The following is a 144179-nucleotide window of genomic DNA, read 5'->3' on the forward strand; positions in this document are numbered from 1 at the left end:
TTGAAAATAAGTATGAATATTTTATGGGCAATTATTAAATTAACAATATTAAATAATAAGCAAACGGCAATCAATCGCTATTGATAGTAGAACTCAGAAGAAGTTTGGTATAGGTAATCATTGTTGTTTAATTTTAGGTTTAACAATTATTAACATACCTAATATAATACACTTTGTGAATTTGTGATTATAAACTCTAATTTCCAATAGTTTTTTTTTTTTAAATACGATTAACTTAATCTAATTAAATTATTTATCTCAGAAATAATAAATTACGCTAAAATTGTACATTTGTATAAACTTTATCCATAAGTTTTAAATTAAAAAATGAAATTGAAGCATGAACAAATCTTTATAGTTAAAGATTAAAAGTTATGTTATTCGTTCTTCAATTAAAAAGAAAAAGAAATTATCTAAGATATATTTATATATTTTATTAAAATGTTCACTGTATTTATATCGTCATACCTAAAATGAAAATAATAAATGTTTTGTACTACTATCTTAAATATCGAAACAATATTAAGTGAATCACATCACCAATTCAAGGTGTGCAGCGAAGTGCGTAGAATATTTTTCAATAAACAGTATAATTTATTTATATCGACTGACAATTGTATACCGAACGATTAAAATATAGAAACTATGAGTGGCATTTTGTCTTGAGTAACCATCACGTGCTTATTCAATCAAATTAATTAAGATAAATATAATATGGATCTTGCAAACAAGAGAAAATTGCATAAAATATATTTTGTAATCATATACCTATTATGTATCAAATGTAATTTAAGTTTGATTCGTTTACGCGATTATAAATATTATGTTAGTTTATTATGTACATATCATAAAAATATAATACAGACAATCAAACATACCTCATATTAATCATATTATATTATATACAATTACATACAATATAAATCATACATATACTTAATACTATAACCTAATGTGCGTTGTTTACCTAACATTACGGTACCTAGCTATAACACTGAGTTCGTCTAATTATCTAATATAAAATTTTAAAAAATAGGTAGCTAGGCAGAGTACTAGTTGTACAGAGTCAGCTCCCATTTCGCCGAATTTATTTTTCGCTGTTCCATTTCGTCTAATTTATTTTTTGAGTAATTAAATATAATTTGTAAGTTACAAATTACATACTAACTAATTATATTAATGTATTATTTGTGTATGTAGGTAGGTACAATTGCATACTTCAAATGCATATAAAAAAAAAGTTGTGCTAATGTATATTTAACATTTTTTTTTGCCTATAAATAACTCAAAAACAGTTAAAATTTGAAAATTTTATCATATAATGAAAATGATAATACAAACATTTGGTGAACATTTGGCAAGCATCTATTATAATTTTTTTTTAAAAATACAATTAAATATCAAAAATTTTTTACGAAGTAATAATTATTTTATCGGTGAATACCAAGTAACGTAAACATTTGAATTTTAAATGCTCATAATTTAATATGGCTTTCTGATAGAATTTTTTTTCATATAATATAGGTTAAAAAACTAATAAATAACTTTGTATTAAATTATTAAATCTTAGATATAAAAACAAATTTTTTTCATGAATTTCCAACTACGAAATAATTTACTAATTTTTGCGATTTTTATGAATTTTGCCAAAATTCTAACTTTAATATTCATAAAAAAATATTGTGACTATAGATTACGATATTTTTAATTAAGAAATTAAAAACTTATAAAGAATTTTAATTAAAATTTTCAAGTATTTCTACGCAGTAAATAATTTTTAACGATATATATATAAAAAAAAAATTGAAAATTTCTATTGTCTATAAATAGCTCAAAATAAGTCAACTATTTTGATAATTTTATCGTAAATAAAAAACGATAATACAAACATTTGGTGAAAAATTCAAGTATCTACGGAAATCCGTTTTTGAGTTATATTATATTAAAATAACAAAATTGATTTTGTCAAAAATACTTGTTTTTCTCAATATTGTACTTACTTTTCCCGTTCATAAAAATAAATGCTGGGAATTTTTAAACTTGACCTCTTTAATACAAACTAGATCTAATTTAATATACAAAACAACCCCAGGGTTTTTGAAAATCGTAGCATTTTATCGACAACTTATTGTGTACTCATCCTCAAAAAAAAAACATTCAGAATCTAAAAGTATAGATAATACCTAGTATATAAGTATATAAGGTTATAAAGATAGATAAACAATAATATACCAATATATGACGTATTTAATTGTAAATGTTTTTAGGAGGTCAAATGATTACTGGACGTTTTATAAAAGTATTAATTACTAATTAGTAATTATCAATAGCTGTAAAAAAAAATATTTCTCTTCTTTGAAAAATAGATAAATCCTATTAATTTCATAATCAAATATGTTAAAGTGAGACTTATGGTAGTACTATTATAATATATGAGCAACAATAACATTGTTGTCATATGTTTACAATGAAATTTAACAACAATCAAAGGTGGATATTATAAATATTATAATATTATTGTTTCATAAGTCACGAATTTTAAATTAACTAAAAAAATTGTATTTATTATTTATTACGATTTATTTTTCAGCCGATATAAACTATATAATCTTGGCTTCAGTTTAAACAATATTTTCTCAAATCATTTTTTATTAAATCAAATTTTATTTACAGGATGTACTATACTCTATATTATATTAATTGTATGAAGTATGAACTATATGGAATAGATTATATTATTATTATGGTGTTCTCCTTGATGTACTGATATATAATAAAGTGTCCGGTGGTATTGTGAGGCCAACTCGTTTATAGAAACAGCAATATCGCATAATCGTCACGGAAGTTTTCACTGTTGAATAATTTACCTACATGATGGTTATCCCGTAAATGGCTGCATTAGACTAATCATGTGTATATATTGAACATAGAAAACATTTATCAGCGTACAATTCTAAAAAACATATATACCAATTATATTTTATAGCCGTATTAGTCAAACGCGGGCTACAATGACTTACCTATCACCTAATTATCAAAGTATAATATGAAGTTTTCAGTTATTTCATTATTTTATTAGTAATTGAGTTTTCTGTCGATTTATAGGTATGTGTAAAAACGTCATGTAATTAATTTTATTCAAAAACTCATCTCCTTGATATTTTTCTTTCTAGAAAACATCTATAAAATACGTACTTATCTAAAATAAACGTAGATTTTGATTGTTTTGTTATTTATATATGACTCATGACTAATCTCTTTCGATAAAATTATATAAAACAAACCACATATCAAAATATATAACGCAATCAACCGACAATGCTTGTGACGATACTCGCAGTAATATGAGCGTTGGTAATTTTTTTTTTGTGTGTCGATGAAAGTTGAGATCTCATCTGAGAATATATATGATTTATCTGAAATTCTCAACCTTGGTTTTTGACATTTATTAAAACTGTCGCATTCAGCGTATAAATATGTTTTCAAAAATTATCAATATAGGTACAACAATACACGTCTACATATTATTATGTAGGAAGTTTCGCTATGTTTGTATATATTCGTCAATAACTTTTTTTATAATTAATATTTATGAAGGCTATTTATATAACATATTAACGCTGCATAACCAAATTTTTTGAATTATAATATTTTTGCTGATACAATAAAATCAAATGAATTACCATTCTTGATCGAATTTCAACCATCACTCATTGCAATGCTAATAAAATACATTTTAGGTTATTCACTACTATATAATAGAGAGAGAGATGAGGATTACATTATTTTAATATAACGTTTAACACGCTACACTACATTAATTATTTTCTTAAAAATAATTGTATTTCATGTTTATTTTTTCTTTTATATTTAACTCTTATTTTACAATTGTACAACTATAGATACAATCATTAATATCGAAGAAAAAAGCTCAACTCAGCAATTCCCCGGGAGACTCGTCGCCCGATGTGTTTATAAATTCATATTATATTATTAATGCTTTGTATTTGTATAGGTAGTATTGTACATTCACTATATTTAGTACATTTTACGTCTTTTTAGTATGTGCATAATATATAGTTTATATAAGTACCTACTTATATTGACGTATTGTATATTTGTATACCGTTTTTTATAATGTTTGGACTTATACAGTTATACGGAATAACATTGCATACGGCGTACGTATACTATAGTATAATCTACTGTATCACAGAGTTTTGCTTGTTTTAATATTTATATCGTCAAGTCTCAAGTACCTATCTAAATTGGTTGACTAGAGCGGTAAATACTAAATATAGTTACCACATTTGATACGATAAGTAATACAACAAATTAAAAATATTGAAAGTGTAAGTATATATGTGACAGTACTCTTGTACATACTGTGTATTGTATTATACATTAGTACATTACTATTATTATACAATACTACCATTACGTACTAATATAAACTGTATGTATAAAACTAATAATCGTTACAACTTATAATAAATAGTTGTATCGCTTATTATAAAAAATTAAATTGAACAATGTAAATCCACCAAATACATATCAACATATAAGTTAGAATAATCTTACATTAGATAAGACCTAATATAGACCTGTAGGTATTTTAGTGATCGCTGCAGAGTAGGTATTACATATGTCGTTTATAAGTATATTATGTACTGTAGTCTGTAATAAGGGTATATATATGACAGTTCGAAAACGTTGAATATTTTAATAATGCGTACTTAAACCTGCAGTGGTAAAAATTTAGTGCTTATACAGCTTAAAATATATTAAATAATTTTCAAGACATTATTATATAGTTGGTGGTTAATGTATTCTAATTTTCTCTTAAGGTATTCTGTGATTTTTTAGTTGAAGAAAAATTAAGATAACTTTCCACAGCATACTGTTGAAACTAAATATCTTAACACAGAAACTGCTCTGATAGTTAATCATGGAAGTAAATTAGTATTCAACAATAAGATACCAAAACGATCATATAAGAGAAAATAATTACTTATTTACTCCAATGCCTAATAAAAAACAATGATAACTATGCCCACCACGCTAAAGCCAACAAGAAGTAATGATATCATATGTGAAAAACCTAACCGATAAAAAAAATTTCAAGTTAAAGGCCACTTAACAAAAAAAACGTATCTATAATGTGGTCAATTTAACACTTTCTTTAGTCCAACAACACCTCACTTCACTTCTACTTTAATCTTAATGATCGCAAAAATGCTCTTTAATTTTTATTGCTTAAAACTATTAAGTGTTAAAATCTGAGTTTGGATAATTCTTCATTTTGATTTTTGATACATATTATAATTTATATACTCAATATCTATATAGTTTATAGTATGTATAACGTGCAATTAAAACCCGTGCTATTCATGCTAGTAAATATTTATTAATTAATTAATTTTCGCCGTATCAGTTATTTTGATGATTTGTTTATTTTTATATTTATAACTGACTAATTTTATAATTTAAGTAGATAATCAGACACGTAGAGATTTGAGGTATTAATTGTTAACTTATTTGAAATATTTTTTTCTTTTTATTATGCCTTGTTTTTTTCTGTATAATATGTATATGCCTGTAGATTATGGACCTACTATATAGTCTTGACAACGATAAATATGAAATCACTAGAGGTATATGTTTATTTTTACAAACTTTAAACACATCCGACCAAAACAAACATTTTACTCGATTCGGCGGTTTATAATAATGTTATGTGTTAATATACTATGTTGAACCTAATATGCCATCGTGTTGTCACTTGGTCAACGTCGTTGTCTGGACAAACGTATATCGATATTATTATGTTAAATATATTATGCTTACATAATAGTGCATGGACGCCTGTAATTAATTGTATATTTATTATTTATGATATTATGTTTATAACACTTATAGAGCAATAGAGCGTTGACTATACACTAGGTGGTATAATATTTACCTGTATAGATTCTTAAATAATTTATTTACGTATTATTATTATTTCGTAGAGACTTTATAAAAAAAGAACGTCGATCATAATATATAATTAGTATGTCCTTCTCTGGTAAAAAATAACAACTAAAATTAGTAATTTACGCCCTTGGGAGGAGTAACTATGGCTGGGGCGGCAGATAAACACATGCAATGCATGTCGAGAACAAAATATTGTTATTGCTTCGTTTTATACTGTCTTGAAATACTATTCAATATTCATATTAGCAATACGCTAAATACTAACATTTAAAGTTCTACGTTTACGTTCGCGGAAATGGGTCCACGTATATTATAATACTGGTTTTGTATTATTATTACTTTTATTGTATATTAGGGCGAGTGGGAGAAGGAATAAAATATTGCCCAAAGGCATGAAAATCTTGTACCTATGTAGCATATAGGTATACGCATGGCATTGTGTAGAGCAACCCTCGTGCGGAGGAGGCGCGGTACCTACCTGCAGTATGCTGCAGATACGCGCCCATCACCTGCGCTATGAAATCGTTTAAAACGGTTTAGACTGTTTACTGTTTAGCGAACACGATATCACGAGGTGAGCAACCGATATTATTCAACAACTATGAACACAAAAATCGATCGATTACTAAATTCCATGTCTTCAACACTGTACACAGCCGTGAATATATTTATAATATGCCATATGGACATATATACTTAATTCAACGGCGTCGAGTGCAAGCAATTTACTGATTAGATTTACTTACTACATTTCCAATGCGTCAGGTTGTCTATTGTTTCCCTTTCATCGGTGGTCGGCCACAACAAATTGATTATACTTGCATAATATTATTGAACACCTAGTAAAAAAATTAAATATAATATCTATTATACTGTGGGCTGTGGCGCAGTACGCGAATATCCCACGGTTTGACGTGCTTCGGTGTTAAACGATTAATATATAATATATATATTGTTGTATTATTTATTGTAATTGATAATAATACGGTCGTTCGACCTTTATATCGCAATCGGCGAATATGTCAGTAACTTACACGCGTGAGCATTTTAAAAATATATTTTTACACGCACGACAGATAGTAAGACATAATATTTTTTTAAATAATTTAGGTATGAAGGACGCGTAGGTGCTCACGCACATAAACATAATGATATCAATTTTATATGTATGTATATGTATATTATATATTATAAATATAGTATATACGCAATACGCACATATTTTTTTTTTGTTTTCGCTAGTTAAGTGATAAAAATGATAAGATTGTACATCGGCCATACTGCAGTAATGATATATTAAGTATATATGTATTTTCGACGAGTGGTAAACCAATGGGATAATGGACGAATATAATTTATTATGCATCAGCATCCACCATACACTATGGGAGATGGGATATTGCAAAAGTCGCATTAACGCAGTAGGTTGCTATTGGTGCTATTGCTGTATCTCATACTGTTATGCATGTATTAAGATGATATTATTGTACATAGATAGTCGTCGAATGGACGGACGATTGCAGACGACATGTAGGTACATATTCTTTACCCTAAGGTACCTACTACATACGTTGATGTAATATATACATTGTAAATGAATATAAAACATGATATTTTATCATTTTGAATCTACATATATATATAATATGTAACGGGGATAAAATATAGCAATTATGAATTATCTTTATATGGATGCAATGCGTAGTTGTATCGTCGTCACTTGTCAATTGTATCGTTAATAATTTAGTTATTCGGTATAAAAGAATCGGAATCGAAAAAGACTATATATTGTCATATTATATTATTTACAATTTTGGGAATAGTCATCTAGCAAACGGTAATAAAGATCACACTCATAGTTACAAACTTAAATAACAAAAAATAACAGTGTATCGAATCTTCAAGTCCTATGCCTTTCTGGGATATATAGTCATTTCTTTATTTGAGTGATTTTACTTAAACTACCTAAAGCCTAGAGGGACATGATTTGGACACCCTCATAAATTATATTAACAGACCATGTGGAACATAAAAGACTCATACTGTGTGTATATATATACATAATATGTGTGCGTGTGCGTGCTTGTGTGTGTGACCCATGAAAGGCGCAGGTGCACAGCTGAAATATGTCCCACATGTACGGCAGAACTATACTGCGTTGTGCTGTTTTACTGACTTGTTCTGAAATTGAGGATCTTTTGTGATTTTTAATATACTACAATCGTTATCGTTTTGTATTTATTACGACTGGAATAATTTAAAAAGTGTTCCCAACAATTACTGGAGATGGTATAGTTACATCTTAGATAAGTATCATGTAAAAATAATGTTAACTATATTAAGGTAATATAATAAAAATAAATTAATATGTATTAGTGATGATATATAGATAAATAGATATAATATTCGATAGTCAATTCTGATAATATTTATCATCATTAATCGACTAAATACCTAAATTTCAATGAAGGTGAAAAACTATATGTTAAAGTCCATTTTGAATGAACGTCCGGTTGTTAAAATATATGTACTATAATAGTATAATAATACCAACATTTTTGTTTTACGGATTTATCGCTATTTATATACATATATTTTATATACTATATAATTTTTATTCAACAATGCACGACTGGTTTTAAAATCCTTTGCTGAGGTCAATATCCTTATTTTGTTATTGGCGATTATCCAAAAAGTTTTTAGAATATTTTTCATAAATATAAAAAAAATAAAATGGTATTATGAATTATTGTTGTATAACTAAAGCAATTTAATACCTTAATATATTATTATGAATTGTTTTAATACATTTGTTATACTAAAATTACTTGTCGTCTAACATTCAACTTCTACTAGATTTATAGAAACAATTTATTTATCTATTTTCGACATTATAGTTTATAATAACTAAATTACAGTTTGATAATTAGGTACTAATTAGGTATTTATATTTTTTCAATAATTTCGTTTTATAATAGTTGCAAGTTACAATGAATTCATCATTATTAATAAATAATCAATAATCATCTCTCAACTTTTTTATACTTCAATGATAACTTAATATTATACTTTATAATAAATTGTTCAATGTATTGTTTAATTGCGTCATTAAAACCGAAGCACATTAGTTACATTTGTAGGCTATAAAAAAATAAATATGAATTTTATCCAACTATATATTTGTTGGGTAGTACATTTTTTTTCATTATTTTTAGGAGTTCTCCTTGCACTTTGGGCCTTGGTATTGGTATATTTGTAGAGGGATTGTGTCGATTCTGGGCTCAGATATTATGTTGTGAGATATAATACTATAAACATGGATAGATTTTATTTCCAGAATAATAAACCTAACCGGGGTGGGGGGGGGGGGGTAAGTTTATTTACGAAGAACTTTGTATTAAGTTTTTAAACCTTACCTACAAAAATTAAAAATTTTATACATTTTCAATTGCAAAACAATTTACACATTTTTGTGATTTTGAGGAGTTTTGTCAACATTTGAATTAGAAATGTTAATAAAAATAAATTGTGCATTTGTGCCTATGTATTACAATTGTTTTTGGTTAACTTTAAGAACATTTCATGTGGGATATTCTATTCAATTTTTTATAAATTTTTATTTTTATACTGCGAATAAATATCAACATTTATAAAAAAAAAACTAAATAAAAATGGAAATTTTCAAATATTTATAAATAATTTAAAAAGAGTCAACATATTTTGAATATTATATTGTGTATATAAAATTATCATATAAACATTTACCGAAAATGTTAAGTATCTACGGTTATTCGTTTTCAAATAAAAAAAAAAAAAACAAAATTTATTTTGTTAAAAACTCGTTTTGTGTAAAAATACTTGTTTTCCTTAATTTTTTTCCCTATAATTATTTTAAAAATATTGTAATTTTTAATTTTGATCTCTTTAAAATTAAAGTACAATGATCTTGATTTAATTTTCTGTCACAAACCAACCTCAAAGTTAAAGATCAAATCATTTTATCGATTAAGTATCAATGTAAATGTATACACACATGTATGTACACACAAACGCACACATCATACATCAATAATACATTTATCGCTACACTCAAAATCTAAAATAAAATATAATAAGGTAAAAATGTTTAAAAAAAACTTATAGGTATCAATAAAGTATAAACCTAATTGTTGACTGTTTTGTTTAATTGATTTATGATTATATTTATATTATTTGTTTATTTATTTTATTACATTATTGTCTATTGACTATATTTATTTTTGAATAGATAAAACTCAATTGTTTCAATGTAGGTATATTTGTTTTTTGTTTTATTGACAAACACATTTTTGATTTACTTATGATTATAAATGAGTATATTATTTATTTATTTACTTATTTATTACCATATTATAATATTGACCATATTGACTTGATTAGATTCAATGTATATTAACTTTTTTGTTACATCATAAATTATCATCGATTCAACAAACAAATTTCTATTTATTATGATTTGATTATTAGTTGTTTTAGAATCCCTAAATAAAAAAATTAAACATCTATATGTAACACATTATTTTAAATAATGTTTGTACTTAATAAATTAAGTATTATTTTATTCGGTTTTAAATTATACATTAATATTTCAGTAGTAATTATTTATGCGTAATGAGTACAATAATATTATTCATATTAAACATAACTAATATAGACAAAATAGTATAAAATTAAATGACAAACTTTAACCAATAATATACGCGGTACTACACCTTTAATGTAGTATACATTTTAATTTATAATTTATTTCTATAGCCAGAAAATTGAAAATTCAATACAAATTTCAAATGGTCAAAAAGCGTTTGTTTATAAAACACAATGTACGGAACACTATTACACTATAAGCTTATTAATTTACACTAAATATATTTTGTATAAATAGTAAATAGTATATTTATAAAAGTATCATTGAACGACGAACTTATTTTTAATACATTTTAAATAAACAATAATATAAATTTACTAATAATGGTTATTATATTCTATATATAATAGTATAATACATATTATATAGTATATACTATAGTATTACTATTTCTAATTTTTAACGGTTTTAGTAACTTATTAAAACTAGACCAAAATGTCCAAAATCATTAGTGTACATTTAATAAATTGACATAGGGTTATTAAAATGTATAACGATTATTGATTGATAATCTAAGTAGGTAACTAATGTTTTTCAAAGAAAAATGTTTTAGGTACCAAGGTGGTATAGAAAATCTGCAAGTATCAACGAATAAGTCAATTTCAAGAAGACTTACAACCGATAATGTTGTCTTTGAAGTCTTATAAATGTAAAATGGACAACATAGCAAATTTGTGTTCAGCAGTTAAAATTTTGTGTTGATATTTTAAATATTAAAGTGAATTATTATTATCCATTTATATCATATAATGTATAATTAAACTTAAATGTAAAAATATTGTTTATGTTCTGTCGTTAGATTCTTATCATATTTTAGTTTTTAATCAAATTATAATGAGTATATAAAATATTAGTATTTCAAAATGACCATAACTCGCTTAAACATTTAAATATTGTGAAAAATAAACGAAAGAACACAGATAATATTCTTACTTTTAATTTTGATTTTGACAATATAACAATTCACTCTAATATTTAAAATAACTACCGAACGTTAAATATTTTGCAGTGTATTAATAAAATGAAACATACATTTCCGGATAACACGCCCAGCTCTTAAGAAAAAAAGAAAATAATACTAAATGAAATAATAATCAATATTAATTTGAATTTTAAATACCTGTACCGGACTATACTTTTAATATTCTCAAATATTAAATTTATATTATTATATAAATTTAGAATATTGTTTTATATAATTTAAAATAATTTAGTTTTGATTAGACGCCACACGTAATGTGGTTTATTGGGGTTTCACACAGTTTGTCAACCACCAATGTGCTACAGACATCTGAATATAAGAAGAATGATAAATAAGACGAAAATTATGGACGGTCAAAATTATTGTTCTACGTTATCAAATCTTCCTTCTAGTAGTTCGTCTAACCACTCTAAGAGATTCGTAGCCACCGAAGCGAAATCTTCCCACTGCTTGTACTCTGCAACTTTCTCCTCATTCGACGACAACAGCTCACCAAATAATTGTTCTTCGTCTAATGCGTGATATAATAATTTAATAGTAAAGTATTAACAAATTATATTCTTCAATTCTACATGTGCATTATTATTATCAAATTGTCATTATGCTCGAGGCTCCTACCTGTGAGTTTGACCAGCGTGTCAAGCACTGCCATAGGGTCGCCCGGAAAAATGTCACTGTCTGAACACACGTTCCACAGAGTTTGGCATATAAGGGACGACAATGTCCAATTGCGTTCACCCGACGACCTAAGAATGTTTACCATTTTTGAAATGCCATTGTAATTTTTGAATGCTTCTCTGTTGTTCTCGTCAGAAGTCATATTAACCAATACACCGCAACATACGACCAATAATTCTATGTCACCACTATCCAAGCAATTGGTAACCGCCAATAATCCTGAAATACAAGTGCAGAAATGGTAACGAGAATATTATTATTATGGAATAAAAAGATATGAGGCTCAAAATAAATAAAAGCGAAATAGTTGATTCTGCTCGTTCTTGTTTTTAACACGTCAATATACGGTACATATAAAATATGTCACGTTCGTTAATAATAATATCTAAGTATCAAGATAACAGACGTGCAGAATACAATATAGCATGTCAGTACATTTTTAATTCATTTTTTTTTTAATTACACCGCGTATAAAAAGGTAGTCGCGATGAACGATAAGTAGCGATGTTTTTTTTTTTAGATATGATGTAATGTAATAAGTTCTGATAAAAAGTAATTACAAATTTAAGGGTAAATACATATTGTATACTATGTACGTATTTTATATTCAATTCAACTCGTGTACAATCCTATTTTGTTTATTTATGAAAAAGTAATACTAATTTTACCTACTGATTAGAAAACTATTAATAGTATTAACTAAAAATAACAAAAACAATTTTCGCTTAGAAATTTTAAAATAAACTTTTTTTTTATAATAAATTTACTTTTTAGCCAATATAACAACTTTGTATATCTACTTTTTTTATCTACCATATACCAGCAATATTTTAAACAATCCACACTCCCTAGTTATTTTTAGTTTTTTACTATAAATAAGAGTGAAGAGATATAAATGCTTTTAAATTGATGTCAATACGTTGATATTGAAACAAAAAACACCATTTATTGTTAATGTATACTAGTAAATTCTACACTAGTAATCACGTAGGTATGTACTTATTAATTATAATACGTTGTTATGCATTTGAAAACGCAATAGCCCAGAACCCTATACGGTCATAAATTCATAAATATTACTTTTACTCAATTTATTTAGGCTATATCAAATGTTAAGGTGTTATACTGTTATATATTGTTTATCAGTGAATTATTTTGTATTTAAACTCTATAACGTAATCGTTTTACACTAATCAATAAATCAAATTAAAAAAATTATTTTATCGTTATCTGTCGATAAAACGTCTAATATAAAGTATTGAAGTGTGGTTAATTATTCACAAACATTACAATTTGGACATAAGCATAAAATGAAAATCAAACATAGGTACATAATATTTTTATAAAAATACATTTTTAAGTATCCAGTAAACTGATAAAAATTAATTTTGTTATTTGGTTATATAATTGATAAAAAAAATATCATTAGAAACTTAAAATTTAGATAAACTAGTCATTTTATGTGGACACATTTTATGATTTTAAAATTTTTGTAAAATTGTATTAATTTATTAATTCCTAGTACTTAGTTTATGCATGATGTGTAATAATTTTTTTTTACGTACACTGCAGTATTTAATTGAAAAATATTTAAAGGATTTTCAAATATTTGTTAACAACAGTATTATAATATCATTATTTTGAAAATTATAACATTATTAAATTTTAATTTATGATATTGATATACTAAGTAAGTATAACACTGATTAATACTCCGTTAATTTTCTATAACTTTTTTTATTTAATATTTAATAAAATTATAGGTGTTTTTAATAGGACGTATTCCGTTGAAGAGGTTTATTCACCTAGCTAATTTGTATTTATTAAAAATGTACAGTACCATTAGTACCTAGTGTAGGTACTACATTTACTTATATTTTTAAACCTAAATTCCGAAAATTGTCATCAAGAAAGATTCTTAAAAGTTGTTTAACTAAAAATAATTAATACAAAACAATAGTTGGATGCATTTCAATATTCATACATGGACAATGGACATTTATTCGTACAAATAAATAGAAATGTTAATGAAAAAAATTATTGAAAATTTGAAAATTTGAAAACTTATTTTCTTTTTTAGGGTTTGTAATAAATATATTTTCAAAATGTGTTATTGTTTATTAAGTATAATGCCATAATATCAAATTAATTTCTTTTTTTCTTAAAATTTACTTTAAGTGAAACTAATAATATAATAAAATATAATTTACTACAAAACATATCCAAAAATCTAACGAATTCAAGTATATTTTTAAAATTAAAATCGAACTTTAGAAAGTATGTATTTTTCTTTCACTTAATGTTATTGGTTTAAATGAATGAAAAAATGACTAGCTTTCAACATCCTTATAGTTAAATGATGATAAAAACTTAAGCAAAACCATTATAATGCATTATTAGTGCCTACTCCCTATTATAATTTAAGAAACTATTAACATAATATGAACCATACTTGTAATTGTATTAATCATAATTTATAGAATAAATTATATTATTAAATGTCGATAATATTTTATTTTTAAAGGTTAATATATATGTTATGAGTTTATGACAGATATATGCAGTCAAGGTTTAAAGTTATACTAAATGTTAATGTCAATGTGATTCATGTTTTATTTTGAGTGTTCCATGCAGTGTTGTCACGTACAATAAATCATTAGAAAAGGAATGTGTTATCAATAAATGTTCCCTTGATTTTTCCAAGGTGCTTTTACTTTCTTTAATAGCAACATTTTCAATTTATTAGAAAGATTAATTATATTGTCTATATAACATCATTGTATGTGTAAATAAGAGTTGAATATGTGGCTGGGGAGTTTGTATACTTGTAGACTATAGTCATAATATTATAATTTAAAAATCAATTATAAATCAATGCACTGACAAAAAACAAAATTTTAAGCGAATCTTAGTATACCCAAAACTGATGGAGACTTGTTTAAAACGTATGGTTAGTTTTATTTCTCCAATGTTTTCTGTAATTTAATTATCAACACTCTAAGAAACCCATATATGAGTATTATGGCTTATTGACTATTGTGTTTAATTTTCAATCTAGAGAAGTATAGTCTTTTTTACTATCTAAGTATTTCATATGCATAATTGTGAAACCAATACATTCTGCGATTCACTTAAAATATAAAATAAGTCATTTGTAAAAACAGTGTTTACCACTTGTCTCCAATAAGTAATCTCGAACTGTAGCTGATCTAGTTAAGTTCCCAAATACTCTAGCTACTTCCACTTTACAAAAACGATTTCTGGTTGTAAGTAACAAGCTCAATGCTAAAACAATAATTTTAAAATAATTATAATATCTATCTGACTACGTATAATGACTATATCCATAGGCTATAGTTAATAATTGAGCTACAAATACCTTGTGTTATATCTAGCTGACGAGATCCAAAAGGGCCACAATTCGGCTTTGACATGTCCGCATAATAGGATAAATTGTTTAAAGCCGCTAACGCAGCGAGTACAAGCTCTTCGTTTTCATCAATAGATTTCCGCCTAAGTATAGTCAATAAAGAATCTAAAAACTGTTCGCATTCTTTTACTTTGTGAACTGGATGATACTCGTCTGCCACCTTTACTAACTTAGCACCGATTTCTGGTTGAATGCTCATATTTACTATGACGCGTATTACCTATTAACCAAGCATACGGTTATTGGTTAATTTGTTTTATATTTTAAAAGAAAAGAAATTATTTTACTTTAATAAGCACATCCTCAACAATGTTGAATTTAACGTCACGTGATATATTGTTTAAATCTTTTTCCAGGTATAATTGCATTAAATTCAAAAATGTTCCCATAGAACAATGCGTTTCGTATAACTATAATATGGAAGTATATAAAGTACAAGATTTATAACTTTTTTGTTGGTAAAAACTTTTCATGTAATATTACTTGGTGTCTAGCGTTTTCATTATTAGTCAGTATGTTCCCTAATGCATAGGTAATACGAACTACAATTTCTTCTTGTCCCGGGTATTTTTCTATTATTGACATTAATACTGATACATTTGACCAGCACTCCACAAGTGCTTCGCAGCATTTACCATCAGTGGACATAATACTAATAATATTTATAATATGTTATTATTTTTTACTTGATAAGTTTATAATACATTAATATAGGTATATTTGTTTTACCTAAATACCTATGTATAAAATAATATTTATTATGGATGCCGTAATAAATATTTTTGGTACCTTAAAATTCTGGAAATGTTCGTAACCACATCAATATCTCCAGAAAACAATTCCAAAGCACGATATATAGTCACCAAACCACCCGAAGATAAAAGTTCAACGTAGAATTTTCTGTCATTGACTACATTTCTAAGGGTACCAGTTAATTGGTATAGTACGTGGTTGATGGTCTCCGGCATGATTTGACGTTCTGTTCTTTCTAAATTTATCATTTTTAAATGTAATAACATTAACGATAGACAACCGTTATTCATAGCACGTTCCATTAAATCTGGATTCATAGTAAGAAATTTTAAAGCTCCATAACCGTAAATTAAAGACTCTGAATCTTCATGTGGAGTAGCTAAACCAAGTATATCCACAAAAAGGGTTAATACATTGGTTTTGAGGAATAAATTATCGTTTTTGTCTAAACGAGATATTTTAAATATAAGTTTGCAAACAGTTGCTAAATATTTTCCAGTCACTTGCATCTAAAAATCAACATTTAATTATATTGTATTTAAACATTGAAAAATCATTTAACTTACCTGAAGTAATACTAATAATATATGAACAGTAAGTTCGTCATCAGGTGAAGTGTTAACAAGTTTAAACACTGTTTTCAGTATAGTCTCTTTCTTATTTTCGTCACGTATTACTGATAAGTTTTCGCGTTTTATAGCCATTGCTAGCTTATTTAAAAGTGAACACATCTCACTAGTTTCAAAATCTACAAATAAAATACATTTAAAAAAAAATACATCATATTTATTTATATTTTACCTATTTTAATTTTATGTGCATAAATTATGCAATTTAATAATAATATTATTACATTTTCATGAAATTCGTATAATTATATAATAACTAATAAGGGACTACGGAATTTTCACTTAAGCTTTTACATATTAACTAACTTAACTATATTATACTTTATATACCCGAGTCTTCAAGCAATATTTAAATAAATATCTATAAACCAATATTAAAAAATCTGTCTTTGTATATAATAAATATTTCAATAATTAATAGTACCTATCAATTATCATTTAATAATATAATAATAATACATAGTACAAACAGTTAAGTTATAATATGAAAATATTATATAAATATATCATAATATATTATTATATAATTAAACAAAATACAAATTATTTAGTGATTCACTAAACATTTTCACTTGTTTATTATGACGACTGTAGATGCAATAGAAAACGTTAAATACTCCAAAACTCGTATTTCCTTATTACTTCACATCAAACTATAAAAGTGATGAGTAAGAATAATGACTAGTGAGCATACAATTGGAGTGTTACTCTGTAAATATTATTTATACAATCGAGTTGCGATAACTCGAACCTCGAATTTCGATAAATTTGACAACTGGATTTTTTTTTATTCCCCTAGAAATATAAATTAATTATAAATTAACATAAATTCGAGTTAGAAATCTCGAATAATACATATCTCGAAACGAATTTTTATCTCCCTTCAACTTCGAGCTATCGCGACTCGACTGTATTAAATAGCTAAAATAAATGCAAATACCTACTAGCGATCATCTTATAAATTTGGTTTAAATGTTATCAATTAAGTAAGTATTATTAAATTAATTGTCACTCGATACTATACTTTTTTTCATTTTGGTTTCAATTAGTGACACGACCCATAAGCAGTCAGTGTGTATATCAAAACATAGTGCTCTCGCTTCGTTTATTTCATTTTCATGGCTCATATATTCATGATCATACACATTTTGTTCATAATGATTCTAAAACATTGGATTTATAATTTTTAATTTAAAAATATCTTAAGATATTTTATACTTAAATATATCAATAAATATAAAATATATCTTTTATTCAACTAAAAAATGCACAGATTTAATTTTGTTTTAACTAGTTTTGATTTTTTAATACTAGGTATACTCGTATAGTAACAACGAAAAATAACTTATTAGGCAAATTATAAGGCACAAAAGCATAAACGGACATTTGGTTGAATTTGTAGAGGGCCAATAATAATTAATAATCCAATGTAAAGTGATCCGCGTCCCCTTTCTATACACAGGTATAACAATATAACATATTACCTTCGATATTTTTTTTTGGGGGGGGGGGGGTTGTCTATTGAAATAATTGGGAGGCTAACCCTCCCTAAGTCCCCCTCCCGATGTCCACCTATGCACAAAAGCCAACTTTAAGTTGAAACTGTTCTATACATCTATATACGATATATATAATATCGTATATATAATTTTTTGTTTCGTAATTAAAGACTAATAGGCTAATATATTCTTTTAATTTTGACAACTTACTGTAAAGTTTAAAAATGAAATACATTTTTCCGCGTAGGTTATTTTTACATAGAATTATTAATATTGAAAAAAAACAGGCATCATTTTTTGATATAATCGTTTAAATAGTTCAAAGTTTTACAAAATTAATTTTAATAATTATATATCTTGAGAATAAAATGCAAGTATGTACTGTAATGTATACATGCGTTTAATTTAGATGTAATGATACAACATTGCATATACCTACGTAAAACGATTTTAACCTCGTCTGTCAGCTTAGATTGCTAAATATATTTTATAATATATTTATATTGCTATTATAAGTAATTTATTTTACTATTAGTAATGTACGGTACAATGATGAATTAATTTTTGCCAAAAACATTGTCTTACCTAATAGATTTTTAAAATGCCATTGGGTATATAAAATATTAAAATATGATAATAAACACAAAAGTTTCAAGTCTCCAAACAAATAATATTTTTGAATTACAAATGTCTGCAAAAAAAAAAAAAAATCTAGCTTTTTTCGTTAAATATGAAGTACTAATAAGGAACATTTTCAAGCCTTAGCTACAAAAATTGAAATGTTAACAACAAAATCATTTGCAAATTTTTGTGGTTTTGACAAAATTTGTCAAAATTTGAACTTCACATACTTATAAAAAAAAAATTGTGCCAATACTAATGTAGGTATTTTTAATATTTTCAAAAACTATAATATAACAATTAACAGCTTAAGAAAAACATATAGTATTCAATTTTTAGCTTTTTGACCGAACGAAAATATTTTTATCGATATTTATAGAAAAATGCTTATTGTTAAATATTTTTTTCTAAACAAATATTTTTACCATAATTTCTGTGTAGAAAATAAAAATAAAAATCAATATTTTTAATGGATTGAAGATACATTTTTGATGGTTATAATTTGAAAATACACACAAAAAATAATAACTTATAAGTAATATAATATAATACTTCATAGTTCAATGTATATTTAATAAATAGGTACTAACTACTAGGTAGTACCAATTATAAAAGATAATGTGATACAACAATGGGAAGACAGAAAGCTGGAGATGATCAAAAATTTGAAAACTTTGTAAATAACAGGTATTTTTATAGGTCCTATCTCCTACCAAGTTTAAAACTAATCAAAAGTCTACTCTTGATTCATCATTTAGATTTTAAATTAATAAGTGATTTAAATAAAAAATCTATATCTAAAAAAATATGGTGAACTCTAAAGATAAGTATTTCTCATTTCCAAAACAAAAATTTGAATCATGCCCTTTCATTTTTATTATTAGATTTTTGTGTATATTAAGTTTCACTAGTTTTTGTATTTTTACTGTAACCATAAAGCAAAAATAAAAAAATAAAAGGGTACCTATATAACAATATTATGAATATTATAAATCAAATTAGTAAATGGTACCTTAAGTAGTGTATCGATTGACAGAGGAAAAGATAACGATGACATTTTTTTTCTTGATAATATGTTTGCATTGTTAGCCACATCTGAATTAGAACGTCGACGTGTTGTGCTTGGGGAACTGCTTTGTGTTTGTCTTTTAATTTCTTTTTTACAATCTACTACATTAGAAATAACATATTATATTAATCACTATACTATGACATATTAATAACAATTGTAATACTTCTTACAATTATTGGCGGTAGAATATTTTGTACTATTAAGAGCTGGTAGTTTTGTACAACTAGTTTTTTTCTTTTCCTGCAATTGCACTTGTTGTAACCTATTATACATATGAGCCGTATGAGTATTACCATTGTGTTTATACGTTTGAAACAGTTTTCACATACTTAAAAGCACTTGGTGGACGATTTGTTCGTCGGTGACAGAAGAAAACCCTTTCCCGAGGGGTGAATGGTCTATTTGTTGACAGTGGCTTTACATAAAGGGATGGATTCAGAGCTGCTTTCGCTTCACTAATAATTTCTGAACTAGTTTTTGGTAGCTTAGCTACGTTTACTCTGTCAGACATTCTAGTTTTCTACAAATACATATAAAGCTAATAAATTTCACGATTTAAATATCACTTTTATAGCTTATTTCATTTTAATAACTTAAAACACCTTGCCTATCAACTTATCAAAACTTGCTTGAGTATGTTGTGTTTTATTTGTTTTCATAAACTGTTACCAAGGAGCTTATGGCAATTTAGGGTATAGTAAAAGAGTTATTGATTTTTTTTTTTCAGAACAATGTATTTAATTTAAAAAATATATATATAAATACATACAACCAATAAAATATGTATTAAATTAAAGTTTATTCAATTACATTTTTAATATAACACTTGATTAAATTAATTGTATTCATTTTAAAATAAAGTACAAATAAATGGGACATAGTGATAATGTTCTTAAGTAGTATTACACTATTACAGCTATATTCCATTGATTGAGTCTTCATCACAATCACCTGGTGGCCTAAGCTCGTCTTCTTTCAAATTAGATATGTTTTCAGATGATTGTTTTTCTTCGTTCTGTAAGAATATAAATTTATTTTAACTACATGTAAATAATCATAATTCATAAGTAATAAATCACGTCAATGTATATTATTTATATTATTATTATTAAAAAATAAATAAAGTATATATTGTAAATATTTAAATGCATTTAACTTACAGTTTACATATATGATATATTTAATAATTTTTAACTGAATAAAAGGTGGATTCTATGGTATTCCAAGTTTCAAATTTATATTATTATACTTCGGCAACAACTAGCTTAGTATCTTAACAAATTATTTTAATTTACTTACAGACACTATAACATGTTGATTATTTGTATTGCTTACAGGTTCACATTTCACTTTTAAATTTTGATACATTGGTACTTCCAATTTTTTTCCAAATATAACATCCATAATTGCTTGACGAATGTGCAAACGCTTAAAAAAGGAAAAACAATTTAACTTTAAAAATCTATTTTTAATTAATTGATTAACTCTTACTTGTACTTCGGTAAAACTAAGTACATGATCTAATAATGATTTTCTCATTTCTGGACATTGAAATAAAACATCTTCTAGCTGCTCTGGTGGCAATTGTAGTAACACTTGAAAACTATTAGGTTTTGTCTTCTGACAACACTTTATGAAACCCTCCCATTGTTTCTTTTGGTGCCACACTTTTTTTAGAATAAGTCTTTGGAGTATATTCATTATAAAAGCAATCAAACGTGGAAAAGTTGTCAGAGATTGTATAACTGTACGCATCAATAAAGTTGGTAATGGATTTATATCCATTAAATTCTGCATGACAATAGCCAATATCTCTTGTGTGAATACTGATTTTTCAGCAAAACACAATGATGTAGCTATCAAAATAGAATGTATATATTAGAAAATAAAATAATATTTTTTATAAGTATAAATAATCTTAAATTGTTATTAGTTATTATTTTACCTTTAATAATGTACTTGAGGTCATTAGGATCCGAATCCATTGTGTGTAATGCAATCAAAAGTTCAGCTGGACTGACTGGAGGATTTGAGTTTGAATAATTAATGCCCAAAATTCTGTTGAAAACCTTAGTTAAAGAAACATAAATAATTGTATTAATCAATTAAAATACATGTTTGTAACAAAATACATTTGTAAACTATACCTCTTTTACAACATTTGGATTTAATTTTATTAGTTGAGGCAAAGCATTCAAAATATATTTCTTATCTAAGCCCGATATTATTGGTACCAAGAAACGTACTTCAACTAACTGATTTTCATATAATTTTTTAACTCTTGATACTAATTCAACTGATGGAATTTCTAAAACAAAAAATAAAACATAAAGTAGTTATTCTATATATATTTTTAATAAATTTTAATTATATTATAGTCTTTAATCTCTAAAGTTAATCTTTTAGATTTATATTATTCTTTTTTTTGTATGATGCTGAACTGTATTTAAGTATTACAAATAATCAACATTATAAACATATATTGAAATATATTTTATATTATGTTTATATACCAAATAAATAAAATAACTCGGATACTTAAAATATGTGTACTTCTATAGTTGTATATGTATAATCAAATATTTTTATTCATAAATTATCAAAAAAAAAACATTATTTATAGCAAAAGAAGTCTGAATAAGGGCATACCTTAAAATATTTAAGCAGCTTCGGGAAGAGCGATGATTTATGGTGTTCTACTAGTTAGTCAAATTAAGAAAGTACATTAGATTACTCCAACCAATAAAAGATTACCAAGATCAAAGAAAAACTTTTTAATATATAATACTATATTATTCAACAAATTTCAGAATGGAATATATTAGAATATTATACACATACTAGTATTATTATTATACTATATAATATAGTATTTATAGGTACCTACATATTCAGGGCAGGCAAAAGCTATGGGCGACCTGAGCAACTGCCCAGGACGCCAGTACTCAGGGGGCACCAAACTAAAAACAATTTTTATTTAATTTATCTTTTAATACGCATTAACATTTAACAGTCTACACGATTGAAATATTCATTATCTAATGTTATTTTAATTGATAATATATCTGCAATTATCTCATATTTATATAAAGAACTAGTTTTAATATTAATTTTAGTTATAAGTATATAATTTAAAATAATATTATTTTTTATGCAATGCGGCAATTTTTGTAAGTTTATATAAGTATAACCTTATTACAATATTATAATATGATCAGGTAATAAAGTTGTAAGTTATAATATAAAATACATACCTACTGATTTCATTTAACCTTACTAAAAAACTTAATTTTACTACTACCCAAATTAGGAGGGGGGGGGGTTGAAAGGGCCAAACATGGTCTTGCCCAGGGCGCCAATACTTCTAGCACTGGCCTTGTAAATATCATATTATTCTTTACTATAAATGGGTATAATAGGTAAAATAAATGAAAATATGATATTTTTTAAACACAGTAAGTATACTTATTATAATAATTTAAAAGTTAAATCTATACATAAGACTGATATATTTAGTAACAAAAATGTACATTTATTAAATTTCTATGCAGACAACTAAGGTATAAACAAATACTATATATTTACTAAATACATATTGGTACAAAGTACTATACTACTATACACTAAAAATATGTCTTAAACAATCTAATTTATAATAAATTATCAAATATATTTTTAAAGAAATGTATTTAATAAAAGTGTTGAATTACATTTGAAACAAGAAAGCTTTTATATAATAATATGAAGTTAGGTTTAGTATAATATTACCTTAAATTATCTTGTATTACCTTTAGTATTGTTAATATTAGATATTCTTACTCTATGTATTAGATCAAACAATATTCTATTAAAATTATAACAGTATTTACTAATATAAAGTAAATTTAATAATGATAATTTTGGTTTACAATACATAATATATTATAACAGTTATTTTATTCACTTGTTAAGTAGCCGCCTCACTTTACTTTTGGATTTTGGTCCATCGTCTTCATCAGATTCTGCATATCTTTCTGCATGTGATACAATATATGTATTGACTAAGTAATCGATACCAATATGTTTTTTATACTCAAATAAGTTTGGAACATTCATCACAAATGTTAAGCAATGAATGGGTACTAATCTGTCATCAACAATAATATGTGCAAATTCGTTAGGTTGAAAAGTGTCAAAATGCACCTTTTTTGATTCATCCGTGACTCCAATATTAGCTTTAGGTCCCAACCACACGATTTTTGCTCGTTTTTCACATAAATCATTTTCATGTAGCTCAAGAATTTGTGCGTAAAAGATTCTAGTTGAAGTTTCTTCATTCAAAGATACAATATCACCTACAGTCCAAAGTTGATTCATATAACGAAACTGATCAGTCTTGCGTAAAGTGTATGGACAGCGAAAATCATAAAATGTAGATGAACAAGGATCTTTTTTTGACTTGTCTTTAACTTTTTTTGATACTGATACTCCAGTAGGATTCGAAGGTGAATCATCTTCACTTGACGAAGACATATTATCAGTCAACAGTGTCGGTGTAGTTTAAATTAAAACAACTGTTAATGAATCTATTTAGAATCTGATAATTATTTATTTACTTTACTAAAAACTAGTTTAACTATTCAAAAATCGAAATAAATAATAGTATAATACTTTTAAGTTATAATAGATAGATGGAAAAAGTGAAAACCTTAGATCACATATACTACCTACTGCTACTATGGATCAGTATTGTAATTTGTAGTTAGTTACTCGACTCAACGTTATATTCTTGTATTATTTTGTTATCGATAATAACAGTGTTAGAATTACATATTCGAAGTGCGCATGCGTGTAGCAACTCCTTGCATTAGTATTCACAGGTATAATGGGCAATCCCCAAGTATAACTAATCATCTGTGGATAAATATGCGATAAGTTGCATCGCGCATGCGCATTCAACGGTTAATTGTCAGTGTTCACTACTTACACGACATAAGTAGGTAACATTTTACCTACAAGGCTACAATTTATAGGTTAAACTATATTCAACCAAATTTGACTTGGCATGGGCGAAAACAGAAAATTTTCTAATAAAAAATAAGTTCTCTCCCCAATAATTAAACCCAATTTCTGCCTGTGATCAATGATCATCGTATAAAGCAAAATTATTTTTCCTTGAAGCTGATAATAACGTTTTACATTAATTATAGTGAACGAAATATATTACCTATTGTATATTAAATTTCGTTTTGCAATTTTATTTTTTGTTAAATTAAATTTTTTTGAAAATAGTTAAATAAAAAATTATAATTTTTAACTTTTTTACCAAAACATTAAAATGAATTAAAACATAAAATATTTGTAGTTCTTGTCCCTGTGAATTTTATTAAAAACCAGAATTATGATATCTTCATTATTTTAGGATATTTCACAATGGGTAAATCCTCACAGGACACATAGTCGAATATAAATAACACAAGAACATAGACAAACTTCTAGACAAACCCAAAGACTTAATACTTAGTACAAAGGCTATGGACAAACCATATATAAATTATAAATACCACAGAATATTCTGTGATACTATTATGTACCACTATTATTATAAATCAATAAAAATTAACCGATAAAGTTATAATATTTCATTGGAAAAATTCCAGGTAATTTAATTAATTCATCAGTCTATTAGTTATTTCCATATCTAAATAAGTTTTTACCCATGGTTATTTCTATTTTCACACTTTTTGAACTACAATAATTAATAATATTAAAATTAGTTATGAACTAATTCTGAAGTAATTCATTTTAAAAACTATATACTAAAATTTGAACTATATAGTTCATATTTAATGGCTTAACTTAAACTTAAATTAGCTCATTTTTAAAAAAAAACTTTCCCCCATCGGTGATTTTAGATTCTGAACGGGGTGGAATGAATGTATTGATTATACAATGATGTGTGTTTTATTATTATTATTTTTTTTTGTGTTATCACGTTTTAGAAACTATTGGAGTAGTAATACTAGTAATAGTGCTTTGATTTTTGACTTCAGCCCCTCTTTGAAAAGGAAATTGAATTTAGTTGGTACATTAGGGGTCAAAAGTATAAAAAAAATTCCAGTAATTTTCAAAAGCGTCAGGAAAAACCTTGAAAAAGTAACGGAAAAATGGGAATTTTTACGCATGACCACTTGTTTTGATTTTGCTGAACTCAAAGACGAATCATTATAAATACTTGACATTTTCACCAAATGTTTATATTAGCATTATCTATTTACGATTAAATTTTCAACATTTTTTTTTATGAAATGCCGATTAACAAAATTTGGCTTTCCAACATTTTTTTTAAATTTTAAAGGTTTATTATAAGTTGTTTCTTATTATAGTAAAAAAAATAAAAATAAAAACCGTTAGTCAAGATTTTTGTTTATAAGCATTAAAAGTTCAAATGTTTTCAAAATATGTCAAAATCTCGAAAATTTGCAAGGAATTTTGAAAGTTGAAAATTAATAAAATTTTTGTGATTTATATCTAATGTTAAAAAACCCAACACAAGGTTTTCCATAACTTTTTCTTCAAATAACTATAAAATAAAACTCCAGTGTCAATATAGAAAAAAATTTACGAGTGTATGAAATTAATTTTTTTATGAAATCGAGCAAAATAACGATATATTACAATTTTTAATATAGGTAATAATATTAATATAATAATATATCCTACTAATTATCCGACCTAGACTGACAAATCATCTCCGTTCAGAATCATTTTTCGTATACAATGATACCTGTTATTTCATTCAAATTCAACTCATCCATTATAGTGACCTACTCATCTCCATCTCTACTATACAGCAGAACAATATCCACTTGATCACCTTTTTTTTTTATATATTACAAAATTAAAAACCAAAAACCTATTCATGGAAATTCCATAACATTATTTTGTGTTACGCCCTTAAAAATAAAAATTAAGCCACTCACCTTTTTCAGTAATAGTATGCAACACTCGGGTTATCATTGCTTCAGACCCTTTTGGTATTTCTTCAAGAAGTCTAAACATTTCAGTTGAATTCATTGGCATATTTTGAATAGGGTGTGGTAAAAGTTTTATTATTGAACGTTTTACCTCTCCTTGAGAGTTAGAAAATACAGCTGCTAATCTAATGTATTATAAATTTATAAATATAATATTATCATGTATACTGACACAAATCAAGTATTAAATTAAGTATAAAAGTCATACTCGTGAATTAGTTCATAGTTATCAGCCATTAACATGAAATATAGATATAAGCAAGCTGTAGTTGAATCTTCATCCCACACTTCAGATTTGACCAATCGGCCTGTTTCATGACCAAAAAGTACATCAGGGGGTAATTGCAATCTTAAGAATCCCAAGTAAAAAGTAGCATATTCTTCAATAATATTTTTTAAATCTTTATTTTTATACAATTTACTGATAAAATTCAATGCAATCTCTCGAAGCTAAAAATATTCAACACAATTCAATTAATTAATTGAGTCACTAAAAATATTAAGTTTTTCTTTTATAAGTATTTACATTAAATACAAACACATATTTTCCAATAGTCAGAAGTAAAACAAATGCTAAATTATAATAAAGCTGTTTATAAAATTATTATTTAAAATTGATAATAAACAATTTAAATAAATAAGCTCGATTATATCCCGTCTTCCACAGTATTAAAAGAATTATGTTCCTACATTCACATAAAAATAAATATTTCTATAAATTTTTATTCCACAAATTATAGAGTCTCATAACCTTCCTTCGAAAGCTATTTTCTTGAATGATAATGCCCCATTATACCCAGGGGATTTAAAATCTAAAGTTAGAAATATTTTTGTTTCCCAATATGAAAATTTGGTTATCCACAGAATATGGTTAACCATGGTAGTTGCAATACCTTATACCTTAAACTTACCATAAATAATCGAGTTAATTGTATTTATTTTCTTTAGTAACATTTTTAATGATCTATATAGACAAAAATGTCAAAAAACATAATATTTTTCAAGTCTTAAATTATTTGTAGGAATAAATCAGTTTTGCATTTTATTAAAAAAAGTAATTAGAAATAATTTAAATTGTATAAAGTGATTTAAAACAAGCATAGAAAAATATTATATTGATTTTTCACTATAATATTTTATATCAATATTTAATTATTAAACACATTTATTAAATACTATGTAAATACATTACTTTATCATTCTTATGTGAAGTGAAGAAAAGAAGTGCATTTAAATACACTAATTGTCTTGGAGGGCGTTTAGTAACCAATTCATTGAGAATGAATAGACCAAATGCATGATCACCACAAATTTCTTTCAAAATATCTACAGCGTCATCAGTAATTAATGGACTTTCAAAATAAAAAGTGGTTATAGCACTGTAAATATATTACAACAATTAAAATCGAAAGTTTATGTAAAAATTGTATAATTATTAAAAATCCAATTTACTCTTCTTTTTCTTTAGGATCTGCAATATTTAATGCACCTCTGATTAATGCACATAAAACAGTATTGTAATTTTGTTCTGAAGATAAAGTATTTCTAAATGCCGTTGGCACTTTAATAAATCCTTGATTTACACTATATTCTTCATATAACCATGATAAACATAAATTCATATTTTTAGGCATATCCAAATTTATGTAGTCCAGTATGGCTAAATAAGAATAAAATATACATGTAGACTAGGTGTATAATTATTTTTTTAATGGAGTACATTACTAAATATTACTTACTGTTGCGAAAATCATCACTACACATAACTGCCACTTTAGTTATAGCTTTAATGTGTACTTCTTTAAACTGTTTTGATAATATAATTTTACTAGTATCTAAAACTCTAAGTAAAGCATCAATAGCTAATTCTTCAGCTTCAATAGGATCAATTTGACAGTTATTCATATTTAATTCTGCTGGCTGAGCTAAAAGTATATCTTCTTCTTCCATTTTTACCGTTTCTTCTTTTACTCCTTCTATAGATTCATCATCATTTTGGGTTATATACTTCAGATCAGGAATAACAATATCTGATCCACATAATAAGGTAGCTAACAATTTTGCTACATGTTTAATGTGATTATCAGTACCAGCTGCAGCTATTGGAGTATAATTTGCTATAAAAGCTGAAGGCATTTTTGATGGTAATTTAGGCTATAAATTAAAATATAAAAGCTATTAGAAAAAAAATACAAGACAAATTATAATTTTTATCATTAAATTATGGGTTCAAATTTTTATTCTTTTGAAATTTTAGGTGAACATAAATACCATATTCTCGAATCATAATATTTTTATAGCATTAAAAGACTATCTTGTGGCAGTATAAAGGTTGTTTTTTAATAAGTATGTTATCTGTATTACTTAATACTTATATTATAAAATATTTGAATAAACAATAAGTAATTGATCTTTTTTTCTATTTTATCATCCTGAAGGGGAAGCTATACCAGCATGACATATTGTCTCCGTTTTACAAACGTACAAAATAAAATAGGTTCTTTAGAAAGTAATTTCCCTGTGTTAGTAAGACGGAGACAACACGCACAAGTGTAACATTCTCTTAAGGATGATGAAGCCATCTATTAATAAAGAGGCAACAATTTGGGCAATTTCTAATTATCTAATGTAACGGCAATATAAATTACGGAAAAATAAAAATTAATGAGAAATAAGTTACTTTAAAAGAAAAACATTCACGCTTTACAGAATAATAAGTTATTGGTAATTTTTTTTTGTTATTATTTTAAAGAAGAGAATTTTATTTTGGCCATATTAGATTTAGATTTTTGAATTAATTTTAAATAACACCAGAAAAAAATTCCAAATACTCAACATTAATATAAAATTTTTTTAGAAATATGACTAATTCAACTGGTATGAATTTTTCAGTGATCAATAACTAAAATTGTTCGATTGGTATCAGAAACCATCATCAAAGTAGAAGAACCATGTTTTTAAAATTTCAAATGTGATAATTTATGAATAATAATAGACAAAAAATAAATAATATTTTTAAACCAATACATCTATTACTTCATTCAGAATCTTAAATTATGTGGTGAATATGGTTCAGAATTTAAGAAATCACCATGTTTATCTTAATATAATTATATATATTTACCATGAATGTCATAATTAGGTTTGTGATGGATTCTGGAGATAATTTTTCAAGTACCCATGCTTTAACTGAATTAATATGTCGATCTGGTGGTGTACCTTCAGTACATCTCTTTTTTTCTGGAATATCATCTTTATCTGGTTTTTTATCATCTTTATCATCATTCTTACGTTTTAAGGATCGTAATAACTTTTTACTATCTTCATTTTTTGACAGAACCTGAAGTGCTTTCATAATCTAAAAATAAAATAGAATATTTTATACATTTTTAAATTATATATATATTATATTAATAATTGTTTAAATACTTCTTGATTAGAAGCCCCAATATCTAGTAATAGTCTTCCAATAATTTGCTGATGTTCAATTGAAGCTGGGAGACGCAATAAACTTAATAATTGTAATTTAAGATTTTTTTGAACAGAGGTTGATTGACTCAGTGTTAAAGAATTAGGTATATTTTCTAAAAAAAAATTTAAAAATATAAATGAATTATAATTGGTTTTAATAATGATTTTTACATGACATTTCTTACTAGTTAACGTTTCTAATATAGTTAAAACTTTTTCAATAAATGACACACGGAATTTGGAAATTAATGCTAATGATCCCATGCAAGTCATTAAATTTGCACAGCCTACATTACCAGATTGACAAAATCTTGACAAAAGATCAAATACCACCCTGAAATTCAAAATCATTGTTAGCATAATATTATATTCTTTATTTTATATTACGGCAATATAATATAATTGCATATTAAATACTTTGCTTCATCTTCAAGTCTTCTACGGCGAGTAACTTTTAGAGTTAAAGGTATATCTTCAAGTGATAAATCATTCTCACGATCTACACCACCTTCACCTTTATATGTTTGTACAAGTATTACTGTTTCCATGAATTTAATTACTTGAGTACGAATACTACAAAAAGAAAATATTTAAATTACTCTCTACATTTAGAAAAGAAAAACAATAATTCTTAAATACCCTTCATTATCATTGTCAATCATGTTAATTACATGCGATTTCAAATTTGTTAAATCTTGCCATACAGTAGATAGATCAGAACTAGGTAAATCAGTCATTGATATCCATTGTAATCCAGCTCTATATATATTACTAGCTGCTTGCACCACTCTTTTTTGAACAACAAGTGATCGATCTTTCAGTAGCATTAATACATTTGGTAATGTGACACAAACATTTGACTTTTCTTTATTGCTGAAAAAATAATTATTATAACAATAAAATATCTTTAAGAACAATTGTTCTCAACCAAATTACCAGCATTCTTCTATGAACGCTACAATAAATTTTCTTATTGTAGAACTATGATCATTTTGATATGCAATTACATCATTAATAAATTGTGGTAAAAATTTTGGTTCTTGATATAATAATACTTCTTTGGCTTTAAGTAGTAAATCAAGTTTAGTATTTTCATCAGGAGCCACGGCAGCTTCATTTAAAATGCTGGTCACCTAAACAAAATAAAATATGGACAATGGTGAATATTATTTTCTTAAAAATTAAAATTATATTTCTTAGTTAACCTGCTCAGTGGGGCTTTGACTACGTTCTACACGCATTTTTTAAAATTTAATTTTCAGTATCTAATTTCAGGAACTTCAAGCATTGAATATTGATAAAAGACATGAATGATTTCTGATGAAAATTAGTGAGTATTGAATACTAAATATATTAGTAAATCATTATTGTTAATTGATACAGAATTACAAAACACGAATTATCTTAATTCTTAATTTATAAATTCGTGAATTGTGATAGAAAATAAAGATTAAAGAATAAAAAATAATTCCGATTTGCGTGATGGTACGTTTACGTTGATGGTTAATCGTTGATAGTTTACTTTAATACTTTTTAGTTTGATACCTCAGCCAATGGTTTCCGTTATCTGTTATCAGTGTTATGATTAATATCAATGATGATAAAGTATAATCACGTGATTATAACTACATTTTTTTTTATAATAATAAACGTCATTTTTTTTACAGAAAGTTATTTATCACTAAATTTTATTTTTATCAATCAATCACTAGCAATGAAAGGATAACAATAATTAAAAAAAAAAATATTTATTAAAAGAAAATAAATAATACATAGACGTATTGGAATTGTATTCATCCATTCTTCACAACATTTATTACTGCATACGGGTTGTTTGGGCGATGTACGGCGCCGAACATATTCTATGCCATCCGAGGCACATGCACAAATCAAATGGCTATTAAAGAAACACACGGTCACAGACAAAAGTTTGTGGAAGAAATTGATTACGATGAAATTGAAAAGCTTGAAGTACATATATATTTATATTATACGTATAATGTCATGGTTTGTTATATCCAAAGTATATTGACAGTTTTATTTTACGCTATGTAGATTGTTGGCAAAGGGTCATTTGGTGTTGTTTACCGTGGACGGTGGCGTAACAACTATGTGGCTGTCAAACACATTGACACCGAAGCTGAGCGTAAAGCATTTACAATCGAAGTACGACAGTTGTCTCGAGTCAACCATCCTAATATTGTCAAATTATATGGTGCATGTACATCAAATCCTGTTTGTTTAGTAATGGAATTTGCGGAAGGTGGATCATTATACAATGGTTAGATTGTTGTATTTATTGATTACATTTTATTAAGTTTTACAATTATATAGGTATTGCACTGATTATTATCTAAAGAAATCATTTATATTGATTCTAAGTTTTTAATCTTAGCATCTATTTTAATGTGTATTGGAAAAAGAAAAAGAAATGTTATATACTTATATATTATTCTATAACAGAGGTTCCCAAAGTGGTCTATATCGACCTCCCGGGGTTGATTCTTACTTGCAAGAGGTGTATGTCAAAAAAAAAATTGGGAGTGCATGAGAAATAAATAGGGGTCTACGAGAGTTATTTAATCAAAAATCAGTAATTTTTATGAAAAACATGTATGACAGCGTGTACAATTTACAATGTGTAATATCAAAGCATGAGACTTGCCCCTCCCATTAAAATTATAATTTTTTATAATATTATATTTAATTTGCATTTCTTGTTATTTAAATAATTAAAACATTAAATAAATATTGTTATTATTATAAAATTTTCACTCCATTGTAAATCCTATTCAAGTGAGTAGTTCTGTATAAGTTATAAAAAAACATTATTCCTTTCATCTGTAAAGATTCAATGTTAGAGGTCTACAAAAATTAATAAAATGGCACATGGTTTATAGGGGAAAAAAGTTTGGGAACTTCTGCTCTATAATGTCTTTGAAATATTTCTAAATTGTGTCTTATGTTAATAGTATTACATTGTAAACCAGAGCCTCAATACAACTTGGGACATGCTGTTAGTTGGACATTACAATGTGCAGAAGGTGTTGCATATCTTCATAATATGAAACCTAAACCATTAATTCATCGGTATCAAATTATATTTATAATTAATATTTTAGCCTAAAACATAAAAAACTAAAAAATTAAATAATGATTTATTTTTTTTAGTGATTTAAAGCCACCAAATTTACTATTAGTGAATGAAGGAAAAACGTTAAAAATATGTGATTTTGGGACTGCCTGTGACAAAAAAACATATATGACCAATAATAAAGGTAGTGCAGCTTGGATGGCACCAGAAGTATTTGAAGGTTTGAAATTAAAAATTTGTACAGCATTCATTTTTAATCTATAATATTACATTTTTTTAAGGTTCAAATTATACTGAAAAATGTGATATATATAGCTGGGGTATTATTTTATGGCAAGTTTTAACAAGACTGAAACCATTTAATGAAATTGGAGGATCTGCTTATGGAATCATGTGGGCAGTACATAAAGGAACCCGACCACCATTATTTGAACAATGCCCTCGACCGTTCCAGGAATTAATTACTGAGTATGAAAACAATTATTAAGATATATTATTGAATATGATTCAATATGCTACTTACCTAAATTTTGTATCTATATACTTTATTCTATTCAGCATAAGAATTGACCTGGCAACTACCAGTTTTGTCAGTGGTGCACAGGTGCACACACATTTGTTTATCCTACTTAATCAACCACCAGTAGCTAATACACAAAATGATTTCACACCCATGTGAATTGTGCACACATTAACTACCTAAGTTTCTTATTTTGGTAGAGTATATTCCCATAATAAACAATTTTATTGAATAAATATAATCTTAATATTTTATATATCCTTTAAAAATTATATATTTTATATTATATTTTAATTATTCAATAAATACCATTCTTTGATTAATACTTTTAATTTAGACTTGTGTTTTAATACACAGCATCAATTTTTTATTATTTATTCGATTACCTTAGTTTTAAGGTCAACAAATAATTTTCATAATTTCTATTTTTTGAATATTATATAATATATATATTTATATATTGTATCAGCTATACAAATATTGCTCAAAAAATTCAATAATAAGAAAATATATTCAACTAAGCTCAATAAGTATTCTAATAGCGCCCAATAAAAATTGTGAGTTTTTAGTTGATATAACTGAATAATAGATAACATATTGGATCATACTTTTTCCTAATGCATTTAAATAGTTGACTCTATTGTATATTGTTTTTAAAGGTGTTGGGATCAAAATCCAAATGTTAGGCCATCAATAGATCATGTTGTTCAGGTTATGAGGATTTTAATACAATTTTGTTCTGGACATGACCAACCATTAATATATCCCAATTACTGTTATACTATTAGTATGTATACAATTATTATAATTTTTTGTTTATGCTTTATTATTATGTATTATATTATTTTATTTGTAGGTAGTGAATTTGAAGAAGACTGTACTTCTGAAGATTCTTGCCCAGAAATTTCCGATTCTTATATTGAAAGCTTAAGTATGTTTATTTAAACCTTATATAATTGAATCCCAAACAAAATGTCTGATTTAAAAAAAGCTAGACAAATAGTTTAAACTAATTTTTTAATATCAGTAAAAAGTCCTAGTACATTTTTCAATTTGTACAAAAAATACAAAAATATAAGTTTAATTCATAATATTAAAATATATATTTAATTTTTTTATACTATATTATATTTGATTATTATTGCTTAAAATGCTTAAACCTAAAATTAATAAACAATTTTATCTATTACGTATAAAAATATGTATTCAAAACAAAAGTCCCCATAAGTTATATAAAAAAGTAATAATACTAAATTCAAAAATACTAATTACTTAATTCACAAAATTAAAATATTATTTTTATGTGATTAATACATTATAATTTTGGTAATAATATTAGTTATGGCTTATAAAATTAAATATATTTCTTTTAAATTTTATATTTTTTTTTTCAATTTCCTTCAAATTTGTTTTCAGTCTTTTTTTTTACTTTTGATTGATTACCGATTTTATTTTCCTTTGGTTCATTGTTCATGTTATATCATAGAATATATTGGATTTTTTTTTTTGTTATTTATGAAGATATTTTGACTTATATCTCCTTATTTTAATTGTGTTGAACTCTTAGGGATGTATAATTTTTATAGAATGTTTTTTAATTGAGTTTAATATCCCATTAGGTAGAAAATATTAATGTTAACATAGTAATTCTTATATTTTTTGTTGTCAACCCTAATTCTTTCTAAGCATTTTCTAACACAGTGGTCCTCACAAGGATTTTAGAAACGGCCAAATGTAGCTTTTTTAAATCACTTGCGGGGGTCGCATACATTTTTAATGATAATAATTAAAAATATAAAAATTTAGAACTGTTTACTAAATTTAGTGGAGAATAATAAAATGAGAAAGGATATTTTGTTAAAAAAGGGTATTGTAGGAAAAAGTTCATTAACGACACTTCAATTTATAGAATTTCAGATTTTGGAATGTATAATTTAATTTTTAGTGGGGACTGCTAATCTAACACATTCGTTTTGGTTTATTTGTAGTTTCTCTATTTTTGTCTTTTGGCCTTCTTTTTTAAACATCTAATGGTCTACCTGGATGCCAGGTGAGAATTTGACCCTATTATTACTATTATTTTATGTTTATATTTGTTTTGTTCTTGAATATTTCCTATTGTGATTATATGTAAATAACTAAATATAACTATAATAATAATAACTAAATATTATAATCATGGTTCAAAACTTGATGCATTTGCATATTTCTTATGAAGTTCTTTTTATTAAAAATTGTGATTTCATTTAAATTTATTTCATATAATATACAACTCAATTCCATAAAATGTATATTATATATTTTTGCTTATTTTATCAAATTGAAGTAATTTTGCTATTTAAAAATTCTATAGATATTAGACATTTTTTTTTTTGTAAATCAAAATATTAATTATCAAAGAAATCCAATTTAAATATAAATTTGTTTGTCTATATTTTAAATTGTACTGTAAATATAATTATTTTTATTGTGTATATTTATTATTAATATTTAAAATGCAATTGAAAAAGAAAATTTCCATGTTATATAACTGCATTTTTAATACCTTTTTAGTGCAGATGTTACATTTATCACATTGTTTTTTAGCCCATAAAGTACCAAACATCGAATTATAACAATATAATTACATAATATAAAAATACAATATTTATTATCACTAGGTATTGAGTATTAAAATAACTTAGAACACAAAAGCTAATTGTAGGATTATAAATAAATAAATATCTACTTATAAATCAGTAAGTAGATGATAGTTGGTATATTTTCATTCTTTTAACAAATATTTAATAACATAAGTATAATAAATAACTATTAGGTTAGCATATTTTTTACATGCATTATATTTTTAAAACATTATGTAATACTTATGTATAGTGAATTATTAGCCTTATAGGTTGACAATCTAACTTAAGATTTAATCATAGCATTTAATGTTTTCCATACATATTTTATATTTTGGCATTTTAATATTCTTTAATTCATCAACCTAGCTGTTATAAATTATCTGTTGTTCTTAATTATTTGTATACTGTATAATCTGTATAATTTATAATTACAACGATATTTTCAGTTTATAAACAACATGTTAGCTTATAAATTAGCTCTCTTAATTTTTATTTAATTTAATATCACAGTTATTATACTATAAATGTATGTTTAATGGAGATAATTAATTTGTATTTATTTATGTGGTAGGAAGTCATAAAGGAATTAATGGAATGTTGACAAATGATAGCTTAAAATCTAATCCAAATTTATCAATACCTTTAAATGTTAATGTAGACAGCAAGGTAAGATTATTTTGTATACCTACAAATTGTATTATACATTAATACATTATAATTATATGATTTTATTATTATTAGTTTGATCAATATGAAGACTTAAAAATATTAACCATGCCTGGATTTGACAAAGTGGGTGCTTATCAAACTGTTGACTCAACTGACAAAGAAGATGAATCAAATTCAGAGTGTCAAAGTCCACTTGTTGACACTAATAATGTAAAAGGTAAGATTCCCCAGAGTTATTTTTAGGTTTTACTATTAACAACTTGAATTGAATAACTTAAATATTTTAATTCAACTCATGTTTTTATTACAATTAATTGCTTAGCTTCAGTTAAAAATGGTATATATTAATTAAAGTTTTATAAAATGTTGTTTAATCTTATTAAATAAGTTTTATTTCTTTAATTATTAAATTATTTCATTGGTAGGTATATTTTAACTTTTCCTTTATTTCAGTAATGTAATTACATATATGGGATAATTATATATATATTACTATAATAGTCTAGTCAATAGGGGGTTTTGCCTTGCAAAAAATACTCAAGTTTTGAAACTTGGCAAAAAGTTTAGTCTTGGGGCCCTGATTGACCAAAAAAAAATGCGCCATCCCTCCGAGGTTCCCAACACTATGTTAGTATAGTATTAATTTTCCGACGTTGTCACATTGTTTAATTTTTTAACAGCTCTAATTTCGTTCTATATGTTAATAGTTTAATACCTATTTGTAACGCCTATTTTTTTTAAGACTAATAATGATTACTAGGATCATAGATGTAACTAAAGCCATTAAATTGAGTGGGCTCAAGCCTCAAGCCCATAGTTACCGTTTTTTTATCATAATATTTATAATATTTAATAAATCTGACTCCAACAATGTAATGAAGGATCCAATGAACATTCTACATATAAAAATTTTATTAGGAAATATAGTTTTATATAATTTTTATTCAAATATTTTTTTATAACATTAACTCTATTTCATATTTGTCCAACAAATATATTTGAATAACTAAAAATTATCAATTTGGTCAAAGAAATTAAAAATGTTCTTTATTATTTTTCATTGAAAATAATAGATTTACAATAAATAATATACTTACATTTTTTATTGAAACTTTTACGTTCTGCAATTTAAGTTCTATACATTTTTTCGTTTAGTATCATATTTATTTAGTTAGGTCGAAAAAATAACAAAACTACCCTTGTTGACTATTTTTCAACCCCCCAGGAGTACCAGAAGGGAGTGAGTAGTCACGACTAAAATTAACCAAAATTATTTTCATATCACAATGAAAAAAATGAGGGGGTCGTATATCAACAATTTTAAAGTTCAAATATAAGGACCACCCTACTATATAATATATATATATATTAGTATATACGTCATTATAGCGCGCAGCGCCACATTCTATGACGGGCGGATAGACTTTGTCGCTTATATATTACTCTTACGCTAAAAATGTATAGAACCTTTCTTGTCAAAAATTTTACGATCTTCAATTTTTATACAAGCTATTTTTATCGTTAAGTTAATAATTTTAGAGATATTGTAAAAAAACCATAAAAAAGTGAAAAATGTCACCTAAAATCCAAGATGGCGGACCTCGGAGGGATGGCGCATTTTTTTTTGGTCAATTAGAGCCCCGAGACGAAACTTTTTGCCAAGTTTCAAAACTTTAGTATTTTTTGTAAGGCAACGCCTTTTTTGGAGCCCTATTGACTGACTGCTATAAACATCTTTAATTCTATATTTTTATTTAAAGTTTACATTAGTTATTAACTATGAACAGTTCATATTTTATTGATGGTATTTATAACATTTACTTAGTGTTATTATAAAAGAAGCTTAGCTTAAAAATGTATTATTATTTTTACTCAATTATGGAGCTAACTTTATTTAATATATAAATAAAAAAATCTAAATAGTTAAAAATATAATAAGTAATTTGATTGTAATAAAATAAAATTAGTCTCAAAACAAAATTGATTCATACATAGAAAATTTATGAAAGATGTATTTTTTTAAATAAATATTTATATATATCATTATATGAGTATATACTACATATATATATATATATATATATTATAGATATATAAAATACAAATGTTTAACAAAATAATTGTTTCTTAACTTAAAAAAACATATGAATTGATTTAAATTATATATAAATAACTTTAAATAATTAAGATCACTCAACTAACTCAAGTGAATCATAGCAATTTTTTTGTTTGGCTAGCACATGTGTCAATATATTGAATCTACGTGTGTATGTGTGTGATGTTTATTTGTATGCTGATTGTCAATTCGATTGCCAACCAATGTGTCATAAAGTTTAAAATAAAGTATCATCAAAACAAGATACAATTTTAACTATACTTAATTAGGATACAACCTACATATTATGTTTGAAAAATTAGGGTACTGGGTATTGCTCCTTCTTAATACTATTAGTACTGTTGTTCAAATAATATATTACCTATGTATTTTTAATTTACTATTAAAATTACTAAAAATATTAAATTATTAAAAATTACAAAAAATGCAATAATAAAATATTAAAAATTTGAGATTAAAGTAACTTAATTAATTTGGTATCAATATCCAAAATTCTAAAATATTCAATAAAATTTGTTTAAAAGGATCTTTTTCACTAAGCTTTGATTGTTACATAAACTCTGCTAAAGGTTAGGACTATGGAGTTGTTTATTCTCCCATTTTAAAACATCTTACATTATCTCCACGTTTGGGAAGTGAGCTCTAAAGGTAAGGTCCATAAAATTGTACTTATGGTTAATTTGAACATGATGATAACTTATCTTTTGGTTATTAGTTATTACTGTATGATTTTCAACAGTCTGAAAGTATTATATATTTGGCACAGTGGGATTTTTACACATTAGTGAGACATCAACAAACCAGTCACCAGTATAAGTAAAAAAATATAATAAAAAAAATAACCTAGGAATAATACATTTTATACACTAATTATTTCAGAAATACAGGACTAGAATTTTAACGCAATTTCAATTTTTTTCTAATAATTTAGAACATTACTTCGTAATTAGAAAATCTGTTATAGGTTATAGATACTGATTGTTTTATTATAAATTTATTATAGCATTTTTTGACTAATTAAATTAGACAATTTGGTATTTTATAGGATATTTTTTTGTTGTTTTTAAAGCATTTTTCAGTAAAATTTGAATTTTCTTCTACAAAGAATTATTGTATTATTATTATTGTTTTTTCTTTACATTTATCAATTTAATGTCACAAGAAACAATAGAAATTAATTGGATCATGTCCAACAGAATAAATAGCAAAAATAGATTCAATATAAAACAGTTTTTCAGAAGTCTCATTTTAAATTGTATTCAAATGTCTTGTGACTAATATCTTTTAGGATTATTTAAAATATACCTATTATTACATTTGTATATTTTGTAGTTGAAACTTTGTTTGTTTTTGTTTAAACATAAAGGAGCTCAGTTTTTTTATGGTTAATACATTAACATTATACTGATGAAAAATTAACTGTGCAAATAGGTTTGTAAAAAAAATGTATGTTCAAAATTATTTATTTGATTCAATTATTATTCATTTTTATAAATTTGTTCTATTTTGTTTAATCCACTTGATATAAAATATTGTTATATCTTTTTGAAATCTAAATCAATTAATGATTAAAATAATTATTAATTTAATAATATATCAATTGATATGCACTATAGTAGACTGTCATTATTTTTAAATTATTGAAAAAAGTTAATAATATTACTTTTGTAGTTTTGTTCAATAAACAAATCAACTTTTATCTATATAGTAATCATTTACTGAACATATCATTTAAAGATAATAAGTATTTTAAAAATGAGTTTTAAATATTTTATAATATTATGTCATCACCACTTAATTATTTTTAACGGGTGTTTAAAATACAATTGTTTATTTTTAATATTAAATATTGTTGTGGTATAACTATTTATAAAAAAAATACCCCTATAATAATACACCCTTCTTTTTATCTTTTTACCCCTTCTGAATACTCTCGATTTATTTTTAAAAAATTCTTTAAGGCGAATGACCGCCAAGTTAAATGATCCATCAAAGAGATCATTTTTTTTGATGACACGTGAATGCCAGTTACTATTTTAATAATAAATCACATCAGCATGAGTCATATGGTGAATGACCCATGGCTTGGCCAAAAAAAAAAAAAATTGCATTATCTGTTGTATAATGTACTTATGTGTATATTACATATTTTTAGGGATTAACTACTTTTGATGCTTATTATACAACAGCACAACAATTATAAATACATCATTTTTATCACTGAAGTAGTAAAACTATGGTTAATAAATGTTTTTGTGTCTTCATTTTTAATTTAATTCCCCAAAATGTTATATAACATTCTAAATGATTTTGGCATCAAAAATGTTAATAATACTAAATATAAATATATCATTTTTAATGGTATGGTTTTTCAATTTTAACATTTTATGGTTTTCATTTTTGCAACCAGGATGTTTTTTTATCAGATTTTAAATAAAACATATTTTACAGTTCAAATTTTAGTACAAACTTAAAAACCTATCTAAAGGATATTTACATTTAATTGTTGTATCTAGGGGAGGTCTTTAGGGAAGGGGATAAATAGTGCAGTCACCCCTCCTGTGTAATTTTCGTAATTGATATCACTACCTATTACTTTGTGTATATACATATAATAAACACATCTTTATTTACATAATAAAAAATAATATTATGTAATTAAAATAAAATAAACAATTTAAACAAATTAATTTCAGTTATTTACATGAAGTTTTACTAAAATGTTTTAAAATTTTTCTATATTTGTGCTATAAAGTAGAATCTAACTTGTATTTAGAATTAGTTTCTATTCTAAAATAATAATGATCTTAAAAAATTAAAATATTTTTACTGATAATAATTAGTTAAAATATTGGATTTTTCAAAAAATTATAAATAATATTTATTTAAATGCAAAAATGTGTAGATAAGTATATAAAAGTATTCAACTGTTATATTTAATAATAATTGTTTAGATAATTAATTAAAATTATAATCTTTCCAAGATTGATTACACTTTGCGACTTGCGTTATACATTGATCAGGAAAATAAGTTTTTTTTAATTTTGATTAAATATTATGGTGATTATCTAGCACAACGGTTCCCAACCTGGGGGTAATTATCCCCAAGGGTGTAAGAACACGATTTTTTGGGGAGTAAAAGTTAAACTATTTATTTTTATTTTAAGTACTTATTATGTATTTAGTCATGTGTACTATGACTATTTAGTTATATGTACTATGACTGTAAATGTAATTGTAATAACTCTTGTGTTCTTTGTTAGAAAAATTTAAATAAATTATAACTATAATCATAATATATATTTTATTTTTGTTATTTTTTTTACTCAACTTTTTTTTAGGAGGGAATGGTATTTGTTAATATCTAACAAGACTTATGGGTAATAGTCTCAAAAAGGTTGGGAACCGCTGATTTAGCACCTAGGAGGACATCAAGGAGTAATTGGGAATTAGGGAACTTAGCTCCCCCTCTTAAAACAAAATCAACGCAATGTATTCCTATTATGTATTCCAGTTTTGTCTCGTGTTATGAGTTTGGTGGCTATTTGCCAGTATCAGTATGTCAATGCAAACATTTTGTTTCCGGTGTTTATAGCCTCAGAAGGACGTGACCTTATAGTTGTATGTAATGTTCAACTAATATTCCTATCATTCCAATCCCGATGTCGGATGTTCCCTTTTAGTATTTTGTACCCTAACAATTTGGTTATAAATGATGAATTCTATTGTTGAAAAAAAATCTTCTACATTTTACAATAGTTATAATTTGTAATAATTGATTATACTCAGTACATAATATGTCATATACTGTATAGTCATAGTGTATTTAATCAATAATATAATAATGACTATAATATATAAGATATAAATTATTATAGTAATACGCATTCACCCACTCTAATGTATTCAATGATAATAAAATATATATTCGTCTGAAGAATTTCAACTTTTTTAATGTTTTCTAATTATTTTCATGTATAATCTAAAACTATAGAGTATACAATATAGCCATAGTGTACTGTTGTGTTTTGTATAATATGAAATAAATTATAAATTACGATATATTTATCCTACTTTAGGATTTCAAAAAGGACGGGAACTTTTAAAAATTTTTTTTTTTGAAAATTGATTTAAAAATGTGTATAACATCCTAATTTATTAAAATATACATAAATATTTAATGAAATATTTAATATAATAATGATTTTTTTTAGCGTGTTGTTATTTTTAATGTATAGTCGTATAGAGCTATTTGTTTTGAATTCTTACGTTTGAATATTAAATTTAACTTTATAGAAAATATTTTGTTTTCTCTTGTTAAATTTTAAAATTATTCCGCGTACCTATATATATATACGAGTATTTTAGACTTTATACAATTGTTTAGGGCAATAATATATTTATACATTTGTGTAAAGAAAACGGATAAGAAGGTAGTTGATGAAAACGTCTCTTAATAAAGAACATGGCCAGATAAATTTAGAATTTACGTAAATAGCTAGCGGAACACAAAGACGCAGTGTACGGTGTTTAAAAGCCGAGTATACTAAATGGCTGCTTAACACCATAATGTAATTGGCGCTGTTACAATTAATAATAAATTACTAAGCGGCGAACAATTTGAGTGTTTATTATTTACTTACATTTTCATTTTCATTTTGTTTTCTATAATCGTATTGTAATATTAATTGATAATTTCGATCTGCATACTTACTTTCCTATTTATAGATTTATGGGATGTTAATACATTATTTGTTTTCTTTCTCTGACCAACACACACGCCATACAGCAAATTTGTGTTCAGCATAACCAACTTTGTATTGTTAGATTTAGTATTAGAGTAGGTAAATTGATTTATTATCGAACTTAAAGATAACAACATTATCTGTTTTTGTACGTTGTTACTTTTTTTACGATATTTAAATTTTAAAGTGAGAATTAAGCACTTTTAAATTATTATATTTTATGCAGATACTCATAATTTTCATAAAAACTTAAAAGTTATAAAAAAGTTAACGCACAAATAATGTTCTTAGCTTTTAATTTAATGATAGATTAATTTACTCTAATACTAAAGCTATAACAACACAAAGTGGGTTTTGCTGATCTTAAATTTGCTATATTGTGTGTGGGTCAGAGAAAAATAACAAGTGCACTGATATCTCCTAAATAACAGCCGTTAATTATACTTATAACTTATAAGACTATTATATTAATCTTTTTGTAGTAGTAACTGCCTAAATAATATATATATTAGGTAAAGTAGCACAGCTCAGTACCATAAAAATTATCTTTAGTTTTGTTGAATGCTTGAATCCTAATCATAATTCATGACATTTTAATTTCGTGTCCATAAAATCATTGGCTGAACCATGACCAATTTGAAAATGTCTGTAGAAGTTCTACAGTAGAACATCTAGACTGTTGTAATTTACCAATTAATACGCATAATATAGTTTGACTATTGTAAATATATTATTATTTATTAAAACATTTTAATATTTTAACCATTTATTGAAAAAAAATGTTGATTACTTCATATTTGAATTTAATTATTTCATGTATCTATAAATGTTATTCTGAAAACGATATGCCTGCACGTGGGATATGGTATTGCAACCTATGCGATTTCAAGAAAATGCTCATTTATTTTTTCTCGAAGAACATTTTTTCTTAAATAACTTTTAATTTAAAATATTTTAAAACCTTTTATATGCTACTATGCTAGTAAAAGATTGACTTGAACCCTATTGACGAGCAAATATTAATTGCCATTTTTTTAACTGTTCTTTTTTTTGAAGGAAGTGTCTAATTATTTTATGGATATAATTGTTTTGTATTGCATCTTGCATGTCTGTCCTATCGATGATGTTTTTCGCACCTCACCTATGCTCAAAACTTAAAATACATTCACACACCACACTCGTAAACAATTTATTTATTTAAATAAAAAAGTATCCAGAATAACAATGACTGTACCTATCTGTTGCAATTTATAAATCCGCAAAGATTATATAGGAAACAGTTACACATTTTACAATGACTCATCATCGAATTTATTAGCTCAACAAAACATACGTAATTTCCTTTGATAGATACTATACGTAGTACAGAAATAATACTTAGGTACTTATCCCAATTTAAATTTGAATAAAATAACAGAATATTGCGTAATTGACCTTGGATGAAGCGTTTCATAATAAAAATTATGTATTTGTTGTAGGTTTTAGTTGAAAATAAAATATTAATTTACGTTTTTAGTATAGTTACGTATTATATTATGTACGGTACCTTTTTTTATTCAACAAAATACTTTCATGATTTGTGGTTAACGGGATGTCAGAACTGTGGTCCAGATGTCTGGAGTGATCTGGCTCACGTTGTAAAGGTTGTGAGTCATTCGGCTAGATTTAGACACTACACGGCTGTAGAGAGAGTAGTGTTTTCCTAGTGTTGTGTATTTGTATGTTTATTTCCTTGCTCGATTCCTGACGGACAACAACTATGTGTGAGCTTAGCGAGTGCGTCACAAATGAACACTATAGTAAGTAGTTAATCTATTTGGCTTCGTTTGCTTAATGACCTGCCTCATCCATAGATATTATTGTATATAAATATATTAAATATATGATAAAAATGACTTGAATTACGATGCATTCAACATACCCAAATACTTGATTTTAAAATTGAATACCTATTAATTATTATAAATATTAAATTATAATGATAGATTTATTAACATTTTTTAATAATTCCATGTAATTTTTTAATCTAGGTATTTCAGGAACACATCCTGAACTGGATAATTTGTACCTGATGCTAGATCAACAGTTGCATCCAATACCCCCGGATAACACTTGTCCACAATCAGTTCAAATATTTGAAGAACATAAGCAGGTACCTAAATTGTATTATTTATTTAAATTATATAAGCTATAATTTTATGATAAATCCTATTACTGTATTAATGTATTTGTTATCATAAAAACTAATAACTTTTGTAATAGATAAGTTAATCATAATTAATGCATAGTCAATATAAAATGTATATAATATTTTGAATTAATATTAACATTAAAAATTAAAAATCAAAGTGAAAATTGGTAAAGTTAACATAATTTGTTAATAAAGGATTGTAATTTAAATTAAATATTTTCAATTCATTTTAAAAATGCACTTTTGAGTTTCCCTAGTATATTTATTATTTACCTTTGATAAATAATTTTTTGAAATTCAGATACTTTTAATTTTTTAGTTTTTAATTATTTACAAGTCTAAACAATTGAAAAAATAAACTAAAATATATCAACACATATTTTTAGCTGGCTCAAGAATATTTAAAGGTACAAACAGAAAGAGCATATTTATCAAGACATATGGAGCAATTAGCAGAGCGATTAAGTCGTGAAGAAATCTTGTGTGACGAAGAAGTAGATGAAGATGACGAAGAAATTAAAAAGCTCAAAAATGAAAAAGTAAGTATTGATAAATTATTTTCTCTTAAACTATTATCTATCAGGGGCGCCATTTGGGGTATCGCAGGGTATACATTAGTGGTCCTTTTTTTTCCTATAACATATTGGCCTACCTTAATTTTATACTGCGCCGGTACAGCTAAAATGTAATAAATAAACTATTATAATAATTTTCGAAAAATATTTTATAAATAATATATTGTTTTAATCTTTATTTTCTTGACAGTTGTTAGATTATAATCAATGGATCAAAATTAAAAAATATATTTATCTGTCTTATTAGCTTCTTAAGATTGTGATATAAATATAAATTATTAAAAATTTGTAAAAATCAATCTTACGTTATTCATTTTGCTAATTATTTATAAACTCTTAATTTCAAACTTCAAATAATTTTACGATACAAATAACTGCATGCTACTAGCTTACATTGATTTTTTTTCATAATATATTGCTTACAGCTTTATTTGTATAATCAAAAATTTTATTTAAATAATAATTTGGGAGCCCTATTTTAAAACTGAATTAGCGCCCCTGTTATCTATAAATATTTTTAATGTTAAAACTAAAAGTTGGCAATGATATTTAGTATTATATCAATTAAGATTGCATGGTGGTGAAATTATATTGAAAAAAAAAACATGTTAAATCAATGGTAATCGAAAAAAAAATACCATGAAAAAACCCCATAGAAATAAACTCCGTGTGATTTCTGTACAATTATATTATAATAATAATATAATATTTTATGATTACATTTTGTTGGTCTTACAGTAACAGGAAAATTGTGAATTTAGGAAGTATGTACTGTACTAGTCTATTAACTATTAAATGTATACTAGTGTAGCAATTAAGCAATGTATATAAATTGAGTTATTTATTATTTATTTATTTGTTTTTAATTTTTGAATTCTGTATACAAAATAATATACCTTTTAATAAATTGCATTGGCCAATTATCGATACAATTTTAATTTATTTGAGCAAAGTACAGTTTATCTAATTTATATTGTTATGTACCTATTTACATTGTTACACATTTATCTATATGTTGCTAGGTATAAACCATTGTATAGTAATTATCTAGTCCTAGTGTCATCATTGAATAGGTTACTTTCATGGATTTATTAGCATTTTTAATTAAAAAATCTTGGTTTTTTAGGCTATTTATTAAATTAACTAATAACTATTTAATATATATATTATAATATTATGTTATAATTTATACATTTTTTCAGTGATTTTTTTTTCTTTAATTTTTTTGTAGGTATTTTTATTTGATTTCAAATTAATATCATGACAGCTTAAGGATGAGCATAGTATGATTATAAATAATTTTGAATAATGTCTTATGTATTTTTTTTTATTTAGGAAAATTTAACACAATTAAGCCAAAACCTCAAAAAACAACTAGAAATGATACAAGTAAAAAACAGTAACCATTCAAATGAAAATGAGCCATCGTCATAGTGATCAATTGTTTGGTATTTAACTAAGCAATTTAAAGTAAATATACTTTGCATCATAGTACATTAATTTAGGTAACAAAACAGTCAATGGACTTATTGATTGTTAAATACTTAAATATGGAGCTGGCAGCATAAGCAATTAATTCTTCAGTATTTTCAGTATTTTCATAATTTAGTCTCTACTATAATTAGGTGTTGTTGTTTTTTTTTTTTTTTTGTAACATTCAAGACTAGTAATTGCGAATCAATAATATTTACATACTTATAAACGTATACTATACACATAAAGAGTCTAATTTTAATACTCATGTAATTTATTAATGATCTCTCAAACCTTAATAAGGTATATACTTCATTTAAAAATACTTTTCTATTTCAAATTTTAGGTTTTAACTCTCTTTTAAATATTATTAGTTATTACCATTGTTTTTTAAACTAAACATTAAAAATTGTAAAATGATATACAATGTGCTACATATCAAATTACCCGTGAAGTAACATATACCTTTATTTTTTAGAAACTTAAAACTTAATATATAAAATGCTTCCCAATGACAAGCTATACTACTTAATTATGTAGTTCAATTCACAAAAATCAAATTATGGTGTTAAGTCATATTAATTGATCATTTATCGACAAATTTTAAATAAGTTAAAATTATTAACTTGTATATAAATTACAATAAAGTATACTTAATATTAATGTATTGTCATAGAATATCAGTTTGTTAAAATAAAATTTAGTCATCAGTATACCAACAATACTGCCAGCTCTATTAAACATATTAAAGACAATAAAAATAAAAATATAATACTTTATCTAATTTTATTTTGATTACTTCTATGTGTATTTTTTAATAATAATTAATTTTAATTTTTCAAATTATGCCTGGTAAATTAAGGGGTTTTGGATTTTTATATCTCTTACAGAAAATGAATAAAGAATTAAATTGTATAAATATAATATTTTATAGATAAAATAATTGAGATGAACTTGCATTTATGTCAAATTGACATACATTGAATGTTTTTTCCATTATATTTCAATATACATGTACTTATTTATATATAAAATTAACGAATTAATGTTAATATTTTGAGTTTTAAAATACAATTTTTAATGTATTATTTATTAATATTATTTTTTTATCTGGTTTATAATTATGTATTATTGTATTAAATATGTACAACATTTTATTTTTATTTAATGTTCTGGTTATATTTTTGTATAAGTTGTTATAAATTGTGTGCTCTAGTCCAACAAAATTGCCAAATTTTTGTTTTTTGAATTTTAAAGTATTAGATTTTATTTATAAATATTTAAACTGTATTTTATACATTTTAAGCACATTCATAACATTGATAAACAAGAAAAAAAATTATTTTATGTTATTATTAATTATTATGATATAATATGTTTAATAAATAATAATAATGTTTATAGTAATTACATATTATGCAACATATAAATAGGTAAAGATTTATTATTATTTTTGCAACATTATAAATTGTATATTTTAATATATATAACATATATTTTAATAAAAAAATACATAGTGGTGGCTATCCTTAGTCTGTATATTGCTTTAGTAATATATACAAAATTTGGTTGGTATGTGGTTAGATGTTGAATGATTAATCATTATTTATTATAATATAGTTAATTAATGTAACACAATTTAAGCCATAGAAGCCACTTTGCTATACCAATATATAATCTGTCCAGCGAGAGAATGTGTTGCAAACCGACCAAAATCAGTTTTTCTGCGCATTCCCCAATGACACCCAGCCATACCAGTTTTGATATCATGGTGATGCGGGGGTTGCGCAGAATCAGCGCATTCTCTCGCTGGACAGACTAGGAGTAGTAGCCACTATAGGTACAAGTATAGCTTATATTTGAATACCTCACTGGCTCACTGTATGTAGTCTGTAATGACTAATGGATATATTAAATTTGATTGGAAACTAATACTTTTATTTTTATCTTCTTATAATAAAAAATGTTGAATTCATTTTTACCCAAAACATCACATTTATTATATTATTAATTTTAATATTTTACATTTATATCATATATTATTATTACCTAAAAACATTTAAGTTAATACTGATAATATGCTAAATGTTTTAAAATTGGTATTATGTAAACTAAATAATAATGACAAAAAGTCAAGTTGATATTTTTTGAATTGAATCAAAATAGGATAAAACTATATTTTGGTTGAATATCCGATTTATTGTTTAAATTGGGTAAGTACCTATATATTTTATATTTTTAAAATTCTGCAAAAAGAACATGTAGGATTTTTATTAAATATCATATCAATTTTTGTAGCCAAGTAAAAGCATTTTCATCAAAATTTTATTAAAATAAAACTAAAAAAAAAGTGCATATAAATAATTTACATTTGGTTTAAATATTTTAAAAAGACATAAATGCAGCTTACTGCCCCCTCACCAATTTGATTTTTTTTTAATTGAAACTTATGTAACTAGAATAGTTAATTACGATTGTGCAATTAGAATTTGTTGCTCGGACTTACTTTCGAAGTTATAAAGTTTGCAATTTTACGTTTATGCGAATGCATGGACACAATAATGCATTAACATTACTTAATAACGTCGCGCGGTGGATCTCGATTTTGGCACTTTAATATACTTATGTAATATGTTACTTTGACATATTGCTGTAGATTGGGCATCATTTCACCTCGAAATAGTGATTGATATAATGATTTTGCAGCATGAAAAAATTGGTAAGTTTTTCAAACATGTTTGGGTATGTTTTAGGCTTGAACAGTTGAACAATATACTTTTATCTCGTTATCAAATCAATGACATGAATACAAATATACAATTATGTTCAACTTGATAGAGTTACTCTATGGTTCGACTCAGGGGCGCAATTTCAATGAAAAAACTGAGGGTGCTGAAGCTCCTCCATCTTTTTTATAATGTTATCTTGAGCCACTTGAGGTTATGGATACCTATTACTATTAAAATCTAAATTAACATGAAACAATTTGCTGGTGCTAATTTCAAAATTGGGGATGCTAAGCACACCCAAGCCGCCCTAAAATTGCGCCTATGGTTCAACTATAATTATGAAGAAGTTTCCACATTAAAAAATATGAAACATAAACATATGTATTTAGTACGTATATATAATATGTTTAAAGTAATAGTAAATAAATAAAAAGACTTAGTCCTAGTTTTTATACCAAAATTTGTTACTATTGAATTTGAAAAATCAATTTATTTAGTAGTCAATAAACTTTGGCATTCATCGTAATTTCGTAAATAATTGATTATCGTTTTCACCTGACACAGTATTGGTGTAGGAACGTTATAAAATATGGTTTAACGACTGAATAGTGAAATCAAAAATAAGAGGACTAGGACCAAAAATAGGAGTAGGTATTAGTAAATTAGTAGCGGAGGACAGGGATAGGTGGCAAAGTTTAGCGTTTTCAGTATGGTCTTAAGGGCCGTAACTAAAGAAGAAGAAGAAGAATTAGTAAATTAATTCAACAAATCAACATACTTTAATACTTTAGCCTATTGTTTTTAGAACCCGCTCAAGTATCGGATTGCTTCACTCAAAATTTAATGGCTGAATAGTGAATGTCCAATTGATGAAAAATTAATTAAATATTATGAATTTATGATTATTTAGTGTCACTAACTCGTATATTTCTGAGGGAAGTGTTTTTAATCTAGCATTATGATGGTCATGCAATTCAGCAAGCCTTCAATTAACAACAAATGCGTGTGAATTTTTGAAAAACAGTATAATACGTATATTAAGCCTAAACATAATTTTATAATAAATACTTAGTTTATAAAATAAAAATAGTAAAACAAGTGATTTATATCTACAAATATTAAAAACTTTAATAACTATTAGATAATAATTTAATATTATATTATCTTTTAGTTCTTTTAGACTCTGCTCCAAGCCTGGTTCTGGTACAAGGAATGGGGAATTAAAATGATTAATGAACGAATCCAAATCGGTCCATTGTACCTTTACTCTTCGACAGGGAGTATGCCAGGCCCTCCTCTTCAACAACCAACCCTTTCATACTTTCCAATGCGTACGCTATCTCGGAGTCAATATTGACCGCCGACTTACACGGGCAGCTCACATAAAGTAGTAAAACTCAAACACTTAATGATACTTTTCGTTTCCTTCGACCGTTCTTAACTTCTAAAAATATAAAAATACCTACTAAATTACTGCTGTATAAACTACTATACTCAGACCCATCTGGTTCTACGGTTTACAGCTATGGAGTTCAGCCAAAGTATCAAACACTAACCGTGTACAAACTACAAAGATTTCAATCCAAAATCCTTCGCGTCATTTCTAAAGCTCCATACTATGTCCCCAACAATACCCTTCACTCTGACTTCAATTTATCCATTGTTACTGAATTAGCTAAAATCCACTATAACTACTATAAGCGATTCAATAACGAGCTAACTCGTCATCCCAACCCCCTAATCGGCCAACTATCATCTGCAACTATTCCAGGAAATCCCTACAAAAAGCTAAAAAGACAATGGTGTCGTGACCTGCTTATATAAATAATAAATATAATTATGTTTCATTTCAGTTATGATCCTTATTACTTATAATGTTGTAACTATAATTTTTATGTATTTACTGTACTACTATCATTATATTTAGGATAAATTAATATCGTCGAAGTACCTTCAATGGAAGGCCTCTTCCCTCTGTATTTTCTGCCTGTTTTATTTTATTTTTTATTTTTGTTTGTTATTTTATCCTTATCACTTAAGCTTATTGTTCTATATTGTAATATTGTAATAGATGGCTAAATATAGAATTTTTTTTAAAAAAAAAATTCTTTTACATAAAGAATAATTATTTTTTAATAAGTTTTACCGTTTATTTCTAGCATTATAATTTATAATCTATTTTTAATAATAATGAGGTGCGACTGTGCGAGCATGAAATAATTCTACGATATTATGACTATTTATTTTGAAAATTTTTTTTTTGTTGCCAGAGAAAATTCCTTAATAAATGCATTAATAATAATGTATAATTAAACATGAATTTTTTAAAAAAAATTACGATAACTTAACAAAAATGTTAGTAAAAAATAATGATGTATGATAATATCGGTTATCGGTGCAACGTAACTGCACATGCATCGTGGATATTTTATAATAAATCACCTTGACTTATCAAGGCCGTAACTGAAAAAAAATTTCGGGGTGGTCCAATATTTTTTTTAAATATAAATGCTGACAAATTTTAGTCAATAAACTATATTCACCACTAAAATATTTCTACTTTTAAAAATTTCGGGGGGGGGAGGGAGGGGTCCGGACCCCTTGGACCTCCCCCCACAGATACGGCCTTGTAACTTATAACATAACTAAAAAGTAAACACTTATTATCTAATAAAATTATTAATAATCAACAAGATAAACAAACATCAGTGCTCGAATTGGGAAAAGTTAAGTAGAGGAATTCAATCCAATGATTTAAAAACTGCGTTCCAAGTGCACAATTTATTACTTGACGTTGACACTGACCCGTGGCCCGTGCGGGACTATTCGTTGAATCACAAAGACATGGGAAATTAATTGGTAGTCGGTACACCAATACACAATAATGATTAGATATGGCTTTATAGATATAATATATATAATTTCAACTTAGTTTTACATCGATATAGCGATATTTTAATATTTTATTTATTTTATTGCATGCGCCATGCGGACACTTTGTGTTATAAATATTTTTATTCATTCGGAGCTACAGCGCGTCCGATAATATTATGTACCTACTATGTAATTATAGCGTTCATAATATATAAACTAACTACAAGTAGGGAAAAACTGAAGTACCTCGGTAGTGACGTGAAATATTTGGTGTAGTGATCAGTGAAAGCGGGAACTAGCCAACTGGGTACTTATTTCTTTTATTGCCATCGGTTATAATAATTTATAATTGTGGTCTGTGGACACTATTTGCAGCCTTGCGGGTTGCAGTAAGTAGATACTTTACTAAGTAGTAAGTACTAACTACAGCTTTTGTGTATTTTTTATTCATGGGTAATCCGGGTAATCGATATGTTTACCTTGGGTTTTTTATCGACGGCAACATTAGCGGTTTCTCGGCCAAGTTCCGAGAAATAATAAGAATACGTTCACGTCACGCGAATAACATGTATGTGATTAATTATCATCGTGAGTCATTCCGATTTCCGCAATACGCATAATTCGTACATATTATATAATATAATATTAGTAGTTCAAGTAGTGTTGAAGCCGTAGTGCCACTACAATTTTCAGTAAACTCAGTACAAACTGTGAGAACTGAGAAGTGTATAGCATAAAGATCTATACAACTATAGTACGAGAACGCGACACTACGGCGGCGGCGGCGGCAGCATCTGTTACAGCCTCCACTCGAGAGTACGACCGACCGGCGGGGTAGCCAGCGCCCAGCATATTAATAATATTATGTGATTATTATTATTATTATTTTTATTTTTTGCAGCTCGTCACGACGGTCCCCCGTCTCGCGCAGTCACCGTCACCGGCGTCGAGTACAGACGGAGATAAGTTTTATCTCGGCGTATGGCGCTCACCCATATGATTTCAATAAATTGTTATCAATGTTATCAGTGTCCAATTCTAATTTAGTGCACCAGCACCACTGCAATTCAATATTCATTCGGCACTGTCCCCACTGAGTACTGACTACTGCTCCGAGTGTTCCGTAGTCATCAGTAATAATCGTGTATTCGTGTTTGTGCGTTGTACCGTTGTATGTTTATGGTAGTGTTGTCGCATTGTGCACCTGTGCAGTGGTCAACGACGTCCGAACTGGATGTAATGACAGCGAAAATGATGCCGTTGCGTGTTACATTTTTTCGTTATTTATTATGATTTGTGAGAGTAACACTGCTGCGTAGAGCAACAAAACCGGAAGTACCCACGTTGTTCAAAAGTTCTGCTAATACGTACGTCGCGGAAACAATGAATATTCATTCAGTTCATCTATTGTTCCGAAAATTTAATCTGTGTTAATTTTTCGAACAATCAAATTTTTTATATAAATTCTGCGTGAATGAAATCCTTATTATCGTTCAATCCCGTTTGTTAATTTCTTTTAAACGGTACACTTTTTTTTTATTTAACACATTATATCTTATAGAATTTAACTATGAATGCTTCTTAATCCCGTAGGCATATTTCATTACACTCAATAGCCTTTGTCGATCAAAATAATATCAATATGGAAATTACTGATTCGGAAGCTTTAAAAGACGTATTGTTGTGAGTATTGAAAAAATAATTATAATGAATTAGGTAATAGGTACGGATTATACAATTCTGTATTAAAGTTTTATTTTAGTCAGTATCTTTAATTTTACTAGGTAGGTATAGCAGAATTATAATATCGTCCGTAGTGGCGAACTATGAACAAAATTCAGCTCGGGAAAACTATTTTATCAGCTTTCAAATTTGTTTTGAGTTTAATTGCATGCTTATTTTGAATTTTTAGAATAATTTTCCCTCAAAAAATGTCTAAATAAAATAACTCATTACCTATCTTGAACTTATTAAAAGTTTATTTTAATTTATGAGGGATATCCAGAAAGTAAGATTATTAGATTTTTCTAATTTTTTAAAAGAATTGTTAAAATAAAACATGGTTTTTTTTAATATATAAAATGTAAGTTATTTTTCCACGTAATTGCCTTCTCGTTCTATGTATTTGCATAGCCCCATGGCCCATGGTACAAGGTTTTGTTGCCCTCAAAGAATTTTCCCTCAATCTTCTAGTTCTTCTAGAACCTCTTGTTTCACTCCCTCATCAGTTGAAGATTTGTTTTCATCTATGTGTGTCTTCAAGGAGGTAAAAAAATAAAAGTCTGTAGGTACCAAGTTAACAGAGTATACAGAATGGATCTCAAAAAGTATCAACCGAATGAGTTCAAAAGTGCCTTGGTGGCGTTGACCGTGAGCGGGCTAGTAATGTCATGCAACAAACACACTCCTTTTGTTAACATTCCCTTTCATTTGTTTTGAATTGCTCTCTTAAGCTTTTTTAGGGTCTCATAGTATCGTTCTACATTAATTTTTTTTCTCGAGACAAAAATTTAAATCAAAATAATTCCTTTTTTGTCCCAAAACATGGTGGCCATGATTTTTTTCGAAATTGAATTTTTCAATTTTTTGGAAAATGGGGAACTGGTGTGGCACCACTGTGACGGCTGTATTTTTGTCTTAGGAATATAATAAGCTACTCAGGTTTCATTTCCTTTAACAATCGAGCTAAGAAAATCTTCATCTTCCAATTCAAATTGTTGAAGGAATAACTCGCGCACACTAACCGAATTATAGTTATCACACTTGGTACTATTTTTAATAGACATATTTCACAGAAACGTTCATTCAATAAATATTAGTTTTAGTTTTATATCCACAAAAATAGGTAATGACTAATGAGTATATGATTAACGATTAGCAAATCATCATATTTTATCAAAAAAATTATAAATAATACATGAGTAATACTATTGATAAATATTAGTTTTATTTTACATAGTAATATTTAATTTATTCTATAGTTTCTATTTAATCGCTTGGTTAAGCATAATTAATAATTTATGATACTGTTAATAAATATTAGTTTTATTTTAAATATTTTTATTTAATTAATTTTATAATTTTTATTTGATTGCTTGGCTGAGGAAAATTAGTAATTAATAATTTACAATTGATTTCTGTGCTGTATAAAACTGAACATTATTGCTGACAATTTAAAATACAACTGGATAGGCACTTATACATACAAAAAAACATCTTTAATACAACATGATAGGTCATATTAACCTATTTTTACCTGATCAATATTTTAAATCAACATAATGTTAGGGGAAAAAGTTAGGTATCACATTTGGACATTAAATTGATAGAATTATACTTATTATTACAAAGTATATAATGGATGTATAAGTACTACTAATGATATTTATGATAATTAAAATATGTGTTATGTAAATTTTGAATAATAATCAATAAAATAATTATACAAATAATATATATTATAATAATTGGTCCTTATTGTAGTAGCTAAAGCTATGAGCCTCGGGGTTAATTAAAATAAGACCAAGTATTTGATTGTAGATAAAATAACTTGAAACACATCAGACCTAATAACTGAGTAACTGACAATTATATTTTCCAAGTTGTGACTGACTTAAAACATTTAAGGAATAATATAGATAACATGCAAATTGAAATGAAGCTAAACATTTTTGCAACTATAAAGAATATTTTTCCATGGGGGAATTATTTAAACCCAAGTTACTATTCATAAAAACAAAATCAATCCTATACTAGTTTTCTTTGATTAGTTCTATCATATGATTACAAAAAGTGGACAGTTTCAATGGGCGATGAAGAAAACTTAATGATATTCGAAAGATAAATACTGTGTTTATCTATAGTCCTATCATTGAAAATTAAGAATAAAGAATGAGAATCAACAGAGAAAGTTTTCAAATGTACCTAAAGCCTGATATCAAATCATTTATAAGAGGCAAAGGTTTGGAATAGGCAGGACATATTTAGAGGTTAAATAGTGTAACATAAAAAGTAAAGACAGACACAATAAATAAAATAAAAAAGCTAAAGGATGGCCTAAGCAAAGGATAAATATTTAAGCAGACCCTGAAAAATATGCTTTACTATTAAGTCTAAAAGAGTGAATATAGAGAAAGATACCTTGTAATAATAGATACAATGAAAGCCTTGAATGAGCTTTTAAGAGCTACAGAAAAAGTAGAATATTCAAGAATTAAAAATGTCTTTTAAGTCAAATTTTAATTCCTTAATATATCAAATTTTAATTATTTTTTATTTTTGTTATGTTATTGCTCTAATAACTTCAATATTACCGGCTTTTTAATTTTAATTTATGTTCATAATAAGTATTTTCTATGATTTGTTAAACAAACTAACATAAAAAATCTACATGCATTTATATTTATTTTAGACTATGTTGTCCAAACACTTGAAAAAACTTGTGTTTAAATGTGTTTGTAATTTTGTGACTAAACATGTCACATTTTGGAATTAAAATATTAAATGTCCTAAAATGTTTTAGCCCTTAACTTAGTTTATGGTATTGAAATTCGATACTAGTATTGTAGAATAACAATAAACTGTCATACCATAATATCAATATAGTAGATAGTTTTACTGATAAGTATAGATAATAATATAATATATTAATATATAAAATTACAACGATATATAATTTGAATTCAATTATATGGAGGTATATTCTGGTGTGTATTGGATAAAAAGTAAGGGGTGGACATACATTGTGGGCATACATTTATAATTTGATTGACAATTTTCAATAGTTTTTACTAGTTGAAAGTATTATAACTTTGATGTTTAGCCGTTATAGAGCAAGTATTTAAATATAAGAATTAAGAGTAAAGTATGAAAAGAGCATGGGGTGCTGGAGGAATTAATAGAAGCACTTTTTATAGACTATATTAATGACATATAATAATAATTTAGAAAAGATTATTTATACAGAGTTTCATCATAATTTATAATATTATCATAAATAAAACTTATAGTTCATCATTAACTTAAGTTATGTTTAACCAAAACTTATATAGTATATAATATACAGAGAACCTGTTTGTATAATAGTTTTAGCACAGATATTTAAAAAAAAGCTCTCTCTTAGAGAATAAATGTCAATTTTTTGTTTTTGTTTATGTTTAAAACATACATCACAAATAAATATTTAAATTTAAGAGTCTTGAATAAGTATTGTAGCTAAAAACTTATTTTAATTTTAAATATGACAATATTGCTAGTTATTGAGTAGTTTTAAATGGCAAAAGGCAAATAAGTATATTTATAACTTTTTATTGAAGTATTTTAGGTATGAAATAGAGAAATAAATTTATTTTTATTAAAGTTTTGTATTAAATGCCTTAAATATTTTTTTTTGTTCTATATGGTAGATGGTGACAAATATGTGTATAGTATAGAAGTATGAGTTCTATGTTCACCGTTCAGGAATGCCTAAATTATTGATTCTAATTCCTGACATTCTTTGTTTCCTATATTGAGTTAAACCTCATTAAGTATCAAATAATTATATTAACTTAAATTGTTTTATGTACAGTTTGTTCAATTGAAATTAAATTACAATATTTAATAATAAATATAATATTTAGGTGAATATTGAATTTTTGTCTAATGTGTTTTTTTTATTTTATATAAATCTTTGTTGATGCTTTAAATTTCTCAAAGAGTGTAGCGAACATAAAAAGTTGTATTTATAATAATGTTTAGATTTTGCATTTTATTACAATTTAAGAAATGGTAATAGGTAGTAAATATTAATTAATATAATGTATTATTGTTAAAATTCTGAATGTCAATGAATTATTCTTTTTTATTTTTTTTTCGGAAGGTTGTTGAAGCGGGGCAAGTATTAAATATTTTTGTAACTATACATTAAAACTGCTCTCCTCTCCCCTAAATCATTTCTAGATTCATTGCTATTCATTTACACCTAAACTGTTGTTTTTAATAAACAACAGTTAAATATAATATATCTAAATATCTTTAACTATATATTATAAGTTATAGCTTTTATTATTATTTATTTATTAGCTGAATTCAGGTCTATATATTATTGTAATAATTATCAAGGACCAATCTACCGTAATATTAAGTTCTATAAATAAGATATGATAGATTATAATATATAAATAATACATATATTATATTATATAACATGTAATTTAATTACTTTCTATATATTATTTTTTTAGTTTACTCAACAGTACACACACAAATGCTAAACAATTTTATAACATGATGATTTCAAATAAGACTGCAATTAAAATGAGTGATTCTGATGAAGACTTAATGAATAATATGTATAATGCATTATTTCAGTGTTTTGGGATCATTATCACAGGGTAATTATATATACAAGCAATTTATACTTTTTGCTAACATTATTATTTTTTATTTTTATTATTAAAAAAATAATTATAAATACATTATAACAACTTTTGTTTTATTTTAGGTATTTGTCAGGGCGATTGGGCCTGGTTAGTCATGCTGCTGGTATTGGCTTAAATAGATTCGTTGGAACATTTGCGTTACCTTCACTTATATTTGTTAATATGGCTGTGTTAGAATTATCATCTGTGAACTTGGTTTTTTTGGGATCTCTACTCCTATCTAAGACTTTGGTATTTGTATCAGTTGCTTTAATTACTGTATTAGTAACAAGACCTCCAGACATAGCTAGAGCTGCTCTGTTTGCTATATTCTGTACCCAGAGCAATGATTTTGCTATTGGAGCTCCAATATGTAAGTTATACAAATATATTATGGATTTGTTTTCTAATTATTTTCTGAGTATAAATTTATTTTATTTTTTCAGTTGAAGCGCTCTACAGACATCAACATAGTGAATTTGTTCAATATCTCTATCTCGTGGCTCCTATTAATTTAATAATCCTAAATCCATTTGGTTTTGCAATGATGGAATTAGGCAAAGAATATAATCGACATGAAACTACAAGACGTTCTGCTTTAATGGGACGAATATCAAGGAACATTATTTGTAATCCTGTTGTGTTTATGACAGCTTTGGGGATGATAGCTAATTTAGTATTTAATCACGACCCACCCAAAATGATTACAACTTTCTTAGGAGTAGGTAAAAATGCTTTTGTGTAATACCTAAATTTTATATTATATAATTAATTTTTAGACTTTTGGCAATGCGTTTACTGCTACTGCATTGTTTCTACTTGGTTTACGAATGGTTGGAAACATCAATAAACTTAGAGGAGAAGCTTTAATTTTACCATTACTCCTAATTGCTGCTAAATTGTAAGATTTTTAGATATCTTTATTTAGTTATAATTTTTAATTAGTTGACAAAAATTTCTTCTTTTTTTCTAATGTATTGATTGAATTTTACAGAATAGTTTTGCCATTAGTGATAAGAGAACTTACAAGTATTTTTTTGGGAAAATTCGGTACAGTAAATGCTGATGATAGCCTTGCCTTTTCAATGTTTGGATTTTTATATGGAATGATTCCTTCCGCCCCAGCTGTTTTTGTTTATGCATCAGCATATAATCTCGAAATGGATTTGGTATGTACTGTTTTCCATTTTTTAATAATTTATTAAGATTTTTATTTTTTAGATTGCTAGTTCCATGGTATTGTGCGTATTCTTCTCAGCTCCAATTATGTTTTTAACTGCCAAGATAATATCTGTGGCCAAATTAGATCCATCAAATAATATAACAGCCTTAAAGGGGTATCAATTCAATGTTAGTATACTCGCCATCCCAGCATCTGTAAGTTGTTTAACTTTTTTGTATTAAATATATATTTTATAATATCTTGACTTATTTTTTTCCAGCTTTGGATTATCCTAGTCATGTTAAAAAAACTAAAAAGTTTACCATTCAAAGTAGTTTTTTGTTTAGTAATTTCACAGGTATTTTGTGTATATTGATATTCTAATATTGGTTTTCATAATGAAAATTGATAACTAATAGTACATTATTGTTTTAGGTAATTTCATGTACTGGTGTATTACTAGAGTACTTATCAGAAACTCCACAATCACATCCCTTAACATACATTCAACTTATGTTGAGTATAGCTGGTGATATGAGTTGTTACATTTGGACTGCATGTTTAGCTTTTACTTTGCTAATAATGCATAAACCATTTACTGATGAATTCCAAAATAAAATTATTTATTTCTATATGATAATATCTTGGGGGTAATTAGTTTTTTATTTATTGACTTTAAAATATTTTTTTCACACATTCTTATTTTAGTGTACCAATATTGTTGGTTTCTGTTCTGATGTTGACTTGCCAGCCACCATTGTTTATTAAATCGGATTTTGATCAAAATTATGTGTATGGAACTCCAGAAGCTGCAACTCTTACAATGATTCTCCTTTCATCTATAATTTGTAAATGATTTTTAGTAAATAATTAAATTCAATATTCATATTATATGCATTTTTTAGGCACCATCGTTTGTTTAGTTTTGCACCAACGCCAAAAGCATAAAATAATTAGACCAATAGTTTATTCAGAATCTATAAATGATGTACAAAGTACATCCAAGCAATCGTAAGTTTTTATTTGAATATTTAGCATACCCACCCAGTTACATTCACTAATTTAAAATGTATTCATTTGTCGATTATGTAATGTGTGCCATTCCATCACAAGTCGAAATTGATCATTCACAACTTATCTCTCAACTACTTGATCTTTCCCCTTTTATTTAACTCAACTTACTATCTTGGACTTTTTGTTAGCTCAACGGACTTAACTACTAAAGTTATCTTAAGATTAAATTAAATTGATTTATATACAAAACTATTAAGTATATTAAAATAAGAAGACATAAAAAAAAATGCAGGCTTATATCGTTGAAAATTTACTAAATGTTTAATTTGGTTAAATATGTTTAAATTTTTCAACTAGCAAAAATATGTTAAGCTATATATTTTATAATTTACTTAAATAGATATTATTAGCTTATAAAAATTAATAACACTTAAGTCATTGTGAATTGTACACAATAAATTTCCAAAATTCATAATGTATTTATTATTTAACGATAAACAATATTTTGGATAGGTATACATTTAGAAAATTTGTTAAGTACACAATAAAAGTGTCTTTCATCAAATTAATAATTATATTTCTGGCATATGTACAATTATATAAAATACTATTAAGATTTGATAACAAACATTTTTGATTTTTATACTTTCATATTATTTAACATGCAATAATGATATGAAGAAAAGTTGAGAGAAAAGGCAATACATTTTGAGCGATCGACTTAGACCAATGCATTAGTACCTTTCACATTTCTTAATTTCTATATTTCTATGTTAAAAATATTTACAGTATAGACACTCATAGTATTGACACAGACGATTTAAAACAAGGTCTTCTTTATGAAACTGGAACAAGTGTTATGGATAATAATGAATATATTAAACATTCTCTATTACTTATTATGCAAGCAGTTGCAATGTTTGTTGTAAGTACATTTTTATATTTCAATTAATTTGAAAAACTTATATTCTGAATTGTATTAATAAAAATGTGATGTTAATAGACATTCTCTGTGGCCATTTGGAGAATATTTGGTGAAACAAATGGACTATACCTTGAATTAGCGTATTCTGAAACTTCTTTAATGAGAGGGCAATCAATTTTCACATTGTTGATTTATGGCATTAATTATCAATCTATTAATAGACCGATTGTGCGAGCGTAAGTTTTTATATATTATTGATTATTTTCATAATGCTAATTACATAAATACAATATTGTTTATGTTTAGATGGAATAAATTTTGGTGGGGAGGATCACCAATTGAGTGTCCATCATGGGAGGAACTTCCATATGATACAAGAAAAACATGTGATAACTTTATGTTTAAACACAGAGAAAAGTGTTTGGCAGAGATTACTCATCTTACTAGGTAATTTATTTTTTAATCTAACCCATTGTAAGTACTTAAATACCTATTTTATTATATATTGTTCTAGATGGAAACTGTGGAAGTATAAGAAAACATTTACTGGTTCTGAGCTTGTAACATGGTTAGTGGAGAACAATATTTGTTCAAGTCGAGATGATGCATTAGGATATTCTATTAAGTTATGGAATGGACAAGTACTGAGACACTTAAATTGTACCGAACATTTCCAAGATGTATCAAATATATTATATACATTTAATCGCCGCTAATTTTTACAACCTTTATATTATTTTTGGTGATTTATAAATAATCTCCATTGATTATTATTGTGATAATTGACTGTTAAGAGTGAGAATATTTTAATAATAATTTACATTTTTTTAAGCTTGTATTTGCCAATATGCTTCATATGTTATTGAATGGTTGGATTATGTATATACTTACTTAGTTTAAAAAAAAAAAATTATCAGTTCTAGAAAATTGAATAGTTTGATAATGTGATTACATTTTTATAATAATAATTATTATTATTTTATATTCATTTTTACTATTATAATTTATTATTAATTTAATTGTTGACAGGCTTAATATATTATTTTATATATATTAAATAAATTTATCATATATTAAAACAAACAACTATAATTAAAATATTAAAGTTATAGTTTGCTTTGAATAAAAATTGTTTTTGTTGAACATTTTTAGTGTGCATTAATAGTACTAACTTAACTATATGCTGTTGCCCATTGTTATTATTGTTTATAGGATACATGCATATTACATATGGAATATTGTATTTCAGAGATAACTTAATTTATCTTATTTATCCTATACAATTAATTATAGTTTATATAATATGCTTAATTTGAATCATTGTCCATTGGTATTAATTGTACATAAAATAAGACTGAAAATGTTTTGAGTTTAACACATTTCTGACTTTCTGTTTATTAGTTCTAACTGTACAATATAAGTAAATACTAATATAATATTATTATAGCATTATTATAATAATTTACCAAAAGTAAAAAAAAATTTAGATAATGTTTAAATCCCTTATACTTTATTAGAAACTATATTAAATTTTCATAACATATTAAAGTAAATACAATTATTTAAACTTGTATACCACCGTAACTTATTAATATTATGTGAGTCAATACTTAATGCATGAAAATTTAAAAATATAATTAAAATTAAACAACTTAAGTGAACATTATATCTGCATGTGTTGTCTCCATCTTACAAACATAGAACATAGCAAATTTGTGTTCAGCAGAATCAATTATATGCTATTAACTTAAATATTAAAGTCAATTTACTTACTATCAAACTTAAAGGTAATAATATTATCTAGGACATCTTGTAGGATTTTATTGGTATTTTAATTTTAAAACAAATTATAATTATGTAAAATATTAGAACTTTAAAGTGCTTGTTATTGTACAGAATAATTCATAATAGTTTAAAAAAAGCTTGATTTCCTTGGTTAGTAAAGTCTGATAAAAAAATTATGGAATAAATGTAAAAGGCAAATTGGAATTCTAGACTAATCCATACATTCAAATATTAGAGCATGCATACTTATAATAGAATTAGAATAAATCACATTTAATTTATTCTGTGCCTATATTTACCAAATAAGCAATAAATCTTTAGAAAAATATTTTTCTAAATCAAAACAAATGTAAAGAAATTATTTTTAAATAAGTATAACATAATATCATCAACAATAGTATTTTCTATTATTTTCACTTGACCTATGGGCCATGGGCTATACAAACAAGATTTGTTATTACCTAGTTATTACTAGTTACAAAATACCTATAAATGTTTTTCCTTACTTTTTGAAATTTCATCTAATTAAATTTCATGTACATATAAATAATAACTACAAAACACAACAATTAGTTTATCTTATTCTATTAATAGTGATTAGTGATTAAAATAAATTATAATATATAGCCAATATTATATACAATATAAATTGTATTATTTTTATAATTATGTTGATACCAATGACACCTATAATTTAGTAAGAAAATATGTAAAATATAGATGTATAATAATATCATTAGTCCCTGCAAGTATGAAACTATAAAATATTTTTTTAGAGAAGGGAAAAATATAATAAATAATATCTATAAATTGTTTAAAACTGTATTTTATAAATATGATCAAAAAGAAGGTGACACTCTTCTGTCACTAAAATAACTTACTAATTATATCTATATCTATCAATCTATCATCTGTATATTATATAAATATAACTACATATATAGTTAACTGTCCTTGAGTTTTAATGAGTTGTAAAATTAGTGAAAATAAATCAAGTACCTAACTAGTTTGTATTTACAAATCACATTAAAATGTGTAAAAGGCAATAGATTTAAATTTATCTACCCAGGACCGGATTTATAGTAAGAAATCCAAAAATTCGTCACTTAGATATATTATTCTTTTTATTTTTTTTTTTGTTTTTCGTAAAATATTCACATCAATATACTGTATAGTATACGTTTTTTTAAAAATAGTTTAGGACATATTCCAAGCTAAGTAGCAATCCAAATCAAAGTATATTATATGCTTGTCATTTTCGTAGTTACAGCATTGAAAACAAGATGACTAATGAGTAAATAGCAAAAACGAGTTTCACTTCCCAATTAAAATTGCTTATAGCCAAAATAAATGTTTTGGAAAATTTAGAAATAGTTATGACTAGGTATCAACCAGACTACTATAACTATATACCTATATAACATAAAGCATTATTTATATATAATATAAAGCTTTTAGTGCCTATTGGCTATTATTATTATTTAGTACCTACTTACATTTGCCAAATGTAGGTATATTAGCTAATATTTCCAAACAATTTTTACGACAAATTTATTCATAAAATCCTTTTTTAAATTTATAAGATAGGTACTTTTAAATATTAATTCAGTCTCTTTTTATTATATTTTACCGTACTTATGTACCAAAATATATTTTTTTTACTGCTCATTGCAGGCGCCTAGCTTATTATAGGCTTATCATTTTTTAAATTTGCTCCACAGTCAGATATGACACCCCCCCCCCACCTTAAAAATAAGTGTTCAAATAATGAAACGATGACTAAAAAAAAAGGTCAATTCGTGCATATAATTATGATTTATGACACCCTCTTAAAAAAATCCTGCGTTCGCCACTGGTTGTATAGTATTAAAAGAATAACCTGACATCAGCAACAACTTGCGTAATTTAAAATTTTCATAAAATATTTATATTCAACAACTTATTTTAGCTCGTTTTTAGCTATTTATAACATTATAAGCATATAATATAATTGTCTACGCTTTTTTTTATTTTACAAATGTTGATTAAAAAGCTTGACAAATTAATACAATAAGATTCTTCATAAGTTATATCTAACATTTGTCATTTTTATTGTTAAGCTAAATAATTTTTTTATGAGCATTTGAATTTTGAGCTTGACTTTAACTCAGAAATTAATAAACTACTATTTACGTAGTAGTAGAGTGGCTTCCGTGAATTTTTCTTTTGATCACAGTAAATAATTTTGTATCAAAAATCAAAACTAATGACTATCTATTATAATATTATACTATTATGTAGGTACCTATTGTACCTATTTTCTTAAAGCTTTATTAGCTAGTCTAGTAAATAATTATTGTTTTTATATTTCATGTTATTTTTTATTACTTAGGTATATAATATGATACAATAGTGGCAATTGGCAGTAATATGGTAGTATGTTCGTCTACATAATAATAATAAATATGCAATTATTACATACCTAAACAGTAAACATAATAATATAATATACCTACTTGAATTATTTGTAAAATTATTAATTATATCATAAAGGGCATATACTATATAGCTAGGTAGGCATCTAGGCATTTAGCTATACACTTATATAGGTCAATATCATGGGTCAATTGATATTATTACATTTATTGACGTTATTTATCGAGGAGAAGTTAAAATTAATAACATTTTTATTAAGTACCAACCATCAAAAATAAATTTTTTATATTTTAGTCCTTGTCTTATGTACACAGTGCATATAGGTTATATATTATAGTAAAACCTCCCCGTTTTCCCCAAACGGACACCAATAGGGCAATAGCGTATATTTCTTTGGAAACAGAGACATTTGCATTACACTTCAATAGGAAAACCTCCAAATAGCGGATACCAATTTTTATCTTAATTTAAAAATAATGACTAAATTACAGATAAACGCACTTACACACTAGTTTAACGATGATAACGAACTCATCCAAAATTCTATTTTTTCACACTAGAATACTAGATTTAATTGTGTATCGTGTATGTATACATCCTAAGCATTCCTTATTATATATTTTTATATTTAGTATTAGTTAAATATGTACCTATTGTTAAAATATTAAAATTATCATATATCATTAAAATATAATATCTTAATATTTACATGCGTCCTCTTCAAAAATTAATTAATATTAAAATTTAATTTAACTATTAGCACATATTTTTTCCTTGTATACATAATATACCCTCTGAATAGTGGTTTAAGAGGTTTCATTGTATATATATCGTGTAGAGACATATTTTTTTTACTTTCTATATGCTCTCTGGCAGGGGTAGTGCTACACGGGGCCAGGGTGGGAAAGTGTCCTCCCCAACATTTGATTTTTGCCCCCCTTGCCCCTCTATAATTTAATGTTTAAATAGGTAAGTAAATAAAGAAATTATAAATTATTATTAATATGTAAAATAGTATTAATTACTTTAAAGAGTTTTTAGACTTAAATTATATTATTTTAAGTTTGACTAAATTAAATATATGCTTTTTCGCACATTTAGAAATAAATATGCTTAATAGAGTTAATACTAACGGCGCATTTTCTAAAATCTTTTACATTAAAAAATAATAAGTTAAATATATTATTACATACGAATAAAAGAAAACGAAGGAAATTTGAAGTTTTACAGTAGTACATTTATGATAATAATAAACTGAATAAACTATGATAGGTATATTTTTTGATTATTTATTTAGAAATATTCTATATTATACTAAAAACATTTTTAGTAATACTTTCCGGAAAATATGGTATAAAATTATACTATAAACAAATTAATATTTTCATACATATCTAAATGACCACCAGAAAAAATTTTCACTCGATATCGCCCGAGTCCCCTCCCCCCCGCACCAATAAAAATATCTGACGCCGTCACTGCAGGCCTACTAGATTTTAGTTTTAAAAAATGGCTCTTTATATAGTAACTTTTAGTTATCCATCCTTGTTATTTATTATACTTATGTTACCTAATCACTATTATGTTATATTCGTAACTTAGGTATATATTTGCCGCAATAACTATTTATTAAATTATATTATATTATGTAATTGAACTATATAGGTATTAGCTAAGGACGAAAATAAAATAATTTTAACTACATAATTTTTTTTTATAAATGTATACCATCATCCATCAATAACAGCAATCATATAATATTTTTAAGCTTTTTCTAAAAAACATTATTTTGCGTTTATTTCACTTACGTTTCTTTTTCTGGAATTTAGTATATTTCTGACCATCTATACATTTGTCATTTATTCATAATTATTTGCTTGATAAGTTTCCCATATTTATTCGACGTTCTTATATAGAATATGAGAAATATTTACAAAAAAATTCATATGGAAAGGATTTGGTTCCCACTACAATCTACAATCTCACTACCTATACTATAAAGTTTATAGGTATCGAGTTAAAATGTCTAATAACATAATGCTAAATAGCAATGGCGTAAATATTTATACGAGGGATTCTAATATAAGCCTCACCTATGTATAATACGTGTCATGTGAATATATTATAAATTACATACATTTTTCATTTATTGTAAATATTTAATATTTATTACTTATAGACATAAAGATCTCTCATTCTCTGAGTGACCTAACTTTTAAGCGTTGACAATCGATTGTCTATTTGTCTATAGAGATCGTAAAATTCGTATTAAGACTGTTTTAAGGTTGGTTATAAAGATTTCAAAGTTTATAAACTAATAAGAAATAATACTTATATTTATATATTATATTATTTATGTAATTTAATCTAATAAGTTAAAAAAAATGGTATACACTTCAATACTTCATAATGGTATAAATTATCCTGGTACTGGTGGGCACTTCTTAAATGAGTGGGCTCGAAATTCATAGCCCACCCAGCCACACCCTTAAACCGGACCACAAGTGATAGTCGATAAGTTGTACATATTTTATGAAAATATAATATAACGTAGGTATCATAATATAGATATAAAAGATGCATACCGAAGTACCGACATTTATACATATTGGAACCTACTACTAAACTACCTAAATGGGTATAATATATTGTAATATATATACGAAAACAACTCAAATGAATTATTAATTTAAATAAATAAATCTTTTTTTTTATGAGCTTTTTGTACACACAATTCTAGCTCAACAATTAAAGAAAATAATAGGTAAATCTTATTAAATGGGAATTTCATACAAATCCATTACTTACCTATTTGATTTAAATACTAAAAATCTAGGGAACTAGTTTACTAGTGCACTGGTCACTTTGCTGTATAGTGGTACAGTTTAGTGTACCTCGTTATTGAGTAGCTCATTGTAAAATGATGTGTAAAATTAGAATTTAATGAATTATGATAAAACGATCCTGAATGAAGGCCGGATACGATCTGTCAGCCTATGTTTTTAAAGATATTTTATTTTATTCCAAATTCCTATTTATATTGCTATATAAATATATATATTATAATTTATTTTACTATTATAGTTATGTGGTAGATTGAATTAATTTCTGTTGTAATTATCGTATTTATTACAATAGGTAGTACTTATACCTATATTTCATTGTACCTAATTAAATTTTGAAACTTCATTGCGAATTTAGTAAAATATAATAACAAAGTTAAAGTTGAAAATAAACGTGCTTATATATTTATTACATTTTTATGTTTCAGTAACAATTATTTATGAATCCCTTTTATTGAATAAATAAAATAATTTATAAAATCAATTATGATTTTCAAAATATAGGTAGGTAAAAATAAACATCAAAGAATTAAAAAACTATAGTCGTGAATAAAAGACAATGTAGATATCTTTGCGCCAGTGTTATTTAAGTGTAATAATCTAACAAGTAATCAGTACTATAATAACTAATAAATTAAAATAATTTTGAACAAATAAAGCTGTCATTAAAATGAAAAAAATCGGAACGTTTTTTTATGATATTAAAATTAATGGACATGAAAAATGTGTCGGAAAACAGACTACCTATCAACACTATTTAATTCATTACAAAATAAATATATCAATATCACTAATTAATAGTAAATACAAATCCGGTCAGTGGGCACTGTAGATAGTTTAGAATAAGTAAAAGCAACAGTGTCGGTTATCTATTCCTATTAAAAAAACGGTAAAGTATTGACTATTGATATCACATGTAATACGTTAATACAATAATATGTTATCGTCGCCAATGACCATAGAGCAATAAAATATTATTGACCTATTTATTAATTATTTATCATAAGAAAGTGGTCAGTATTCACTATTCAGTATTTCAGTAATGCTATTCTGTAACTCGATAAGGTAGATTAACGACAACTTTCGATGACTAACGGTACTACTAACGACAGCACTACTGCACTATAACATAATGTAATATTGTAGAATAGCCGTCCTGACAACCGAAGTCCCGAAATACTTTTGGTTTGTAATGTTTGTATACAAACAAAACGTCGTGGCGGCATCACACAGCGTCGTCCGCCAGTCGGTTAACGAACAAGAAGTCGAGAAATTGTAGTTAATACGTTACACCTCTTAGAATCTTAGATCATGAACTGTGGATGGAGCCACAGTGTTTAATCAATACAGAATGATACGATCTAAGAGGTACAATAACAAGTATATGATAAACAACTTTATAAATAAATGTATAACGAGTGGGACGTCAATACACTCAATACGTCATTCGGTGGACGACGCACTATGTAGTGCAGTAGCACTACGTGATATTTACACAACACTCAGCTGTGTTCAGGACGTTCAGGTGCTCTACAGTTTAATTTTCTCTAGTTTACTGTAAGTTGTCGTCGTACAATTTACTGTGCTACGGACTACGACTCAATATAACAGTCCGTGCCCCGTGGTACTACCGGTAGTCGGTCGTAGATTAGTAAAAATGTTTAATGTAATATAAAATGAATAACGATATCACATAAATTACAATAATAATAATAAAATAATAAAAATAATAATAATAATAATAATATCGGCATATCGCCAATATTGGACGGTTATCGTTGACGAATGACGATTGACGGGCGACGGGGCAAAACCGTTGCGGCCGTGGCCTGTGCCTCTGTGGGCGGCGGCGTCAGGTCCTCCAGACTAGTGGCGTTGCACGCACTGCTCGCGGTTATTGTGTTGGCAGCACTGGCGAGTCGGGCCGATACAAATGTAAAAAAGGAGGAAAAAAAGAAAACAAAAATAATCATCGGGTGCCCCCTCCCAGTACCGTCGCCACCACCCTTCGCCCGACCTGTCATTTCATTTGTGTTGTGATTTCCGTCCGGACCGCAGTACACCGATCGCGAACTCCGTTTAATTTATTTTTACATGTTACCCTGAGAAACGAATCGGTTAATTTACGTTCGCCGACGTTTTACGTTCGTATTATGGACGATAAAACGTCCCTGAAGGAACTAGACCAATGGATTGAGCAGCTGAACGAGTGCAAACAGTTGACCGAAAGCCAAGTGAAGTTCCTGTGCGACAAGGTAAATATCTCGGCGGCGCCCCGTCGATACGGCGCGTAGCCGCCGCCGTCGCGCAACGGGTTCGCGCGCGCGCGCGTCCGGTTCGGCCATATTGTTTACGCGTTCTCCGCGGCCGTCGGTGAGCCGGGACCCTGTCCGTCGGATCGGTCGTTGAGCGCATTCCGATCACCGGCTCGCCGTCAGCCCGGCACGGCCATTGCGGGCGCTTGTACCTCGCCCAAATCGACCACGTGACCGGGTCTCGTCCTGACGAGCCCCGTCGATTTGCGCGCGCCGGCTGCAAAACTGCCCCGGCCCTGTTGGCCCCCCCCCACCCCAAAAAAATCCAAAAATTGTCAACCCCCGCCGCCGGCATCGTCTGTCCACAGCTCCCGCGGAAATTTTAATTTTTGGATTATGAGCACCTCTGTTTTTCTCGCATTGTCAGGGCTTCGTCCGATTTTCTAACTGATAACAGCATTAACTCCCAATACATGTACTAATCCCGATAGATCACTAGGATTTGAGTTGTTTTACTTCTGGTTGTGGCCTTGGATTTGGTTTAGAGTATTGAATCCAACACATTCAACCAGGCCATCGTATATTTTGTATTGTATTGAAATCATAGCTTTCCCTATCTCAACCCATTGAATAGTAGGCATATAGGTGGCCTGGATATGTTACTATTGCAGCTACGTAACTGTATCATTTGAAAACATATTAATAATAATTCTCATTAGTCATTACCTTATTATTATTGATATTAATGTCATTGGTACCATTTCACTTGTTAGTTTATAGGCATTCTTAAATTTTTGTATTTTATTTTTAGTGAGTCTTTTGCATCCAGCAAATGCACGCTTAAAATGAGTGTTGTTTTTTTAATCATCATTTATATTATGTGTATACAAATATTTTTACCTATATATTGATACATTACTGATAATAACTACTTGTTTGGCAAACATATTGATGTTTTTTGATCTATCATTCTAATTAGCTAAAATGGAGAACTTCATGTTTGTTAAAGTAATAAAAAAAATATATTAATCTTAGTTTATATTAAAAGGAATCTATTATGGTATTTACATGTATTATTAATTTCAACTACTTGAGTTTATTATCAAAAAATAACAAATTACATTGTTTAAAAATGTATTCTAAATTGTTGGTGTACCTTTTAGATATATATAAAAAAAAAGAGGAACTGTTTTAAAGTTAACTTAGTCAACATAACCTAACCAATAATTATTTTCTAAATTTGTTTATATGAGGTATATCATTTTATTTTGTAATTAAAAATATTTCTATTGAACGTAAAATGTAAAATACTTAAGCTATGTTTAAAATTTAAATATATTTAACTAATTAATAATCTGAATAACTGATATAAATCAGATAGACTAAGTAATAGGTTAACTGTCAAATATGTTAGTAACTATTTACGATTTAGATTTAAAAAAAATAATGAACTTGTGCTAAACCTAGACAATTTGAATTATAAATAATGGTGGAATTATTACTTATTTATTATACTTTTTGTTGAGACATAACTAATGAGATGACATGAATAAATATTTTTTGTGGTAATTTTGTAATTATTCCATGAACTCAACTTGTATTTATCCCCAGAATAAGAAAGCTTAAAAATAATCAAAATAGCATTTCTATTATTTAACATATTATACTTATACTATATGTGCATATACACGTCTCTAGTCTACGTTTTATTTAAATATTTTACATTTAACTTGATGTTACAAATTTATAGTATACCTACAGTTATATTATAGTAGGCACTAATGAATACTACATTATTTAGTTTAAATCACTCCACTGTTAAACTATTTCATATGCAGCAATAATTTGTCCTTGCTTAAAAATTATAACATTTTATATTTGATATATTAACATAATAACATACTTAAAGCCTTTATAAGGTTAAGTCTTTCAATATTTTGTTTAATAATTAACAGTTACATTATGTTTTAATAATCATATAATGTTGAACATTTAAAATCAAAATTTAAAATTTTTAAAAACTGTCTGAATAATTTTTATAGGTCACAGAGAGAAAGTTTTTTTTTATCACTAAGAACACATAATATGATATATTAATTTAATTATTTATTATGTTGTTATATATCATTATAGTTCAGTTTATTGGTATAATTTATCATTATTTTATTATTTAATATTAATTAACCTAACATTTTAACATTATTTAAAAAAAATATGGAGTAATCAGAAAAAAAATTAATAATACTAGTCAAATATTGGTGTTCAATAATATAAAAACAATATTCAATAATTATGTTTATATTATCTGTTTTAACATTAAAACTCTGTATTCAAAAATCCACCCTGAATTCCTTACATTTCATTTCTACAACTACAAATTTCACTATATTTTATATATAACCTATATATAGATTACCTTGTATAATTTACAAATAAGATATTATACTTAAATTTTAACTAAGATAGTTTTCTTTATGACCATATTGTTATTAAAAATGTAATGTAGGTATTATATACTAACATTTGAAAAAATTAAATACCTATATATTATTTGGTACTTTTATTTGTGCTATTTTTTTATTATTGTTTTTTACACATCTTAACAATACTTATTCAAATGTATATACATTTCACAATGTTAAATAATTGACAATGGTTCATCATTAATAGGTATTCTTATTGAACATTAAGTTCAATCAATAGAGTTAAATTACAACTCTGGTAACATCCATTTCAAACTAATGTTTTGTCTTCTATTAAACACACTTCAATTATTATTAAAGTTAAAGTTAAATAAGGTATAAATAAATATTTAAAATCTGTAATAATGTTATCAATTTTAATGTTAAGAATGATTTTCTTATTATAAATTGGCCGAGTAATTTTTATGTAAATTAATTTAATATACTTTGAAATAAGAAGTTGGGATTTTTTTAAGTTTATCTTTATGAAAATGTATTTTAATAAATTGTAATTTTCATTTATATTTTCAAAAACTGAATATTTTTTTTATATTAATTTAAATTTCAAATCCATTGATTTTATTTCATTATTTTGATGGTACTTATTTAAGAAACTATAGTCACTTAAATAAATTATCAAAAAATCAATAAATTCCATTAATGTATTTATTATATTATTGTTAATTTTAAGGTGTGGTATATATCTTAATATTGGGCGTAATTTATTTATAAATATAAGCGTACACATCCTTATATTACTTAACAACAAGACCTTTATTTGTGGAAACCTTTCAATAACTGACATTTTATATTGCATGAGATATATATTTACTGTTCACTTTTTTTTGCGATTTATGAGTGTCCATTATATAGAGGTTACGTTTATTTTTATTTTATAAATATTCAGAATGTTCATTAAAAATTAATTATTTTCCTGCTAAATATAGTTCATGTAGTGGCTGTATTTTTATTCACCCCTTACAAAAATAGCCACTCTACTACTTATGAATAATAACAAAGATTTGAATACAATCCAAGAGCAATCATTATTTATAAATAGCACAACCGGAAACTAAATACATAACCTTCCATAATATTTATGTAGTTCATAATTTTTGTAAATAACAAACTTATTATTACCATTGAGATTTTGAAATTTATTTTAGGCAAAAGAAATTTTGACTAAAGAGTCCAATGTACAAGAAGTAAAATGTCCGGTGACAGTATGCGGGGATGTGCACGGACAGTTCCACGACCTAATGGAACTGTTTCGAATAGGTGGAAAATCCCCAGATACAAATTACCTGTTTATGGGAGATTATGTTGATCGTGGCTACTATTCTGTTGAAACTGTTACATTATTGGTTGCATTAAAGGTAAGTTAAATTACCAATATTATTTTTTATCAATGGAGTTTTTATTTTGTGTATTAAATACATTAAGGTACGATACCGTGAAAGAATAACAATTCTTAGAGGTAATCATGAGAGTCGACAGATTACACAAGTGTATGGCTTCTATGACGAATGCTTACGAAAGTACGGCAATGCGAATGTATGGAAGTTTTTCACTGACCTGTTTGACTATCTCCCATTGACTGCACTTGTTGACGAACAGATTTTCTGTCTTCACGGTGGGCTGTCTCCATCCATTGACACGCTAGATCATATTAGAGCATTAGATCGTATGCAAGAAGTCCCTCATGAAGTAATATATTTAATTAATTTTTGTGAATCGTGATTTTCATTTATTTATTAAATGTGTAGGGTCCCATGTGCGATCTATTATGGTCAGACCCTGATGATCGTATTGGTTGGGGTATATCACCTAGAGGGGCCGGTTATACGTTCGGTCAAGATATTTCAGAAACATTCAATCATTCGAATGGTCTGACACTTGTTTCTAGAGCTCATCAACTTGTGATGGAAGGTTATAATTGGTATGTATACTACTTGCATTTATTTTTTAAAATTATATTAATCTTAACTGTTTGTTTGTAGGTGTCATGATCGTAATGTAGTGACAATATTTTCGGCCCCTAACTATTGTTATCGGTGTGGTAACCAAGCAGCTATTATGGAACTAGACGACGGCTTAAAATACTCATTGTGAGTGTACTATTAATATTTAAAATTCAAAAATTTATAAATTCAGCATTATTTATTATTCATACGCTGTTTTTAGTTTGCAATTCGATCCAGCACCACGACGCGGCGAACCACATGTCACCCGTAGGACACCAGATTATTTCTTATAAGCTAACAACACCAACTGTGTCTGGTATCAGCCTACTTTACGGTATGATTAAATAATAAATATTTATATAATTTTACATATTAATATAAATATATATATATATCGCCAAGTCTTATCTAAGTAATACAATTTTAATGATAATGTAAGAAAACTAATTAAGAGCAAAAGTTAAACTGTATTTTTGTTCTTTTTTTACGCTGGCATTTTTATTATTTTTTATTTATACTTTCAAGTAAACGGACAGGATTAATAAATATCTTTAAAGGAAAAAAATCAAAAATTATTTCAGTTATATATATTATACAATTGTTTTTTAAATGCTGTGGCATTTTTTTTTTTTTTGACATATTATTGGAGGAAACATTTTACATCTGTATTCCTAACAAATAATTTTATAGAATAATTAAAAATATTTACATTCTAATCTAACGTCATAAAAAAAAATATATATATATACGTGTAGTTTTTAACATGATTGTAATCATTTTTCCTGTTGTTTATAAGTTAAGTAAAAAAAAAAAAATGAAAATTATAAGCAAATATTACAATTTTAAAATATTTATATTTTAAACTTGAAAGTAATTAATTTGTATTTTACACATAGATTAGAGATCATGTTGTAAAAATTATAATTATTATAACAAAATGTGTAAGTATAGATAATGAAAAATTTTGAGTTGTATAGTAGGATGAGTTACTTTTTTTTTCTTGTCTTTGTGAGCAATCGAGATTCGGATTTAACACTCGGGTATAATTAGTCAATAGACTTTTTATTTTAATCAAACCATTTCTGTTTGTTCTTAATTTATTTTATTATTATTATTATTATTATTATTATTATTTTTTAAATTTATTTATTACATTAATTATTATATCCATTGCTAAATCCGAAATTGGTTAGCATTTAAACAGCTTATAATGGGTTGTCAGTATTTTTTAATTTCCAATATATTTTTCCCTGTCATAATAATTAATTTACTAGGCCATCAGGTCTTCTTCAATTTGTATATTTCCAAATTCATAAATTATAGTATAACATTTTATCCTGGTGACTTTTTACCTTGTTTTGGACAGAATTTATATTCTATGTCCATTATAGAACCAATATAACATCCAGCACCTCAAAAATGATTCCAGATTGAAAGCATATTATTATGGAATTAATAAGCTAAACAAAGTTGCATCAAGTATATGGACTCTGACATAGAAAGAATTTCATAATATTTTTTATAAAATATGTATATTCTAAGATAGTAATTTAAATTACAAACCATATAAAACTTAACTTTTAATCTTAACTTAATGAATAATAACTAAAGGATTTTTAACAAAAACATAATTATATAATTTGTACTTTAATTTTATTTTTAATCTAATGAAAACATAGATTTTTCATGTATCATTATTTGCCATAAAGTATAATGGTTCACAGTTTAGAATTATTAATTATACATGGCAAATTTCCTCCAATCTAATTTTGGGAGGCGGTAAGTGTAAATCTCAAATTATTTGAAATTTGGTATGTATACCTTAAATAGTTTTTATTTAAAATAAAATACCTTATCATATAAATTATTAGTTTAAATTTCTACCTGTAACTTTCTTATTTTGATAATTGATATTTAGTATTATTTAAAAATTTTTGATTTCAAGTGTTAATTGTAAAATTGTGGAAATGCACTGGACATTATGTTGAAATTTTCATGTAGTTATTTATTATTATTTGATTGTATCACATTAGTTAGAATTTTATTGTATTTTAATATTATCAGGCAAAATTATATTTCTTTTGAAGTACTCTAGAAAATCATTTTATGTAAGTTGGAATTCTATCCATTTGTTTCCAAAATAATCTTCCATAAATTATACATTAAAATATGAAATACTATTTTTTCATTGAATTTTAATTAACGTGTATTAAATAAAAATAACTCATTTTTGACAATCAATTATTAATCCAGTCATTTGCAATATTCACGTCATAAATGTTTATCGCTTCTAATTATTAATTTAAAGTTTAAACAATCATTTAGGTGCCATTTTTAAAAGTTGTATACAACTTAAATACTAATAATACTTAGGGAAATAATAATTATGATCTTAAAAGTTAATATGTTATAGTTGTTACTAGTAGCAATGTAGCATTAATATAAATTGTTTTTTTTTTTTTTTTTTGCTGAATTGTAAGAAGGTGGACATATTTGTTGGATAATCTAGAAATGATCAAAAATATCAAAATTTATTCACTTTAAAAATGAGAATTATTAATTAATTTAAAATTAAAAAAATTATCTGTTTTATATTATAGATTATGTTAAGATGACGTAAACTATACAAACCTAAGAGGGAACTATGCTTCTTTGTTGATATAGTTATGACTTAATAAGTATGAATGATAACACTTGTTAAAACATTTTAATATTATGTTGTATAGTACTTATAAACAAAATATACACATTCCATTTAAATTTTATTATTGCCACTATTTTTATTTTTATTGATATAAATACATTTAATCCAAATTAAAAATTAAGTATGTGGTTATATTTAGTTAGGTCTTAGGTATATTTATTTTAGATTCACAATTGTAATAATATTTTAAAATTTTAGTTCCTAATGTGACCAAAAATATATAATGGCACCTATCTATCTGTGTTTAAAAGGTATTAAGAGTATGAAGCTGTATAACAAACAGTTGGTTTATGTGTAACAAACACTCAGAATTGCTTGAAAAAAAACTGTATATTATTGTACATGACAATATATGTGTGACGCATCAATAGAATTTTAAATTAGAAAAATGATAGATGATAATTATTATAATAAAATACAATTCTGAGTATGAACGATTATCATTGGAGGATGAAATATTGACGTAGAATAAACGCAATAATAATAATACGATACCTATATTAATAAAATTCATTAATTTGCACATAATATAAAATGACTTTATAAATAATATTAGATATATACTAATCCTCATTACCCGTGCGTTGTGTGGGTACACCACGCTACAACACATTAAGATTTTATATTTATCACTCCAATAATTTCTACGGACGACGACGCCAAACATTTTGCAACGATCTATCGTTGTGGAGCAGAACGGTACGTATATATATTTTTGTTTTTTTTTCGCATGCGCGTCTTTTTGTCAACAAGTACGTAAATCACGTTCGCCTATATTCTTATCTAATCGTTACGGCGTAAAATTAGTTGCACGCGCGTGTATTATGGTTGATTTTGATAACATATTTTTTATATTATACGTGTGCAATACGCTAATACATACACCAACATGCTTATTATAATTATATTAACTTTATTAATTTATAGTATTGAAGTAAGATATTAATATTATTTTATACAGGTCGGTAATAGTGTGTATACACCATACAGTGGTATTCTATCCTTAGCACCCCCCCCCCCTACGCAATAATTTGTGTTAAATTTTTAAAAACTTGAGAAATTATTTGTATGTATACAATGTACGGTTTATGTGCAATTTCAATAAAAAAAAAACTGGGGGTACTGAAGCCTTTATTTTTTTCAGTGTTATCTTATGGTTATAGGGTACTTATTATTAATTTTCCAGACAATTTTCTCTCTGACCCTGGCTAAAAAATACTCAATAAAGTCGATGGCGACCTTATGACGGCATTTACGAATTGTTATCAACTGTCAAACTTTGTAGTATTATTTCTCCTGTTTTATTTAGTTTTGTACCTATTTCGTGTGTTTCACCTACTTGCTGCATCCATTTTTATCAACTTTTCATGGTTAATATTTGTGTGATGTGATTTTGGTAAATCATGGTTATCCTTTATTGTTTGTAGACTTGCAGTTTATCATTAAACTAAACTACAAAAAAAAAAAAAATTTTTTGTTTGACCCAAAGTAATAAGAATTAAGATTTTATAGGAATATTTTACTCGTGGTTAACTATTTTAATAGATGAAAGTGTTTAATATAACAACACAATTCCTATATATCCCATTATGGTGTTTGTGTAAGTATTTTTTTTTAATGCGTATATGTGTCCTGTAAAGCTACGCGTCATACTGAAAATTTTAACTTATTCACGTAGCACATAACGAACCATATCCATGGTTTGAATTTTACATCTATAATTTTTCCGTTTACTCACATGCAGGTATCATGTCTGCACGATTATAGGCGCATCCATGAACGTGTTCGTATAGTGATTCAAATTCATTAAATTATTTTAGAATTAGAGATTTAAGATCTTGTGTATTAATCATTGTGATCTGCAGCGTTGGTTGGTCATCCAAAATTATTTACACTTTCAAAATTGTTTTAAAAAAAATATATAATTGGTTTGACTGCGGATATTATGTTTGCTTTATTTTGTTAAGTTAATTTTGCCCGTAATCACATTTTTAAGTAGAAATATTGCTTAATTATTAATTAATTAAGGGTGATTACTGGTAGTAAGTTTTGTCCATTTGGTATGGCTGTCAGTGGCATACTATTGTATAGTGGTTAGGGGTTTACCCTCCATAACTAAAACATGTATAATGATTTATTTTATGAAATATTCCAATAACATTTGTAATAGGTACACATTTTATATATATGTATAAATGATAACTTCCTTGCGTAAACAAATTTTGTGTACGCCACTGATTGACTGTAAGAGACGGCAGGGTATAATTTTAACAATTCGTGAAATCATTTGTTTAATTTTTTTCTTATTTGTTTACTTTATTGTTAATTAAGTAGCTTATTATTACCTTTATAAAGGTATGAGTATTGAGCTTTATTTTTCATAATTTGTTAAAAAAAAGTGAAAGTTAAAAAAATGTATAGTTGTACTCAATTTAGGGTCAATGGTAACAGCACTCGAGATTAATGTAACACATGTAGTTAACTATTATTATATATTATATAAATTACAGTATGTAATAACTTAAGCCTTTTTAACAACAAATAAAATAACAAAAATCCATCAAATATAAATAAATAACGTAGCAGTATACTTTTTACTCTTAAACAAATTAATAAGATTCATACAAATTTCAATAAATGTACTAAAATACGTAGGTACTACACTAATAATTTATATCACCAAATTCGGTTCCTATAGTTTACCAGTTTACTTTTAAATCGTTATGGTATCATTTAACTTAAATTTAAATACCTACTATTTTAACATAAATATTTAACAAATACCTACTTTTTTATTTGTTATAAAATCATATTTGTCCTTTGTCCACATTAAATTTGTTTGAAAATAAACATTAATTTACTAGACAGTCATCTCAACGAAACCAATTTAAATAGTATTTAATATATATGTTTACACAGTGACTCAATGACAATTTAGGTACATTCGATCCTCATTAAATGGCAAAGCTTGTTCTAGATTCTGAGTGTAGCGATAAATGTAATGATTTTACCATGTTGTTTGTTTTGTTTTGTCTATACCTATTGCCTTTTAGGACAGTAATAAATAATAAAGCTTCAATTTTATACCTTGAGGGTTGGTTTTTGTTTAGCAAATAGTATCTAGTTGATACTTTGGAGGGTCAAAAGTATAATAATGTCTTATAGTTTTCTTAATAATCGAGAAAATTAAGGAAAAAAGGGAATTTTTACAGTAAAACAGTTTTTGAAAAAAATAATTTTTATTGTCATAATTTAAAAACGAATTGCTTTAGAAACATTTAACATTTTTTCTTCTTGTTTATTTTATCCTTTTCTATACGTAGTGTTCGTTAAGAATCGTTTTTCTTCTACAATGATATGCTATTGAATTCACATTTAGCAAAATCATAACAGCAGAGCGCAGCCCATGTTTTTGTAAATTTTGCTACTACACACTTAACCATTTTTTTAGCATACCTAGGTAAATATATTTTAAGGGTTGTAACTAGTAAACGTAAATTTTCTTTTTTAATTTGCTGCTGCATACAAAAACAGGGAGTGGCAGAGCAGTACCCACTGTCCCACCTTATTTATTATTATTTTTATTGTTTGTATAATTGTAAATCTGTACTGACAAGTAAGAATATAAGAAAAAACATAAATGTATTTAAAAATAAATACCTGTGATTTTAAAATTTAAATACTGATACTTATTATGTTTATTATGCATTTTTAATATTGTTTTATATTTTTATATTATTGCTAAATTAGACTAATAACCATCAAAATATTAACGTGTATTTTACGTAATTATGATATATTTTTGAAGTTATTGATTTTTTTATTAAAATATATATTATCTACCTATAAATGATAATAATTTTCGAGAATTTGGTTAAATTTGCCTATCTCAAACCCCTTAAAAGAAGATGTATAGAGCAGTGGTTTTCAACCGGTGTGCCGTAAGCGCTCTTCAAGTGTACTTCGAAAAATTTGTTTATAGTTTTATTAGTATGTATATTGTATATATTATATAAAATATGCTTCCCATATTACATGGATTGGTGTGCCGCGAAAATTTTGTAGGAAATGAAGTGTGCTTGGTTAAAAAGGTTGAAAACTACTGGTATAGAGTAATATTATATTACTGACGAATCCAAATTGCTTGGAGATTTATTTTTGGTGCATACGAGAATTGAGACTCCGAGATATATGCGTTATTATAAATTATAATGATCATTAGATATTAAAATATCATTTTATGACCGTATTGATGTCATTAAGTAGGTAAACTATTTAAAATAATTATTAAGAAACTCATTGTTTCAGACTTGGCGCTTTTGAAAATATTTTTTACAACATTTTAAGTCGTTTAAAATAACATTTATCCAAACTAATTATATATTTCATTTTTTAACGTTTACATGCATTTAAGATTCTGAGCAGAGTGATGAATGTATTGATTTTATGATGATGTGTCTGTACACAAAAATGTATTGATAAAATGCTTCAATTTTTAAAAATGGAAGTTTTTTGGTATCCAATTGGATCTAGTTGGTAGGTACTTGGGAAGAGGAAGATTGATCAAAAGTAAAATATACCAGTACTTTTGTTTATAATTAGGAGAAATAATAATTACGAAATGTTCAACAAAATTATTGTTACTCGAAAACAAATTACCTACTGTAGATACTTCAATTTTTCACCGAATGTTTATAATATCATTATCTATTCAATATAATAATAAAATAAAATAATACTACAATTTTCAAATTATTATTGAGCTATTTATAACCATGAGATATTATCAATTTTTTTTTAGATTTCTATCTATAAATTAAAAAATATTGTAATTGTATAGTCACAATGTTTTTTTATAAGCATTTGAAGTTAGAATTTTGATGAAATTCTTTAAAATCACAAACAAATTTTAGATTATTTTGTAGTTAGAAATTCATAAAAAATTTTTAAAAATTTAATACAGGATTACTCTAGTCACAACAAATTAACAACTCATGAGTAAGAGTAACATATAAATTCATACGGAAACCATAAAATCTAAAAAATATATTAAGACAATTATTTTTTTATAACATAATATTTTAAACTCAAATTTGGACCAAATAACTTGAATAACGTTATTAATTAATTATTTTTATAATTTAAATCATTCGTGGGAACTTAAAACTTTTACGTATTTTAAGATATTTATTTATAGTATATCCTAGTAAAGTATTACTAAATAAGTATTTTTACGTATATTGTATATAATATACGTTAAATATACATCTATTATTTACCAACTAACGTATAATACACGTAGATGTTAAGTTGATAAATAGTATATTTATTAACTATGGTATAAATTTAGGTCAAAAGAGAACTATTAACGAATATTCAACGTTTAGTATTCAATAGTTGTACGTGTTTAATCAACGTATATTCTACGTAAGTATGAAGTCGTTTTTATGATATTTTACGTATAACGTTAGTATATATATTTTAGAGTATGCAGTGGATATTTTCCGTGTAAAGACGTAAAGTTAATTTATTTTTGAAGAATAAAATCGATACTTTTCGTATGAATATTAAATGTAATATATATTTCGAGTATATGATAAATATTATTTGTATAAAACTATAAATTGAATGTATTAAGGTTGCCAGATTTTGAATTTTTTTTAGATAAACTCTTAAAACGTATTTTTATAACGAAAAATGTACGAATAAGTTTATACCTATCGTCAACTTACGATCAACGTAGAATAAACGTAGTTTTTTAACGAATAAGTTTATAATATTTATACCTATTGTCAACGTAAAATAAACCTATTTCAACGAATATTGTACGATTATTATACGAATAATAATTACGCATATAAATACATCAAAGTTATCCTTATTATACACGTAGATTATACGTGCTATGTAAACTGGGATGAACATACTTTTGCTGTTTTATTGTATTTACAGAAACATATTATTACATTTTATATTATAAATATATAACATACTATATTATGTAGTATAATAATATAAATATACCTACATAATAATATATTATATAAAAAAACTAATATTTTCGATGAAAATTTTACTTTCCGTAATACTTAAAATAAAATAAATAACTTAAATTCGTATATCATTAAATAAACTTTGTCTGACAGAGATTATTTAGCGCTTTTTTACTGTCTTTCGTTTAATTTTCAATAGCTCAAATTTTCCTTTAAATTTGGGTATAGGTACTGTAGGTAGTAGGTACATATAGGTATATGCAATTTCATTTAAATCGTCTTTATAAAAATTATAAGCCGGATTTAAATCATATAAAATGTAATACTGCATACTAGAGAAGGTAACAATAAGCAAGTCAATAAAGTTAAAATATCTGAATTTAATTTAAATATTTCATTAGAAGAAAAAAGCAAGTTTTCAAAATAACAATGATAGAAAAAAAAATATTGAAACCATAATGTATCATCATTTTACAGAGTAATATTATAATAGTCATATTAGCTCTGTATTTTTAAGTTTCCACTATTATTGAAATGTTAATATTAGTTATAACTTATTATAATAACAAATACCTAATTAAAACTAATTCTAGGTAAAGAACACTTTGCTCAGAGGCCCAGAAGTCATACCGCAGTGAAATAGGTATAGGTATCATTTAAAATATCCACAGAGCAAAATATTTAATCTAATATATAAATATTGAAAATTGAAGTAAACACAAATATAAGAAAGAATATGATTATATATTTTATATATATTAAAATACTAAACACAAATCAATCGCTATATATTGTTTTAACTGAATGTCTATAGTGTCTAGTGTGTCTACTGATTTTTTTAATATTGATAACCAGACAGCGATGAACTGTAAAAACAGACAAATATAATAAGAACACAAGAATTCATTTAATTATATTTTGTTATTACTTATAAAAATATTAAACTCAAGTTTTATTTTGAAACCACTTGTTAGTTGTTTTTTAATATATTAATTATTTTTTTTACTTTGAAAATATTTTTTTAAGGTCTAGCGTAAAATGCCAACGTATTACGTGTAAGTGTATTATTTAAATTTTAATCTCAATGTATTTGATACGAATTTCGATCAATTTAAAATACCTAATAATTGTAAAGAAAATTGAAAAAAAATTGTTTTCACATAATAAAATTTATATAATATTAATATATTTATTTATATATATTTTATTTATATATTATTATATAATAATTTAATTATGCTAATAAATACGACGATTTGAAACGCGCGGTTATTTTATGGCCGTGTTTGTGGATCAGTGTGGTCACGCATACGTTTAACTATCTTATGTGTTACTATGAATTTAATATTAAAAGTTGATATTATAATATTATTATTATTATATTATATTTAAATTATTTTTTCGGAAGTAAAATTAACATCTATTCATATACTGTTTAGTTTTTTTTTAAATATATATATTTTTTTAATAATTGCTTACGATGAACAGACATTTTGTATAATTTTGTATTACTACCGTAGTACCGCGGTTAGTAACACATACGCCTGGTAACTGTGGTAACCTAACCCCCAAACGCGAATGGGAGCCGATCCGCGTCCGCATTCTGTGAACACATCTCTTTTTCCTATGGCCCCGAACTGAACACGTGAACTCCTCCGGTTTTCTCGTTTTTATTTTATTGCTATTTACAGGTATAACAGATTCGATCCAAACCGTTCGCAATGACTGAAACAATGCAACTCCGTGGTACCCTTCGTGGGCACAATGGTTGGGTAACGCAAATCGCCACCAACCCGATCCATACCGACATGATCCTGTCTTGTTCACGAGGTAAGTGTTGCATGTGTCAAACGTCTAGTCGCTAGCGGCTTACTGCCGTTTATCATTATCACGCAGTGGCTGTGCCTTACACACAATTTTTATTGAATTTGGATTCATTCCTTTGTGTGTACGGCTGCTGTAGTCGTGGACTACTCCCGATTGCGTTTAGGATTAGCGGTTGTATTGTTGTGACGGCCAGCGGCACCGAACTTTTTAAGGCCTTCTAATTTTTATCTGGTCACTCATCTATTATTTATTTTTCCACAGACAAGACCCTGATCGTTTGGGACCTGACACGTGACGAACTCAACTACGGTATCCCCAAGAAACGTTTGTACGGTCATTCGCACTTCGTCAGCGACGTTGTCCTCTCATCAGATGGTAACTACGCTCTTTCCGGTTCCTGGGACAAGACTCTCCGTCTGTGGGATTTGGCTGCTGGACGTACTACTCGTCGTTTCGAAGACCACACCAAGGTTCAATTTGTCTCAAGCTTTTTTTTTACTTTTTTTTTTTTAATTATATATAGAAGCCTTACTGCTTGGTAAGTACTTACACATGTCGGTAAATGCTTCGCGGAATGTTCAATTTGGTCACATTAAATTTGCATATCAGTTAACCTTTTTTTTTTATGCAGGACGTATTGAGCGTTGCCTTCTCTGCTGACAATCGTCAAATTGTTTCCGGAAGTCGGGACAAGACTATCAAGTTGTGGAATACTTTGGCTGAGTGCAAATACACTATTCAGGTAAGAAATATACTTAAAGTGTACTATTTAAACATTTGTTACATCTAGAAATTTGACAACATTGATGACGCTGGTGTTAAATTTTCAACTAGATGGTTTGTTAGATTGTACTTCAGATGTTGTCGTTGGTACTTCCTACATTCAGTAAAAATGTGTTTAATCAATGAAGGGTAATTACAAGTTGGGCATATAGATGGGTCTTCTTTCTTGTTCATCAAAAAATCATGTTAATCTGTTGTAGCCTATTCTGAGCTAATTTATGGTCATTTCTTTTCTTGTAAATGTGTTATCGGACCATAGATGGATATAATTTTTAATTTTGTTTGATTTGGTGTTAGATATTTCCCATTTGTTTTGCCAAATGTTATGGATTTTTATTATCTGTTTGATGTTGAACATTGAGAATACTTGATATTGAATCACATTTGCTGAGGTAATGGCCTCTTGCAAATGTATATTAAGATATTTTATTACAAAATAATTGTATATTCATTAGTATTTTGTAATCATATTTTTGTTGATATTAGACATTATTCTCGGCTTTCTTGATGTTAGCATTAATTTTAAACTAGTGTATTTTACTTAATACTTAATGATTTTTACCTCTTGTTAATTTGTCATGGTAAGCATAACTGCTTGAGGTACAGATAACATTGCTACCTTATACCTAAACAGCTACAACAATTAGGTACAATAAGTTTTTTTATTGCTTGGTATGTTGATGTTACTAATTTTTTGATAGTTTTTTAAATATACATTATATACAAGCTATACCCGTGCATTTTGTTGCCCATATAAAATGTATTTGTGTTTAATTTATTTGCCTAATATACCATACATTTAGTGTAACACATGTAGATAATAATATTGGTTTCCTGATTTAGTCTATAGATAATATTTCAACATATCGACTTTACATAGTTGCCCTGTTCAGCATTGCTTTTTATTAACCATTTAACAGTTGCATTTTATTTCAATCTTATTTTTTTGTTGAATGACCCAAATTTGATTTCCTTTTTTCTGGACTGAAAACCAACAACTCATAAAGTTTCAATATTGTAAATCAAAAACAAGAAATTTTTTTAAAAATATTTTTGTAATAAATTTTAATTTATGAATTTTTTAATTTGTTTTAGGATGATGGTCACAGCGATTGGGTATCTTGTGTACGGTTCTCTCCTAATATCCATAATCCAATCATTGTGAGTGCTGGTTGGGACAAGGTTGTTAAGGTATGGAACTTGACTAACTGTCGCATTAAGACCAACCATTATGGACACACTGGATACCTTAACACCGTTACTGTTTCACCTGATGGTTCTCTGTGTGCTTCAGGAGGAAAGGTAATAAAATATATTCTTGGTAAAGCAAATGTAAAAAAAATTATATTTTAATAAAATTAATTTTTAGGATTGCAAAGCTATGTTGTGGGATCTTAATGACGGCAAACATTTGCACACTCTTGACCATAATGATATCATTGAAGCTCTGTGCTTCAGCCCTAACCGTTACTGGTTGTGTGCTGCATTTGGACCATCAATCAAAATTTGGGTATGTATCATGATTGTTTACATTTTTTTATTATTAAAATGTCTGTTTGTTTTTTATTACCTTTATGTTAGTTGTTATTGTGCATAATTATGTGTAATATTTTTTATTTAGGATTTGGAAAGCAAAGAAATGGTTGAAGAACTTCGCCCAGAAGTTGTATCTCAATCACAAAACAGCAACACCGAACCACCCAGATGTCTATCACTTGCATGGTCTACTGATGGACAAACATTGTTTGCTGGATACTCAGACAATAACATTAGAGTTTGGCAAGTGTCTGTCAGTGCTCGTTAATGTTACTACAATATGTTTTGATATAATATATCTTCAATTTTTATTGTATCTTATGTTTGATAAATTTGTTTTCTTTTTAAATTGTGCATAATGAGTTTAATCCTTACTCTTTTCAAAATGTACATGGTAGCTGACTTGTGTGTGGAATGGCATTAATATTTGCAGATAGTTAAAACGGTAGGCGTTCCCTGTCTGCTGTCAATGAGTGGTTCCTAACTTAAATAGAGTGTTCTATAATTTGAAAAAATATTTCCCTAATGCCTGTCTGAATATTATCAAATTTATGAACATACTGCAATTACATCAGAATAACTGATGAGTACTTAGTTAAACAATATTGCAATTTTACTAATATTATCAGCATATAAATGAGCATTTGTGAACCTTTATTTAGTTAACCTTTACTGTACTACAAAAAAGAAAAATAGTAATGACTAATGAATATTAAATACTAATAAATAATAATAGTATTAAATACAAAAATATATAAAAAGAAGTAATTATATTGATAAATTAATTTTTTTAGGAAATTATTTCATCTAATTTAACGCCAGTCCATTCATTGTACATGTAAAATGATAACAATAATTTTTTTAATAAGTCAATAACATGTTCATATTGGATTTATAAGGGTAGGGAAGAAGTGGCCAGTTAGCTTAATGTTTTCTTTCTCAAAAAAAAAAAAAATACTTATTTATATTATTATATTTATGTGTATATAATAATAAATTACATTTTGTAAAAATTTTAGTTAATTGTAGGCTATTTTTTGTATTACATATTGTTCTATAGCTAGATTATAAAGACTCAACAAAATTATGTTCTATTATAAAAATTAAAAATTATAAATTTAATTTTTGTAAAAAACTAATTAAGCTCAATGGATAATTGTTAGTAAAATAAATATTTTTTTCAGTAAATCATAAAAATTTGAACAAAATACCTAATAAATTAAATATAATTTCCATGATTGACATTGACATTTAAATTTTCTGTAAGCTTATGCTTGTGTTGAAGATAAAAAGGTATACAATAAAAATGTACAATACCAGAAACAAAACATAAAACCACATTAAATAACATTTATAATTATTTTTATTTATACATCTTATAATAATTAGTAATTAGTATCATATCACTAGCATCTTATAGTTTGTCCACATTTGTAAACAGCCAATCGGTTATAATTTTTTCGCACATTAAGGTGTAATACATTCTTTTGATTCATTATTCATAGAATTGTAACAAATATGACTTAGGTAGTCCAGAAATCTTTGACCAAACGAGGTGTTTGTAGAGACTACAGATTACAGAGGCATTATGCTCTGTCTTCTCTTGGTTTCTGTTGTAGTAATATACATTTATACCTATCAAATGTTTGTATAACCTACTATAATAACCTTACTTATAATATTGCAGATTTTTTGGAATTCAATTTAAATGGCAACATTTAATTCTTTATAGATTAGTACTGTTGACTTCGTCAAATTTGTTTTACTCAGACAAACTCTCATTACATTATTTTGTTGTAACTGTAATGGTTTGGTTGCATTTTCAGTTGCATCATTGCCATCATCCCAAATATTTATACCATATTGGAAAATTGCTTGATAAAGTGATATTTATAGCCTCATAGGTACTATTCTGCTATCTGACGAGGTGTTTTTTGTAAAATTGAATAGAGTTTCTAAAAATGATTATAATTACAGTAATATAAATAAATGTAATATACATTTAATATATATTAATTATTAACTGATTGACCGTATTGAGCTCAGGATCGTTTTCCGTGTGTACCTACTGATTTATTGTTGATTTTAAATTACCTAATTTCGTGTGTACTACTATAAACCTAATTAAATATATACGGCGACTGGCGTGTTTTTTAATGATTTGATATACTTGACCAAGTTGACCACATACTCAAAATTAGAACATACCTACCTACTGCATTATTTGGCTTCTACTTCAATATAATTTTTGTTTATTTACATTTTTACCACTACATTATTTTTTAAATTAATTTTACCACCATTACCGACAAAATGTAAATTGTGTTTTTGATTATTGATCGATTATATTAAATATTTTTTAATCTTATTTATAATAATGCATAATATAATGGGTAAATGGTACATCGCTATTATAGTGTGATTGCCACGTTTGTCGTTTATCAATTTTCGTCGTTAAAGACAATATTCCACAGACGACTTCAAAATGATTTTTGTGACTGAAGATAATATATTGGAAGAACCCAAAGAACCGTTGTACTAACCGTTCTAAGTGTTCTAACAATATAACAGACTCCGAAGCAGATTATTATAAAATAATGTTAGTAAATAATATTTACATACTATATTTTGATTTATTTATCACTCGTCTTCAAGATCGCTTAATCAAACATCGTTAAATTGTATCCAACTTTTCTCGTACCATTTTCCCATTGAAATAAAATTAATACACAATACGTTATTTGAATCGTACAGTTCAATTTTATACATGACGATTCCTCAGAAATTTGGATAAGTAAGGTAGAAATTTAATTAGGTATGACGACAAGTTGATAACAATATTCGAAACATTGTCGATACCTTCGATATTTCTAATGCAGATGCGTTTTCCAACTCATAAAATATTTTTATTAAATACATTTGTAATGTCAATTTTGCCTGTGACTACAACGACTATAATGAAAGGACTAATTTTCAATGTTATACGTCGCCTGAAAACTTACCCAGCACCCACGATCCACAATGGGAGAATATCCCTTAAATGGACTGGCATCATTGAATATATATTGTGATATAAATGTGGAAATCAACTAAGCATTGAATGAATTCAGGTAAATTTATTACAACAATAATTTGTATTTTATAGTAGGTATTGATAAAAACCATTTTTAATATTCTTATAAAATTAAAAATAAATATAAATATATAATACTATTTACTAATTATTGATGTATATATTTTATATATTTTTTCAGCTTCGTCCCCTTAACGCAGTAAAGCGAGTTGATTCCCGAGTCGGTCGAGTCATTAAGAGGTGTGTGCGAGTTGATTTCTTATTATTGTATATAAATAGAATGAGCTGTTAGAAGTGCAGTCGGAAACATATATTAAATGCAAGAGTAATTATGGGACTAGAAAATCCATAAAAAAAAAACCGAGAAAAACAAATTTTTTGATAGAAGTGATGTCACAGTATACTGGTTATCTCATATTCTCATTACAGGATAACAGTTTTTAAAAACAATGTGTTTTAAATTTTTACCTACTATTATTTTTACAAATAATTGTTTAATAAATAATAAATATAAAAATAAATAAATATAGTATAATACAATAAATAATTGATTAATAAAAGTTGAATGATTTTCAAAATATGAAAAAACTAAATAGAACAACATTTTTGAGAAACTGTAAGCCGACAGCCAACCTCCTCGTGGTGTCTCTTAGATTAGGTTCGCTAATAGGCTGAATATTTGAATGAATATTGAAAATAAATAATAATATATAATGACCCGGGATCAACTCGTACGCAGCCCACCGCAAAATACAATTTTAAATATAAAAATAAAAATGAATAGGTAGATCGTAGATACATACTTGATACTTATATTAGGTATAATATATAATATTATTTATTCAATTTTATTATTGGTGTAGGTACTTCCTTAACTTCAATCCTTACCTACATATTTATAATTTTTAGAATATAAATATTTGACTTTTATATTGTATCCAAGTGGACAAGTATCAATTTTGTTTATGTAGTCATATTGGTAATCTATGCAGGTAGGTACTTTAAGATGTGTCATGTGTGTGTATATGTATAGTTTTTGATAGATATTTAATGTTAAGAAAAACTCGAACCATACACTACGAATACATTGTGATAAATAAGATACGTAATAAAAACAACTGTGTTACTTTAATATATCGGACCATTTTTAACACTGATTTCGTAAATTTACTAGCGACTAAAATGTATAAATCCTTTAGCTATTAACCCGTCATGTTAAGTACAGAGCGTATAATTTAAAATGCCACTGAACCAACAACATTATACAGAGTAATTCACGGAGCATGCTCATCTTTATTTTTTCAAAGTCAAAAGGGAGGGGGATTCTCATTTAAAAACAGAACTTTATTTATCTTCACTTCCACAGGACATTATTAGGACATTAATAGTACCTAGTACAGACATTTTTTTTTCAAATTATTAGGAACGTCATATAGAATTTAACTTATTTTCAAAAAAAAAAATATATATATTTTATATTTATTTTTTCTCCTATTTACAGTAAAATGCATATAATTATTAAAATTTGTTAATTAAAAACTGGCTATGTTTATATAAAAATCACAGGTTAAAGAGAAGTAATAATGTACCTATTGATGTCTAACATATCGGTATAGTAAATGACACAAGAGTGATTCACCAAGCATATACTCACCTACATTTTTTCATTTAATAATGAATTTATTAAAATTTTAATCATTTTAAATAGACTTAAAGAACATATTTTAAAATTGTTAAGAGCTTTAGTATTTAAGTGTTCTGTGGCGATAAAAACTTATTTTTTAAAAAAATTTAAATTTTCATTATTAATTATTTAGTGAATATTTTTAACATTTTAATATACATACCTATAATTTAAAATTAAAACTAGTAATTTTTCAGTTATTAAAATGTTTATTCTAAGGATTATAATCCATTCAATTTTTTTTTACATAAATATAAAACAGATGTATGTAAATGTAATAATAATGGATTTAGTATTGATTATATTTGGACCATTTTAACAAATTATATATTGAATATTGATAAATGGATATTAATTACTAAACAATTCTAATTGCTATATTCTTAATATCTTCCAAACCCATTATTATGGGTTTTTAAGTTATCATATCTTTATAACACAAAGTTAAACAACTATTATATGTTATAACTACTTATTTGAATTTGAATTTTGATATGTAAATATATTCATAAAAATTATTAGCTTAATAATTTACTGCAAAAAAGAGGGGTGTCACTTGGAAAATAGAAGTTTGTATTCCACAGGACATTCCTTAAATTTTCAAAAAAATCTCACGAATTCGTATTATGGTCTTTAAGAATATTTAAAAATTGTCAAAATTAAATTTTGATTAACTGGCAACTGCGTTATTGAAAAATAGGGTAAGCATGTTTGGTGAATTTCCCTGCATAGTAATGCAGATTGTGGTAGTAACTAGAAATGTCTGTCGTCTTATACGTATTTGGTAAAATAAGTATAATTAATTAACCAATAATGGTTTTAAGTTTTGATGCTATGGATTCTGCAAAGAACTATAGCTATATATAATATCGTCAAACGAGATAAATTTTCCTTAGAAATTGTTTATAAAATAGAATAACGTTTTGAAAACAATTATTGAGGGGGGAGAAAACGTGAATATAATATATATGTCTTCGGAATGAGTCAATATTTTATAATTAATTAAAACAAATAATAGCGTAGTCGTCATTTGTACAAAAGTCAAAGAATACAGATGAAATAATAGAGGTGTCGATATGCGTAGGTATAAAATACGAGTCTTCCATGTGGAAAATATCATTAAAGAAATATTAAAAAAACTTAGATGATAAAAAAAAAACCGTCTGTATAATTGTATTGATAATGTGTATAAATTTCAACAGTCTAATATAAAAAGGAAATTATCTACGTATTATCGACACTTATTAATTTGTCACAATTATTTTTTAATTTAACTAACATTACGTAGGTTATTTGTATTATGTAGATACCTACTATATGCCTATATGTTATACCTTTGTAATGAACATGCATAAGTGAAGATATACTTTCATATATATATGCGTATATATAAGTAGAATATAACGGGCTCGAATGAAAATGACTCGATAAATATACTGCTATAATATGTTGCTACACTGATTATTAATTTATTAGCGTTTATTATACTGTAGTAGGAATCTACTGTAGTGTGTCTATCTATATTTAATATAATTTGCTTGTATCGATTGGTGAGAGGAGTTTAAAATTGTTTTCTAAAATACGTTTCCTCCCAAGTTATATCTGCGTGGGCAGCAAGATGATTATTATTTTTAGATCGTATATTTCATTTATATATACATTTTTTTTTCCTTACTCAGTTTTTTGTTTGTTTCCCTTCGGCATTCCGGAGGGACGTATATAAAATATAGCGAGTCGTTGTGTTCTGGGGCTAAAAATCGAGAAATGCAAAACAAAAAAGAACGAATAATAAATAAGAAAGCGCCGCGCATGGAGGAGCCTGCAGGGAAATGATGGCCGAAGCAATTAAAACTCTTAAAAAGAAAATCGACCCCTCGCTTAGGGCTACTCCCGCCAGTTTTTAATCACGCAGCAGCAGTCTTCTTTATTTCGTTCGTTCGTTTGTTACCCCGCGTGCGTCCAACCACCACTGGTACGCCGACACCGCCGCCGCCGTAGTCGACCTACGGTTTTCCGAATCTTTTAATTTTTTTTTTTTTATATAATAATAAAGCAAAAAAAAGGGGGGAAGGGAGACAGCGGAGGAGAGGGTATAAAAGACGGAGTAAAAGAATTATGAGAAAAACTTCTCTCGTAGGTCCAATTTCCAAAACACAACGAGCATAATAATAATAATAATAATAATAATAATAATAACAAAAACGAGAGAGAACCGGCGAACGAGAATTGAACGAAAAAGTAAAATATATTTCCAAACAAAAATACATAGTACTTATTTTATATATACTTATTATATATAGCAAATTTCCACGAGAAACAAACTTTTACTCGTTGAGCTGTGTTTTAATTAAAACATTTTCCCATTTTAACCGAACTAAACATATCGGAATAAATTGTTTTGATTCAGTTATGTTATTTTTCCGGACAATATTGTATTGTGTTTTTAGCGACTTTCAAAAATGAATGCATCTTCATTGAGAGTAATAAAATTCCAGTCGAAACCATTTTGAATGTTTGTTTCCAATTTTAACCTCTGTTTCGTGAACTGGCGATGTCTAGACTAGTCTAGAGCCTCTCGAAATACTGTCTTGTCCTGCAGTGTCCACTATCAACCTGGAACCAAAACAAATTCAATTTAAATTATCGATAGATTTCGTTGGCGCCTATAGTAAATGTCAGAAGATTTTAATAATATAATAATATTATTTAAGACATAATTATATATTAATTAGGATAAGCAATGTACTTAATAATAATAACAATATTACATTAAAATGTACATTTATTAGCTTATTAAGCCTTTAATTTCCTAAATGATAAATTTAATTTAATGGTTTGTTAGTTTTGGTTAAAACAGTCGAGTATTATGAGTAAGGCCCGGATGTTTATGACTTTTGTGTTTTATTTTGGAACATCATAGACGATGCTTTTCTAGCTGAAAATGTGTTCAATAACATACAAATCTATATAACTATCATTATTATCATTTTTTTTTTGTTTTTAAGGTTTTTTTTGGAGTTTTTAGATCATTTATTGAAGTTGTATTGCATTTTTTACTATTTTTTTTTTTTACCAATTTAGTGAAATTTGAATGAAAAAATGCAAGTCATTAAGATGGTAAAGGTATAAATATCACCTAAAAAGCATTAACCTAACCTAATTTAGTTTTACCTACAAAGCTACAAAAGTTATTAATTACAAAAAATACTGAAAACAAATTTCAAATTGTTTTTTTTAGATTAAAACTAGTTTCAATGCATTTTATCTTAAATCAAAATGCGGATGTACTAATATAAATTATAACTATTAATTTAAAAATCAATAAACATTTTTTTAATTTATTAGTTTTATGAGCGTTTTCAACTTTTCAAGCACTTAGATCATACAATTTATCAGGGAATTGTTATAAGTTTTTTAGGGCATTAGCATCAGGCTATAATTATGAGCTACGATGATTTTATTCAGTTATGTCAAGTATTTAGTATTATATTATACAAGTATAAAATAGCCAGCCTAATTCCTGTCTATTAATAAAATTATTGACGTTATTTTTTTTAAGTAATTTTTTATTTTATGAGTGGGTGTGAAAATATATTCCTCCCCGTAAGAACGGCCTAGGTACGCCACTGCGGGTTAGGGGACCTCTTGAGGTCTTAAGTAAGACAAAATATTTATTTTAAAACGGCGTGAATTAATTTTTAAACTTATTATACCATAGTCAAGACAATATCACGAACTTATAAATAAGATTGCAATACATATAATATTAAAATATAAATTCTAATACATTTTATTAAAATTATTTATATATATATTTTATTGGTTTTCGATACACACACCTTTGACTGGTGTTCTAGGTCATTAGTATATTTATAGATTTTATATTAAATTTATATTAAATTATATAATTCAGATTAAGTTTTGATTGATGTGTGAATGTGTGATATATTTTTATTTAGACTGCCACGCATTGTTATTTGTTATTTAACTGGGTGTATCTCCAACGATCTATTTTTGTTGAATCTATCGACAGTTTAAAAGTTAAATAATGTACGTTGTGGTTCACATTATCCATTTCAATAAATACGGTAAGCTTGAAACGGAATATGTAGCTAAACGTAGTATAAAACGCAACGTATAAATAGGTAAACTACGAAAAGTCGTACGGTCCTGTAAAATATATTAAAATTTAAAATGATCGCGAGGGTCACAAATTCGAATAGAGTTTGAATTTGAATAGTTAGGTTTGAAAGTTATTGAAACATCTACATGGTAAAATTGCGGCTACAGAACATGTACACAAAAAGTCAAATTAAATATTAGGATTTGAATATTATTGTTTTCCAGTTTTGAATAATATACGTACGAACTAGTAATAGGTCGACAAACTATTAAAAATATTTAACATAAATACATTTCATACACACACACACATTTGATACATTGAATTGACAACGTGTTATTCTTGTAATGTTATTGAACGAAATTAATTAAAAACTGTTATCCGTAGCCTTTACACTGTATTTTTTTTTTGTAGACATTTAGATTGTATAATAATGGACAATCTGTAAGATCTAAAGTCGTTCTGGTTACTACGGTAACACAGCAACAACCGTTTAATAAGTAAAACGTATACTGGTTATTTATTTATTTATTCATTTGTTTTTTCGGATCGAATCGCGTCAAGAGCAAGAGAGCGGTGCGGTGGTAGCGGCGTCGGTGTTTCTTGGAGATATTCAATAAAAACGCGAACAAATCTAAATGCGCGTTCATGAATAAAAAACTGTTTTTTAGATGATAATTAGTGTACGCGGCGATAAAGCATACATAATTTACGCGTGGCAACTACGTCTGGAATCCGAATGGCAGCTATAAGTAACAAAGAATAAATGGACGGCGGCGAGAAGAAAGAAAGCAAATAACGTTTTTCAAAAACATCGTGAAACGAGGTTATCGTTTCTCTTTGTACATATTATGTATACATAATAAATATCATGACGAAAATCAGCCGAAATACATTGTTGTGCACCCTTAAAAAGTTTTTTCTAATAGCTTCATACTTACTGGCCCCACACAGCTTTCCGACTGTCCCCTCCCCCCATCATCGGTGCCACCTCAAGTTATATGTTGGAATCGGTCCAATAAAAAATTCAATTATCTGCGAGAGAAAATATTGTTTCCAAAAAACTAACGGTTAATTATTAATTAATATTATAAATCGATTACGACGGTTTTCGGCGAGGAGAAAACTTATTGAAAACTTTTATAGAAAAAGTTTGCAGGAATAAAAACCATCGAAAATCGAAAATTTCTATGTATAACCTATACATATTTCCGTTGCTTTTGCCTTCGAGCCTAATATATTTAGGTATTTAGGTGCTGGAATTGATCGCAATGTACACCACGAATATAAATATTGATCCAGAAATCATGATCGCGTCACTTGAACGCTTTATATAAGTGACGTAGGTGCGTGATCATTACTTTCGGGTATTATTTTAATTTTATTTTGACTATTTATAGGTGTGTATCAGTGTTTGTCGTATGAAGTCTCGTGTTAGAGTCTTATATATTTTATTTAAATTTTTATTATTTAATCATATTGGGCCGCTATAGGAGATATATCGAAAATTAAAATCGAAAAAATACGCTGTGTTTGACTTTTTGGTGGTGAGGGGAGTGGGGAGGGGTATTAAAATAACTAAAAATGTATTATATTTTATAATATATAAAATATAAAAAACACTTGAATTCTATTTACTTAAAATAAAAAAAAAATGAAAAGAAAAGCCAAGTGGGGTGTCCCTCCACACGTAGCCCTCGTAGCGGTGTTCTATGTATAATACCTATACGATTCGCGTCGGCAAACCACTAATTTACGAAAAACGCGTTAGGGGAAACGTAAAAAAAATCTAAGTCCGATTTATTTGTTGTCATCGTCGTCGTCGTCGTCGTCGTACAATAGGCACGTGCTTACTGCGTAATATAGACGATTCGCCGACTCCACCGACGTAACAATAGGACAGGCTTTAAATAATAATAATGATAATAATGTTTACGGTTGGTTTAATGCGTGCACAAAACACGGTCTCGCACTAGATTCGCGCGGTTTTATTATTTCTTATAAGTATATTATGTTGTCGCGGAAATAATACTTTTCGTATAGGTATATGTATACAATAATAGCCACCGCGCCACCGAGCCCCAACACTACCACAACCCCTTCTCGAGCAGTAACAGCGGTCGGCAGGCCCGCAAAATAATAATATAATAATAATATATTGCCGCCTCACCGTTTTATATTCCGTTACCTCTGTGTTGCCGCTTATAATCTCGGCGCGCGCGCTCTTAAACGGCTCCCCTTTTTTTTTATTTCGGCTCCGCTCGAGGTATTTACAAAATGTCCTCTCCACCGCGAGAAAACTTCTTCCCCAATAGCTCTTCATTTACTCCTTATCCCCCTTTTCCTCTTCTATTTCGACCGCGAGCCTTTAACGCCGTTGCGGGGAAGTCCAATTGCAGCCGCACTGAGATTTCAACGATCTTATAATATTGCACTGCTGCTGCACTGCGTGTTGTCGTGTTGACGGTGATTTTTACTTTTTGTAATTTATATCTTTTCACATTTTTTTTCTCATATAATATACATGTAACATATATATCATATAATATACTGGAGATGATACTTACCTATATATATTTTTTTCATGAAGAAAACGGTGTTTAGACATATGCGGGCTGTTACTATATATATACTTTTGCACTTATCGAAGTTTCACACATTTATTACCCATATTATAAAATACGCGGTCTTCGGTTTTAATACAATCTAAGTAGTGTAAAGCAACAGTGCATAACTCGGTTAAGTTAAGACTTTTCTAAGTAGAATGATAAAATAGGTTATATATATATATAATAGGAAAACAAATTATGCGAAGAGTTTTCAAAAATTAATGACCCATTCCATTGACTACTAGAAGTAATTAATAATATAATATGATAAATAATTAATTAGGCCTACCACTAACGCCTATGTATAGGTATTTTAATGCGAGATTTATATAGTTCACCAGTTAAACTTTCTTTCTAGTTTCTCTGTTACTTTCACGTACAACAATTATAAAATAAGGTGACAGACCTATCGCATCTTTCTTGAGTTTGGATATAGTTGTTGTTATATTGTTTTTTAGCACTTAGTGACTTGAAACATTCGTTGATCGTTCATGTAATAATGTGTATAGGTATTTTTAAGCTATTCAAGACTTTATGACAATGTATATTGAATACAAAAGTTAATTGTGTAAATTTGATTTTAAGACTAATTGTGTTTAAAAGGAATTTGGGAAAAATACACGTGTAATGTATATACCTATATAAATATTATATACATTATTAGTATGCATGTTATTGTACATTTGTACAAATATCATTAATTTAATTATATTTTTGAAAATGGTTTAATCCAAACACGAAATTTTGTAATATCACGGTTTTTAAATTACGCTTGTTATACAGATCTCTATAGCAGTTTCATTTTCATCCTCTTCCAATTATAGTGACCACTCTTAGTTGAGAAAATGGGCAATTATCATTTTTTTTTGGTTAAATTATTCATTTTGGTTAGATAAAATTTGTACAAATAATTATAATAATTGAACCTTTTGGGCTATTATAGATATTTGCATTTTAATCGTGTTCCTATTGTAGTTTTACATTTTAAGTGAGTTTTTAATATGATTATGTGTTTATCTGTAAATTAAAGATATAATTTTGAATATTGAGTACAAAAGAGGATGTTTTTCGTGTGTATAAAATTTTTTGTAAATAATAATAATAAAAATAATAGTATAATACATTTTGTGAAGGTTCATTTTTTAAATATTATAATAGATTAAAATATTAAAATAAATTAGTTTGCAATGATATAGGAAAGCATGAATCGAATTGTATGCTATTAATCTATTAATCTAGTAGGCAATATTATGTATCTAAAAGATTGGAAGACTCATAGACCAAAAAGGCTAGATAAGTCTAGTTGAAGTAGTCTCAAAGGCTTGTAAAGCGAATAAAATGTAGGTTAGGTTTTAAGTTTAGAGCACATATAGTATAATACTTATATCATTATATGTATTTATATAGTAAGTTATTCCTAAATATTGGTATATATTATAGGTACTATATGTATTACGTACGTATAAATTAAAAAATAATAATTATTATATAAGTTTCATAATAATTGTTGTCAATATGAAAATGAGCTATTTTAAAATATGAATATTAAAGTTATATTTAAAATTTAAATAGCTTTTACGCACTTTAACATAATTATAAACATTAACTATAAGATCATTGAACATTTTTGTTACTTAATATATAATGGTATATTGTGTATACTATATGTACAGTGTCATTAGACCTATTCTTGCGTCTAATTTCTGCTATACCTACTCATATTAATATATTATACAATATAATATACATATTCGGTTTAGATGTTATGATGGATACCAAATATTAGGGATTGTGACGACTAGGGCCCGGATTTTGACTTTCTAATTTTTTTTGGAATATTATAGAATATAGACAATGCTTTCCTAGCATAAAATGTGTTTTACATAATAAAATAACGTACGCATCTATATAATCAATTGTTATTTTGCATTTTTTTTTCGTTTTTAGATCATTTTTGTGAGTTTTTTTATAATCATTTATTGAAGTTGTTTATGTTTATTGTAAATTGAATGAAATTGAAATGAAAAAATACAAGTCATCAAAATATATAGGTATAAATATCACCTTAAAAGTATCAAACTTTTAATTTAATTTATACTTATTACAAAAAAATACTGAAAACAAATTTTAAATTGTTTTTAGATGTTAGATTAAAACTAGTTTTAATGCAGTTTAACTTAAATAATAACACGGATGTACTAATATAGATTAAAAATTATTAATTTAAAAATCAATTTTATGAATTTTTTCAAGTATTTAGATCAAACAATTTGCTAGGTCATTTTATTATAATATCGGATACTCTCCAATTTCATAACATCGTGTTCATGTACATCTTAACGAAAGGCACCGATCTTTTTTGGACCTCCAGGCCTTATCTGGATTATAATTTTTCTGCGACGTAGTCGATTCAAAACTGAAAAAAAAAGATATTTTTTTTATTATTTAGGTTATAAATGCACTTTTTAAGGGAATTTTATAGGTTTTTAGGGCACAAACTTAGGGTCTGGATACCTTAGTAATAACATCGATCACCATACAATAAATTAAAAATTATCAATAATCAAATAAATTAAACATTTTTTATTGAAAATCTATCGTACACGCTATAGGTTTTATTATAAATTATAATATTTTGTTAATGCTATCGATATTAAGATTTGTATATAATAAATATGCCTCGTAATTGTACAGTTAAAGTGATTTTACTAAAATAATCATGTCTTTATACATAGTACAACTACAATATTATAGGATTACATATAATATTATTACATAATATTTTCATTTTTAAATAGTTACTAAAACCTTTCATTTTTGTAAAGGATCGAGTCATTTGAGTATGTTAACAACGTCTAACACGAGCTATAACAAGGTTATAAGCTTTTAATTATACGAACTACCACGTTCCCAAATATAGAGCTTTAAAAATGTTCAAATAATGTTGATGGTTAAATCAGCTGGGTTTGGTTTTAGATAAAACGTGTATCCTGGGATAACATGTTGATTTATTCCAAACTTAATTATAAAAGTTAGCAATACTTTTTACAATATAGATTTTATTATGATTATTTATTTCAATTTTTTTATCTATTTATTTATACGGTCTCGTAAGTCTCGTGTATATTCAATTATAAACATTTCCGCAAGAAGATTATATTTATTGTTATTGTTATTATAAAAAGTGGATTGATACAGCCGTACGCCCGTACCTATTATATAATTTGAATACTATATCTATTGTTCCATTGCAGTTTTTACTTTGGAGAATAATATCGCATATTTATTGATTGTTAAATAAAATGTTTTCCCAATAAACTGTAATAAATAAATACTGTATTGGCTAAACAACGTTTTTGAGATATTTATTTGTACAATGCATAAAGTATACATGTAAATGCCTAAAAATAATATGAAAATAGAATCTAGTTTTTAATATTATACATTCTAGTACACAAAAATACTATACTATTTTAATTTTAATCGAATAGTACCTATGTTATGTCAAGTTTTTGCATTGTAATGTGATAATTATTAAATTATTATAAAGATTGTTTGACCTGTATCGCTTAAATTGTTATAATTATTATAAAAAAAAAAAAAAATAAAAATGAATAATTATGGCTTTTTACGGACACAGAAATCTACGAGAAGAAGTGAAGTTAATACACTCGATATATATGTAGTACCTGTAACTCTTGTAATGCGAACAACTTAACTTAATATGATTACTCGCGTGTAAGTTAATTTAACGTGGCGGTTGCGAATTGGCGAGAATGGGTCTGGTCGCACCCTCGCCGAGCGAGTTGCCATTTTATATAAGCATTAAAATGTATAGCAAGTGACGTGTACGAAATTGACAGTCATTATGTGTATTGTTTATTTGTCTGCTGTATATATCGGACGTCAATTTCGATAAAATATAAAAACCGTTACTCGAGAATTGAGACCGAATGAAAAGTTTTTCGTATTATTTTATAACGCACTCGAAGAAATGTTCTTCGAGATATGCGTACGGGACGTGAGCAATATTTATATTATAGTGAATAAAAATGACGTGGGCGATGAAAATATTATACGCACGTCGGAATCGGTTAAAACTGACGGAGAAAAAGAATCCCGGGCCGACAGTAGTATTTAATATATAATAATAATAATAAAAAAAAACTCGGGAGGTAGAAAAATTCAATTCCTTGGAAACTTCGACGACGACAACGTCAAAAGGGAAAAAGACAACACTTCCTTCCGCCGAATCGATAAAATTGAAAGATTTTAAGGAAATACAGCGGCAGGGTAGAGAGGGTTAAAAAGAAAAACGGCGTTGCGATATGAAAAACGGCGGCGGCAGAATCGTCGTCGTGTTGTGTATAGCCGCCACCGCTGCTCGTCAAGACCAATAGCCGTGGCGGGCGTAGGGGATGCTGGGCGGCAGACTTGCGGGTGGGGGTGGTTTCTGTTTTAATGGAACCCTCCTCACCATTCAAATCCCCAGCCTCCGCCCGACAGTAAACGAAAAGAAGGTGGGTCGGTAAAAATTTAATCTTCTCTTCGGCCGGTTCGCCTCCACCCCCGACAGACGCCGCTGCCACCGCCGGCCAACGTCTCCGGGTGTATTTTTTTCCTACTCTTTTTCCACGTCGATCCACTACTCACACCCTATCTAACCTCCCTACGTATAATATATATATATATATATATATTTATATGTACAGTTATACGTATATATCGGACCCTTTTTATTCATCCCTGTCCTTTGGTTTTTTTTTTTGTCTGCCCTCGTTTCGAAATCTCCGTTAAGTAAGAATAATGGCGACGGTTTTTTTCATCATTACCCCCGCCGTCGTACTGTATGTATAAACTAAACGAAACTAATTCCGAAACAATAATTACATCTTTTCCTCGTAAATTGTCGTCGTCCTGGTCGGTTTCGTAGCGATCTCTTGGACGCCGACGTCACGCCGCACGCTACGAGTTTTGATAAATTATGCGTCGCTTAGGTATAGATTTTTATTTTTCTGATCGAACCGTACTAATATATTAATATGTATAGGTAATCAAAATTGTTGTCATCTCTTGACAATAATTTTACATCAAATCTGTCAACAGACGTCGGAGATAAAAAAACATTATCCGTTCTAAATATAATATGTTCGATTACCCTTTAACGATTCATTAATCAGATGTAATATCATCGTTTTTAAATATACAATATTAATACGAATTACTGACTATTGCCGTGATTAAAAATGGAATGTATAAACTATAAGTTTAACATCGTTGGTTTGAATTTAATACGTTTTTAACCGATTTATAAATAATAAGGTTCACGTTTTAAGTATATTACACGGATTAGGACAGTAGGACACACAGGTGGTCTACGGCTGATAATTGATTGATTTGTTTTTAATATAATAACACTTGTTCATATTTTAAATATTATATAATATTTATTTTCAATAATATAAATAAAGAATAATCTATGTTGAGTCAATTATATTTATCGATTTTGCTTAATTTACCAGTAAATTGCAAATCTATGAGCATTTAATAATAAATTATTTTTTTTAAAAGGGGTTACGTACCACATAAAAACTGGGTTGACTGGATGACTGATAACATTATTAATTTGCTGCTATGAGCCTTAAGGTGGTAACTTAAATATAATGTGTATTGACATTGATCGATCGTTACTAAATGCTATGATGAGTTATGATGAATTAGGTATATCTTAATAAAATATAAGCATTTAATGTATGAGCATTGTAAAGTTATAGATAGATACCTAAAATAATTTTAAATTTATATGGTTAAGTTACGTAAATAACTTATTAATATGATTTCGATATGAATTATTTAAACAGTTAACTATTAATTTTTATGAAAAAATATGTTGAGTAAATAATGTATAACGACGATTGATTATACCTAAATTACTAAATACATATTACAGATTACGGTAATACGCTTTTATTGTTATATTTATGTTAATATAATATGCGCTGGAATAATATAACTCATAGGTCATAACGGACGAGTGGATAACTATAATTCAGAAAATTGTGCCTATATCTTGTATTAGTTATTTATTAGTTCGATTATTATAAAATTATAAATTGCTGTAATGCTGTGATGTAAGTATGTAAATGTTGATGTGAACTGTGAAGGACTACTGATGGTTGAGTGGTATGTGGGTACTCGATGTAGGTACTCGCCACTTGGTGAGTAATAACGAAATTCCGCTGCTATACCTTTGACTTGAAGGCCACTATACATAATATTATTAAACAGAATACTATATTATACTATACATTTTAAAAATAAACAATAGTAAGATAAACAATTAATTAATTTTTAGTGCTTCAATGTCTTCAATTTTGCAGACTACAATGATTGTGTTTACTTAAGTTAGAAATGCATGGAGTCCTGGAAATCATGTAATATAAATATTTATTGAAAAATAATAAGTTTCTATTGTATTGGGCAAATATGATTTCAAAAATATAATATATTTAATTTATCTTGACCTGATATTTTATTATACAAGTAAAAATTGACTGTCATGAAATGAAATATTCAAATTATCTACCCTTAGTTATGATAAAGGCTTGAAAATTTCCTTATAAGTTTCACAGTTGGTATAGGTATAATTATACTTAATTTATTTAAAATAGCCCATTGTGTCACGAGATAGGATGTTAAACTCGTCTTAGAAATCGCGCGTGTGTAAATGCGTGTAATCAATTTTGTATAATATTGTATTTTTAACTATTTTGTTTTACATAGGTGTCTTGAAAAAAATATTACATTTAATTTATTAAGCATACTAATAAGACAAATAGGTACTTGATATAGAAACATCATTTAATTTTCGTATTGAGGTTTGTATATGGTTTCAATGTTTTAAGCCGTAAAATATTCAATATACTTTTAAGTTAATTAAATTAAAAACCGTTGAATGTGTATATTGATTTTTGATAATTCCATTAAACGTTAAAAAGTGCTTTTTCTTTAACCTTTTATAGTTGACTATTTAAAATAGGTATATAATTTTACATTTTGGCGTATATAGCACGAGCATCCATTGAAAGGTATGTTAATTAAAACTTTTTTTTCTTGTAAATGCTTGAAAAAGTAATTTAAACTCTTTTGATATTCACTTCCTGGCGTCGGCAAAAAAAAATCGTTCATTTTTCTATAACGATAAAATATAATTCGATAACGAACTAATTTATAATTTCGAGAATTACTAATACATATTATTAAAGAATTAATTAAAATACATCATTATAAAACTAATTAAAAATAAACATACGAATTTCGCGCTGTTGTTTGAATTTGAACGGGGATTTAAATATTTTAATTCGGCATTTAAATATTTATTTTATAGTTTAAATAATATTTTTTGCGTTGATTAATCAACGCTATCGGTGGCGGACGAACTACCCGTCACGATCGATGACAGTTGGAGAAATCGTCCGCAAACACAGATAGAATAAAAAGAATGAAAAACCATAAGCGAAACAGATGAAAAAAAAATCATCCCGTTGATTTTAGAATAATATCAATAAATTGCAATGATTAAAGTATCGTTATGCGAACAACCGTAGCGTACGCAATAATAATAAACTTTAGGTAAACACTGCAGTTTATCAAGGAAATCGGGTACTGCGAAAAAAGCGCACGAAACGCATTAAACGAAATTATACCGCGTGCATCGGATAACATCGTGTTATTGGAGTGTTACATTATTATGTAGTTTTGCGCGGTGATTTCGTTTCCGGCGAGTTCTACGGCGCTCGTAATACTTAACACCCGTAGAACGTGCGGTGAGTATTTATTATTGATACCCCGTCCGACACGGCGAAGGGGTTTATTATATTTTTAATTGACCTACTCTACTCGCTATAATATCTATAGACACAAATTCCCGTCTATAACAATTATACATGGAGTGATTACAGGCAATATGATTTTAGGTAATGCGAAGAGATTATTATTTTTCATTTTTAAAAAAATCATATCAACTATTCTGTTCCCGTCATGGCTATCAACGTTTGCCGTGGAAAATATGTAAAATCCTTCGTTTACCCCAAGAGAGACGGTTCGGCAGGTTAACGATAAAATAATCGTTCTGTATATCATGATAATTATATTATATAGGTAAAATACCGCGTCAAGTATATAAGGCAACCGGGTATAGTAGCCATTACTGCTAGCAGGCAATATAATGTATAACATTATGATATCATATATACATTGTGCGGATAGTCGTAATGCGATCAATTATTTTACCCACTTGACGGACAAATTTATCGGCAAAAACGGAGATGGCATTGGGCGGGGAGTGATGAGTGGGATAGGCGCGACGTCATGAAAATTGGCGGTGCGGGGAGGATATACGTGGAAGCTCTCGAAGACGTTGGTGGGACGGGGTGCGGGTGCAGACGAGGGTCGGCGCTCGCGGATAGCGGCAAGATGATTTTTCGTTCTCGTTACAAATTAAAATAATTAAAAACGAACCTACGGAAGTGGAAAAAATGAATACAATTATTGCCAACCGAATTCAGTTGCCATAGTGATTAATGGCTGGCGGAGCCAGGCATTAACAGCGACCGATTGGAAAAAAAATAACCGAACAGAGCAGAAAGTTGAACGCGCCTCTCGTGGTGGTCTACGACCTACACGGTAACATGGTACCTACACGACGTGTACGTGTCGACACGTTGATTATTAAGTGGCGATGGTCGATGGATTATAATATATATAATATTATATATTGTTTGCGAATAACGCAAATCCAAACCCGTTCGATTCAAAAGATTTATATACTATTACATACCTATATCGTATATTATGCAATAAAAATAATTACGATGTATTGTACATACTACTTGTATAGTTACTGTGACTGTTGTAAATTTTACGGTTTTTTTTTTTAATAGAAAATTTTTGTGAGAGACATAAAATGTTTTAATATTTTTATATTTGTATCGTTTACAGCTAGTATAGGTACTCACCCGATCCGATGCGACGACGGCTCTGTCCCGGCGACGACTGACGGACAAGATAACCCCTTTGTTGGGTAAATATCGCCCGGCGTGGTCCTAAAATCCGGTTGTCCATTGTTTTAGCGCGGCGTGCTCACGTTCAATAATTAATGTAGGTAGGTACACTACCGTCGAGGACCCGAACAATGAGGGCCCCCTGCAAGTGGCGTTGCACCTGGACGCCCAGAGGTCAGTTACGGACTCTGTTTGCCAACAACGGCCACGTCGTTCTCGTGGGGGTTCTTTTTGTGCATACACGGGCATTCTCCGACACCGCATTGTCTATACGCGTATTATTATAAACATTATAACATCGTAAGGAGACTGTTATTGCGTGTTTCTAAATCTCCGGTGCCGCGGGCCGTGTCCGTGTGAAACTGAGATACGAGACGGATTCGGTATAATATAGCAACGGTCTTTCTGTACACGCCGCGAATATAATACAATACACCCTCTTCGGCCGAAACAAAAGTCGTCGCATCGCAAAGGTTAGGGAAAAAGAAACCCCAATTAAAAGAATGCACGAGGTACCAACGAGTTTGGTCTAAAAAGTCGGCTGGACACCGCAATAATCCTTCGGTGTAAATGATGTACAACGCAAAAAGGTGGCGACGAGTACTTCTACCTGTATTGTTATTACGCACCGTGTATTCCGCGTGTTAGCTGCTGAGCTGATGATATTACAATATTATATAGGGCCTGTATTAATAGGCGCATGTAATAGTACGCGTATTATAGAATGATGATATTTAAGACATTTTCTCCGACGGGACATGACGTTATGCGATCTGTAAGAAATCTCGGTTTAAATTTATTAACGTTTTCAATGATTAGCAGAGATTATGCACGCGCTGAGCGGCCGGGGACCAGCCTCGTGTAAGACAAGTTTTTAGTCATACTTGCAATTGAATTAGTGCGATAAAATTTCAGAAATTGATGTGAAACAAACTCGTATAATTGAATGGCGCGTTGTGTATTAAAATTCTGAATAATTTCGTTCGGATATTTTAATTTGGTTTTCTTAGGCATACTTATATAGACGTTACAACGGGCACGAGGGGGTGCATTTATTATTATATGTTATCACGACTGTGATTGGATTACGCACTCGTTTCAATCGAAAATGTTTTCTTAGAAGACGCCACCCAATTACCGTGCCACTATCCAACACCCTAATAAAAACGCAATCTAACTTCGTTGTCGTGTCGAAATTCGTTTATTGAGTGTAGGCAATGCGCACCGCAGCGCAATAGTCTTGGAAAAGTTCCGTGAAAATAATAACAGTAGGTACTCACTACCTCTAAATTTGATTTGTGTTCACTAAAATATTTTTGTCGACTTTTATGCGGAAAGGCCAAGGTTCAATATTATATACATTATACATGTGTGTGTGTGTGTGTAAACGGTAACAAATAAATATTTTATGAAACCGGGGACGGAATAAAAATGTTATGCTGCGTGCACAGTGTTGTTGACAAATACGCGAAATGTCGCAAAGCGCCCGAACTAAATTATCGGCTTGCCGCGAAATTGACCTTTAGATTTGGTAAACTTTCTAGCAGAGGTATTAAAAGCAATGTAAACTTGATAACTTAATTTTATAAAAGCTTACATTTGTAATCATGTATATATTTTTCAAATGAATTATGTCTGTTCGTATACAAATTATGTATTACATTGTTAATGCTACTGAGCATTGTGAAAATAAAATAAAACACGAAAACCAATATCGAGGTTGACATATTATTTTGTCTCATTCGTTATTGAATGATGTATTTTGTAAAAATAGATTAACTTATTGTCGATTGATATATTTTTCGCAACTGTTGTAGGTATACTTAACTAAAATGTTTTAAAATATAAAAAGTATTGTAGGTAGTATTATTGCATGATAATATATTGATTAGTTTGTTAAAAATATTATCGATAAGCTAATCAAGCAGGTGATTTTATTTAAAAAAATGTCGTTCCGCTGAAATTGGATGAGACTGATTATTATTCATGATTATAATAAAACTATGTACTTCAACACGTCTGGATTTCCCGAGTACATTTTTTTGGACGGCTCAATAAAATTATTTATATTATAATACCGTGTGCCATGAAATTAAATTATTGTCACATAAAACCAAGTTGCATGATGGTTAGTACCAAACGAGTTTTTTTCATTACATATCTTTATATTATTATTATGCTCTTAACTGATCGAAATAATCGAAATTAATAATTCTAAAAACCAATTGTCGTATAATCTAATTTAACGTGATTTATTAAAGCTCAAGATAGTATATGTTTAAAATAATAATAATAATATTAATAATAAAAAAAAATATATAAATAAATATACATAGCACTTATTGTACGCGAGCAGATTATAAAGAAACAAAAAGTTCTGCGTAACAAGTTTTAATAATAGTTCCTATACAAAATACTTGTTAAATTTATTTTTACATTTAAATTAATTAAAAGTAAAAATAGGAGTTTGGTACGAACAGCGTCAGTTGAAAATAATATTATTGCTACATTTTTTCAAAAGAATTATATCGTGAAGTTTGTTGGATAAATGTAATTAACTGAAACTAACGTTTTTAATCATGCACTAAAGCAAACAGTATTTGTATTATAATTGATTGGAGGGATTATCACTGCATTCGCATCGTAAAGTGAGAAATATTTTTAAAAATTCAAGTGTAAAATAACAACAGTAGGGGGATATTCATACAGTATATACAAATATATTTACATATATAAAATAATTATTTTACAGGATCCAAATTTTTTATCGGTTAATGACTTCTATCATGATATGCTGTTTGTATCCAGATATCGAAAGCTACAAAGTGATTGCGAGTACTTAGACGTTTTCCCCCGTGCCTTTTCCTCAACGATCTTTAGCGGAACCGGATGTTTCCACACTGAACTGAGACATTCACCCCTCTAAATTAATACATATTTTTTTACACATATTAATAGGTTAGACAATTTTTGTTGTTTGGTTTTATCAGAAATAATTAAGACATTTTTAACATACTTGAGCTATCTTACCCGAATAAAAAATGATAGTTAGGTCTGGCGTTATCGGTCACTCCGTTACCACACCGTTACGTCCATTTTGGGGTTCGAGATTCGAATGAGCATTATTTGAGATCATTTTACCTTTAGAATAATTACTATGTCGTGGTTTGTCATATATTTCCAATTTCGGAGCGAAGTTTTTGCGACGGAATGATAATATTATTTTCTTACGTAACTTAACAATTTAAATGCACGTAATAACTCAATTTTTATCCACTATGATATTATTATACAAGACTAATAATTGTAAAATTTCAAATTAAAATATACCTTTCATAATTTTCACGTGTTGGTTGATTTCCGCAAGTATTAAGGACAGTTATTGCACGCACACGATATATAATGCAACGGTAAAATACAATTTGTCGAGAGGTGATGGGGGACCTAGTGAGTCGAACGTTGGTTCAGGTTATAGAATCGTCGCAGGGGCGGCGGATGGACGCAAAAAGAGTGAACATTAATTAAACGTTGGCGGTAAAGCAGTAAATAATTAGCGGAAGAATGGGATCGTCTTTTGGCGTTATTTAAATCGGCCACGGCGTGGTGGTAGCGGAGAATTATTACTATGTTTTTCGTACCCTTTTATTTTTCCGCATTGTTTCGTGGCGACGTTTATTATTTCTTCTAGGGCACAGTTTCACGTGCGGTGGTAACATTTTTGCCATTCACATGCACGCCATCGTATCGTTAAAAGTTGGCTTTTTGTTCGTAAGAGCGTATAAATCGTTATTGCCATTTTTCAAAAGAAATAAAATTTGTCGTCTATACACTGGCACGTCGCCTTTCCGCGCCCACACCGAAGACCAGTAATAAGTGAGGGAAAGGGTGGCCGTCACTCTATGTAAAGACAGAGACCAGTCCCCTCCGCCTTCTTTTCCTCTCTGTCTCTCTGCCCAAGTCCCTTTGTCATTATAATTTTTCCAATTTTCCCGTTTTTCTCCCCAATTAAAAGTTTTTTCGTTGACGACGACGACGACGACGACGACAGCAACTACGACAACGACGACGAGGTACGAGGGGCAGGGGAAAAAAATAATAAAAATCAAAGGAGAATTTCACAAAAGACGTCGATGAATTGTGTTGTGAAGGGGCGAGAAAAAGAAAATTCAAAATGGCCGACTTTTTCTTAATATAGGGTCGCCGCTGCCGCCAGCCACAGTTGCGTTTCGCAAACGCGACGATTGATTGCGCATAATATTTTCGTCGCGTTATTGTTATTAAATTATTATTATTATTATTATTATTATTTTGTTCCCGTCACTGCGTTCTATCGTCGACTCTATACAGTAGTGCCTATACTTCGATACGAATACGAATAACTAAGAATTTTACATTATTTTTATTTAAGGTTGGGGTTATATTATATTATATCGATGGATTAAACTAAATACATTTAAATTTTGAGTAATTTTAGTATTTTCATAGATATAATATAGTGTATAATATTATACATGGTTATGAGGGCCTGGTTTTATATGCTAAACAACACGTAACATAATATATGCAAATATGCAATATGCATTTACACTCTGCAGACATATATTATTAAATATTATCTAGAGATATTTAAAACAAATACCAATTACTTTTTGCTATGAATTATTTCATAAATACATTTCTATTTTTTTTTTTTTTATGACTTTATATATTTTACCTATACATACTATACATATACTTATAAATTAAAATAAATGAATTTTTATGAACTTATAAAAAATATATTTTATAGAAAAAGTAACAAACATAATAATATCGTGTAATATATTATATGGACTTAACTGCACTATAGCGTATACAATATATATATTAAATAAATTGTTAAGATTGCATATCCACGTGAAGTTTAACGAAAATAAAATTTTCAAACTTAATACATAAAGTTTTGACGATTATCTCATAGCATACTTTTGTACTTCAAAATACATCTTACGATATTACATGATAGTATGGTATATTGGTAGTTGGTACCTAGTATTCTGAAACAGTACAAATGTTTAACTGTTAGTTTTTAAATTTTATTCCATTCACTTATTTTTCCAATTATAATTTAGTTATTTTAGAGTGTTCATGACGATATATCTATAAATTTAATCCTAGAGTGAGGTTAGGTATATAGAGTTATTGTTATAAAAATATAATTATAATAAATATTTCGACTATGTTTTAAATATTTTATAAAATATATTTACTATGAGTTTATGCATTCATTTTCAATAATATACAATTAATATGAATTTTACCAAAAAAATAAAAAAATATGAAAATATAAATGGTTGTATGAGAATCTATAAATACTATAAATCGTATAGATTTTTCATAAATGCTATATTTATCATAATTGTAGGAAACGCATAATGCGTATATTATAAAAAATATAGAATCAAAAAATGTATGGTTTACATGTTGTTTCTACCAATTTTCGGAAATGCATTAACACATGGTGTATAAATAAAGGTTAAGTTTTTAGATAGATACCTGTTGATGCGGTGCGCATATAAGAAGTTTTACGAAGTACAAAATCTTGTAAATTTTACGTGAGTAATTTTAAAATTTTAACGAACAACCATGGTTAGAATAAGTTAGGAATGGTTAGGTGGAATTATGTTTTTCTTCACACTTTTAAATTGACTGCAGCATTCATAAATTAAACAATTGTGAACTTTAAGACGCAATTAATTTATACTATACCGATGTTAGGGTTATTTTAAACTTATTTTTATAGAACATCACGGAATGTCTTCTGTTGGAGTTTTTTTTTTTTTTGTTTAATAGTTTAATGTTCACGTTCAATGAAATACAAGAAATCGTACACTCGAATTCAAATTACTCAATAAATAAACACGATGTCAAACTTCGTTTTACGTGCAAGAAATACAAAAAGAAATATTATACGTATTTGAAAGCTGCAATATTGGGAGTTTGTACTTTATGGTGAAATACTTACGATTTAAAAAAAAATTATTTAACTTTAGTGATGTAATTTGTCCATAAGACCATATTATAATATGTCATAATATGTATACAATTATAATATAATATTGGATTAGATTTATACAAAATGTTTATTTTGTCGTTTTTTCACAAATACTTGTTTTTACAAAAACATTTTTTGTGCCATTAAATAAAAATATATGTAGTTTTATATATTTATTTAAACTTTACATTAATGTTTTCTTTAGATTAAAATAAGAACTCCGTACCGGTACCGAGGTCATGATTCTGCCGAATACAGTATATTATATCAAGTCGAAAAAAAAAATGGTTAATATTTTTTTTAAGACAATAATTAATACACGTAATTAATGGTATAGGATTTATTTTGATATCTGGTATTGGCAGAAAAGTGAAAAAATATACTTTTGGTGAATACGTGTTATACTCATAATATCACATACATCGAACACCATCGTCGTATATCCTCGACTTTATATTGTCAAAGTGTTTTACACACAGTTATACATGTATAATATATCATAAGTATTAAAAGTTGATTTCTTAGACGAAGAAAAAGAAGAAAAAAACGGTTTTGATGGGATAAGTATATTATATATTACCGGAGTGGGGCGAGCGGGGGAGTTTGAAATGTAATAGATTAGGCTTGATCCCCACCACCACCACCGGGACCAGGGCAATGGGGTTGACGTTAATGCCGCCGGCGGCGGGCGATGGCGGGGAATAATAAATGACAACACGACCCTTCCTCGGTCACTGGCGAGAGGAAAGTGGGACTTATATTCAAAAAATAAAGAACGTTATCTTTAAGTCCTTTATGGTTATATAAAAAGAGAAAAGGGAGCGACGACGACGACGACGTAGACACAGTGTATATAAATAATAACATCCCGATAATGTCCCCTTATTCCATTGCTCCCACCGCCCCCGCTCGTCCTAACGATGGGTAAAAGATGGTTTCGGGGAGGAAGTATTCTCCGCACTTTTGTTACTCTTTTCTTTCGCGCGCGTATATTACGACAAGCCCTTAAACGGTGTCACTTTGGTGAAAAAAAAGAGGTTCTTTGTGTTTTCTGCTTTTACGAGTAAAACGCTGAACTCTGTAATAACCAAAATATAACAGATAAGCATATACCACAAACTCAAATATTATAAGATCGAGCCAGTAACTATGCACATTACACAGTAAGTTAGGTGCATATTTTGAGGTATACGAGCAGCATTTGGTTTACCAGTGACATCGTCATTTTATTTATTTTATTCGTTGCAAAGCGAAATCGAAACGTGCGGCGATGGGCCGACAATAATAATATAGTATACTAGCGATGGCGAATAAAATATATGAATTTATTCATGTGTAAATTGCTTTGAAAATAATAATTTTTTGATGGTATGTAGAGGTTACGAACAATGAACATATTGGTCTAATATATTCTGTGCTCAGTTTTATTATTATGCGTCAAGTGTTTTAAGACTTCATTCGCTAGAATTTGAAAACTATATTTTTGTTAATTGCTGCAAGTCGTGCCTTGTAGAATAGACCTTTTTGAATTTTAAAATTCAAAAGTTTACAATTTTAAACAATACAGATTACTCGAATTATATTGATGTACTAGCTAGTAGTTACATTTATAACATTTTAACAAAGACATTTGTAATAATTTCTAATACTGATTAAATCGATACCTAATAACATTGCAATAATGAGTTCTAATAAAGTCGCCAAACTCCTATTAATTCAACCGCGCATACATTATAATCACGTATTTTAATTTATTGCATTATTTGCTTATTTGTTTTAAAACGTACTTGGGGTGTTATTTCACTTTTATATGTATATAATTATCATGTTAAAGAAGATAAAGTTTAAAATGTCTTAAAAACCATATAGTTCTACGGATTTATAATATAATATTATTTATGTAAACTCAGTATTATGAAGTAATCATATTTATCAGTTTCAAACTGCTCTTTTTCTTAATAAGTTATTAAAATACTATTATATACCTGCGTATACACTTATATTTTTTTTATTTTCTTTTTACAAATTAATAAATTTAATTTTGCACGTTTCAACGTGTTCAGTGCCTATCTAAGCAATTATATATGAATGTTTTTAAAGAACGTTGTATTAATTTAATTATATTTTTTAGAGCAATGAATCACGAGTTCCAATATTGTAACAGATATAGGACTATTCGTATAATATGCTAATATATTATGATTATTATATTTAATTCCACGCTACGATTAAAAACAAACTGGCAATATCATGGGCGCGATTACATACGTAACTTATACAATGTAACATAGACAGTTATTATCACCTGTCTGTCGTGTAAGTACGAGGAAGCCTTTGCATAACACACGGCCACTGTCGGTACGCGGCTACTCTATTGTGTGCGGCACCCATTGTCTTGTCTTGGAGTGTACGCGCGTTGACCCTTTACAGGAAAAGGGTCCGAAAACCGGTATATCCGGTTTGTTCCCACAGACCGGCGTACGGTAACCGTCCGGCTGTTCCGGACAAAGCGTTATGTTTTAACACAGTGGACAATCCCTTAACCCGTTCCCTGAGCAGCGTTAATAGTGACCCTTTTATCGGCCTTTGTCCGGGCTGCGAAAACCAGTTTGACCAGTCCGAGCACATGTCCTTTTTTAAAAATGTTTTTTTATTCCGTGGCGCACACCTTTTCGCGTATAGTTATCACGATGATATGTATATGTCCACGTATTGTTTTCGTCCGGGGGTAGAATGTTTTAATACAAAAACGTTCCGACGATTGCGCATATAGTCCGTGCGTGATACTAATGTAAAACTTCAAAATGGTATATCATAAAACTATGTGCAAGCGATGAAGCAGGATATTAAAAAATAATTTTTCAATTGCAACTTAAGAGAATTCATGTTTTTTTCGTCATAAAAAATATATTCGTTAAATTGCACTTCGAGTAGGTAGTCGCGTAGAGTAGTGTACCTATATGTTTAACGACCAAATTTGAAGCTTCTGAGATATCCATGTGTATTTCATACCTAGTTAATTTATAAATTTTACATTATCCGGAATATTGTTGAACGGTTAATTGACGAGGCGAGGACCTTGAAAATCAAATTAAAATCGTTCGGCGAGTAGTATCGGCGGTAATGGATGACACTGGCACATAACACAACAACAACGAAGACGACGACGACGACGACGGCGATTGTATTAATTATATATTTATATACATATATAATAGGAATCGCCGAGTCATCGCAGCCAGTTCGGATGGAGGCACAGTCGTCGGTGGGTGGATGGTGATGGTAAGGGGAGCGAGCTTTTATTAATATCAAAACGAGAGTCTGCGGGTATATATGTATAGTGCAGTGGGTAGTGGCGGAGGGGGTCCGTTTCGAAGGCGAGCGAAAAAAAGACTTAATGAGAAATGAAAATTAACATTTTCTTCTTCTCAAAATGGAAATGGAAAGCTGACGCATTAATTCAGACGCTATATAAGCGCGCCGGGCTGGGACAAAAGAAAAGAAATTCCTTTTCTCGGTGCGCGCGCGCTCGCTCCCTCCCCTCCCACCTATTACCAACACCACTCTTTTCTTTTGCCACCTCACGACCGTATCCGCGTCTGGCGACCTCCAAGATCCCCCCCACACTACATGGCGAGCGGGTCCAGCGAGAAGAAACAAAAACGCCAGCGGGGCGGGAGGCCGGGGTGCGAAAGAAAAGTTCACAGCGGTATTATTTTATATTTCGGCCCTTCCACCCCCCGACGCCCGACTCTCATCAGTACACCCACCCGACGTTCAGCCAGTCAGCCATTTATAGGACGACTTGGCAATCTACAGACATTAAAAAGAACAAAAGGAAATGACGGGTTTCTAACGCCCGCGCGGACGAGGGCGGTGATGGTGGAGGTGGCAACGATGGTAGTGCGGGTTGGTAAAGGCCATCGCCGCCGTCCGGGAGACGAAAAAAAAATAATAATAACAGGACCGGGAAAACGTGGGAAGGGTTACTGAGGACGATCGCGCTCCTTTTTATTAGCCCCCTCCACTCGCTGCTATTAGTATTATGCCTGGCCGCGTTTTTTTTTCCATCACCCCCGCGACCGTCTACTCGCGTAACTTAATATATATGACAGGAGGAGCATCGGCGTCACCATCCCTCCGGTCGCTGTACACACCTCCCACCGTCAAAATAGTCGGAGATGCCCTTTTGTTGACACTTTATAGCTACTTTATAAGAACAAAAATCGTTATCATTTACAGAATAAATAAACATATTATTATTGCTATATAAATACACTAAAGCGAAGTATTTTAGAGTAATGTAGTTTATCAGCTAGTATCGTCCCGGACATATTATGAAAGTGAAAGGAAATAATTCTGACAAATGGAAATTCTGTACATATCAAATTTTAACGAGTGTTCAATGGTTAATTATTTTAGCTTAAAAAAATATAAACAAATGTACATACCTACTTACGCGCGAAGTGTCATAGTTTTTATTTACCGAGAATCGTGTTTTATTTCCATCAGACATCAGGATTTTAAGATGAAATTATTATAATATTGATGATGCAGAAAGGCCTGCCCCTGTCTGCAGGGGGCAGAACCTTTTTAATATTTGTATTGTTGTATTGGCTTTACAATATAAATGTAATATTAAGCTATGCGATAAACTGCAAAGTTATATCATTTATTTAAACAGGAAAATAAATGGAATTTTAACTGTTGGGTTAGGTTTGAAAAACCAATAGAAAATGTACTGTTTTTTTTTTGTATAACAGAATAAATAAACGTTTTAGTTAGGGAATAGTCGAATAAGGAAATTATGTATTGTTAAATAAGAAATAATAGCAATTCATTACACAATTAAATTATTTGAGAAATATAAATTTTTAATTTACAGTTTATCCCTAAAGAAGCTGATATGAAAATATTTCAAGTAAATTAATATTTATAATATTTGTAATTTTATCATTACAATCTTGCCTACCAAGAAACAGTTTTAAATGAAAAATTTGGTATTATTTCCAACAATATTAAATATAAAAATAAAAAGCCATAAAGGTTTAATAAACCAATTTTTGTGTATTAATATAATATGTGTATCAGTGTATTAATAATTTAATATGTTGTTACTTATTTTTTTAACAATATTTAACATCATAAAGTGAAAAAATCATTAAACAAAAACAGTTTCACAATTAATCTAATACACGATTTTAATAGAACATCAATAAACGTATTCAACAAAAGTTAATTTCCAATAACCACATCATATTATATTTTATGAATTATTTCCGTAAGAAAACTTGCAAATATTATAAATTGATCATATAAGTAACGTTCTTTTACACGAAAGAAAAAATATGATATTATGACTTAATTTCATTAGTGTATGTGCGTATATCTTTAAGTAATTATTCATTAAATTATAAAATAAGATAAATATTTATGTTCTGCAGAAAATAATAAAGTTTTTATAGTATGATAATGGAATTCATAGTTGCCCAGCTATAATATTCACGAGGTGTGAATACGGTATAATTTCAACTCTGTGGATATAGTTATAACCTCGACTGAGCTCGAATAGTGTAAAATTGTAAAAATAATATAACTAGCCGGCAGATGTCCAGTGAAATTTCGGTCTTAAATTACCCATAAGGGAATCGCGGAATACAGTCGTCAAGAACGAGGGTAAACCATAATTAAATTAATTTTATAACGGTGTTAAAAATGCATTGTGTTTTCGAAATAAACTTTTAATTTACCGGAAATTTAGAATTTACTAAGTTAGTTTGTTTTGTTTATTTTTATAACTCTGTGTATTTAACGTGAGTTTGAGATTAAAACAGATTCGTTAGATTTCGTTAATATACCTAGGTCTATTTTGAAGATTATTTCGAACGTCCTTAGTATTAATCATAAATTCATAAAGGTACGTTTATTAATTGAAAAAAAGATGCATAGTGGTTTCATAGATAACTAATCAAGGCAGACTCGATTTACGTCAACAATAATTATCACGTTTCCTAATTTACAAGTAGTATAAATATATAATATATATATCACTGTAAATCCGTATGTCCCCGGGTCAGGGCACGTTTCGCTGTTAAATCTCAACACGGATTCTCATTTTTACAAACCAAACTACTATATCCCCTGCCACCACCACGGCCAACTCAGTTTGTATTTTTCCGTTCGAGATATCGGTTCCACAACTTTTGGATTTTCCATTAAAACTTGTCTTGCCCTGGCTTATTGTCATTTTTCCACCGTTGTTGTCTCTCCATTTATTAATAAATCCTCTACTGGCGAGAGGGAATTGTCAAGTCGTTGAATAATTAAAATCCGTCGAGTAGTATTCGGACGAAAATCGTTAAACAATTTTTCTCCGGCGGCGGCCTGCTGCAGTGGCTATATATACATGACGACTGTGTGTATACGCGCGCAGAGAACTTATATATACTATATATATATATATATATATATATATATAAAGCAATGTCGTCGTCGTGATAATTGTGCATGGGCGATTGCATCTGGCGCATCCGCCACTTTGACAAGTGCCCGTCGTGCATTACGCGGCATATCAAAACTTTACTCACCTCCCCTATGCCGCCGGCACGGTTAGGTGTGGTACACGTCGTTATCGCCGTGGAACGGATTTGCGTAAAAACTCGAGCGAAATCGCTTCAAACATTTGCAACGGTTATCGATGATTGTTATTTTTTTTTATATTTTCAGAAAAATATATTACCGAAACGTCATAATCGTTTCTATTCAAATTACCTACCTTCCGCAGATAACGATTCCGATCTTAACAGGTATACAGTGTACAACTTGTTGAACTCTTTTTATCTATCCGAAAAAAGTGTTTATCTTAATATTCATTGAAACATTTTATTTTTTAAACCAATTAATAGCATGGTTTGCTCAGAATTTATTACGACTACACGATGGGATAAATAAACGTGACCGGGTTATTTTTCTCGCGTTAATCTAATGACGCATCAAAGAGTTCTCCGCGTATTTATATAATTTTTGTGAATAGTTTGCGAAACAGTTTGAACCGTGTGCCAAGGCTGGTAGGGAAATTGGGAAATTAAGTGTTGCCGTAGAGTAAAGGAAGAGTAGTTAAGAATGTCACGCGTTTAATATTTTATCCGGGATATTACCATACGTGTTAACACGCGTACTGAAAAACAGTGTACACACACTAATCATTGAATATTCAATCGTTTACTGTGAGACTCTTATTCACATTCATAAATCATATGCATCTCCATATATTTTATTTATTTCGAAGCAGTAAATATATGCGTGTCATATTGTTCATTGTCTATTCTCGATTTGAACTCAACCCTACCTGGTAGATATTACGTCGAGACTGACTTATTGTTACCTAACTTAACCTATACTAATCTACTGTGTACAGTGTACACGGTATAAGACAATATTATATTGTATTTGTACCTCGTTTATGCCCGATTGCAATATAAATTCATTATTAATTAACATTATTCACGCAGATCGATAGAATAAATTATCTACGTTGTATAATGTGTAATATGAGATTATAAAAAGCGTTTTTTTTTCATCGAATATCAAAACAGAATAATACGTTTCTGGTTTGAAAGTAATATTAGAGATTGATATTAATCGTGTTTTTAAGTTGAACGCACATTTTTGCGAAAATTGAACGTTGATTTAGCGATAATAACATACGTTTTGTTCGATTTTACTTTATTGTCTCCTGCTACGACGATATCCAAAAGTAATGTGCAAAATAAGGACATTATATCTTGTACAAACGCTCGAGTACATTATTTTCATTTGCAGCGAATAAAATAAATGTCCCCGTGTTCAGGAGCCATTAATCCCGTTTGTACGGCACACACAATTCGCAATAAATCTCCACGGAAAAACGTATTTTGAAGATTATCAGGACAAGTTGATCCTAGTGTTGAAAAGTGACGTATGCAAATTTTGGCAATCCGCACGGCCTGCGTAGTACCTACAATACTCTTTTAAAGAGTTAAGTTGTCGAAAATGTCGAGACTTGTAAAAAACTTTAATTAAAAAACAATATGGCCCTAGGGTCCTCAAGGTTCTTTAAAGAGTACGCGGAACAAACGACGGGTGGAGTTGTAGCGAGTAGGTGGAGAGGATGTGGGAGGAGGACGATAACAAATTGAAACATGTCGGACCCCGGGAAAATTAATTATTCTTTCGTTTATTTTCAATTATAAAACGTTGGCAGGAATTTTCATACTTACGAAAATGTCCGCCAATAAGCCATTATTATTTTTTATAAATAAAATTTATCCGTTCTTTAGAAAAAAAAAATAAAATACGTGAATTGTTTATAATATATCACAATTTTTTGTACCAAGTTGGATTGTATTTACTTATATTGCTTTACCATAAAATGTTTTCGTGTTGTTTATAAAAAAAATATATTTCATGTTTAATACATAATTAATAACATTTTAGTTTTATTATACGTGACACGAATGCAGTGTTCGAGTTGGTTTGATGCGAAAAAACTTACACATTTTATTACGCCATATTTTATCGTCAACTGGAACGTAAAAATATTGTCATCGTATTATGAACATCATTTTTTGTTTTTTATGACTTTTTCCCTTTCACGATTATACATTTTATAAAGCATTAATTTCAAAACCCTTTCTATGCGATATTAAAATATAAACTTAGTGGACTGTAAAAGGATCAAGAAATTAAGTTAAATATTTTATAGGTTTTCAATTAGTGAAAACATTTGAAATAGGTAATTGGTACTTTTCATTCATAAAAAGTTAAACAAATAAACGCATTAAATTGTCTATAAAATATATTTTTTAGAGACGATGGTTGTAAAACAACTGTAAATCGTAATGACATAATTTGATTAAAATATATACAGAACGATTCCTTTATCACGATTTAGGCCATATAAAAAAGAAGTACGAGAGTTGAGCAACCTTAACAATTTTTTTTTTTTAACTAACGTTTAAATATATGATATTATGGCAATCAAGGACATATTGAAAATATAATTTTCCTATACATATCGGACAAATATTAAAAAAATTATTTCTATTTTCTTAGACGCAGAGTCTGGTTTGCCATAAAATATTCATACTATGTATTTGCAGTGTATGTGCTTATATTATACATGAAAGTTTTAGAATTTAAAACGTGTGGATGGCTCTTAATTGTTTTCCTATTGCAGACTACGGAGTAAAGGTATAGTAGAATTTTTTTGGTAAAAACAACATATCCACGCGTATACAATTTAAAATTTAAGAATTTAGGTTTTTACAGTATTATTATAGGTAATTGATGTTAAGGAGATGGTGACGATGGACAATTCAAATTTCTTACCTACTTGATAATATATATTAGATATTATATATTAGTTTACAATACCACCATTATATCTCATCTCTATTCTTTATATTAATCTAGAGTTTTCCGGGCGGTTCTAATCTCATCGCCCCGTAGTAATATATTTTTATTATTATTATTAGTTATTCCGTATTTTTTGCCGAATCGACATCGAGACGTGGAATAAGTGGATTCATTTATCTTATACCCGCGGCTAATTGCGATGGGCGCCCCTTCTCTGCGCTGCTCCCGCTTCAGCGATCTATATTTATATATATATATATATTCGTTCGAACCCTTTTTCTCATTTTCTACCGTTATGCTCGCCGCTGCTGTGCTAAATAAAATAAGAAGGGACCGCGACGAACGGTTGGAAAAAAAGGAAACGATCGTCTTTTTCACGACCCCTACATTAACGTCGCCGGCCCCCGCACGACCCGTCCATCAGCGGCAAACCCTATCGCGCGCCCGCGTAAAAAAATATCCATCGACTGCCGTTGTCGTGGCACACAACGCTCCTTTTGCGCTATACTAATCAAACTCCCTTCGTTTTTCCGATTTTTCGCCGTCTCGTTCTTCCCTTTTTTTTTTTTTTTTATCAGTACACGCGAATCGCCTGCACCCCATCCTATCCAACGAGGAATTATAATGAGTATACAAGCCTCTGTCGTCGATTTGCCGTTTACTGCTGCAGCCCCAAAAAAAGGGTCCAAAGACGACGAGGGAGTTTGTTTCCGACGGGATCAGTGGCACAGAGTATTAAAGTATCTATAAAACCAAAGTTCGCGAAATAATAGCCATATAAACGCATATTACGTCATATTTGACGGGAAATACGTTCAAATGACCTGAAAATTAGATTGACGCGATTTGGAAATAACACGTATTGAATACATGGGTACTTGACTAGGAGTATAATACAAACATTAATTTTTGACATTTTAATATTATTAAAAACATTTTTATATAGTAATTTTTTGCTAAACTTGGTTACTAAAAAGTTTGTCAGTTTGGCGAGTTTACTTACTCAAAATCGTTTTTCATCGTTTACGACGTATATATATAATATATATATCATTATATATATGATTGATTATATATATTGGTTACTTGTTTGACGGATTTTTTTGACTTAAATTTATTTAATTATCTATATAATTAAGAGATTAGATTAAACATTTATTTAAAATGAAGTAGAACTAAATATGTAGACGGTGTGAGCCGGGACCTGAAGTCGTCGGTTAGATATATATTATATCAATATACGCACTATATATTTTGTACAGAATATAGTAATAATATAGTATATAGAGTGTATTATATGTACTATAGTCAGTACTCAGTATAGTTGTAAACTGCCGATATGCATTATAAAATATAATATAATTACATTTGTATTAACTATCTATTATGGAATAGCTATATATTTCTATGAAAATGAACATCAATATTATAATTTAAAACATTATTTCACATTCACGTGTACTTTACTAATACCCCTAATTATGTTGTGAACGTAACTACAGGACTCGTAAAAAAAAAAAATGGTTTTGAAAAAAATCTGACTCCTACAACCATTTTATGTCACAATGTGATGTCATCATTCCATATTTTGTCCCATACACAAAACAATATTACAATACTTCAAATACTTGATCACAATAAGTATTGTTGACCAATGTTTGATTTTATTTGTTTCATTGCAGAAAAGATCCATTGTTTTTAAAGAATAATGATGTACGTAGTGGTATTGCTATAATATATTTTAAACAATTATTAATAATGTATTGTTATAATGTGTTGGCTATTTGTAGGTGTGCGTATGGTAATTTTTAAATTAAATATTTTTTAAATGATGCGCATAATACATAAAAGAGATAATCATTTATTTATAAATAGTAAATTATTTTAATGTGTACCTAAAGTACCTAGAAAATTACGATAGGAGAAAAGTCGTAGATAATAATAATGTACGATTTAATATCATAATCACAATGAAAATAATATTATTATTGATTCATGTTAGTTAATAATTATTATTCATTGCAGTATTGTATATTATATTATTTTAAATCAAAAATAGAATAAAATAATAATTATCATAGTTTTTATTACATCATTGAAAATACTTTATATTTGTCTTACATAATTTACCTAACCCAACGATTGTTCTAGTATTGTCTTAATTAATATAAATATACGTATAAACACGCAAGAAAATAATTTGTGCGTTGACATCATTATAAGATTATATTTTATAATAATAATAATAATAATATTTAATATAAATTTATATTTATATTTATTATGAATTCAGTTTCCTGTGTTAGTTCGGTCGGACCAATATAAGTATTAAGAACCGGCACATTTTTTATTTTTAGTATCAAATAATGTTGACATCAATTTAATTAAAATTAACAAAAATAAAAGAAAAAACACGATAAAATTAACTATTGGGAAACTACTTCTTTAAAGTACTATGTAAAAAGAAAGGTAGCGATGCATTCAAGTTTTTGAGCTTATTAAATAAGTCTCAACAAGTGTTTACACCGAAAAATCAGTGAAATAAATAGCACACGTCATTATTATACAACTGAGGTTAGGTTATTACTATGTAAGGTACTGTATTTTAATCTCAAGGGAAAATTAACTTTAAGTAGTTTTAAAAGTATATTTTTGAAAATAAAAGAAGTGAATTTGTAGGTAATTGGTATTTTTTTTTTGCAGAATTTTTTTATACATCAATAAACGATGGCGGCAGAGGAGTAGTATTGTTCACACAGTCTCTTTCTGTTCTCGGTTAAAAAGAAAAAAGTGCTTTGATTTTTAACTTTGAAGGTGATTCCTGATAAAAAATTGTATCTACTTGTAGTTTATACTTTAAAAAGGTCGAAATTAAAAATTCCTAGTAGTTGTCAAAATAATTAAGTGTAACTCAAGAATGAATAACAGTAAATGAATAACAGTAGATACTTGACATTTTTCCTAAATATTTATACAAGCATTTTATTTACATTATAAAAGGTACCACTTTATGTGCTGTTTATAGGTATGAGAAATCTTTCTTTTTTTTTTAAATATGTATTCAATTATCGTTGATAAAAATGTTTTCGTTCGGTCAAAAACCTGGGAAATTGTATACAAAGTTCTTCATACATTTTTCATTTATCAATTAAACATTTTCGATAATACATATTCACAATTTTATTGTAGTTATTTAAATTATAAATTTTTGCAAAATTCGTAAAATTTTCAATTTTATACTTAAGATTTAAAAATTTTAATCATAGTTTCTCATATTTTTAACCTATAATAAAAATTAAGTTTACCAAGTAAATTCACATTAGTTTTTATCAACCTTGTTTAATGTTTATGATTATGACATTAAATATTCATTGCGGATGAAAAAAAAATATTTCACATCAATCGTTTTGATTGATATTTTGTTTAAATTAAAAAACAAATTATCGAAGATACTATTTTCACCAAATGTTTATGTGATCGTCGTTTATATACATAATAATGATTTTAAAAATATTTTGACTTTTTAAAACTATTTATAGACACATTTTTTTTCAATTGAGATTCCTTATGGAAGTTGATATAATAGTAATCTATTTAAAAATATTAAAGATACATATTATGTACAACTTTTTTTTACAAACTTTTGAAGATCAAATTCATGAATATTTCAAAATTATGTTGTAGTTAAGAATTCATAAAATTGTAAGTAAAAATATCATAGATTGTTTATAAGTTACCAATATTTCATATTTTAATCAAAAATATATAAAAATTTATAGGCACAATTAATTTTGAAGATATTTGAAGTTTTAAAAGATACATTTTCAGAAATTACCAATTATTATTTATTATAACTTATTTTACGGTAAGCTGATATTAAATAAAAAGTTAATAACAATCAATTGCATAGTATGATATAAACTTATATTATTATAACAATTAAATGTTAATAATAAGTACAATAAAAGCAATGTTTTTGAAAAAATTAAATCAACTTAACGCAATACTAATAGTATAAAATAAATTACATCAATATAAAAATAAATTACCCTATCATATTTAATTGGCATACCATCTCCACTCAAAATTGTTTTTCGTATACATTGAATTCAAATTTAACATTTAATTACAGTAACATTATATTTGACACAAATATACCACAAATTGCCATTTGTGGCACACTTATTTTTTTATTTTATTTTTTTTATTACAAAAAAATAACTAAAATAATTATTTTCGTTTATACATTCATTTTCGTTTAAATTTGAACTTGAAATGTCTATAAAAATAAAAACGGTATTTTTATATTTTTAGGTTTTCTTAGTAAAAATGTGCAATAAATTAACCTTAAGGCTTAAACATGTTATTTTTAAATAATTTTACAAATTATAAATCACCTTGCTTAGAATCTAAAATATTCTGTATATTTGTATAACACTCAAAGATCAATTATCATGTTAAATTGAATGAATTTTTTTTTGTTGTTGTTACTTTGACAATTACAATACACAATTCACATATAGGTTCGCACAACATTCGCACAACATATATATTGTATATGTATTATTAGAATATATTGCAGGCGTGAGTTAATTTGATATAATTTGAAGGCAAAGATTAGCATAATATAGTTTTGGGTTATTTATATTTAGTTGATTTTATGCATTGAATTACATTTTTTATCAATGCATGTTTAAAGAGCAAACATTTAAAATTAATTTAAACATGAAATTGAATTTCGAAATGTGCGTATCTATATTAAAGTATAATTTGTGGTGTATTATTGTTATTATACTATTATAGAGTATTATTTACTATCTTCCATAATGTTCATATTGGTAGTTATGGCTATGATAAAATACTAGAGCAGTATTTAAGTAATAAGTTTATAGAAATGCAAAACAAGAAAGTATGAGTCCATAGCAGGTAGACAATTTAATAAATCAATTTCTCAAAATTCCACGGCGATCACCAGTTTTGGAAGTATAAAATATATAAATAATAACTAATATAATACAAAGTCAATTTGATTTAATTATAATTATGTAAATTCAAATAATTAAATTAATTTCACAAAAGTTTAACATTTGTATTCTGTTGAACTTTTTATTGATATTATAACAGATTTATTTGAATAGAATTTGTAATTTTATGTACTAAAAATTCATATTTGAACACTATAAGTTATTCATGTATAACTATTATTATTTATTATATTCAATATATTTTAAAAATCCTACATCAAACATATTTTTCTACAAGCAGATAATATTGTAAAAAAAATATATAAATATCATAGAACTATTTGCTTATCGGCAAACGTTTTAGTTTAATTTTTTTAGCGGCATATAATTAAAACAAAAACAAATGGGAAAACCATCCAAACCTAATATTATATATTCTGTAGTTGGCTTTGGTAGCTTTTGTGGTTTCCAAAATATAAACATTAAACAGTACCTATCTACTAACAAACATAAACTATTTTCATTTATATAGAAAACAAATTCTGGTTCAGAATTGTATACTTACCGTTCATTGTAAAATAATTTTTGTAGAGTTATTACAAAAACTGTATGTATAAATAACTGTATGAATAAAATTACTGTTTTTCAGGGTTGGTTTACTCTTCTGTATTTAGTGATGTATAGCTGAGAACAAGCTACGACTTCGCATTACTCTTACGTTAGCGTTGCACCCCAACGATATCTATCCGATCAACCCCTTCGGTGTTTCTGGTGTTAGTGCCCTTTCGAGTTTACTTTGCACCCCGTCATGGCGCTGCACGGACATCTCCGGGTTAAACCCATATTGTGCGACCAGGTAGCGCTGGAAGTATCGTATGCGCTGAATGACAATACCATGGCAACTCTACAGGCGGGTTTGGGGGCGACGGAGAGCTACAACTACACTGAATACATATAATTATACTCAAAACTCAAATAGTTTGTGCTGCTCGATCGTGTGATAAATAATTTTGTTTAGCCGTTCGTAAAATATGAAAATATTTACAGTCCACTAAAGTTAGTCGCAGGTATTACAACGCAAAAAGTCTATGCATTGATAGAAGGAGAGAGAGAGAAGATCTTTACGAGAGATTGCTTATTGTATTCGTGAATTTTTCATTTTTCCTCCGCTTTGCCGTGAGACGATAGAAAACAACCATTTCTGAAAACTCGACCGTTGTAACTAGCCCTTCCCTTACACGGAGCAGAGACCACGAAGATCAAGTGTTTGCGTTACGTTCGGATGATTTTAAAGTTATCTAAAGTTACAAACACCCCATTCAACAAGACTTGTGGACCCTTAGGAATAGCCAGTTTCTTCGCGAAATGGTTTAGTATACACGTACAGTAATTTATTAAAACGACCGGCACAAGTTTAACGCAATGAATTATTTTATACTTTTAAGTAACATAAGCCACCAACGGTCGAAATTCATTATATTATGTAAACATTGAATGTAATTTATACTCACATAATTAAACGTAAGTATACCTACTATCCATATTGTGTTATTGTGCCTCGAACAAAGTTTTGTTAATGTTTTAATTTAATTTAAATATTTAAATGATTTTACGTCGAATGAAACAAACTGTAAAAACATATAGTATAAGTACCTACTTATAATGTATTTATAATGTGTAATATAAATATATTATATAATGTAGTGTAATACACCAACAATGACATAATTATAATTTTCTTAAATTTCGGAATATAAACCATACAACAACACCTAGGTATATTAATTTTAATTATTGATACTCGTACCTAGGCGTGTAAAAATAAAAGTACAATAAGAAGTTCTATAATAATTAAAAAGAAGGTTATTAGAAGATTTTGTTATTTTTATATGGTTGTACAAATAAAATTAATACTGTCTTAAACAAATATAATACAGCAGTGAATGTTTATTTTTAATACGGACCAATAAAAATTTAGATTATTTAAAAGTCTATAAAAAAAATATGATTAGGTATGTGGTACCTATTTATGATATTGCTGTAGATGCAACTAAGAGGAACCATAATATATATTATATTGTTATATCAAATTGTAAAGTCATAGTTACAAGTCATTGAAATGTTTTTGAATTTTTAATTATCTACAAAATAATTTGTAAATTTTTATGATTTTGTTAAAATTTGAATTTCATATGGTTATAAAAAAAATAGCAATGTATTTTCTTTATTTTTAATTTCTTTAAGAAAAAATGCTGAAAAACCATATATTAAATTGTAATGCTTTTTAATCGAGAAAAAAAATGATATTATCAACATAATATATAAAAAATATAGAACATTTCAAACGATTATAAAAAGGTTAAAATTAGTCTAAATATTTTTATAATTTCATTAGGTGAAGAAAACGATAATTTCTTTTAAATTACAACAAAAAACTAAAAATAATTATATATATAATTTTTTGAATGTTTTTATTGTGTGATTATTATTATAATATTAATTTATTTTAAATTTATTGTTCATTGTAATCAGGGGTGTTTACAAGGGTGGTTGGGGTTCAACCCCACCACGAAATAATTTCGAGTAACGAGGAAAAAAATTTTTTGTGTACGTGCCTGATTGTAATATACAACTTCACTATCTAATGCAATTTATTTTAACATATTTGTATTATACGTCTAACAACATCAAATTAAATATGTATGTTAATATGTATATTATATATTATGGTTAATAACTTATAAGTTACAAGTCAGGTATGTAGAAAAGTTCTGAATAAGCTTGTGATATAAATAAATAGTCTGAAAATAATAATTGTACATAATATTTTTTGAAGTAGGGACAACAAAATAACTTTGAGGAAATATCATTGTTATTTTTTGCAATATCATCAACATTAAATGTTTAAAAAAAATAATAATATATTTTTGATATTTTTAAAATTGCTATTATAGAACAACTTACGAGGACCTTTGTAATACATTTTTGACGATGTTCTAACATACAAATTCAATAGAATAAGTATATTTATATTATTAAATTGAAATTTCTTCAAAAATTACCTTTATTGTAATCCTTAATGTACTTTTAATTACTATTTTATTGTGCATCATATTATTTGTTAAACAGGTGTTTAGTTGTGTGCTTAATAATCGGATAGAGTATACAAATCATAATATAATATAAGGTTTGGATAAGCATTTAAACTTAAAGGTGTATTAGTTAATCAAAAAATTGTTGTTTTTTTTTTGTATATCAAAAATTTTAAAATAGTATTCTGCTGTAAATTCTAAAAAAACAAATAAAGATTTTATATTAAATAAATATTTGATAAATGAAAATTAACTATTATTAATCAGACAAACATAAAGAAAAAAGAAAAGAAAAATATGCCATGTATTGTATGAAAATGAATTATACAAGACAATATTATTTATTATATTATAATAGATAAAATGTATTATGCCAGCTGTTTGGGGATTATTTAACTTCTGAGGCACAATACCTTGTCGAATACTCACATAAAATAGGTATTACAATTTAAATATCTATGTATTTAAATTATGAACGATTACAAATGTTGAAATTAAATTAAGGAGTTTTAATAAAAAATAAGGTTTTATCAACAACTAAATAGGTATTTAATAATAATATTTTCAGGAATAACGTGTTAAAAATTTGGATAAAAGATAAAAAAAAATAATTTTTAGTTTTTTGTAAGGTTAGAGAAATGTTATATATTTTTCAGTTGAAAAGGATTTTTTTTAAAAATGTTTGTATTAAATAAAATAAATTACATATTTAATATTTGTAATAATATTTTGCTATTTAGAAGGTCTGAGTCGCTATTTTGTGAATTTCTTAAAAAATATGTATGAGAACTTTATATTAAATATTTTCAAATAAGAATGATTAGATTCGAAAAAATCTAAGTGACGGAAAACATATAAATTTAACAAAATAATATTAATTCGATTATGGTTTATAGATTGCAAAACCACTTAAAGAAGTACATATTTAAGTACATTTTGTATTCGTTTGTATTTTAAATTTACTATAAATTGTGGTTAATATGTATCTTAAGTATTATGCAATTCAGAGAACACATTTATATAGGCAGTGTTTGCGAATTTGAGATTAATAATCTTAATTGTCTGCAACAGTTATAATTATTGACAGCCTAAAGTTTAGCGTCACGTTTGGATCACTTAGATTTATTAGATTTATTTAATGTGTTTGGGTAAAATACATAACTTGCAATATTGCTTGTGAATAATATACTATATAGATTATAGGCGATCACGATATTATCCAATGGTAAATGATACAACTTGGTACGGTTTCCTATCTTAAGGTAAACTTGCCTGAACATGAATAATGGACTTCTTTAATTTTGACATTTTAATCGAGTCACGTATTTGTCTTTGGGAAAACACTAATCAAATTTAAACCTTCCGTTCTTACTGCACGTAGCTACCACCTATATATAATATAATATACAATATACAATATATATATATTTAGACTAATATGGAAGGATTTTCGTTCTTAAGTCTCTTCTGGTATAAGACGAAGTTTACCGGGAATGGCCGATATTCCTCTCGGACTTATGAATTACCCACGGGCCACCATCACTGCCTCCGATTCGACAACGCTAACACTAAAATTAATAATAACAATTAAAATTGGCTACAGACTATTTAGAATATTAATTGCTAACATTAATTGAGTTACTCCACAAGGTACTGGTGGGGTTTTACCGAATGTTTGGACAACGATTTCATCAAACGAGGTATTTGTTAGTTGTTACCTATACATTATATATACCTACATTATACTCCACGGAATCTTATGTTATTTTAATCCGTGTCGTATCGCATAAAGTAGTGAAATGCTCTATCCCAAAACTGACATTAATAATATATGTTAAATTTATTCATTTATTCAACCATGTGTTTTCATATTTATCAATAGCCACGGAACCAAGATGAGAAGCAAAGCGAAGTTGGCATGTTCTAAAAATGTATTTTTATGTTAATTGAAACGTTGATTTTTATGGTAAAATAATTTTCACTGAACGTATATTTGAATGTATTTTATTTATTCAATAATGTTTCTAATCAACAAGTGATTTAAAATATTAAAATAAGTTAGACGAAGTTAAAATTCTGATTTAATTAATCGTAAAAATTGTTCACGTAATTATAATTGCCACAAGGTCTGAATATAATGTACTCAAATTATGTCATCTAGGCATCTAGCTCTTTCGACTATTAAAAATACACTTCATAATAATAATATATCGTTTGTGAATATTATCAAGCATAGTATTTAATGAGTTCTTCTTATAAATAAACTTGAATAGTTATGTGAATGTTAAATTTTTTTTTAAATATAAAGTTGTGTACTTAATTACTTATGGTTTATTTACCTCGTTTACTATAAAATATAACTGCAAATAAACAAAATTAAGACACATCAAATAATATAACTAAACTGTGAATATTATGGACATGCAAAATGGATTAAGGGTTTTATTATATAAAAATACGTTGAGATTCAGAGTGTAACGTTTGAGAACAATAAATGGGATGTATTAATTGGAAATACCGAAAGAGAACTAAATTATTATATCATATATTTTAATCATTAATTAGTGAAGAGCAATCGCACAGAAATAGTGGGACGTCGTATTTAACAGATATGGTATGATGATAGGTGCTGAAGTTTGATTAGTTTAATGATGTATAAATGGCGTGAGAGGGAAGCTATAAAACCGATCGTCAGACGTGAAAGTTTAGTTATTTTTTTAAAAATTTTTTATAAGAATTGTTTACAATCTATAATGTATATTATATGTACCTACTATAATAAAAACATTTAATGCGTATATAGTAATTTATTGCTATAACATGTGATATGTTAAGAGAAAATATTCATTGATATTGTTCAGCAAGAAAAACAATATGTAACATATAGGTAGTAAGTTTCACCTCTATTAAACCGAAAAATTTGCTTTGCTGCTGTATGTTCTATTGGTGTTGAGTTTATCTAGTATGTTACTGTTATCCATTTTTGAATTTAAACAAAAAAAAACCATATCTATTTTGTCGATTTTCATTTTATTAAATTGTTTGTAATTTTATAATTATGTTCCTAATTATTTACTAAAGTACCAACTAGATCTAATTTTCTATCAGAAACCATCCTCAAAACTGTAAATTGAAGCAATATTATTACAGTACATAAAGGTGATGTCAGGTACACAATAAATAAATAAATCACATACCATTTATTAAAAACAAAGATTGCATCGCTTCGTTTAGAATCTAAATTTGTAGTAATTGCAATAAAACACACAAACATTAGTGAATTGGATACATAATTTTTGAATTTATTATTATGATATTATATAGACATAATTACGAGTGTTCATATAGGTGGTACCTATGTATTAGCCGACATTTAATTTTTAGCTTTTATAATTGTAGTTATACTAGTTATATTAAAATAGTTTATTTGACAAAAAATGGAAGATCTAAATAATTTTTGATGCAATATAAACATAAGATTTGTAAAATATTTACTCGCTATATTATAATGTTATTTCGTGTTGGAATACATTTTCAATATTGTATACACGTTAATTATATGCACCATTCGTTGTTTAGTGTACCTACATATTTAGAGGTGAAATATTATTCCGTGTACCTATCGAATGATAATTAATGTACCATCAAATCCAGTGATTGTTCTACTGTGCGTAGAAGAATAGACAGTTATTGAAAGTGTAATGAAATTAAAGTAGGTACACAGCGAAAAGTCCATTCTAGCGGAATACATATAACAATAGTAGTTGTTCACTAACTGCACACTAACACCGCAACGTGTTTCCACTGAATAAATTAAATATTCGTCGGTACATAGAATAACTACACTGATAAATAGGACCAATATAATGTAATAACTAATATTGTTTATGACAATGCATCGATACATCAGCTCATAATACTGACGTTCGTAGAATTAATAGACTAAAAGTAATATTTTCAAGGTATGGGCGGAGGTATTAAGCGAACGACCGATCGTTTATTATAACCGAATAATATTGTATTTTGTGTACATAATGCGCATTCCAAAAATATCTACACCAGTATTGTGTTTCAGCGAAACTAACATCATATTGTTATTGTGTAAACTGTAAATTATAAATCGTTATGATAATTTATTTCAAAATATAGAAGTATAACTTCTAGATTATAGTTTTTCTTTTAATTTTATATTATCATTGTTTATTTTTTATTGTATTAAAGAAAACTTATCATATTTGCTTATTGTGCCGAAGTACAAATTGTAAATATTCTTTTATTAAATAAAAAAAAAACTTCTATAACTTACCAAAATAATTGCAAATTCGAATGAATTATATCTATTTTGGTACGAGTTTTCTCAAGATAATACTGCACAACATGCGAAAACGGCACACCAATGTAACTTGATTTTCACGTGACAACGACTGAATTCCAAAATATATTAAAAACGGACTTGCCAGTAATGACTTTAATAAAATGTTGGTTTTTTAAATTTATATGTACTTATAAGTGGGACGGCAAACACTTTTTGTATAAATTCAATATTTAATAAAACAGCCGGTAAACTTACAATTTTACTATTAATAGTGGCAAAGTAACATGCATTTAACCGGTATACCTAAAGACAATAACTACGGAGGGAAGGAGTGAAATTCAGAGTATTCATCACGTATATAATGAAAGTTAAATAATGGATATTATGATTAGAAATAATTTCTGCGCGCGTGCTGCGCAAAGATAAGTAAATAATTTAGGAGTGTATTTATAATATATTCGCTGATAATTTTATCTGTTTATAGTTTAATAATTCAAGTAGTAGTTTCCTTTTACTTTATACCAAGCGGATGAACCTGTAAATGCATTACTATAATACCTACTCCTTACAACAAGCGTACACAATATAATATATATATATGTATATATATTCGGTGGGTGTAGCACACAATGTAAATATTGAACTCTAGGCCGGTTTCGGTGGAGCGAGAGGGTGTGCGTTTTGTAAAGAGCATATTATAGACATTGTGCGGGAGGTGTGCCACGTGGTCACGTTATGTATTTATATGTAATCGACCGCAAATTATGACGATAAGGGAAACGGTTACAGCGGTGGCTGTGGCGTATCACAAGGTGCCGCGGAAAGTTTCGGCTGGTTAGTGGACGATTTCCAGGAGCCGATTAGTCCGCCGATAGGGGTCGTTCGCGCTGTGCAGATGCTGTCGGTCTGAAAAACTTCACGGTGTCGATGAAATATATTTTTATCGTCGAGATAGGAAAATACACTCGTTGCCTAGGGGTTAAGGGGCTAGGATATTAATATCGCGTGCGGCGCTGTTCATTCTACGTGAAATTGCTGGAAAGGGAAATAGAGATTTATTTATTGAGATAAAATAAAACCGAATCTGTATGAAACATTGAAACAAATATTTTTCAGCGCACTAGGCCGAATTCCGAAACGAACGTTTGATGTATTAATTGTATTATTATATTTTTGTAGAACTATGTGTCGTGGACTTGTGACCGCCTGTTGGAGAGATTTTCAGAGATTGTTGCACGTGCCGCGGGGACAACATTTTCATCCTCCACTCAAATCGCAATCACGGAGAAGAGGATTTCTTAATAAAACACTGTTAATCACATGAAAAACACACACGGCGAACTTGTTATCTCGTATCGCGTGTACTATATATATATATAGATTATCCGTGCGCGAGTTCTGGTTCTGACATGGCGGAGGCAGAGACTTCTATATATACATATATATATATATATTATGTATTAAAGATTAACTCGACAAAGTCCTTCACGACGACGATAATGAAACGCCACCGCGTACTTTACCGTCGTGAGGAGGAGACTGTATATAATATATTTATAATATAGATTATACTCGGAGTTATTCCGGATGCTAATTTAATTAACGTTTATCTCTCGTCTAACACGATACCACCGCCGACGACGAATTCAATTATTATGCATATTTTCGTATACAAGAAGATAATATTGCACTACTATTATCGTAGATTATACACGAAGCTATGTACGACGATCATATTATTATCATATGATCAACTGCAAATATACTACTTTATGCGGTATGCACTGCTACAAACACTCGGGCACTCGATAGTGAGTGTGCTATTATACATACGCGCGTGTCTATCGGTTTACAACGCTCTGTATACGAGAACTAGCTAAGACCACCCGATTGGTTCATATAGGACCGTATACGGGAATATAGTATATTGATGTGATGGGTACTGCAGAGGTTATTCGTGATGGTCGCAAACTCCCGATAACCCATCCTCTGAGGTCTACACTCGGCATCCAAAACCCAATAGCCTACTCAATAGCCGAGCTCGTGATGGTTGTTCAATATCGCGCAGTTCCCGAATCATACAATATTATCCAAAATAGCCAATATTATAGGTATCGTTTATCGGGTTTGGCCCGTAATTCGATTGCACATGCGTTTCGACTATATTCATATATAATGCGGTGTGATACACGACATATTATTATTTTCGTGAGAGGGACGCAAAAATCGTATTATAGGCGGATAACGCGAAAATTACATACAGTTACTATGCGCCGTCGAAACGCGGGAACGTCTGCAATCTGTTTCGGTAAACGGCGTCTCCGGGACGAGGGTGATATTTGGGGGGGGGATGCGTGGGCGGGGGGCGCGCGCGTGCGCCGGCTGACAGTAAGACAGGAGACGACAAAACGACGGCGTGGAAAGTTGTTGTAGGGTGTGCGAAACAAAACGCGTGTACTGCGGCGGCCGCCGTAAGTCTGTTTTCGGCGACGCAGGGTGGGTGGGTGGGTGGGCAGATGAACGAGTGAGAAACAAAAGACGCGGGGAAGGAACCACCAGCCCCTCCACCGACGTCTTCCCAAAGAGGGGTGGAATTCGCCAACGAAGTAAGACGTTATATTATTATAATGCTTATATATATATATATATGTATGTATGTGGGTCTCGCTATATACTACTACTGCTGCTGCGGCACAATAGCTACGAAATATAGGTGCGTGGTTGCGGGGAGTAGTGGGGAAGGGGTTTCTGGGAGGCATAAGTAATGAGGTAGCAAAAACATGGCGGAAAAGCTAAACCACCGCCGTACCCCGACGTTCCTCCTTTACTTTTACCCGACGCATTATCTTCTCCCGCGACTGAGGCGCGCGCGCACTCTCTCTCTCACTCACTCTCTCTCTTTCTCCGGCTCTCTCTGTATATATATATATACACATATACACACAACTTTTGCACGGCCATAAATAAACCCCGAGGATTATATTATTATAACGGCGAACGAAGCTCCTCCGCCGCCGGGCCCCTTTATCTTTACTTGGGAGAAAAGTTTTTAATGTTTCCCTCGTGGCCCGCTCTCCTTCGTGTGTACGTATACATATTATGCCATATATATATACGTATGTATGCATTATACATATTATATAGGTGACGGGGGGTGGGAGTGGTGGTGGCGGACGGCGGCTGGAAAGTCCGCGAAACGACTGCCGTGTTTATATGTACGTGTATATATATATATATATTATATATATGGAGAGAGAGAGAAAGAGACGCGCGCAAGAATGCGGCGAATAAATTAAATTAATCCTGACCGGTGATGGGGGTCGAGGGGATATCGGATAAACACTGCGACCCCAAGAATGTAGTCGTTTCCTACAGAACAATTTTCCTTTTCCAGGATTACACTGCCAAAGCGAGAGGAATAAACGAAGAAGAATCATAAGAATAAACTAAATTATTATTCTTTCGGAGTAAACATCCACTATTTCAAAAAATATTAACGTTTTTGAAAATATTTTTTTTTTTTTTTTTATTTACTAATTTGAAGTCATTATAAAACGGCATTTTGTGGTATAGAAATATGCTACTCCCCTCGGTTCATCTAATATCTAAATTTTATATACTTTTAAGTTATTACTAATATTATTATTATCTACTCGTTTGAAATATTATTGTATCATTAAAAAATATATTCTACTTTGGAATATGAAATTAATAATAAATGTTGCCATTCAAAAAAGTAAAAACTTAAAAAAAGAATAATGATAAATATAGTTTTTTTTCAAAAATATTAATGTATAATTAAGTTAAAAAATATAGAAATTGTTTTTAAGAGGTTAATAGTTTTTGAAGTAAAGTGTTTACTTTTTGAAGAATTATATTGTACGAGTATAAATATGATAAAAAACAACAACAAACGTAGAACAATAAATGATCAACATAATAATTTATTTGAGATTTGTGTACACCCTATGTATATTACCCTATACACTATTCATTTAATTTTTTGTAATAATAATTTTAATAAAAATGATAATTTTATTGTTATGTGAGCAATTATTTGAGACTCTTATAAAATGAACTAAATAATAAAGTGTAGCGATTCTCAATTTTTACCATACTGTCATTAATAGGTGAATAAATATTATATATTTTTGCATGGTAACGATATACTATAGTGTATAAGATGATAAATACTATACGACACAAATCTCTCAAAATTAAACAAGTTTATTATATAATGTATACATAGCTTAGTAATAAAATAACAAATAAAAAAAAAATATTTAAAATTTAAATTGATTACAAAAATGTGTTTCTTAAAATATTTTTGTATTTTCGTTTCATTAAAAAAAAACTCTTCCAACTGTTATTGACTCCATGATGTTAAATAAAAATAATCAAACAAAAATCTATTAATCTATTAATATATTTTATATTTACATTATTTAGGTTTATCGTGTTCGATGTAAGTAGAAAATAAAATTACTTATATCTATATCAACTCGTGTATTATATATTTATATATAAACTGATTATTTTGCAGCAGCTGCCTTTTTTGTTTGGTACATAGGTGAAAACATGATAGATACCTAAAAATAGAAATATTACAACGGAATACTTGTTTTCTTTTTTTTTATTGCCTAGTTTTAGATAAATATGTATCGAATTGTATACATTTTTATGAAATATATAAAAATTTATTTTATATATTATGAAAAATTTCATAAGAATTATAAAAAACTGCAAAACAAAATTTTAATTATACAAAGGGAATTTAGTGTTATGAGAGCAATGTTTTATGATATTCAGAAAAAATATGCAATTTGCATTTGAATCTTTTCCCTAGTTATGACTTATAAAATTGTATGAACTAGAAACATCATTAACAAAATATAATCACTTCTAAGTAAATGTTATAGTGTGTGTTTATTATATTATTACTATGTTTAACACACTTAAGTCTCCTATTCGTATGTTGTTCGCTATAATAGTAATTTATTATATTTAATATTCATGTTACGGTGATCTTAAGTTCCGGTTCATTAGCCTTATCTTTTGTGTAATTATCTTCAGAGTCTACGAAACTTTCAAACAACTTGCATGCAAGGAAAAACTTTTAGACTATATTGATCAAATCAGGATCATTAATATAATTTATCGCTTCTGAAATTTAAATGAAAAATTAATATTTACTTTTTATTATATTTTATTATTTTGATATAATTATATACATAATATTAATATGTAAATAAATACACGTTATAAAATTACATACCAATATTATAAATAATACACAGAATACACATGAGTAGTTTATTTAAATAGTTTAACGAATCG

At 27.5% G+C, this 144179-nt stretch overlaps 7 protein-coding genes and 3 long non-coding RNA genes across 15 annotated transcripts in view; 4 read left to right on the forward strand and 6 right to left on the reverse strand.

The window, feature by feature from the left end:
- Window positions 1–10834: 10834 nt before the first annotated feature.
- On the reverse strand, window positions 10835–21021 carry LOC132923446 (armadillo repeat-containing protein 2). 2 transcript variants are annotated; one of them, XM_060987442.1, is made up of 12 exons: window positions 20654–21021; window positions 20495–20586; window positions 20265–20419; window positions 18157–18295; window positions 17070–17251; window positions 16540–17012; window positions 16234–16402; window positions 16038–16160; window positions 15700–15970; window positions 15492–15605; window positions 12261–12539; window positions 10835–12153 (listed from the first exon to the last, which is right to left on the reverse strand). In XM_060987442.1, the coding sequence occupies exons 1-12, from the start codon at window positions 20833–20835 to the stop codon at window positions 12002–12004; spliced, it is 2331 nt and encodes a 776-aa protein (XP_060843425.1). In that variant the 5' UTR covers window positions 20836–21021; the 3' UTR covers window positions 10835–12001. The 2 variants fall into 2 exon arrangements, with proteins under 2 accessions (XP_060843425.1, XP_060843424.1); XM_060987441.1 differs by having other exon boundaries at window positions 10836–12153; window positions 20265–20422.
- An 83-nt stretch (window positions 21022–21104) lies between these two features.
- LOC132923445 (symplekin) lies at window positions 21105–32342 on the reverse strand. The gene is made up of 17 exons (XM_060987440.1): window positions 32017–32342; window positions 31748–31944; window positions 31451–31684; window positions 31229–31384; window positions 30997–31145; window positions 30770–30924; window positions 30465–30698; window positions 29080–29494; window positions 28793–29000; window positions 28533–28719; window positions 27549–27790; window positions 27287–27465; window positions 22472–22632; window positions 22270–22393; window positions 21816–22180; window positions 21624–21752; window positions 21105–21339 (listed from the first exon to the last, which is right to left on the reverse strand). Exons 1-17 carry the CDS (start codon window positions 32050–32052, stop codon window positions 21241–21243), a joined length of 3270 nt encoding a protein of 1089 aa, XP_060843423.1. The 5' UTR covers window positions 32053–32342; the 3' UTR covers window positions 21105–21240.
- LOC132923448 (uncharacterized) lies at window positions 23814–25423 on the reverse strand. Its single transcript, XM_060987444.1, has one exon. It carries the CDS (start codon window positions 24834–24836, stop codon window positions 24264–24266), a length of 573 nt encoding a protein of 190 aa, XP_060843427.1. The 5' UTR covers window positions 24837–25423; the 3' UTR covers window positions 23814–24263.
- Window positions 32343–32478: 136 nt separating the features above from the next.
- On the forward strand, window positions 32479–50750 carry LOC132923447 (mitogen-activated protein kinase kinase kinase 7-like). The gene is made up of 12 exons (XM_060987443.1): window positions 32479–32782; window positions 32867–33092; window positions 33784–33901; window positions 33983–34125; window positions 34187–34373; window positions 35085–35212; window positions 35282–35356; window positions 37621–37715; window positions 37791–37935; window positions 46610–46731; window positions 47157–47309; window positions 48681–50750. The coding sequence occupies exons 1-12, from the start codon at window positions 32705–32707 to the stop codon at window positions 48777–48779; spliced, it is 1569 nt and encodes a 522-aa protein (XP_060843426.1). The 5' UTR covers window positions 32479–32704; the 3' UTR covers window positions 48780–50750.
- Window positions 50751–55337: 4587 nt separating this feature from the next.
- Window positions 55338–65068, forward strand: LOC132921083 (lysosomal cholesterol signaling protein). The gene is made up of 16 exons (XM_060983918.1): window positions 55338–55944; window positions 56015–56104; window positions 60646–60795; window positions 60906–61195; window positions 61269–61543; window positions 61602–61723; window positions 61817–61991; window positions 62044–62199; window positions 62265–62342; window positions 62420–62634; window positions 62693–62832; window positions 62890–62995; window positions 63788–63923; window positions 64002–64159; window positions 64230–64370; window positions 64438–65068. The coding sequence occupies exons 2-16, from the start codon at window positions 56064–56066 to the stop codon at window positions 64637–64639; spliced, it is 2385 nt and encodes a 794-aa protein (XP_060839901.1). The 5' UTR covers window positions 55338–55944; window positions 56015–56063; the 3' UTR covers window positions 64640–65068.
- A 7911-nt stretch (window positions 65069–72979) lies between these two features.
- LOC132920481 (serine/threonine-protein phosphatase 2A catalytic subunit alpha isoform) lies at window positions 72980–80412 on the forward strand. 4 transcript variants are annotated; one of them, XM_060982897.1, is made up of 7 exons: window positions 72980–73221; window positions 76850–77059; window positions 77127–77390; window positions 77450–77622; window positions 77684–77791; window positions 77868–77981; window positions 79014–80412. In XM_060982897.1, the coding sequence occupies exons 1-6, from the start codon at window positions 73120–73122 to the stop codon at window positions 77938–77940; spliced, it is 930 nt and encodes a 309-aa protein (XP_060838880.1). In that variant the 5' UTR covers window positions 72980–73119; the 3' UTR covers window positions 77941–77981; window positions 79014–80412. The 4 variants fall into 4 exon arrangements, with proteins under 4 accessions (XP_060838880.1, XP_060838881.1, XP_060838882.1 ...); XM_060982898.1 differs by having other exon boundaries at window positions 79039–80412; XM_060982899.1 differs by having other exon boundaries at window positions 79077–80412.
- Window positions 80413–87934: 7522 nt separating this feature from the next.
- On the forward strand, window positions 87935–90806 carry LOC132920788 (small ribosomal subunit protein RACK1-like). 2 transcript variants are annotated; one of them, XM_060983461.1, is made up of 6 exons: window positions 87939–88174; window positions 88433–88641; window positions 88803–88913; window positions 90050–90256; window positions 90324–90464; window positions 90576–90806. In XM_060983461.1, the coding sequence occupies exons 1-6, from the start codon at window positions 88066–88068 to the stop codon at window positions 90756–90758; spliced, it is 960 nt and encodes a 319-aa protein (XP_060839444.1). In that variant the 5' UTR covers window positions 87939–88065; the 3' UTR covers window positions 90759–90806. The 2 variants fall into 2 exon arrangements, 1 of the variants encoding a protein (XP_060839444.1); XR_009660784.1 differs by lacking the exons at window positions 90324–90464; window positions 90576–90806 and having other exon boundaries at window positions 87935–88174; window positions 88433–88709; window positions 90050–90174.
- A 6667-nt stretch (window positions 90807–97473) lies between these two features.
- LOC132922811 (uncharacterized) lies at window positions 97474–102166 on the reverse strand. The gene is made up of 2 exons (XR_009661053.1): window positions 101559–102166; window positions 97474–97860 (listed from the first exon to the last, which is right to left on the reverse strand). It is a non-coding gene; the product is annotated as an uncharacterized LOC132922811 (long non-coding RNA).
- Window positions 102167–104023: 1857 nt separating this feature from the next.
- Window positions 104024–112223, reverse strand: LOC132922810 (uncharacterized). The gene is made up of 2 exons (XR_009661052.1): window positions 110997–112223; window positions 104024–104395 (listed from the first exon to the last, which is right to left on the reverse strand). It is a non-coding gene; the product is annotated as an uncharacterized LOC132922810 (long non-coding RNA).
- A 30812-nt stretch (window positions 112224–143035) lies between these two features.
- LOC132923137 (uncharacterized) overlaps window positions 143036–144179 on the reverse strand; it is a 5267-nt gene continuing 4123 nt past the window's right edge. Inside the window, exon 3 of the long non-coding RNA XR_009661103.1 lies at window positions 143036–143431. This is a non-coding gene — a long non-coding RNA (uncharacterized LOC132923137). The remainder of the gene's footprint in view (window positions 143432–144179) is intronic.

Source organism: Rhopalosiphum padi, chromosome 2 (genome assembly GCF_020882245.1).
Source record: "Rhopalosiphum padi isolate XX-2018 chromosome 2, ASM2088224v1, whole genome shotgun sequence".
Classification (NCBI taxonomy): Eukaryota; Metazoa; Arthropoda; class Insecta; order Hemiptera; family Aphididae; genus Rhopalosiphum; species Rhopalosiphum padi.

Bases quoted from the DNA above. Each gene is read 5' to 3' on its own strand.
- LOC132923446 (XM_060987441.1), bottom strand. From the start codon at position 20,835: ATGTCTGACAGAGTAAACGTAGCTAAGCTACCAAAAACTAGTTCAGAA. The intron at 17,252-18,156 runs GTATAGTATCGA...TTTTATTTGTAG, and splicing joins TGAAACCAAAATGAAAAAAA to ATTTTGAAACTAGTGAGATG. The intron at 12,540-15,491 runs GTAAACACTGTT...CTTGTATTTCAG, and splicing joins TTACTTATTGGAGACAAGTG to GATTATTGGCGGTTACCAAT.
- LOC132923448 (XM_060987444.1), bottom strand. From the start codon at position 24,836: ATGTCTTCGTCAAGTGAAGATGATTCACCTTCGAATCCTACTGGAGTA.
- LOC132923445 (XM_060987440.1), bottom strand. From the start codon at position 32,052: ATGCGTGTAGAACGTAGTCAAAGCCCCACTGAGCAG. The intron at 30,699-30,769 runs GTATTTAAACAA...TTTTATTTTTAG, and splicing joins TTGGGGCTTCTAATCAAGAA to ATTATGAAAGCACTTCAGGT. The intron at 21,753-21,815 runs GTAAGAGTTAAT...TCCTTTTTTAAG, and splicing joins TTAGTTTTACCGAAGTACAA to CGTTTGCACATTCGTCAAGC.
- LOC132923447 (XM_060987443.1), top strand. From the start codon at position 32,705: ATGGCTATTAAAGAAACACACGGTCACAGACAAAAGTTTGTGGAAGAA. The intron at 35,357-37,620 runs GTATGTTTATTT...TTTATGTGGTAG, and splicing joins TTCTTATATTGAAAGCTTAA to GAAGTCATAAAGGAATTAAT. The intron at 47,310-48,680 runs GTAAGTATTGAT...TTTTTTATTTAG, and splicing joins AAAAGCTCAAAAATGAAAAA to GAAAATTTAACACAATTAAG.
- LOC132921083 (XM_060983918.1), top strand. From the start codon at position 56,064: ATGGAAATTACTGATTCGGAAGCTTTAAAAGACGTATTGTT. The intron at 61,196-61,268 runs GTAAGTTATACA...TTATTTTTTCAG, and splicing joins TGCTATTGGAGCTCCAATAT to TTGAAGCGCTCTACAGACAT. The intron at 62,635-62,692 runs GTAATTAGTTTT...TTCTTATTTTAG, and splicing joins TATATGATAATATCTTGGGG to TGTACCAATATTGTTGGTTT.
- LOC132920481 (XM_060982897.1), top strand. From the start codon at position 73,120: ATGGACGATAAAACGTCCCTGAAGGAACTAGACCAATGGATTGAGCAG. The intron at 73,222-76,849 runs GTAAATATCTCG...AATTTATTTTAG, and splicing joins TGAAGTTCCTGTGCGACAAG to GCAAAAGAAATTTTGACTAA. The intron at 77,623-77,683 runs GTATGTATACTA...GTTTGTTTGTAG, and splicing joins GTGATGGAAGGTTATAATTG to GTGTCATGATCGTAATGTAG.
- LOC132920788 (XM_060983461.1), top strand. From the start codon at position 88,066: ATGACTGAAACAATGCAACTCCGTGGTACCCTTCGTGGGCACAATGGT. The intron at 88,642-88,802 runs GTTCAATTTGTC...TTTTTTATGCAG, and splicing joins GTTTCGAAGACCACACCAAG to GACGTATTGAGCGTTGCCTT. The intron at 90,257-90,323 runs GTAATAAAATAT...ATTAATTTTTAG, and splicing joins TGTGTGCTTCAGGAGGAAAG to GATTGCAAAGCTATGTTGTG.